The sequence below is a fragment of the Medicago truncatula genome, chromosome 8 (genome assembly GCF_003473485.1).
Source record: "Medicago truncatula cultivar Jemalong A17 chromosome 8, MtrunA17r5.0-ANR, whole genome shotgun sequence".
NCBI lineage: Eukaryota > Viridiplantae > Streptophyta > Magnoliopsida > Fabales > Fabaceae > Medicago > Medicago truncatula.
The window spans coordinates 39,539,595-39,679,079 of record NC_053049.1 but is presented as its reverse complement, the minus strand read 5'-3'; the positions used below and the strand labels follow the sequence as shown (position 1 = coordinate 39,679,079).

Here is a 139,485-nt window from a genome sequence, read left to right as displayed (position 1 = left end):
TTTTTTATAAATAAACCACAACTAAGTCGCGTAAACTGCAACATGAATCGAAGAACATGATTAAAGTTGATCGCGCAATCTCAAAGTATCTTACGCGAACTAAAGCTCTAGTTGACAAATACATGCTTAGTGATTCATGAAGAACCAATCTCATGGTGATCACTTAGGGGCCATATTAATGTTTGCATGCATATACTATATGATATACTCAACGGTTAGCTTTGCTACTACTACTATTGCTTAGTGATTCATGACCACTAATGCCGCAGCTACTATTATTAGTCACACATCACTATTCTTATGCCACATTCAATCAGCATACGGAAGAACCAATAATCAAGGATATTAATGTAGTGTATTTCATAGCCAATAATCGTGAATCACGGCATTAATATTGAAGAGAAAATATCCTGATATCCGATTTAAGAACTAAGGTTTAAGTAAGATGTATTTCAACAGCACAAGCAAAGAAGATTGGTCAGGCATCATATGGAGAAAATATATTCAGCAGCATTACACCATTCTGTTACTAAAAAAATTATAAAACAACTCATCTCTTATGCCTGAATTCATGGAAAAAGATTAGCCCCCAAGTTTGGTGAGTTGAGTCTCAACACCATTCTATTTCGAATATCACATTCAAGTTATGAACAATGAGAGGAAGAATAAAAAAACAGAATATACGTAGATAAACTCACAAAATAAGCTTGACGAGCTTCATCTTTACTTTTCATTAATTAGAATCAAGAAATTCTTGAAATAAAAAATACATAAAATGAATATATGTTAAAACAAAATAAACAAAGATGTCATCCTGCTTTTGATGTTCTTGTTATTTGTGGCAGAACAACTGACTTAAGATCCCCAGGATAAGGGGTAAACAAGCCTAATCCTCCCCTACTTTCTTTTAAATTACTATTCTTTTTAAGTTGATCCAACTGTTTAACCCATTCTATTGGAGAAGAGTGCTCTCTTGTGTGAGGGTGCAACACAAACAATGAATTGTATTCACAGTTTGGAAACATGAAAAACTCAAATGACTCCCCTAATCTGTACGCAACATAGCCAAAACTCAGTTGATCTCTCGGTGTGAAGAGGTGAACCTCATTAAACCACAAACAGCTAAACAAGTTATTCACCGCTGTATGTTCTCGAATGATAATCGCTCCCTCTGGGACATCTGAAACATCATAAACAACTTTTAACATTAGTATACCGCCTTACATTACTGTGTAATTTTGACAGATTTACCATGGTTCAAGTGAAACAATCCTAAGGATTTGACATCTTAGGAGTCAGACTTAGAATGAGATGACAAAATTGTTGAAATTGAAATCAAACAGTAGAAATAAATAAATAAAAAGTTCCATTGCCTGTCTTACCGCTATTAGTCTTTTTATTTGAACTCCATGGTTTCATCCCCTCGTAATAGTATATTTTCATGTGAAGATCAATAAGGGGTCGTGCATATCGCTTTCGCCTCTTGTTTGCATCAGCCTCCTCATATATACTACGGTGATGCTTATGTTGAGCAATGGCAAATGTATGCTTCCCTCGCCATAGGTATCTGCAAAGTAAAGATTGCCTACAAAGTGAGTCATCACGATATCTATCATCAGATCAGAAGGATCTCAGCAGAACATATAATTTGTAAACAAGTGATTGATTTCAAGCTTTAAAACCTATTATGCATTAATGCTACATCTGACTAGAATGCCATCCATTCCATCCCAACAAGTATGTTACTATTTACTCTCCATAAAGAATCTTAACATTCATAAAAATACACGAAAATATATAATTTGGTCCGCTCTGATTACAAAAGTGTCTTTTTTTTATTTGTTTAGATGTTGCCGAACCAAACCACAAGCGGCGACTTGGAAAGTAAATTATCAAGAGTCAAGCAATAGTTTTCCGCAAGGAAATCCACAAACACAAATCACCGGTAATTCAATATTTTCTTTTATAATGCATCAGCTTCATGATGGTAAATATCTAAGCCTATATACGAGAAAAATGAGAGCACAAAAGACATCCATAAAATTGAACCCTTCAAATTGCCATGCCTATGAATGTTTATTGTGTAATTAACTGATAAGGACATGAAAATATCAAATTCAAAATCAAATGACTTTTTCCCCCTTAACAAGCTATCTCAAGAAACAAAAGGACGGCAGTTTGAACACCTATTTAAATAAACAGATTTAAAATGTTCATATTATTCGTATTACCATAAAGATTGGGCATAAACTAAGATAAAGACATTAGTACCTCTCAAGGATAAGCAATGGATCAACTACCAGCTCCATTTTACCATCGATCCATATACTATATTGTGCTTGAGGAAACAACCTGTGTGTTATTATTTTAGGAACCTTCCCATTCCTTCTTGGTTCATCATAAGGTTGATTCTTAAGAAGAACAAGTCGCCAAATTCCCACCCATTTTCCACCAGCACTGTCTTCTTCCACAGTAGTATTTTCCCTCATGAATTTCAGAGATACCTCATCAACCACCATAAGAAAGCAAAAAAGTTTCTTTGACCGAAGGCTTATATTTGATGGTTGGTGAGGTATATCATAACCGTCAAAAATGCCAGATGCAACAACAAATTTGCATTTCTTAACATATTTAATGTCTATAGGATCCATTTCAGCACCGCCACCTTGGATAAATCCACAGTGTACCTAAGGGGTGAAGCAAGTGGGAAACATTTTGCATTAATGGAGGCAATCACAAGAAAATCTAAATAAATTGTGAAGCAGTTGCATTTAGAATAAACTTGATAAAAATTTAAAAGTCATGATAATTGATTTACCTTCATATTCGACTTCAGTTTGAAACTCTCCTCCCTCTGTTTCCAACTTAGATGGCCTCCAAAAAGAGGAGATGACTGGGAACTATCATTTGGAATCTCATCTTCGGTAAAATATGATAAATTTTTGACAATTTTGTCGGAAGTTCTTCGAGTAGGGATAACTATTTTATCAGGGTCATCGAAAAGAGGAATCGGGCATCCTAAAAGATACACGCAGCATCAACATCAAACATTAACTATGAAATAATGAAGTCCAAAAACAATGGATGGAGACAAAACAGCCAAAATCTTACTGTGAAGTTTTGGTACAAGTCCATAAGTGTCTAACATGGAGTAAACCTTGCTATCTTTGTTACACATGACTGCAAATCAAGCAGAAAATCGCTATGTTTTTAGAAATCATGATATAATAATGTAGTTTTAATGAAGAAAATAAAAGACAACGAATGTTTTTGTTGAACAGCCTTTCGAAAAAGCATGCCTTTTAATAATGTAACAGAACCTCCCACCAAGTGATTATATTCCTACGCATAGCAAGTTTGCATCTAAATCGACCAATCAGATTTTAGATATTTTTACGTCCAAATCCCACCATCAAAGAGTGAAAGGAAAAAAAACAATAACAAATTGAATTGAGTTCAATTTTTAGTACCAAGACATGGTCTGCTATTGTTTTCTCTAACTAGAAATTACAGGGTTCCTTAATCCTTACATTCCTATTCCAAAGTAACTAATAAGTACTACTAAAGAACAATGTTACTTTTGGAGCTTACAGATTACACAAAGAGAGGGACAGAAAAAGAAATGAATCTCCAACCCGTTCTTTTACAGCTTTAAATGCTGTTATAAAATAAGATAGCTTATCCCCTTCTACCCAACTCCCAAAATATCATATAAAACGAATAGCTATGTTCTTGAAAAATCACACAAGAAGTAAACAAAAAGTATAAATTTTTTTTTTTTTTTTGGCTAACCTGATAAAAAGGAGACAGAAGATTGACACGACCATATATGAAACAACAATGCAACAAGAATTAACAACATCCACAAGATGCCTCCTACAAGAACCAATCGAACAAATCCTTTCTTCCAAACAATCTTCATACTCATAGGGTAATCTTGGGGTACCCTCCCTGAAGAAAACAATCCTATGTCAAAATCTGCATCGCCAACAAACAAACTAGGAATTCACTTCACTGTCATGTCTTCTAGTAAACAAAAGAGTTGATACAAGTTGTTATTCACCTTTAGCTTGAGGATTTTGATTAGTTCGGTCTCCTCTACGATTTAGGCGCAAAGATAGTGACTTTTGAAGATCACCCTCCATATTTGATTCAAATTTTTCAAATTATCATCACTGCCATTGTATAACAAAAGGAAACAAATGTGATAAAAATGTAATATTTATTAACAGGTAACTGCTAATTTGAGAGAGAGAGAGAGAGAACAAGTACAAGAAACTGATTCAAAATACATAGTAACTAATTACCCCATTGATTCGTTGAATTTTAAAAATTAAAACTTTGAGTTAAAAAAGAGGGAAAGAATGGAAGAAAAACAAAAGGGTAAGAGGCAAATAGAGAATAAAGTTGCGTACCTTTTCTGGCTGATTATTTTATCGATCTGGTACGCGGCGGCGGTGAGTGGTGATAACGGTGGAACGTGACCCGGATCCGGTAAATATGGTGTTGGATTCGAACGAAAGAAGAGATGACGAAAAAAACTGAAATTGAATGTTGGAAGAAGTGAAAGTGAAGCTCCAAGAGTGATTGAAGTGAAAGAAACAGATCGCCTTGATGTTTTTTGACCTATAATTTGTGGTAAGTAGTGTTCTTTGTTTTTTTTACAGTAATGTTAATGTTGATAAAACTTAGAATAATTTTTTTTTCTTTTTTTTAGGAAAAACTTAGAACAATGTGTGTATATATATAGTTGAAATTAGAGGTGTCAAAAATGGGCCGGGCTCATGGGTTGGGCCTAAAAAACTAAACAAAAAATGTACTGGGACTTTTTCGGCCCAAGCCCAATTGGGCCATACAAAAGTTGGGCCGGGCTTTGGGCCGGCCCATATTTCATTTTATTTTTGTTAAAAAACAACATATTTTTTTAAAAAATTATCAACTAATTTAAAATCTATTAAAAAAAATATTTAAATAAATAAACTTAATAAATATGGATGAATTTAGCTTACAATTTTAAAATTTTAAAGTTTATAAATTATTAATTTGATTTAATTGAAAGAATAATCTAGAGTTTAATTATTATACAATGTTAATGTAAAAATTATTTATATTTTTATGTTCATCCAATCATATTTTAGCAAAAAAATAATTGTGAGTAACTAATACATAAGAAAATACATAAAAAAAGTGAATAAATTTTGAAAATAAAACATAAACGGGCCAGGCCAAGCAACCCATGGCCCACCCGGGCCGGACTCTATAATTCACGGCCCAATCATAAACGGATCGGGCTGACCCATTTCAATAGTCGGGCCTCTTGGGCCCGAGCCGGGCCGGCCCATTTGACACCTTTAGTTGAAATTGATTTAGATATAAATAAATTCACAATCACGATCAAATTTAGAAAATATATATAATAAATAAAACGATAATGAACGATCAAATTTAGAAAATATATATTTAAATGAAACAATATTGAATGCTGCAAGATTAATTGGACCTCTCCTTTAATGGATATTATTATTATCAGCAATTGTAAAAACTAATCTTTTAGGATGGATGAAGAAGATATCCTCAAAAGATTTAACAATGGTACATTCTCATTAAATAATTTGATCATGTAAACCATTCGCATACTATGATTTGATCATATTCTTTTTATTAATATATAAAGACAAGTGATAGTGTATAATATGTTTGATTTGTCTTGATAAATATTTTCAAAATCTAATAGATAATTAAAGATTAAAATTATGCATTGTCTTGGGTAACATTGCAGGTGTCTAAATATGGTCAAGGAGTCGTCGACCATTTGTTTAACTTCTTCTTAAAACCTACATTTACAAAAGACAAATTTTACGGTGAACAATGATATTTGTACATCTGTCTAATGATAAGTTTGGTGACAACCTTGCTTTTCTCTCTTCTTATTGGTAAAAAACAATGGAGAAAGAAAAATGAAGAGAAATAACAAGAACATCATGTGAGTATGAGAGAGAAAGTTGTCAAAAAATCATCACAAAATAGTTGTACATTATTTCTCTTTCACGGTACACTTCAAACTTCTAGTCTACTGTTACACTCAAATTTTAAATTTATAGTTAAATAATTTGTTGTTGTTTTCTGGAGAAAAAAATATTTTCTATCATTTACTATTATAATAATTAAATCTTCTCATTAAGAGCAGAATTTTTTAGTTAAATAGTTTAGTGACAAAAAATTCACCTTTTATGTGATTAAGTGAAGAGTCTCAGATTCAAATGTTGATATTTTAAATATAATGTAATATTTTTAACAACTAAAGTAAACTCTTTACATTTACTTTTACTTTTATTATTCATAATAGTGAATTTTTTTTAAGATGAGATAGAAAAAATAGTATAATTCTTATAAAACAATAAAATAATATTTTTTTTAAATGAGATGGTATTTTCAAAAATATAAAATTTAACAAATAATTTTTATTTCGTAAAACAAACGTGCCGATACACTTTAATTTAAGGATGAAGATAACTTAAAAGACTTCATTTATAAAAGAGTAGTGATATATGTACAACCACCAACTTTGATGACAACTTTCATTTTCTCTCTTTTTATTGGTCCATAAAAAAGAAGAGAGAATAATAATATAATGTAAGTATGAGAGAGAAAGTTGTCAATAACAAAATGGCCGTACAAATATCATCTGTCATTATAAAAAGTAAGCTTGAGCGATTTTATAAATGCAAGCCAAATCCCATGGTTGATGTGTACACAAAACTGACAACACGTGGACTTTTCGTTCGCACTGTAGTTGATAAAATTGAGCCTCATGTTTCATTTCATACCTTGCATAATAACAAAAAAACCTGAGCCTCTAGTTTCATTATCTCTAAGCTAAATCATCTAACATTGAAGTGTTTCCACTTTCTTCTCTTGTTCCATTACTCTGCAGAAAGGGAACAATGGAAGCTTTTTCTGTTAGTTCACTTCACATACCAATAGCACTTGAACCACAAATCCCATTAAAAAAATCTATGTTCTTCAACTCACAAGTGCATTCAACACTTCCATTAATTCGTGGGAACGCTTCAAAATTCAAGCTTTTCACTGCCTTATCACCTTCTCCATTAACAGAGTCTAGTAGTAGTAACCTTGAAGTGGATGATGAACCAGAAGTTGAAACAGGTTCAGAGAAATTTGACTGGTACTCACAGTGGTATCCTTTGATGCCAATATGTGATCTTGACAAAAGGGCACCTCATGCTAAGAAGGTGATGGGAATTGATGTTGTTATATGGTGGGATAGGAATGAGAGCGCATGGCAAGTTTTTGATGATGCTTGTCCTCATAGATTAGCACCTTTGTCTGAAGGAAGGATTGATCAATGGGGTAGGTTACAGTGTGTGTATCATGGTTGGTGTTTTAATGGATCAGGTGATTGCAAGTTCATTCCTCAGGCACCTCCTGAAGGACCTCCGGTAACTACTCCCTTCGATACATTTTTAACCGTCGCTTTTGAAGAAAAATTAACTCTTATTCCATTTGTAGTTTTCAAGTTCAATGCAACATTAACTATTGTTTTGTCAGTTACCAACTTAACAATTGACTGCAGGAATAGAATTAGATGGAATGAGATAACAAATAACTCATGGTATTGTAGGAAAAACAAACAATTCTATCAAAAGTAACAAAATTTATTAGATTTCTTGATACGAGTAAATAAGCGTAAAACAACAAATAAAAAGAAACAGAATAATAGATGTTTTATTGCTGTTATGTGGCTTAGAAATTGAGTACTTTTTGTGCTTCTTTCCTTGTGTAGCAAATGGCCAGAACCTATGAATCACCGACACAAACATCAAACTCAATACTGACATTTACATGTTGATACTGATAATAATTGAATATATGGAATGACTGAATGTAACTACATGTGTCGGAGTCGTGTCAGACACTGAATACGTCTTCCATATTTGAAGTGTCAGTGCAACATATCGGAGAACACATTTAGATGTGTAACTACTAAGGACTGCCAACTAAATTTCTTCTAGTTGAAGTAAATTGATTCTTCACATTGTTTGTTTTGTTATCTTGTAATATGCATTTACTTTTGCATAAAAATAATGTGCAGATTCATACGTCCAAAAAAGCATGCGTGGCTGCTTACCCAAGCACTGTGCAGAATGATATCTTGTGGTTTTGGCCAAACAGTGATCCTCAATACAAAGATATTATTACAAGGAAAACACCCCCATTCATACCAGAAATCGATGATCCATCCTTTACTAGCTTAATGGGAAACAGAGATATTGCTTATGGGTAAGACTTCAATTCTAATAAAATATTACATTTCTTTTGTAGAACTCTAATGGGATTCGGAATTAAACTTTTGCACTAGTTTAATTTTTTTTTTTGCCTAAAAAAACACATTTATATATGGCATAACTTAATGTGATGGTTTTTTGTGATTGGTAATGGTAATTGGTAAGTATAATTATTTGATCTGAATCTGGGAGATGAAAACACACAAACATTACATTATGCATAACTTGCATGCTAGGCCCTAAGAAAACGTGTGTTAATATGTTTTTAGTCTCTAAAATATCTATCTTCTGAGTTTTGTCGCTATGGAATTTTATTTGTTTTTAGACTCCATGTTTGACAAAAGGTGGAGACTAAATGAATAATTTATTTTGGGAAATGTTAACGAGTGCCCTCGAGACACTTTTAAAATTTTTAAATGGTAACTTTTTATGGAAATTTGTCTGATCATTGCCTTGGAAATTGAAATATTTGACTTTTTTACGAAATAATTTCTTATTTTTAAATCCTAAAGAGTGTCCCGGGTGCACTCGTTAACAGGACCCATTTTTTCTTACAGGAACTAATCTTAAAAATCTGTGATTTTTTGTGGACTGCAAACATATTTAAACCACAAAACCATATTATTTGCTTAGTATATTTTTCTAGTTAATTGAGTATGCAATTTCAGGTATGAGGTACTTATTGAAAACCTCATGGACCCTTCACATGTTCCATATGCACACTATGGATTAATGAAAACTCCACAACCAAAAGGTATGCATATATGATAAATCATTTAACTTCAGTAAATTCCTATTTGGTTTTATATATGACACTTACATAATTAACTTAACAGTGAAAGCTGATAGAGAAGGAGGAAGACCACTTGAATTGTCAATTGAAGAGTTAGATGTCAACGGTTTCACAGCAAATCAGGGTTGGAGCAAAAGCAAATTTATGCCACCAAGCATCTTTTATGCTTATACTGATCCAAATAAACCTGCATCTTCTGAAGAAACTAAGGTAACAAATTGAGTGGCTATGATCCTTACTTATATTACGAAAAATGTGCATCAAATTTTTTTGTGGGCGTTACAAAATATATTTTGATGCAGAAATCATCAGTTCAGAAGAAATTTGCTTTGATCTTTATTTGTATTCCTGTTAGTCCCGGTAATAGCAGACTGATTTGGTGCTTCCCAAGAAACTTTGGGTTGTGGATTGACAAAATTGTACCGCGATGGATTTTTCATGTTGGACAAAACTTGATTCTAGATTCAGATTTATATCTTCTCCATGTTGAGGTAATTTCTATTATAATATAGAATTCATTTGGCCTGTTGATTAGTTGTTTCAATCAGTTATGCTATCTTAAAGAGTGGTTGAAAAAATATACTATTACCTAGTTCTGTTAAATAACAATATCAAATTCAATCACTGACATTTTTCAATATATCACTTTTTTTTTTTTTTTTCTGATTACCTTATTAGGTAAATTGCAGTGAAATTTCTGATTAAAATATTAATTGATGATATATTTACTAAAATGCTTGGTATTTATATGCACAGTAGTTGCTAGGTTGGATTTATCATTGTATTTATGCTCAATTTATTCATCTATCTATACATTATAATTGATTCTTCATACCAACTTCTTGAATTATGACAGATCGGTTGCTTAAGTTTCCTTATCACAAAATAGGATTTACCAAAATAAAGATATCACAGAATAGGTTTGACAATTTAAAAAAAAAAAAAACTTTATTAGGCTCCATCCATTTTTCTTAGTCTGGGGTGAGCAATAGTACTTTTTCAAGTTAGATGCAAACTGAAAACTCATGTTTCCTACCTTTTCTTGGTTAATTGTTGATGAAGGTTTTATCTCAATTGTATCTAAAAAATAATTCATTAGTACTAAATGCTGATGAACAAATTCACACTTGTTTCAGCTTGTGTGATTGAAATGTTACTAAATTATTTTGATAGGAAAAAAAAATAATGGATGTTGGTCAAGCCAATTGGCATAAGGCATGTTTTGTTCCAACAAAGGCAGATGCTCTTGTGATTGGTTTTAGAAAGTGGTTGAAGAAGTATGCAGGTGGTGAAGTTGAATGGAGAGGAAAATATAATGGAGCCCTTCCTCCTACACCTCCCAGAGAACAACTTTTGGACAGGTAACTCACGTATGATTGCATTTAAACATGGTTATATCTCAAAAATGGTAACGATTTTCCTTTATTATGTGAAGTTTTGAGTATGGTTATGAGTATCCTACGATACATGTGAATCGTATCTCGATTCAGTACAGAATTGAACTCAATCATATGAACCTCTAGTGCATATCTATTTTTGACACGATTCTCATCTTGAATTCTGATTCATTATGATAAATCTCAATTTATTCTATTGAATCACTACCTAGTGTAGTCAGCTTCTTTTTATTGTCAACTTTGTATAGCTGGCCACTTTTCTTATGTGAATTGATTTATGACTTGAATCTTGAATTGCTTTGAGACTCATATGATATATCAACTTATAATTTTGATATATCACCTGTTTTTACTTTAAAATGTTTTCGTTTTGTTGGTAAACGTATCATACGATTCATAATAAGATTCGATTCACAATTTGAAAAACACGTTTTCTGATTTACTATTTGAATCTCAAATTGATAACTGTGATTTCAAGTGAAGAACTTTACTTAAGTCAAGCATAAACAAGAATTTTTCAAACATAAAATTCTAAATAGAACAATGTTAAAAAGTTATTAATTGCATTAGGTATTTGTACCATATTCTTCATTTCAAATTATTAAATTTGAACAGGTACTGGAGCCATACGGTGAATTGCAAGAGTTGCAATTTTGCCTATAAGAGCCTCAATGTGGTGGAAGTGATGCTGCAGATCATATCAGTTGCTTCAATCGGGATTGTTGCTACAATGAAGCAGGGTGTGGTTTCAGCTACAACAAGAAATTCAATGGTTCTGTTGGCAGTACTTTCATTCGCGTTGTCACGGTTGTTAGCTCACTTCATATACAAAAACTTCCGTTACCATGACTACAACCATGCCTTTCGCTGAAATGTGTTTCCTTAGTTGTTAATCTCCAACTTTGTTGTGTGTGTGTATATATATAGTGAAGTTATACAAAGACAAAGGCATTAATTATTGGTACTTAAGAGGAGCGTTGGAACATTTGTGTGGCTAAAATATGAACATAACAACAGCATGAAGAGATGAGTCCATTTAATTTGAATTCCTGAAGCTAACATCCTGCTCTAAAAAATTTCCCTTCTGTTGTGGAACATGTGATGGGATGTATGTTGCTTTGTTTGGAGAAATCATGCAGAAAAGGTGACACTTTCTTACAGTGACCCAAATTCTTATTTTCTTTGTTGGATGAATGAGGGCACTGTTAACTTTCTAGACATTTTTTTCCTATAAAAAAATAAATAAATAATTTCTAGAGATTTTGATATTTATTATGCTTTATTGCAATTTTGGTCTCCTTATTTTTACCTTTTTGCGGATTTGGTCTTCGATTTTAAAATATGGCAGTTTTGGACCCTTGATCAAATTTTTTAATTGATTTTTTTTTTTTTTTATAATTTGAGTTGTGTTGACCTATTTGTATGATTGATGAAAAAAAAAATTGTTTGTTGTAATTTTATATTATGTTTAGTGGGAAAAAAAATGTTTGTTGTAATTTTATATTATGTTTAGTGGGAAAAAATGTTTCGAATCTGATGTTAGTTTGCATCAAAACGTATCCCATGGCACCGAAAAAATAGCTTCCGATGGACTTAAAAAAGGAAAAAGAAAAAAAAAAAAAAAACTTGTGATTCATATGTAACCTAGGGAAGATTATAACTTCAAACGGAGAGCTCGCAAGAAGGAGGGAGGGTGGGAAAAGAATTTTTCAAGGAAAAAACAAAGAAAATTGCTCTTCTTCTATCGAAAATCTCTCACTCCTATACAAACTAACGAAAATACCTCCACATGACTTAAGTCGCGTAGGTGTTATACCCAGACTTAAGTCACGTTAGAATACAACTTACCTGACTTAAGTCACGTTCGGTCACTTTCCGAAAACCAACGTGAGTTAAACCAATGTGAGTTATAACTCACGGTGTCAAATGTCATTCCTCTTGGGTTAGCTCACGTTGGCTTGGGACCGTGCTCCTCTCAAGGTCTTAGGTTCGACTCTCTGTGGTGTCAATTTTGATGGACTAGTTTGACTTCTTCAAAATGAAAAATAAAAATATGTTATGTTTTTGTACGGCTCGGCTCCCACATTGTTGAACTTTCTCTGAAATAGAGAAAATTGTTTTTTTAACGCGCCTAAAACTCAAGACACCAAAACATCAACCTATAAATTGAATTTTGAGTTTTTTTTTTTGCAGACACCTCTATAAAAATACATTTAGATGATCTGCAAATTTACGTAGTATTTTGACTAATTCTCAATTTATTTTGAATATTTTACTTAAACGCGTAAAATCGTAATATTTTTCCAACTGTACGTCCGGAAAATTTATATAGAGGTTGAATTTTTTAATTATTTTTTTCACACATGTTAAGGACATAAAAAAAACATTTCCCACAAAAAATTAGAATTTTCCAACAACGGATGAATTAAATATTAATTTTTAATACGCCAATAACTCAAGAAACCAAAACATCATAACGTCGACCTAGAAACTGAATTTTGAGCTATTTTTGCAGACAACTCTATAAAAAATACATATGGATAAGAATCATAATAGTTTTTTTACAAACTTACATCAGATTCGTATAATTTTTTTTACATATTATCGTATAAAATAATCAAAATTCTCTATTATGAGCGATATAAATTAAAAAAAATTATTTTGTTTACACTTTTGATGAATAAGATTTAATTATTATAATTATAAATGATAAAAAATAATATTTTTCTTCAAAAAACGACTCATTTACCTATAAAATTAAAGGGTTAGTGTACCGGTACACTCAAATATGTTGTTGGGTGTACAGTAGAATTTGCCATTCATAATAACTTAGAATGCAAATATAAATTACTTCCCAGTATAACTTTGACCATGACATCCAAAATGGGTACCTTAATGAGCCATGGAACAAACATAAAGGAAAACAAAACAACCCAATATAGACCTATTCCTCCTTCATGCTTCACTTCTCATATTGTCTTGCCCTCAAAGTTCTAACACCTTTCTCTTCCTTAAGTTGTTTAATCTTCCATATTCAATATTCAGTTTATGAATGAACCCACATCTGTTACTTATTTTGGTTAATTTCCATGCAATTATTTTTCGGTCAATGCAGGAAAGAAAAGCAAAAGAAGCCCTTGCTGCAGAAGGAGGATGGACGGTGGTTCGGCACCACAAGGGGCTCGGTTGCTCAAGCTGCTGCAAAGAATAAATTGGCCAAAAAGAAACATACAGGAGTTCATCAAGATTTCTACCGCTTTCAAGAAAGAGAAGCTCAGAGAAATGGTATGACTTGTTTTGCTATAATTAGGTTGCATTAGCATGCAACATATCTTATAGTTGCATCAAAATTTGCATTACCCTATCTTCTGTTATGTTTCTCACTTCCCTAATATCTTGGTTTCTATGATTCAAAATCCTTCTGCCAGTAAATTAAGATTCTATGCACAAAAACACACTAGTAAATAATGTGTCTAGATTGTCACGAAATGATCGATATCTTGTTGATTGGAACACCTTAAAAATTATATGATTTTTTGTGAGGCTCATTCATGCTTTACGGCTTTACCCCATTTTTCCTCACCCCTAGACACTGTCTTAAATTAGCACGTAATTGTTCAAAATCGTTTTTACGATGATCAAACTGAGATAAACCATTCATGTTTTGCTTGCAGAGCTAATGGAATTGCAAAGCAAATTTGAAGAGGATAAAAAACGTCTGCGACAGTTGAGAGCTGCTAGGAAATTTAGACCTTATTAAATGATGTTTATTGCAGCAAAGGTCCCAGGTTCTTTTCTTGGGGGAGTGGATTTAATTCACGAAGTACTGAAGTTGAATTATCCTTTAGTCCTGACGAATTTTGTTCATTTACCATTCCAATTTTGTCAAAAATATTTGTTAATTTACGAAGTATTTATTTTAATTTGAGTTATATTATTTTGTTGGGCTAGCGTTCCTTCTGCCCATCATTGGATTGCGTTAACCTATGTTATCGTGGTTGTGTAATTATCATATCTTTTTCATCGGTTATCTGATTATGTCATGTATGACTTGTGATTTTTTCATTATATTCTCTGGCATTTGTTAGTGTCATATAATAGGACCTTCCTCCCTTCAATGACAAATTCCTGGTAGGGTTGTTGCCCGAAATGTATAATCTGGTACTCACTCTGTTCTCATATTAGCAACAGAGAGAAATGTTAACATCATACATTCTAACACACACTTTTCAACACATTCTCTTTAATTGATTAAAATTCACATAGGACCCACCAAATTTATATGAGACTCACATGATTTGGTGGGACCGTGTGAATTTTAACCAATCAAAGAGAGTGTGTGTTGCTGACATTCGTCTTAGCAACAACGGATAAAGTAGTTGAACTCGTTTGATAAATGATTGCATTTTCTAAATTGCACCTCATTCAAAATTATGATCTACATTATTTGAAGGGTAATTTAGGTGTATAGCATAAGTGGCCAACATTTGCTTATATTTTAGACCAACAAAAGTAATTTTTTTGTTGCTTAAAGTTTGCATTTTTCCACTGCCATCTAGAGAGGGGCCAAATTATGTTCATAGCCAAACGAACAATCTTTGAAAAACCACCCAGACACACAAAAAGTCTTTGATGATACCAAGCCATTCGGTGTTAACCATGAGAGGAACCACTTTTGAGTCCAAGATTGTAGTTACCGATAAGCACAATTTCTTTTTTAGGGAATAAGCACGACTTATAGAATAGCCTTTTGATGGATGTAACTGTCATACTCGTTTATCTGCCACTTAATCCTACAAAACAATAGAATTTAACAGTTCACAACACTCTAATCCTCCTCCCATACCAATAGATTAGTCTCCTTCTTCCAAGCCCACGTCTCTTTTACCTCTCCCCCATCTATAGTTTTCATCTCCCTAATCGTCGCCATTTGATTATCAGATAACTCATACAACCTTTTGAACCTCACACTTAACGTCTCTCTATCAATCTAAAGATCTATCCAAAAGAGCATAGAAGATTCATCACCCACAGTCCGTCAATATTATCACCAACCCAATTCCCCACACCCATACCAACACCCTCTCTATGTTTCCTATTTACCACAATAACAATGATAATAATTGATAACAATAATTAAATCGTTTTTTTTTGTCAAAAGAAAAAATAATTAAATCGGTTTTTTCTCTTGAATAGTGTGTAATTTATCAAAATCGAATTTTAGGATCAAAATAGATTTTTTTTATATATAATGATTTTTCTAAAAATCTTAAATAAACACCTCAAAATAAAAAAAAAAGTGATTTTTTTTTAAAGAAAAAATAGATCTTTTTTGAAAAAAAAAATCCAAAACAAACGACATGCTATAGGCTATGGTATAGCACATCATCGTCATCACATGATGAGTTGTAGAATACTGACAAAATATGGACGTACATTTCCCTGACAATGTGGTTGATAAATAAAAGTGAGCTTATTCATTGTCGTTACCCTTGGATAGGAAAAATTTCATGCTTTTCAACCGAGACAATGCTCTTCCTGAAAAAATGGTCGTTAAAATAGTATTAAGAGAGGCCTGACCGTTTTTGAGTTTATGGTGATCAAGAGACAAACCTATAATTTAGTCCCTAACTAATAAATATATATGAAAATAATAATTTGAATTCTAAAGTGTGAAAATAATTTTCTTTGAGATGATAGTTTTTATTACGTTGGGAAATGTGATATTCAATTTTTTAGTATGTCTTTTTTCAATTAAAATGTATGGTTTTAACATTCCCTAATATATTTTTTTACTTTTTTTTTTTACAAAATATTTTTTTACTTTGACCCCTTAATTTTATATTTTGGGTCCAAATTTTGAACTTTTTTTTAGTCTAGAACGATCGTCCTCGTCATCCTGCCTCATATACGACCCTGAATAAAGGGATATAATATATGTTATAAATTGATAATATGATAAAAAAATATTACAAAGAAAATAATATGTTAAATAAACGATGAAAAATTAAAAGTGATCAAATGCAAGAGCTCTACTTTTTTCATGCTAACAAATGTTAGTCACAGATATATTTTTTTGTGACAATATTTTTTAAAATGTTGAATACCTCATTTTTTCAACACATATTTTTTATACTTAGTTAAGACTCATTAACATTTTTACATATCGATTGTTTCAAAATGAATTTTGTTTAAATTTTTTATATGCGTATTAAATAATACAATAAGTACGGGTAGAAAAGTACAAGTAAGTAGAAGAAAACAATTATTTTACCAAATTAACATTATTAACTATCGATTTGTTTCTTTTTATCATAAATACAAAGTTAAATATAATATTTTAAAAGTGGTGTTTATAGTACTAATTAGATAATACATTTAATTAAATAATTGAACTGAAATAATTAAGAAACTTTATCAAAGAACGAATCGTTTGAAATAATCGGAAGAGCTCCATCAAACTTTATTTACCTCATTGAAAATAAATAGTTGATATCTTTGTTAAAATGACACTCCTTAGGATGTTACTCCCCCTCTCCCGCAATAGATACCAATTTGACAATGTGCATTATTGACCTAATATATTTTGATCATATTTTTCTATTAATATACAAAGATAAATAATATCATATAAGATATTGTTAGATTCGTCTCAATAAATATTTTTAAAATATTAAATTATCCTAATTTTTTCTAATAGAGAATTGAAGATATTAAAGATAAAATATACTCCCTCCGGTCCTTATTATAAGAAACAATTAACTTTTTTGGTTCATTGTATAAGTGATGTATCTAATCTATATTTACAATAAGATACATTAATTATTCTATGAACCTAAAAGGTCATATTTTTCTTATAATAAGGACTGGAGGGAGTATACATTTGTATGTGTGATAGAGTCAACTGTGTCACTTAATATAGGACAAAGTACTACAAATGAACGCAAAAAATGTGTTTCAACTTCTCTCTTTTATTTTTGGTGTTTAGCACTAAGGGGTGGAGCCACATTGATTCTTTTGGAGGCAAGTGCCCCCATTTTTTTTTGAAGAAGCTAAATTAATTCATCAAAATTGACACCAGAGAGTATCGATCCTGAGACCTCGAGGAGGAGCAAACTCCCAAGTCCCAAGTCAAGGCAAGTGCCCCCACTTATTTTCTTAGTTTTTCGATATCCACCCTATACAATCTAGGTAACTAAATTGAATATTATAAGGATTTTTTATTATGTGCAAAAATTTCACATGTGAAGAAGTTTAAAATATTAAGTTTACATTGAAACTTGTGTATTTTGTATTAAATATATAATTTTTAACAAATAATTGTTGTTTTCAATAAATAAAAGTTGTTATTTTAAATGTTTTAACATGTGCAATATTGTACATGTTAGACAATCATGTATTTATAAATAATACATGCATCTCTCCCCTGTGTTTTCCTACTCTATGTTTCTTTTATTTAACTTCATTTTTGGAAATCGGTACTTCTACTCTTTTGGTCATAATTATAAGAGATATTTTGGTTGACAAAAGTTGATATATTCGATCATATTTATATATAAGAGACATTCTGAGTAAAGTTTTAATGATCACTTTCTTCTTTTGGACAAGGGAACAGTGGAAGCTATGTTAGCTTTTTCTCTTCGTTCACTTCACATCCCAATAGCACATAAAACACAAACCCCATTAAAAAAATCCATGTTCTTGAAGTCACAAATCCATTCAACACTTCCATTAATTCGTGGGAACACTTCAAAATTCAAGCTTTTCACTGCCTTATCACCTTCTCCGTTAACAGAGTCTAGTAGTAGTAACCTTGAAGTGGATGATGAACCAGAAGTTGAAACAGGTTCAGAGAAATTTGACTGGTACTCACAGTGGTATCCTTTGATGCCAATATGTGATCTTGACAAAAGGGCACCTCATGCTAAGAAGGTGATGGGAATTGATGTTGTTATATGGTGGGATAGGAATGAGAGTGCATGGCAAGTTTTTGATGATGCTTGTCCTCATAGATTAGCACCTTTGTCTGAAGGAAGGATTGATCAATGGGGTAGGTTACAGTGTGTGTATCATGGTTGGTGTTTTAATGGATCAGGTGATTGCAAGTTCATTCCTCAGGCACCTCCTGAAGGACCTCCGGTAACTACTCCCTTCGATACATTTTTAACCGTCGCTTTTGAAGAAAAAATTGTTCTTATTCTTTTGTAGTTTGGAAAAAGTTCAATGCAACATTAACTGTATTTTGTCAGTAACAACTTAACTATTTATTGCATAAAGAGAATTAGATGAAATGAGATAAGAAATGGTTTAGGGTATTGTAGGAAAAAGACAAACAATTTCATTTTATTAGTTTTCTTGACACATGTAAATAAGAGTAAAACGACAAAAAAAAAAAAAACATAATAATATTGAAATAGTCCTTTTATTGCTATTATGTGTTTTAGAAATTGAATACTTGTGTAGCAATTGGCCAAAACCTACGAAATACCAACACAAACATCAAACCTAATACTAAAACTACATGTTGACACTGATAATAATTGAAAATAGAAAATGATTGAATGTAACTATATGTATCGATATCGTTCATACACTCAACACGTCTTCCATATCTGAAGTGTCGGTGTTACATATCCAAAACCACATTTAAAAGTGTAACTACTAGTACCAATTAAATTTCTTCTAGTTGCAATCCCTTTAACAAACAATCAGAACTATGGAATAAAGATGTGTTGCACTAATTAAATTGATTCTTCACAATGTTTGTTTTGTTATCTTGCTATCCTCATTTAGTTTTGCAAAAACTTTTTCTTTTCAGATTCATACGTCCAAAAAAGCATGTGTAGCTGCTTATCCAAGCACTGTGCAGAATGATATCTTGTGGTTTTGGCCAAATACTGATCCTCAATACAAAGATATTATTACAAGGAAAACACCCCCATTCATACCAGAAATTGATGATCCTTCTTTTACTAGCTTTATGGGAAACAGAGATATTCCTTATGGGTATGATTTTAATTTTGAAAACATTACATTATGCATACCCCTGACAGTAACTTACATGTTAGACCTAATTAAGAAAACATGAGTTAAATATGTTTAGTCTTTATAAAATATTGATTTTCTGAGTTTAGTCCCTATAAATTTTTATTTGTTTATAGTCTCCACATTTGATAAAAACATGGTGCTTTTAGTAAAAATACATTTATATGGTGGAGGCTAAATGAATATTCTTTTTAAAGAACTAAACTTAAAAGATCTGTGATTTTATAAGGACTGCAAACATGTTTAAACCAAAAAACCATATTATTTGCTTATTATATTTTTTTAGTTAATTGAATATGCAATTTCAGGTATGAGGTACTGGTTGAAAACCTCATGGACCCTTCACATGTTCCATATGCACACTATGGATTAATGAAAACTCCACAACCAAAAGGTATATGCATATATGATAAATCATTTAACTTCAGTAAATTCCTATTGTTTTATATATGACACTTACATAATTAACTTAACAGTGAAAGCTGATAGAGAAGGAGGAAGACCACTTGAATTGTCAATTGAAGAGTTAGATGTCAACGGCTTCACAGAAAATCAGGGTTGGAGCAAAAGCAAATTTATGCCACCAAGCATCTTTTATGCTTATACTGATCTAATTAAACCTGTATCTTCTGAAGAAACTAAGGTAATAAATTGAGTAGCTATGATCCTTACTTATATTACGAAAAATGTGCATCAAATTTTATATGGGCGTTACATAATATATTTTAATGCAGAAATCATCAGTTCAGAAGAAATTTGCTTTGATATTTTTTTGTATTCCTGTGAGTCCCGGTAACAGCAGACTGATTTGGTGCTTCCCAAGAAACTTTGGGCTATGGATTGACAAAATTGTACCGCGATGGATTTTTCATATTGGACAAAACTTGATTATAGATTCAGATTTATATCTTCTCCATGTTGAGGTAATTTCTTTTATAGTAGTATATACTAGCGCGCCGTGTTCGTCTTTTCGTTTTTTTAGTTGACAAAAACAAAATGATATTCATTCATTTAAGTTGAGAGATTACATCATTCAAACTCACTACATCTAAATTAATAGCGTATAATGGCATAATGCCTACAAAAATATATGATAAAACTAAAGTGACCGGAATATCCATGCATCCGGATCTGCAACGTTCATGCCTAAATCTTTGAGTGAATAATCGATCATTCAATATGAATCAAACGAACACCGCAAGAAGACGGAAAATCAAACAACGTCGCACAAGACGACGAACAACAAACCACCACACTTAGATGATGAAATCACGAAGAAAAAACCTAGATCTATGTGAAAATCACTTATTTAAATTGAAATAGAGAGAAAAAGATGAAGATGAGTGATTTTATGTCAAAAATTGACCCAAAACCACCCTCTCAATGAAGAAATTGGAAGAAAAAACCTAAAGAGAAAAAATTAGGGCCGACTTCTTAAAGAAGGAGAAAATAAGTGGGAGTTCTTCCATTACAATTCTTTTTTAGTTCTTTTTATTACGCTAACGTTTGAAAATTATGAATCATATATTTTATCAAATTTTGATTTTAATTGAAACTAAAAATATAATTGTTTATTGCATTGAAGTTGTAACAAACCAAACTAATCTTGTCAAAAAAAAAAAAAAATCAAACTAACTATGATTATCTATTTCAATGACACCAATAATCTCTTTCAGCTCTTTTGAGTTGGTTTTTTCTCTTTCCAAAAATGCTTTTAATATTCAATACAAATAACAATTGTAACAAATAGATAAGAATAAATTTAAAAATTAAAAAAATATAACAAACACGATATGATATATATTCTCAATTTTTATCCATTTATTCTTTAAAAAATGTAACAAATTAGATGAGTGTATTTATACTTATTTTTTTATTATCCAAATTATACCCGTAAACAACTTTTTTCTATAATTTGTTGTTGGTGTCCTTAAAAAAATAAGAATTTATATTATATTTTTTTGTTATATTGTTGGTGTCATCGAAATAGTTAATTATAGTTAGTTTATTTATTATAATTTGAAAGAAAAAATCATTTATATTTTTGACTTTTAATCAAATCCAAAATTTCATTTAAAAGAATATTGTTCATAAATTTTCAACGTTAGCACAATTAAAAAATAAATAAAAAATCATTTATATTTTTAGGTGTCCGTCTTTTTGCTAATATAGAATAGAATAGATAATTCATTTGCCCCGTTGATTAGTTGGTTTGGTTCGATCAGTTGGAAAAACATATTAGCTAGTACTATTACATAACAATATCAAATTCAATCACTGCCTTTTTTCAATATATCACTTTTTTTGTTTCTTCTGGTTACTTTATTAGTTGATATTTATATGCACAGTAGTTGCTAGGTTGGATTTATCATTGTATTTATGCACAAATTATTCATCTATCTGTACATCTGCGTAATTGATTCTTGATACGGACTTCTTGAATTATGAAAGATTGGTTACTTAAGTTTCCTTATCACAAAATAGGATTTACCAAAATAAAGATATAAAAAAGAAAATAGGCTCGACAATAATATACTTTTTTAAAAATAAAAAAAAAACTTTAATAGGCTCCATCCATTTTTCTTAGTATGGGGGTGAGCAACAGTACTTTTCAGGTTAGATGCAAACCGAAAACTCGTGTTTCCTACCTTATCCTGGTCAAATTGTTGATGAAGATTTTATCTCAATTGTATCTAAGAAATAAGTCATTAGTATTAGTACTATATGCTGATGAACGAATTACACATTTGTTTCAGCTTGTATGATTGAAATGTAATTACTTCTTTTGATAGGAAAAGAAAATATTGGATGTTGGTCAAGCCAATTGGCATAAGGCATGTTTTGTTCCAACAAAGGCAGATGCTCTTGTGATTGGTTTTAGAAAGTGGTTAAAGAAGTATGCAGGTGATCAAGTTGAATGGAGAGGAAAATATAATGGAGCCCTTCCTCCTACACCTTCCAGAGAACAGCTTATGGACAGGTAACTCACATGTGATTTGCAAGTAAACATGGTAGTTTTAATTTAGTTTTTTTGAGGGATAGTTTTAATTTAGTTATATGTCAAAAATAGTAACGATTTTCCTTTAATATGTAAAGTTTTAAGTATGGTTATGAGTATCGTACGATACATGTGAATTGTATCTCGATTCAACACAAATTGAACTCAATCGATATGAATCTCTAGTGTATATCTACTTTGGACGTGATTCTCATCTTGAATTCTAATTCATTACGATGAATCTTGATTTATTCTAGTGAATCACTACCTAGTGTAGTCAGCTTCTTTTTGTTGTCAACTTTGTATAGCTTGCCACTTTTCTTATGTGAATTGATTTATGACTTGAATGTTAAATTGTTTTGAGACTCATGTATGATATATCAACTTATAATTTTGTTATGTCACGTGTTTTTACTTTAAAATGTTTTAGTTTTCTTGGTAATGTATCTTACGATTTATAATAAGATTCGATTCACAATTCAAAAAATTCATCTTCTTGATTCACGATTTGAATCTCAATTTGATAATCGTGATTTCAAGTGAAGAACTTTACTTAAGTCAAGCATAAACCAATAATTTTTCAAATATAAAATTATAAATAGAGCAATATTAAAAAATTATTGATTGCATTAGGTATTTGTACCATGTTCTTCATTTCAAATTATTAAATTTGAACAGGTACTGGAGTCATGTGGTGAATTGCAAGAGTTGCAATCTTGCCTATAAGAGCCTCAGTGTGGTGGAAGTGATGCTGCAGATCATATCAGTTGCTTCAATTGGGATTGTTGCCACAATGAAGCAGGGTTTGGTTTCAACTACAACAAGAAATTCAATGGTTGTGTTGGCGGTACTTTCATTCGCGTTGTGGCGGTTGTTAGCGCACTTCATATACAAAAACTTCTGTTACCATGACTACAACCACGCCTCGTCAAATTGTTTCCCACCATATCCTATTCTAATTGTTGATGAAGATTTTAACTCATTTGTATCTAAGAAATAAGTCATTAGTACTATATGTTGATGAACAAATACACACTTGTTTAAGCTTTTATGATTGAAATGTAATTATTTCTTTTGAAAGGAAAAAAAATAATGGATGTTGGTCAAGCCAATTGGCATAAGGCATGTTTTTGCCAACAAAGACTTGTGATTGGTTTTAGAAAGTGCTTAAAGAAGTATGCAGGTGGTGAAGTTGAATGGAGAGGGAAATATGATGGAGCCCTTCCTCTTGCACCTCCCAGAGAACAACTTATGGACAGGTAACTCCATATGATTGCAGTTAAACATGGTAGTTTTAATTTAGTTATTGTATTTGCAGTGAGTACAATATCTAAATTAGGGTTTATAATTGTTTAGGTCGTGTCTTGAGAATGATTTTTAAGGTGAGTATTTATAGCTGTTCTTGGGCTTGTATTTATGTGACTTAGGCCCTAAGTAACTTATAGCCCAAGACACGCCTGCAACGTTCTAGATGCTTCTAGAAGCTCTTTTAAGGTGGCGCTCTAGAGGGGCTCGCCTAAGGCTATTTTGGCCCTTACGAAGGGTGTCGTGCCTATATCTAGATATTATCAGTCCACAAGCCCCCCAAGCACGAGTCTTGGGACAAGGCGAAGTGGTTTATAATGAGATTAACGGTCCACAAGCCCCCCCAAACATGAGTCTTGGAACAAGGCGAAGTGGTTTAAGTTAGATATCGTCTAAAAGAAGCCCAAAGGTATTTTTCAGGGGCGGTGTTTTTTAAGGTCAACGAGCCTTCTTTTATAAATATGGTGGTTCACAACCCCCTAGGCACGAGTCATGTAAGGGCGAAGTGATTTTAATTGTGGTGAGTTTCATATGGCTTTGTCGCCCCTTAGGGCTATACTTTCACGAAGTTTCAAAGCCCCCATGCATACGGCAAAGTGACGAGACTTTTAAAGGATTTTTTGGGGGCGTCTTATTAGCCCTTTTCTCATATGTTTTTTTTCCTATGAGTTGGCGTGGCCGTTCCTATTTGATAGATTGTGGCGAGTTGTTTTATTCATATCAAACAACTAGGGTGAGCTCACCGCCCTTTTATGGATATATTCATTTATGTAGGTCCACAACCCCCCAAGCACGAGGCTTGTAAGGGCAGTGTGGTTAAGTTTAACCCTGGTCATATTTAACCGGTAGATAGGCGAGCTCCTGTTTTTTATCGAATACATCGAGTTGTTTTCTCTTCTTTGGATGATGTCTATATATGGGCGAAGTCCCTTAGTACTTTAGCTCCTTGTTTATTTTTGTTTCAATGTTTTCTTATGTGCTTGTTCTTAAACTAGGTAGTCGTTTGCTTTGGGAAGTATTCATAACTTGTTTAATCGGGGTGCTCCCCTTTGGGGAATCTTCACATGTTTAGGAATTTCAACCTTGTCGATTCTTCCGTCGTGGGAAGTCTTGCATATTTAGGATTTTTCAACCTTGTTGATTCTTCCGTCGTAGGAAGTCGTACATTGTAGGAATTTCAACCTTATTGATTTTTCCGTCATGGGAAATCCTGCATATTTAGGAATTTCAACCGTAATATTTAGGAATTTCAACCGTTGATCGGCCTGTCTGAGGTCTTTACGAAGTCACCCTTTTTATTTGTTCTTTCATGCAAAATAAATCTCAAAAGCCAAAAAAAAAAAAGGTTAGGATAAAGCCGTGTTTTATCAGCATGTTGTTAACGCCGTGTTTTTATTTGTGACGCCTGAAACACATGGCTAGAGCATTTCCAATAAAATCTTTTTTTTTTGCCTAATAGCAAGTGATGCTAAAAAAAACATGCTTATTTGGAATGAAGTGTGAGCAAATGCTTATACAAGCTCTCCTTCTTATGAGTTGGTTCCATAAACGATTTTTTTTTTTGTTAAAACAAGATCTACGTATATGTTCATTCAAATTGATGTACAGTCCACGTTTTGGATCGATGAAGGTAAAAAGGGACCGATCTACATATATGTTCATTCAAATTGAGTTGTAATTTCATTTAATTCATTGTTTTTATATTTTATGTACTGTTTGTTTAACTTTTATAATTGAAGTTGCGTTTGACCTATTTGTACAATCGATGGAAAAAATGTTTATTGTAATTTTATATATATTAGGTTTGGTGAGAAAAAATGTATCAAAGATGATACAAGTTAATCAAAACATAGTTTTTGATGGCATCCGAAAATAGCTTCCGATGGACTTAAAAAAAAGGAAGAAAAAACTTCAAATATACATAAAACATGTTAAGATTTTTACTACATTACCCCTCGATGAGTTAGGGGTAATAATATAACCCTATCAAAGAAAAAGCTCTTTTTTTTTTTCATTTTATTATTAGGGTTAAATATGTTTTTGGTCCCTATAAATATGTCAACTTTTCGTTTTAGTCCCTCTAAAATTTTTCTTCAACTTTTAGTCCTTATAAAGTTTTCAATCTTCACTTTTGGTCCCTCTTTTAAAGTAAACTCATATGTAGAATTCATATTATTTAATAAAAAATTTCAGAAAAATTAAAAATATTATAAGAATCACTCCAAAAAAAATTTAGAATTTTTTAACAAAACATGAATTTAATATGAATTTTTATATTGTTTATGGTTAAAAATTCATATTTAATTTGTGTTTTGTTAAAAAAATCTAATTTGTTTTTAGGAATTGTTTTTAGAATATTTGACACATTTCTGCACAATTTCATTAAAAAATGCAAAAATTAAATTAAAAATAGGGACCAAAAGTAGTGATTGAAAATTTTATAGGGACTAAAAGTTGAAGGAAAATTTTAGAGGGACTAAAACGAAAATTTGACATATTTATAGGGACTAAAAACATATTTAACCCTTATTATTACAACGAGTTACTATTTTCATCTCAAGAACATTAATTTTTTTCATATCTTTCATTGAACATATGATTTTAATCTCTTTCGTTCCAAAATCGAATCATAGTTGTCATTAGCGGTAAATTACCCTCAATTCATCAATGAATAATGGAGACCTCATTGATAGGGTTTTTCTTACAATTAGTTACGATTTTCATCTTAAGAACATCAAATTTTTTCATCTCATTCATTCAACATGTCATCTCCATCTTTTTCGTTCCAAAATCGAATCATATCGTCATAAGGAGTAAATTACATATAATTCATCAAAGAGTAACTTAGGACTCACCGTTAAATATAAATTCGGAAGATACCTTCCAACACCATAGGATCGTAACCGATCTTTCAAGCTATAACAAACGGAGAGCTCGCAAGAGGAAGGAAGGGTGGGAAAAGAATTTCTCAAGGGAAAAACAAATACTCGAGATTCAGCTGCAAGCCCAATCCACATACAAAAAAAACTTTTTTTCGAAAAAACAAACTTAGCAAATTAAAAAAAAAAAAAAACGCTCAATTTGCCTCTCTCCCAGACACTCGTAAGAAGCAAAACCTGGCCGCTAAACGCAGGTGGAAACTCTACTAAGCACAATTCTTCAACATTCAATTTTCGCTCCCCCAATTTCTCAAGGTATCTGAGTGTGATAGCTTTGATCCATATCAAGTATATAACATGTATATTTGCTTAATTCATAGTTTTCCCTAAATTATAAGGTGTAGCTAGGGGTAGTTAAATTGGAATTTTTGAGGGACCAAATTTGGTCTGTGGATATGATATAAATAGTTAGGTATTCTATAAGAGCTTAATTAAACTGTTTATCCAAACAGGTCTTATGTGTATGTTTTGATTCACAGGTTGAATTTTTGCCATGATGAAAGTTAGTAAGGGAAAAAAAGGTGTACGGACTGGGGAAAAGAAGAAAAAAATTAACATTGAACAAAATGCTGATGATGTTGAGACACATGTCACCGTGAACAATGATGGTATGTAAATATGTTATGTTTTTGTACTGCTCGCACATTGTTGAACTTTCTCTGAAATAATATGTTATGCAGCTTATACTGTGAACAATATATTTTACTGTATATCAGTATATAAATGTGTTGTTTTTCTGTACTGCTTTACACTTTGTTGAATTTTTCCTGAAATAAATTGGTTGTTTCAGTTGATCATGGAGTGCCGGTTACAAAGGGAAAAAAGGTGAAAGTTTCCATCAACCGAAAAAGAAAGAACAAGGACAAAAATCTAGTTGAAAGACAAAGACCGGAAGATGGTGAAGTTGATTTAGAAGCGCAAAATGGTGAGTTGATGATAGTAGAGTGACTTCTATACCGTCTACAAGTATATAAATGTGTTATGTTTTTGTATGGGTCGCACTTTGTTGAACTTTCACTGAACTAAATTGGTTGTTTCAGCGGATCCTGAAATGGAGATTGTAAAGGGAAAAAAGGTGAAAGCTACTACTAGTCGAAAAAGGAAGAACAAGGACAAAAATCTTGTTAGAAGACAAACACCAGTAGACGGAGAAGTTGATTTAGAAGAGCAAAATGGTGAGTTGATGGTTACGGTGTGGATTCTGTGAACAAAATATTTTTAACTAATCATGTTCATGATTTTGGCTTGTTCAAAAAAAAAAAACTAATCATGTTCATCTTACCTTTTTTCCTCAATGATATCAGATGGAGTAGTGGAACATTGCGATTCTAAAGAAAAGGAGGTGAAAAACTCCAAGAAGCCTAGAGATTCTAATATTGAAGCAGCTATCAAACCTTGTAATAAAAAGCACTTTCTGGTTGATGCTATTGTTGTATTCTGAAATATCATGCCTGAAGTCATACATTCATTTTCCTCATAGAAGTTATATTTGTTTTGTAGGTACGTCAAAGCAAGCCAAGAAAAAAAGAAGAAAGGAGGTTCCAAAATCATCAGAAAAGAAAGAACAAAATCAGCAGGATGACATTCATATTATTTCCTCTGGAGATGATGACTGCTCAAATGGAATGAAAAGTATGAATTGCTTTTTTCTTCTGCGAATTATTTATATTTGCTTAAAAACTACAAATATCCTAAAGTAACTTATATTTGCTTAAAAACTACCAATATCGTGCACAGATTTAATGATATTTTTGTAATGTCAACATAGTTACATATTGTGAGTTTATTTTTTACATGCACATAGTTACATACACATACAGTAATTGATGCACATTTCAAGATTCTCTATGTAAACTTTCATATGCATATGTCTTTCATCCTTTGCCAACATCGAGCGACATTTATTCATTTTGTTTACCATTATTATTTCAACCTGTTGACTACTCGAATGTGGTGCATCCATATGCTATTGTATATTTAATATTTATTGTCATGCATGGTATAGTTTCTGCATATTTGTATGCTACTGTCATACATTATATAGTTTTTGACTCGGGAATACTCAAACCGCAGAGTGGATCATGGAATACCATCAAAGTAGACCAGGGTTGGAGGTTTTGCAACATCAAATTGAAGATTTTATATCTACTTACGAGGAAAAATTGGAAGAGGTAAATATTTTGAAAAACATCCTTAAAGCAAAAACGAGGTTGGATGTTCTTGTCAGATATTGGCTCGAAAATTTTCTACTTAAGCATATTTCTTCCTAATTATAGTCATATGAACCTTTTATCAGTGGGGATAATCATGCCAAGAATTTTATTATACATTGAAATTAAATTGACATTGGAAAATATTTATCTAGCATTTTCTTTTGTATACTTACTAGTTCTATGGCCTTGAAAATTAACATGTAAAAGTTATTTTCATTTATAAGGGAGGGCTTTAACGTATGAGTCCAAGTTATTATAGTTGTATTAAGGTTTAATGATGCTTTGCCTCCATGTGCTTAGCGCTTGATGCTGTCTGCTTTTGACAAAGCTTTTCTGTTTATGGGTATGGTAGTTGGTGCTAAATATAGTGTTAGGATGCGGAGGGTAATTCAGTTTGCATTTATAGGGTATCTAGACGAATTGATATATATCTCACAGCTGTAAAGCCGTATTAGAAGTTCATTTTTGTTTTGATGTTCCTGCATGCGGATAATTTGGATATTCTTTTTCCTCCATGCTTTTAGAGGTTGATGTTTTTTGGCTTAGGCAGCATAAAAAGTGAATTTCTCTAGTCATCATGTATACTTGTCATGACTAGAATACAACTCCTCAAGAAAGGGAGTAATTGATAGAAATATGGTATTTTATGAGTAAGAATAGGGAATTTCTCCTCTGATTACAGAACAATAATGCAAAATAATGAGGGTCTGCAACCTCCTTACCCAACATGCCATGTTTCTTCCAACTATCTCAGCTCAACTAACCTAACTAATTAAGAAAGCCTGACTAACAGTCCTGATGGACATCTAACAATAGTCAGTCCTGATGGACATCTAACAATAGTCCCCCAAAATGATTACCAAGATAGCTAGCTGAATAAACATTATTCCGCCAAGGTTCCAATCTTTGATACACGATTACCAAGATACAGATAAGAGCCAATAAACAGACCTTTAATGCTCACAACGATAGCTAGCTGAATAGTTTTAGAAGTGACATCTATTTTTCCGTGGATGTCTCTAAAGAAATCTATATATTTGTGTGTTTTTCTCTTTCGTCATTGCTGCAGCAATGTGGCACATGTTTCAGCAAGAGGAAGAGTGAATTCATAGATAAATTGACATGCAAATATAAATTACTTCCCACCAAAACCTTGACCATGACATCCAAAATGGGTAACTTAATGAGCCATGGAACAAACATAAAGGAAACAACCCAATATAGACCTATTCCTCCTTCAAGCTTCACCTTTCAAAATTAACTTCCTTAAGTATCCTAGCAAGACAAAAGGCCCAGTACTCTCCCACGACAATGCCCTTTATAATCTCTCATCTCAGACCCCAAACTAACTGACTTACTGACCCACTTTGCGGTACTCAAGTGTTTAATCTTCCATATGCAATATTCAGTATCCAAGCAGGACGAAGGCCTAGTACTCTCACACAACAATGCTCTTTATAATCTCTCATCTCACACCCCAAACTAAATGACTTATTAACCCACTTTGTGATACTCAAGTGTTTAATCTTCCATATTCAATATTCAGTTATGAATGAACCCACATCTGTTACTTGTTTTGGTTTCCATGCAATAATTTTTTTGTCAATGCAGGAAAGAAAAGCAAAAGAAGCCCTTGCTGCAGAAGGGGGATGGACGGTGGTTCAGCACCACAAGGGTAGAAAGAAAACTACTGACGCCGAAAGTGGGATTGCTGTGGGCTCGGTTGCTCAGGCTGCTGCAGAAAATAAGTTGGCCAAAAAGAAACATACAGGAGTTGGTCAAGATTTCTACCGCTTTCAAAAAAGAGAAGCTCAGAGAAATGGTATGACTTGTTTTTCATAATGTTTTGCAATATTTCATATCGTGTAGATAATTTTTAACTGTTTCTGTTACAAAATATGTTTACTTCTGTTAAAACAAATAGTCAATAATTAAATTTAAACGAACAATGTTGGTTTAAATAAAGGAAGATGTTAATAAGGGGGGTGGGGGTTCCATCAAAATTTGCATTAGCATGCAACAGATCTTATAGTTGATGTTATTTGTGTTTCTTTTAGTGTAAGAAATATTAGGGTTGTTAGTGTTGTGTTAGTCATATACAAGTTCTAGGCCTAATAGTATAAATAAGTTCATTTTCCCTGTCTGTGATATTTTTCGCTTCCCTAATATCTTGGTTTCTACGATTCAAAACCCTTCTGCCAGTAAATTAAGATTCTATACACGAAAATACTAGTAAGTTATGTGTCTAGATGGTCGTGAAATGATCGCTGTCATCTTGTTGATTGGAACACGTTAAAAATTATATGATTTTATGTGAGGCTCATTCATGCATTACGGCTTTACCCCATTTTCCCTCACCCTTAGACGCTGTCTTAAATTAGCACATGATCATTCAAAATCGTTTTTACCATGATCAAACTGAGATAAACAACTCATGTTTTGCTTGCAGAGCTAATGGAATTGCAGAGCAAATTTGAAGAGGATAAAAAACGTCTGCAACAGTTGAGAGCTGCTAGGAAATTTAGACCATATTAAATGATGTTGATTGGAGCCAATGTCCCAGGTTCTTTTCTTGGGGGAGTGGATTTAATTCATGAAGCACTGAAGTTGAATTATCCTTTAGTCCTGACAAATTTTGTTCATTTACCTTTCCAATCTTGTCAAAAATATTTGTTAATTTACGAAGTAGTTGTTTTAATTTTAGTTATATTTTGCTGGGTGGTGTTCCTTCTGCCCATCATTGGATTGCATTAACCTATGTTATTGTGGATGTATAATTATCATATCTTTTTCCTCGGTTATCTTTTTATGTCATGTATGACTTGCGATTTTTTCATTATATTCTCTGGTATTTGTTAGTGTCAAATAATAGTGACCTTCCTCTTACTCTCACAAATAATAGCAAAAAAACAACATAGCTGCGCTAATAATCACCAACCCAACTCTCCAGTCATACCAACACACCTTCTCTATGTTTCCTATTTACCAAAATAACAATGATAAAATTGATAACAATAATTAATTAAATAGGCGTTTCCTGTAGCACATGCACATCACATGCTGGGTTGTAGAATACGGACAAAACATGGACCTCCATTTCCCTGATACTTGTGGTTGATAAAAGTGAGCGTCATATCTTTCATTGTCGTCGGATAGAAAAAATTTCATGCTTTTCAACCAAGAAGACAATGCTCTTCTGAAAAATGGTCGTTAAAACATTAATGCATCATTTGCACAATAAGTGAAAGAAATAAAGAGAGTAATAATAGAGGATGTGATAAATTGATAATATGATAAAAAAATATATTAAAAAGAAAATTATATGTTGAATAAACGTTGAAAAATTAACTAAGAGTGATCAAATACAAGAGCTCTACCTTTTTTAGATGGAAAAAAGCTCTACTTTTTTCATGATAACAATGTTAGTCACGAATATATATATTTTGGTGACAAAAAATTTTAAAATGTTGAATACCTCATTTTTTTCAACACAAATTTTATATACATGGTTTTATAATACTGATTAACATTTTTACATTTCGATTGTTTCAAAATGAATTTGGTTTAATTTTTTTTTTATACACAAGTACAATAAGCTTTTTATACGCAAGTACAATAAGCAGAAGAAAACAATTATTTTACCAAATTAGGGTGTTACTAAAAATGAACACAAAAAATGTGCTTTTCAACTTCTCTCTTTTATTTTTGGTGTTTAGCGCACTCCAATTCCTAGGGAAACGTAGTTCGGTCAGGAGCTCGGCAATAATTGTCCCCTAGTTTCAACTTGTCTTAAATTGAAGCACATCATTGAAGTGATCACTTTCTTCTTTTGGACAAGGGAACAGTGGAAGCTATGTTAGCTTTTTCTCTTTGTTCACTTCACATCCCAATAGCACATAAAACACAAACCCCATTAAAAAAATCCATGTTCTTGAAGTCACAAATCCATTCAACACTTCCATTAATTCGTGGGAACACTTCAAAATTCAAGCTTTTCACTGCCTTATCACCTTCTCCGTTAACAGAGTCTAGTAGTAGTAACCTTGAAGTGGATGATGAACCAGAAGTTGAAACAGGTTCAGAGAAATTTGACTGGTACTCACAGTGGTATCCTTTGATGCCAATATGTGATCTTGACAAAAGGGCACCTCATGCTAAGAAGGTGATGGGAATTGATGTTGTTATATGGTGGGATAGGAATGAGAGTGCATGGCAAGTTTTTGATGATGCTTGTCCTCATAGATTAGCACCTTTGTCTGAAGGAAGGATTGATCAATGGGGTAGGTTACAGTGTGTGTATCATGGTTGGTGTTTTAATGGATCAGGTGATTGCAAGTTCATTCCTCAGGCACCTCCTGAAGGACCTCCGGTAACTACTCCCTTCGATACATTTTTAACCGTCGCTTTTGAAGAAAAAATTGTTCTTATTCTTTTGTAGTTTGGAAAAAGTTCAATGCAACATTAACTGTGTTTTGTCAGTAACAACTTAACTATTTATTGCATAAAGAGAATTAGATGAAATGAGATAAGAAATGGTTTAGGGTATTGTAGGAAAAAGACAAACAATTTCATTTTATTAGTTTTCTTGACACAATGTAAATAAGAGTAAAACGACAAAAAAAAACATAATAATATTGAAATAGTCCTTTTATTGCTATTATGTGTCTTAGAAATTGAATACTTGTGTAGCAGTTGGCCAAAACCTACGAAACACCAACACAAACATCAAACCTAATACTAAAACTACATGTTGATACTGATAATAATTGAAAATAGAAAATGATTAAATGTAACTATATGTATCGATATCGTTCATACACTCAACACGTCTTCCATATCTGAAGTGTCGGTGTTACATATCCAAAACCACATTTAAAAGTGTAACTACTAGTACCAATTAAATTTCTTCTAGTTGCAATCCCTTTAACAAACAATCAGAACTATGGAATAAAGATGTGTTGCACTAATTAAATTGATTCTTCACAATGTTTGCTTTGTTATCATGCTATCCTCATTTAGTTTTGCATAAACTTTTTCTTTTTCAGATTCATACGTCCAAAAAAGCATGTGTAGCTGCTTATCCAAGCACTGTGCAGAATGATATCTTGTGGTTTTGGCCAAATACTGATCCTCAATACAAAGATATTATTACAAGGAAAACACCCCCATTCATACCAGAAATTGATGATCCGTCTTTTACTAGCTTTATGGGAAACAGAGATATTCCTTATGGGTATGGTTTTAATTTTGAAGACTAAAAAATATGATATTTCTTTTGTAGGAATCTGATTGTTTTTAGTGGATGCCAATTGATATAATTATCTGATCTGATTTTGGAAGATGAAAAATCACATAAATTACATTACATATTTACATTATGCATTTCCCCATAGCATAATTTGCATGCTATGCTACTATGCTAAGCTTTAAAAAAACATATTCTTTATTTTATACGATATTTACTTCAAATTTGCATTTCAAAAAATAATATAAGTTCGTAAAAAATGCTATAAACTCATGAGGAATTGACGTTACCAAACAACTATATTTTAATTATACGGAGTCATATAAGCTTGCGTTTTGGTCTTGTCTAACATAATAGTATATCTTTCTAATTAATTGAACATGCAATTTCAGGTACGAGGTACTGGTTGAAAACCTCATGGACCCTTCACATGTTCCATATGCACACTATGGATTAACTCCAGACCCAAAAGGTAGACATATATACATATGATAAATAAATCTTCTAACTTCAATAAATTCGTATTTGTTTCATAAATGACACGTACATACTTATAACTTAATTAACTTTAACAGGGAATAATGCTGATAGAGAAGGAGGAACACCACTTGATTTCTCAGTTGAAGAGTTAGATATCAATGGTTTCACTGCAAATCAGGGTTGGAACAAAAGCAAATTTATGCCGCCAAGCATCTTTTATCTCTATAGTGAGCCAGATAAACTTGCATCTTCTGTTGAAACTAAGGTAATACATTGAGTAGCTACTAAACATCTGCACTCAGTTTCATATAGGTGTTATATAATACAATTTTAATGCAGAAATCATCAGTTCAGAAGAAATTTTCTATGATCTTTATTTGTATACCTGTGAGTCCTGGTAAAAGCAGACTGATTTGGTGCTTTCCAAGAAACTTTGGAGTGTGGGCCGACAAAATTGTACCACGATGGATTCTTCATATGGGACAAAACTTGATTCTAGATTCAGATTTATATCTTCTCCATGTTGAGGTAATTCTTTTTATAATTTACAGATCAGTTATCCCGTTGATCAAATAAAGTAAACCATCAGACGTACAGATTTGGGAGTTATTCCATCATAGATAACGGTGTAAGCAAAGTACTACAAAGTCGATACTATTGCACAATAACAATATCAAATTCAATCACTGGTATTTTTTTTCAATAGATTAGGTTTTTTCATTCCTCAAATAATGTTACTAGTTTTTTTTTTATAGGAACAAAAAATAATGGATGTTGGTCAAGGAAATTGGCATAAGGCCTGTTTTGTGCCAACAAAGGCAGATGCTCTTGTGATTGGTTTTAGAAAATGGTTAAAGAAGTATGCAGGTGATCAAGTTGATTGGAGAGGAAAATATAGTGGTGCTCTGCCTCCTACACCTCCTAGAGAACAGCTTATGGACAGGTAGGTAACTCACATAAGATTGAATTGGAACATGGAAGTTTCAATTTTGTTATATTTCTAAAATAGTGAGAAATTTCCTTTAATATATGTCAAGTTTTTATTGAAGAACTTTACTTAAAGTCAAGCATAAACCAATAGATTTTCAAGTATAAAATTCTTAAGTACAACAGTGCTAAAGATTGACTTATTTGAGTTTGTTTAGTGGCAAAAACACTTGTAAGTTGTGAGACTGTTTTGGAGTGCTTGTGAAAACTGCTTATGACACGTCCAATAGATGTTTTCAGCTTATTTCCCCACGTTCCGTGGTTAACTTATAGATTATATGAAACAATTTGATTTTATTTTATCATTTGTTATAAATTAGCTTAGACATAAGTACTTAATGAAGTTGTTTATCCAAACAGAGTCTAAATGCAATAGGTATTTGTACCATGTTCTTGATTAGAAATTATTAAATTTGAACAGGTACTGGAGCCATACGGTGAATTGCAAGAGTTGCAATTTTGCCTATAAGAGTCTTAATGTGGTGGAAGTGATGCTGCAGATTATATCTGTTGCTTCAATTGGGTTTGTTGCCACAATGAAGCAGGGAATAGTTTCAGCTGCAACAAGAAATTCAATAGTTGTGCTGGCTATACTTTCATTCGCATTGTCGCGGTTGTTAGCTCACTTTATTTACAAAAACTTTCGATATCATGACTACAACCACGTACGCTCTTCGATGAAATGTGTTTCCTTAATTATATTTCTCCAAGCTGGTTACGTATATACTCCCTCCGGTCCTAAATTTATAATAGACATTTGAGCCGGCATAAATTGATGTGTATGGTCTAAATTTTGAACTAGATACATCAAATTTTGTTGACTCAAAAATCTCTTATAAATGTAGTGAAGTTCTATAAAAACAAAGCTTTTAGTTATTGTTACTCAAGAAGTGCTTTGAAACATTTGTCTGTTGTTGGAACCTGTGAAGGTTCATAGTGACCCAAATTCTTATAATCTTTTTTGGATGAGTGAGAGCACTTTTAGTTGCCTTTCTAGAGATATTGATGTTGATATTTTAATTAAATTAGCATCTTTTAATGGATTATAAACGTCCACTATCAAATTTTAGCTAGGAGTAGTGTTATTTGAACAACTAATTTAGTGACAACTTATTTGACAACCATACTTTACAAAGAAAAAAGTGGTATTGGCACAGAAATTATAGCAATAGATAGATAAAGTAAAAAATAATGTGAGTATGAGATAGAAAGTTGTTGCAAAAATTATCACTAAATGGATGTTCAAATATCATTTCTCTTTAGCTAAAGAGTGTGTATGTCTATCAAATGAAAAAAGTGATATCCATACACTTAAAAATTAGACACCTCAAATACATGATAAATGACACCTAAAATTGTGATGTGTATTGTATTTTTTTTTCCTCCTATAGATACATCAAATTTGGATAACTCATTAATAGTATTAACTATTATGTCCACTAGGCTTCAATAATCACAAGTTTACATGATTAATGAGTAAAAAACATCACAAATTTGCTAATTGTGGAAAAACAAATCTTATAAAAAATAATACTTACATAAATAGTTGTTATTGATTTATATACAAAGTAAAAACTACGGAAGCAGTGTAACTGATATAAAATTAAGGGGGCGTTTGTTTTTGGGAAACACAAATTATTTCCGGGAATAACATATCCGGGAATGAAAATATGAAAATTTGATTCTTGGGTATTTGTTAAAAAAAGTGTTTGGCAAATAACTTGACATTCCTGGAAAAATTGGAAGTTACAATTTTTTTTTTAAATCTATGCATAATATCATGGGAATGCACATTCCCATCTCTTTACATGGGAATAATGGAAGTTATGGGAAATTACTCCATTCCCAGGAACCTTTATACCCATGAATTTTTTTTTCTCAAGCTCATAACAAACATGGGTATAATCATTCCCTAATCATGTATTCCCGGAAATATCATTCTTAACCTTGAAACAAACACCCCCTAATAAATAGGAAAATACTAGCTAATTTTTTTTTTTTTTTGGCTTAAACGCATTTTCTACTCCCTAAGTTTGCAAAAGTTGCAATTTTAGCTCCCTATTAAAAAAAATGGTAAAAGTGACCCCTATGTCTACCCCTTTTGTAAAACGTCAATTTTTACTTGGTCATGCCTACATAGCATGTCACAGGTGTAATTAATTATTTAAAGAAAAATAAAAATGTCATGCATGTATATATGAAATTAAAAATAAAAAAAAATAAAAAAAGGAAGAGGGAGAACCAAGCACGGCAATAGCAGCAACTACATTATCATTCATCTTCATTCAAAAATATGTTCATGGTATCATTCTCAAAATTTTCATAACATTTCTTTTTCAATAATTAGGAAATTCTATAACATTTGCCCTTTTTCCTTCTTCAACAGCGAGAAACCATAAACAACTTTTTCTTCTTTTTTTGTCATATATTTTCCTTCCCAATCTCATCTATTGCAACAATGAATTCAAGTTCCCAACAGCAAGATGAAAACCACCAACAACAACATCACGTTTTTTAAGAAACAATATTTGTATTCAATCCCTATCAAATACATCTCCCAAAGACTTAATCCATCTATCATTTTCCTCCTCTTACGCGGTTCAATTGTCCAACTAAACAACAACACTGCCATTCTCACTCTTCTCTCTTTCTCGTTCCTGACTTTTCTCTCTCTCCCTGAACTAGTTGTGGCAAAACATGGTGGAAATGATGGTTGTTGTAGGAGGTCGTCGGCGATGGTGGTTGTCAGATCTGAGAGTATCACAGGTGGTGGTGGTTGTGACCAATGGTTGTCAGAACTGAGACTCATCTCTCTCAAGCAGCAGTGGATGTAGAGAGATACGGTGGTGGAGAGGACGGTGATGAGAGTGGTCTTGGTGGGTGAGAGATGAATCTGAGAAGGTTGATATGGTGATGGTGGTGTTGTAAACATAGATTAGAGACGATCTTGTGGTGGTGATAGGAGAATAGCGGTGGTGGTGGTGGTGGTGGTGGTGGTGGTGATAGGAGAAATGGATGAAAAAGATGAAGAAGATGAATGTCGCATAATCTCTTCAATTAATCCTTTCATTTTTCATTTTTTTAATTCTGTAAATACACATGTGGCCTTTTCCATTTTTTTTAATTAAAAAAATACACAGTTGGCAATTTTTTAAGTTAAGTGGCATGACACATAGGTTTGACCAAGTCAAAATTGATGTTTTGTAAAAGGGTCTAAACATGAGGGAAACTTTTGCCATTTTTTTAATAGGGGTCAAAATTGCAACTTTTGCAAACTTAGAGGGTAAAAAGTGTGTTTAAGTTTTTTTTTTTTTTTTTACAAATAACTAATTGGTTTTGTGATGTGGATCATCAATGTTTTCTTCTCTATGCAATATAATTGTGTGACTATTGCATTATGCCTCAATGATGATTTTGCTTGTTTATGGTGGTTGATGGAATGATGTTTATAACTTTCGTGTGAAACTTTCTAAAGTACAAGTCAATATAATTGGTCTTGAGAAAACTCCCAACTAGGCTAAATTTGTTTAGAAGAAAAATAAATATCGATTCTAATTCTAATAGTTGTGTAACGTGGGAGTCAAGAATCGAGATTGCTATTGTTCTCAAGATGCGAATTCCTTTTTTTTCTTTCTTTCATAAGGAAATTCATTTCTTTTGAGGTGAGGAGGTAAAAGAAGGGAAATGACTAACCAACAGTCTGATATTTCAGCGATCTAGACATTAAAAAATTTAGTTGAGCTCATTAAAAACCACTCTTAATTGTTGAAATTTGGGGGTCTAACTCATCCTTACAAAACCGGCATGCAAGGTGAGGATTGCCTCCTCTTTATAAACTCTTCTCAAGAATCTTATCTATCCGATGTGGGACTTGGGTTTTTCCCAACACACCCCCCTCACGCCCAGCACTCTTTGGGCTTGGTGCGTGAATAGGTTTAGGCGGCCCTTGAATTCGACAAGCTCTGATACCATGTTGAAATTTGGGGGCCTAACTCATCCTTACAAAACCGGCTTACAAGGTGAGGATTACCTCCTCTTTATAAACTCTTCTCAAGAGTCTTATAATGATTTATGGCGACGATATAGAACGACCATTGTCTATTTTATAAATGGTGCGTTGAGGATATGAATTATCTCTTGAATGAATAATAATTTTTTATTTATTAGGGTTTTTCATTTGTAAATTGCTTTCTCTTAATATAATTTGTAATACTTACTTGCACACAAGTTTAAATAAAAATATTTAAGCACAAACATAATATTACACAAATTATAAGAGAATAACATTAAATGATGTCAATTGATGTAATTATATTATTTTTGTTTAATTTATGTCAGTGAGTCAAAAATAATATTGATTTAGGATTGTGCCAATAAAAGACTTTCATATTTATTAATTGAAATGTTGTTTTTTAATGAAACATGTCAATATAATTTCTCATAATTTACACTTTTATTATAATATTTGCATTTTTTATAAGGGATATAATATTTGTACTTTTTTTTTGTACTTATTATTTTAAAATTGAAAGTCTCATTTTACATTGATCTTTTGATTTTTATAAGTAGAAATTTTGCAAAATTACACTTTTAGTTCTTTAACTTAATTTTAGGTAACAGTTTAATCATTTATCTTTTTTTCATTTCAATTTTATCCTTTTGATCCAGTTACATATGGATTTTTAAGCTTCAAATCTAATATTAATATACAAACATAGATGAAAGACCATAAATTTAAGGCTTAAGTGCAGTTTTGCCCGCCGTATTTTGACAGAATCGGAATTTTACCCCCCCCCCCCCCCCCCCCAATTTAATGTTTTTCTGAATTTTGGCCCCCCTATTTTAAAAATCTGAATTTTACCCCTCCAATTTAATATTTTTCGGGAGTTGGCTGATGTGGCTTAAACAATATTAATGAATTTTTTTTCGTTTATTCCCTACATTTTATCTTTATTTTCTAGAATTTTTTCTGCATTTTAAGGTTTTTTTTTCGATTTTTTAAAAAGTTAATTATTTTTTGTAATTAAAAATTATTTAATTTAAATAATTAATTAGGTGGATAATAAGATAATATTTTAAAATCCAAATCACCACTGCCACATCAGCCAAAATGCACTCAAATGTGGTGGGGGTAAAATTCCGAAAAACATTATATTGGGGGGTAAAATTTCGAGTTTTAAAATAGGGGGTAAAATTCCAATTCTGTCAAAATAGGAGGGCAAAACTGCACTTAAGTCTAAATTTAAAAATTGAGAGGACATAAAAAACTAAAAACATGAATTTTAAGCTTGAAAATCTATATAAAAATGACACAAAATGATAAAATTGAAATGAAAAAAGATACTAAAATATTATTACCTGAAATTAAGTTAAAATATGTAAAAATAAAATAAATAAAATACTAGTGTGTTGAATGCTGATGGAGTAAAAGTAAAGGCTTCACTTCCTTTTGTACTTAGATAAGTGTGGGAAGTCGCAACAGTAAACAAAACCAAAGTAAGGCAATTGAGTTGGTAACTATGGCTTCCCACCAGATTTAGAATCAGATCCACCGTCACCATCACCATTAACCCCTTACCTTTAACAACACTTCACTCACTCTTTCTTAATTCACACACATTACCCTTATCTTTTTTTCAGATCTCAAAAACAACACAACACAAAAATGAAAGATTCAAACTCAAACTCAAACTCAAGCAGCACCAGTAGTAGAACTGAACCAATAGGCCAAAACCTAATCAAACTAATAAGCAACTTATGCTTCTCATTCTTCGTCTTCTCCGTTCTCATCTTCACCGTCATTGCCATCACTTACCAACCACCCGATCCATGGCTTCAATCTTCACCAGCTCTCACCAATCTCTTCACTCAACCCCAAAACGCCACCTTCCACATCGACACCTCCGTTATCAAAACCGGTGAAGACCTCACTCTTTCTCCACAACCTTCCCCCGCCGACTCCACCCCCGCTGTCACGGAGGCTGTAATCGAAAAATCCGAAGAGAATATCGCTAATTCCTCCGCCACCGCTCCTTCATCCTCCTCCTCCTCCTCCTGTGATGAGCTTCTCGGAACGCTAAATTGCTCTGATCCTCGTGTTCTTATTGCTATTCAGAGATTTAATCTACGTGCTTTTAAGTCGATTTCGTTTTTCGAGTATCAAACTCCGGTTAACGGTGCTGTTTCCGGTGATTGTGATGTTTCCTGGAGGTTTCGTAATAAGAGAGAGAAATCATGGCGGAAGTATCGTGATTTTCGCAGATTTAGGTTAACTGTAACGGATGATTGTCGCTATAAGGTTATTCATGCTGGTGGATTTCATTCTGGAGTAAATGCGAGGAGAAATCCGGTGCCACGGCCACGGACTGGTGGTAAGGGGAAAACCTTGCCTCGGGTAACGAATCGTGATGACGAGATTAATGACACGATACCGAGTTTGGGATCGGAGACTAATTTCAGGAATGGGAAGTATTTGTATTATTCGCGAGGTGGTGATTATTGTAAGGGTATGAATCATTTTATGTGGAGTTTTTTGTGTGGTTTAGGTGAAGCTATGTTTTTGAATAGAACTTTTGTTATGGATTTGAGTGTTTGTTTAGGTGCAATGTATAACCCTAGTAATAAAGATGAAGAAGGGAAGGATTTTAGGTATTACTTTGATTTTGAACATTTGAAGGAGGTAGCTTCTATTGTTGAAGAGGGTGAGTTTTTGAGGGATTGGAAGAGATGGGATAAGACTCATCTCAAGAAAAAGAAGGTTCCTGTTAGGAAAGTTGTTACTCATAAGGTAACTCCTATGCAACTTCAGAAAGATAAGAGCACTGTCATTTGGAGGCAATTTGATTCGCCTGAGCCGGAGAATTATTGGTATAGGGTTTGTGAAGGTCAAGCTGCTAAGTATATTCAGAGGCCTTGGCATGCATTGTGGAAATCGAAGAGGTTGATGAACATTGTTAGTGAGATTAGTGGAAGAATGGATTGGGATTTCGATGCAGTTCATGTGGTTCGGGGAGAGAAAGCTCAAAATAAGGAGTTATGGCCTAATTTGGATTCAGATACTTCGCCAGATGCTCTTCTTGACAAGCTTAAAGGGTTGGTTCAACCTTGGAGGAATTTGTATATTGCTACTAATGAGCCCTATTATAATTACTTTGATAAACTAAGAGCGAATTTCAAGGTTCATTTGCTTGATGATTATAAGGAACTGTGGGGGAATTCGAGTGAATGGTACAATGAAACTAGTCTTCTTAACAATGGAAAGCCTGTTGAGTTTGATGGATACATGAGGGTGGCGGTGGATACTGAGGTCTTTTACCGTGGAAAGACTCGTGTGGAAACATTTTATAATTTGACTAAAGATTGCAAAGATGGAATTAATACATGCTAATCCAGTTGGAACTGCTGATTTTGATGCTTATTCATTGTACAATCAAACCTCCCTTTTCGATTCAGTTTTAGATTCATATCACCCGGATAAATTTAAGCTCATTGTTATGCTTGCTTGTTCTTTTATTGTATTGATTGATGATTGATTGCCTCTGTTGATTATCATGATTTTGTATACAACATATCATAGAATGCTTTAATTTCCTCTTGTACTTAAATTGTGCACTTTCTCAGTAACTGCTTTTCCTATTCCTAATTGTCTTAGATCTATCAATGAAATTAACTTGTACAGAATGAATGCTTGCATTATTTCATCTTGAAACACATTTTGGCACCCTGATTAATCTTAGGACCAAACTTTTTGACCTCAATCCTACATGGCCGTAATCCACTAATCCCCCAGGCGCCCTCTCTCTCCCCAAAACAAGTCTAACACTATCTATATGTATTAAGTTTACTGTTTACGTCGTTTCTGTATTTTTGAATGACTGGTCTTATGATGCTACTTTGAATTAATTCCTATTCCTTAAGGATGTATGTGACTTTAGCACATTTTAGGTGAATGGTTTGTGATAATTTTCTTGTATTGCTCCCAGCTAATCGGTTATGGTAATTACGCAGCATCCCTAATTTGGTGCCTGTTATCAGCTTATGTTGTGCAGACACAGAAATTGTCCTAAGCATTAACTAAAGAGCTGTTATCAATTCTTATTGAGGTAAATTTACATTAGAGGCACATCAGTGCATTATTAGAAAATAAAATGGATCGGAATACCTTCTTATCAGTTGTTTGGGTTCTGCTCAATGCATAATTTTATACCGATAATTAATGTATCTTGAATTATATTGCAATTAGAAATTGTCTTTGGCATACAAAAAACATGTAAATTTGAACATCACAATTAGTTTGAACATTGAATGTTTGATAAAAAATACATGTACTGTAATTTGAACATCACAATTCAGTATTCACGCTCGCAGAGAGCCATCCGGAGACAAAAATAAGACATTTGTTTTCGATTAATCAGCAAAGGTTAGCAACCATTAGCTAACGTAATTTTTTCCTTTGTCTCTTGCAATGGGGTATTTTCTTTCTCGTTTCTTTCTTTCGCTAGAAGGAAAAACAGGTAAGACCAATTTTAGTGCTACTTCTCCCAAATTATGATAGCCCGAGAGACAAGAGAGAACGGATGACTTATCTGCGTGTGTTTTGCTATATTAGAAGTGGAAAACAAAGAGCTATATATCTATAAGACACCAATGGCAATAAGACAGTTTTTATTGACATAAGTTTAGCTAGGTTTAAAATGAGCCGATTACGGACTGAAACTATTAGCAACTGTGTTAAGGATAAGCACTATATAATGGGAGTTGCAAAATCTGAGTATATGACAATGAGAATTGTTCTTTCATGGAGAAGAAACTGCAAAACCAAACATACACCGGGTACGATAAAAATTGTAAACATCAAATAAAGAAAATCACAGTTTTTTTGGTAGGTTTTCTTAATATTAAAATAAGCCAACGATTAATTTCTTTTAGTCAAGTTGTTGGGTGGATAGAATTTCACTCGTGAATAAGTGGGGAGTTTGAGGTTCAAACTCTGGCATTTACATATAAAAAAATGTATCTTAAAAATATAAGTCAATCACATGTAAAAATAATAATTACACGTCCCGTGAGCATAGCTTAGTTGGTAGGACAATGCATTAGTATATGTAGGGGTTGGGGTTCGAACCCCGGACACCCGACTTAGCCACCTTATAATTCTAGCCGTTAGGCTACCTGAAGAAAAAAAAAAATTACACAATTTTCTATTTTTGATTGTTTAAACAATGTTAGCACTTTTCTTATCTAATTATATATTTGTTCTATAATATGTGTTTTATTTACACTTATTTGAATTAAAAAAATGTTTTTTTTTTCAAAAATATGTTAAACTAATAGATGGTGTTAGTTTTGAAATTGGTGTATATTTAAATTTCAATCTTGAGAAATTTTTTTTGTAGTTTTGAAAGGTAAATTCGTCCGAAAACATCTAACTGAAAGTAGTTTTTTTTAAGGAACTCGTCTAATTGAAAGTAGTTAGTTGATATTAATTTTGAAGTTGCATTTATTAATACTATAAACAAAGGTGAGGATGAATATGTGTATGCATTAGATAGTTTTGACTACCTAAAATATTTTTTTTATTTAAATAAGTTAGTATATTTTATAATTAACTATTCCAATAATCCTCTAAAAAAACAACTATCCCAATAATATATAAGTTAGTATATTGTGACACTTTTGATCTCTTACGTGTTAAGCAACTACATGAAGAGTTTTATTAACAATAAAAATAAAAACAACACTCAAAATGTGTTTTCCTTTAAAAAAAAAAGCACTCAAATATGTTTATTTTTATTTTTGTATATGTGTCCCCCTATAGTAAGAAAATGTCTTACTCCAACCTATGGTAGAAATAGAAAAATGATATTTCTACGATTAATTTATAACAATTTTTATGATAATAGTCTCCTTATATTTATATTATATATTTATTTTATTTTTCTATTATTTTGATTTATCGATATCAATATTTTTTTTTAGAATTGTTGTTAACACATCTTGTTAGACTGAGAAACACGAGTAAAATACCAAAATACCCCTCGGTAGTTAACTGCCGAGGAAACATGAAACCGGCTGCAGTTAACTACCGAAGTTTTTCTCGGCACTAAACTGTCGAGAAAATGATATTTCTACGATTAATTTACAACAATTTTTATGATAATAGTCTCCTTATATTTATATTATATTTTTACTTTATTTTCTATTATTTTGATTTATCGATATCAATTTTTTTTTTTGAGAATTGTTGTTGACACATCTTGTTAGGCTGAGAAACACAAGTAAAATACCAAAATACCCCTCGGTAGTTAACTGCCGAGGAAACACGAAACCGGTTGCAGTTAACTACCGAAGTTTTTCTCGGCACTAAATTGTCGAGGTTTTCCTCGGCAGTAAACTGTCGAAGCGTCCTGAAGCCAAAGCAGAGGTAGTAGCTTCATTTCCTAAACCTGTAATGTGTTTCAAACACAAAACACAACATATGTACCTGTTTTTTTTTTTTTTTATGCATAATGGTTCAAATCACAAAACAAATATTGGGGCAAATACACAACTTAATTAAACCAACATTTTTACCATTAAACAAAGTAAAATATCCCAATGAAATGAAAACTAATGTCATCAAAATACGAATATACAAACCAATGTCATCAAAATACCAAAATTAAAAAACAGGTCATAAAAAACGAACTACTGCTACTCCTGGTCCTGCTGATGGTGCTGGTGCCTCCTCCTCGGCCTCTGTCCTCGCCTCCTGGTCAAAATCGGCACGATCTGCTCCCTAACATGGGTCATGGCCTGAAACCATTGCTGAGGGCTCATGAACTCCTCCTGACCTATTTGCGCATCAGCGTAGGCAACAACGGCACTAACCATGTCATAGGTGTCAGGCGAGCTTCTTGCCTCGTACCGCTCTCACTGCTCTGCAATGATCTGCTCTTCATTTGCTGGCCTCGGAAGATCTCCTGGAAGAGGTGGCAAAATCTGAGGGTGAGACACCTTAGTGTACCATAACACATAGCCATCCGCCATGTCTGCTTTTGTGCCTGCTCACCCCAATCGGCCGCCTTAAGCGTGTGAGTGCGGAAGTCGACGAATTCCTGCACAATCTGAGGCGGTGTCAGCTCTACATTATCCGTCGGATGTCTAGGGACCCTCTGGACGTATCCGTACTGCCTCAAAACCCTCTCGGGCAAGTGACGGTACACCCTACGAACACCACAAATAATCCAGCCTGGATACCAGAATATCTCCTTAAAACCCTGGATCTCCATGTGCTCTTCGTACGGCCTCCAGCATACGTCATCAAACTGAATATGATCAAGCAATGAGCAATACGTCAACCCTTGTCCATGACCCTTCTGTAGCTTCCACCTCGCCGCAAACGGGTAGTTTTCAATATAGTCGGTGTTGGGATCAACACTGAAAAGGCCAGGAAAATACACCAAAAACCATGCCTGCACAAACAAAACAAATCACATTTATAAATTTTTACGCACGAAAAATATAACAAAAAATTAAAAGTTAAGGTTCACATTTATAAGTTTCTTACAATGAGCAGTGACACGCTTCCCCCAAGAGCTCTGTCTTCAGGCTTACAGGCCTCAGCTAACTCGTCGTATAGGTATGTCAGTGACATCCCTCCCCATGAATAATTACGCATCCCCGCGTAGTCGTCCTCCATGGTCGTCAGATAGACCAACTCGATGTGTTTGTTGCTTCTATCACCAAACAACAAGCATCCAACAAGATATAAGAGATAACACTTCACACAAAATGTCCTAACCCTCTGCAGCTCTTCCATCTCCTCTGGATCCTCTGTATCTGCCAATATGTTAGCTCTACCAAAGTACCTCATATATAATTCCCTCAACTTCGGATAACTAATGTACCCACCATACTCTGTACCGCAAATTTTCTCTGTCTCCTGCTGCGACACACCCAAGTGCCTCATCAGTAGTGCCGCTCCCTCATGTCTCAACATCTTCTTCCCATGGCTCAACATCCGCCCTTCAATTTGAAGAAGCATAAGAGATGCGACATCATCCAAAGTCACAGTCATCTCCCCCAAAGGCATGTGAAAAGTGCTGGTCTCGGGATGCCACCTTTCGCATAGAGTCATCAACAAAGCATGAGGCACAGTGGCGTAGTCTAGGTAAACCAAATCATGTAACCCGCTCTCCCTAAGCGGATCCCAAAACCAATCCTAATTCCCGTTTGGACGTCCGAGACTCAAAATCTTAGCCCATAATTAATCGGTTTTACAACACGCAACTTACGAACCTGAAATAGTAGAAAAATAAACATAGTTTAGACAATTTATACATTAAACAATGTAAACATTTAACTAAACAAAATAAAACTTAACAAATGCAAAAATAAAACATAACACATGTAAACCTTACAACTTAAATAAAACACATAACAAAAAAAAATTAAATCATAACTAAACATAAAGAAAACAATAAAATTTAAAATAAAGAAAATTTAAAGAAAATAACTAAACATAAAGAAAATAATTAAACAAACACACATATAGAAAAAATTATAACAAACACACATATAAAAAAAATTAAAAACATTAATTTGTGTTGCATATGATGATTTAAGATAATTAAAAATAACACTTACATTATATGAATTATATCAAAGCAGCAATGCCACATGCTTGGCATAAGAGTGCAGCAGAGATATATCTTCCGGTCCTCCAAGAAAGGGAGGCTCCAAAGGTAACACTGCTGGGGCAGCCACTGCTGCAATGTCATCATCATCTGCTATATGATGCTGCTCTGATATATGATCCTGGTCATACCCACCACCAGTCACATCGTGGTGTACCTGATCCTGATAATTCAGGTACTCCACCTCCTGGCTCGAATCAACCACATGCGACTCTTCAGGCTGTGTAGCCTGAGAAGCCTCGTGCGAAGTCCCTGAACCATCCCCCCTCCGACCTCTTCCCCTCTTTGGGATGTGCCCGCTTTGCCTCTTCTTCCGGTGGCTTTGAGTCATCGCACGTCTACCACCAATCATCTTAGATGGATCAACCAGGTTCTGATCAGACATATCTACACAAAAAATTTAAAAATTAACATCATTCAACTTATACATTCAACCACTTTATCAAACACACTAAACATAAACATAACTTAAACTTTCACATTCAACCACTTTATCATATAAACACATTGAACCTAAACATTATCATACACACTATCATTCACATTCAAACGTAAATAATCAAATGCATTATCATACACATTCAATCTAAACATAACCTAAACTAAACATAAACATTCATCTTCGGTGAAAAATCAAAATCACATTCAACCTAATTCAATATACACTTTTTCGAATTACAATTAACATCATATCCATAACCTAAACTAACTAAATAATCAATAAAATTGTCATTGAGGCATTTTATCAAACACTTTGTGTGCAAAGTATCAAACATACTCAAAATGTGTTCTTTTGCCACCATTCAAAACCACATTATACTCTAACATCATTCAAACATCAATTAAAACAACTACATTCAATTATAAACTACATGCAATAATAAAAAATTCAATTCCTACATCAACCCTAACCACATGAAAACTACTCAATTTTTTAAAAAAACTTAACCTAAACAAACTAACATTAACATTGCATTGATTAATGCTACTTACATGTGATAATGTGGAGATGATTGCTTGCAAATCTTGAAAATGGAAATTGGAGGAATTTGAGAAAAGTTTGGTAGTTTTTGAGCAATGAAGAAACTGAAAAATTGATGTTTATGTTTCTGCCTATGTTCAGCACGCATCAGCAGTTAATTGCCGAGGAAAATCTCAGTAGTTAACTACAGTCGGTTTCCACTAAATTCGACAGTTAAATGCTGAATGACATTTAGGTAAATTACTCGTGTGTCTCAGCCTAACCAAATGTGTGAACGGCAATTCTCTCTTTTTTTTTTTTTTTTTTTTTTAAATTTAGTAGTCTTGTAAGTTCTCGGACACCTCATATAAATAACTTTAGTTTAACCGTGTAGGATTTTAAAACGACAAATTCATTCCTAAAAAAAAAAAAAAATTGACAAATTGTCTTTAGCTCCGAGGTTGGAATCCTCTTGACAAGTGTAAATTCATAAAGTTGTTGCGATTGATTCTCTTTAGTTGTGTTGTGTCACCCTCCACTAGTGTAGGATTATTAATCGCTAAGTAAACAACTTTATAAACCCAAGCACGGAAACGACTTTCTTCTACGCCTTCTCCCCATTCCCTTCCCTGATATCACAGTGCAATCAAGACCAACGCTCCTTCTTCATAGCTCAAAGCCAAAATCAACGGCGGTGAACGACGTTCCTTCTTCATCTCTTTTTTTGAGGTACACGTTTGATTCATTTTTTATCCCATAACTTTTTTTTCAATCGTTTTCTGGTGCTCTATGTTGGTGTTTAATGAAATTTTAGTGACTCTGAATATACTGGAAGTCAAAATCACAGTTAATTTCTTGAGAAAAATGAATTATCAACCTTAATACATTATATTATAGGTGCCTAGTATTAGTGATTTAGTATATTTTTGTTTTATAATTAAGTTTGAATAAATTCTTTGAAGTGTGTTATTTCAACAATCATTTGTAATACAATTTATGAAACAACCATAAATCATAAAGAAAAGTCAGTGACGCGGGAGGAGAGAAGGTATATATATATATATATAAGGTTTGCTATGATACATCCATTAGTTTTTATTAAGGTGTCTTTTAACAAAGATATAAGTAAAAAGTTGTTAAATACACCTTAAAGTGAATGTTGCTAAAACACACTTTCTAAAATATAAGTGGGTGTATATTAGCAACTCCTATAGGCATTTGCTAGGATACACTCACTTATTTTTTAGAATGTGTGTTTTAGCAAGTTATAACTAAAAAGTAGTTAAATACACCTTAAGGTGTAGCTTGCTAAAACACTCCCACATAAAAACTAGTGGATGTGTTCTAGCAAATCCACACACACATATATATATATATATATATATATATATCAAGATTAAGTTTTGAATTATTGATCCGTTTATGATATTATATACGTATATTTATGTCTTGTATATTATATATATATTGTAATTTTAATGAGGTAAACTTGTATCAGTCGAGTTTACAACTAGATAAAATGAATTTACTTAGCGTGTGTGTTTGATTTTGCGGTGGCGAAAATTGATTTTGATTGAATTGATTTTGTAAAATTGATTTTTATCAAAAGTGAGTTTAGTGTAAAGTGATTTTTGTTTGGATGCTTCATAGTAGAAGTGATTGATACGAAAGATGTTGTTTGGATATTTTGTGTCAAAATTGCTTTTGGGGATATGTAAATTACCAAAATGGATTTTAACATGTTTTATATAGATTTTAAATTTCATTTTCTCCTTTATTTGTTTATTTTATCCTTTATTTATTTTTTATTAAATTGATGATAAAAATATTAAATTAGCAAACTAGCACAGACAAATTAATATTAAATTGATGATAAACATAAATATTAAAAGGTAATAACATAGTGTCAATTTAAAAAACAAAATATAGCATAACGTTTTTTTTTTAAATGGAGACGTTGGTACACCAGTTAAGCATATTTGCACACACACATTTGCTATTATTTTATTGCTTATAAAAAATAATCAGGTGGCATGCATTTAAAATCCCATTTCCAGTACAAATTACTAATAATATAAGGATATAATTAAAAAAAAAAAAAAAAAACACAGGGAAGGGCAGTTGGGGGAACTGGGCAACTTAAATTATCAAAATCAATTTACACTATCATAGAAGCTACTATTTGTAGCTTCAATTGGAATTGAGTTTGGATCCAAGAATTGATTTATCAAAAAAACATCCAAACACTTGTTTATCAATGTAAACTCACTTTTAGGCTTTGTAACGTACGTTTATTCAATTCCACCGTGCAACCAAACACCTACTTAAATTCTCTAGTTTGACAACCTTGACAGTGACGAATTGTGGAGCTGGAGACTTAACAAAAAGTATGGAATGTAGTGTGATGTATGATAACAAGATGGTGCAATGGATAAATCTTCCTAAAGAGTTATGGTTAGTTATAGCAAAAAATCTCAACACTACTCTTGATGTTGTTCGATTTCGTAGTATCTGTCGTTTATGTCGCTCTCTTGTCCCTTCTCCTTCCTCTCATACACCTCGCATTCCATATCTTAAATATTTTCTACACCAAACTAAAATATACCGCATTGAACCAGCATCACATCACCTCTTGTCAACTTCAACTTCTTCTAATAAAGGGTGGCTCATCAAACTTGTTCAGGATTATACTTCCTCCAAACTTTTTCTCTTTGATCTTTTCGATCCTAAGACATATCCATCCCAGGAGAAAACTAGCCAAAATGTATCATCCCAGGAGAAAACTACCCAAAAAGTATTGAATTTGATGAACTATCGATTTGTGGAGTTGTTTGAAGGATATACTCTCAGTCATGATTTCTTTAGATATCAAGGTGGTGATTTTCAGTATGCACCGGTTAGTGGTTGTAAAGCAATCTTGTTTCGTCATCACATTATTTTTGCACTGCATAGTGATAAAAAAGTGCATGTTTGCAATATTGGAGATATGAAAACGACCGTAATAATGGATGATGATGATGTATACATGGGTTATGATGATATAATTCTTCACAGGGAACAACTTTATGTTGTGGATGAAAACGGGACAATTTTCTGGATCAATCCTTTGACTTTGAAGTTGGTTCAGTTTTCACCAAAGTTGTACTGTTGTGATAGGAATAAGAAGCACATATGGGTGAAATCTGATAAAAAGAAGAAGCAGTTAGTAGAATATGATGGAAATCTCTATGTGGTTGATTTGTATATTAATGATAAAAGCTATCATAAGCAATATTTATACAAGGTTGTTTTTGTGAAAATTTATAAGCTTGATCAAGAATGGGGTAAATGGTTTGATGTGCCAGATCTGGGTGAAGCTTTGTTTGTTTTGGGTAGAGACTCAAACTTTTCATTGATAGCTCAAGACTATTATGGATGTCAAAGAAATTGCATTTACCTCTTTTCTAAAGGCAAGGCCTATTGTTTCAATTTGGAGAATTCAAGGTGTAAGCCTGCCAACAGCTTTTGGCCTTGCCCAACTTTGTTCAATCCTATGATCAAATAATTTGTAAGCATAAAGCTGATGACTTGTAATTGTGGTGACTTTTAAATGGAAGCCCACTTTTTAATGATCGGTATGATTTGCTGCTTTGGATAAAAAATTGTTTCAACATTAGGTGACATGACATATATTTATTCAGTTATTGATGAATAATAAATAATGCAGTTTGTCTTATATCTTGGTTGACATGCTTTCTATGGAAGAAAAAAAACTCTTATTTTACCACCTCACAAGTGAATCAACATTAATATTCAAATTGAGAAGGATTATAAGCCACGTTGTATGGAAAATGTTCATGTGGAAAAATTAGAATAGCTGAAGAACCTCTAATATCGAAAGCAGCACAGTCATAAGCTCTTGCAGCTTCATTGGCAGTAGCAACATGTTTAGCTGAATCTCGAATCTCTGCAACAAATTTTCCCTATACTTTGATTTTCTTTTGTAATTCCCCTTCCCTCACCTCTTCCATTGTGTTGTGTATGGTGAAAACATTAAACTTCAACGGCTTTATCATCAATGATCCATCTTGTCTTACGCCATATGGTTCTTAGATATCAAAACAGAACTTGGTGGCTTTTTTTCTTTGTTCTTTTGTGTTAAATACTTCTGTTCTATTTATGAATAATAATCATTGGAGTGTTTTTCCACAAATACGTGAAACCAATGGAAGTATCTTGTTGAGCTAATGATGTTAACATTGTGTCTATTGTTACTTACTTGCATCTTTTGGTAATTGTTGTAACTTGAGTATTACATGATTGTCCAACTGGATTTATGTCACGTATCTATATCTTATATTTGACCCTGATCAAATAATTTTTCCTCCTAAAACATTTGTTGTACGATAATTAATATCAAAGTGAGTGTTGAAAAGAATGTTCTAGGCGCTCCTCGTTTAACTATTCATCCCCATATTCTGTCATCATTCATAAGGAGGGGAGAACTAATCAATCTTGTTTCATCTTAAAAAATAAAAATAAAAATTCTTTCAAAATCCGTTTAAGTATTACTTCTTCTATAGAAATTGCTTTGCTTGCCTATATCCAAGGGAAACTCAAAGTCTTCCTCTCAATGTAGAGCCAAACCAAGACGAATCCATTATTCACACAACATTGTTTTTTGGTACCAGGGTCCTTTATCCTGCTTTTTGGTACCACTAATATTGTTTGGTCACCTTTTCAGACGTACAGGGTTATATTTTTATCCAATTTTAGTACTGCAAATGATTTCCTCAAATCTTACTCAAAAGCAAAGATGCAGGGTCGTATTATAAAATTCCCAAACTGGTTCAAAAACAAATGAAAATCACCGCTACTGATAGCAATTCAAAACCGTGCTAGTGTGATTTGAGTTGAACTTGTCACAACAAAACTTCGGTCTAGCTTAGCTTTCATTGCCTTGATTTTGAGCATTTGAAGGTGGTGGCTTCCGTTGTGGAGGAAGGTGGGTTTCTTCTGAGAGATTGGAAGAGATAGGATAAGGCTCATCTTAAGAAGAATAAGAAGGTTCCTCTTAGAATTCCTGTTAGAAAGGAATCTAAGAGTTTGTTGAACATTGTTATTGTGTTGTGATTAGTGAAAGAAAGGACTAGGATTTCGAAGCGGGTCATGGGGTTCAGGGAGAAAGCTCAAAGCTAATGCCTAATTTGGATTTGGATACTTCGCCGGATGTTCTTGAGAAGCTTAAATGGATGGTTCGGCATTGGAGAAATTGTATGAATTACTATTATACCTACATTAATGATCGAATTCAAGGACCGTTTGCTTGAAGATTATAAGGAACTGTGGGGGAATTCAAGTTAATGGTATAATGAAACCAATCTTCTCAAAAATGAGAAGTCTGTTGAGTTTGATGGATGCGCAATGATACATTAGGTCTTTTACCATAGGATACACTTTCGGATTTATGTGCTATTTTAGTGAGACTATCCTTTGTCATGTTTTGTTTTATATAAACAAAAAAACAGAATATTAAACGGCTTTAGCTCATTTCAATGTGCTACTTCTACCAATTACGTAATTGTAATTTTAAAGGCAATGTTCCTTGGAGATAATCTGCAAATAATTATGTTCGATAAAATCCTAATAAGAAAACAGAATTGCTTTGATTTTGAGCAATACATAAACTCAAAGCACCTTCAAACGCTCAATTCAAAGCCAGCACCTAGATCCTAAAAATCAAAGCTATCTTTTTTGGAAGAAAAATTAACATTTATAACTTCTGGATGTTGTGGCTTTGATTTCTTTAGAAGAAATAAGAAATTTGTTTATTCTTTAGAGAAAGGCCAAAAAATGGTCTGGAATTAATCCATGGATCAAAATAATTTATAAACTTCAATCACTAACAAGATGTACAATGTACAAGTGTAATTTGGTTAATGAGCGGCATATCTTGCAATACAAAAAAGTGTGTTTTGTAAGCCAAAATTTGAATCCTAATGAGTATAAGTCAATACAAAAAATATCCAAAGAGACTAGACTATTCATCCTCCTGGCTTCTTAACCTGGCTGTTTTATTTGTTAAGACGACATCGAGTTGTGCTGCTCTCTCAACTATGTCCTTTCTCTTACTAGTGGATACATTGTGTGCAATCTCAGCACAATAAGTCCTATTGTGCATCATTAAAAGCTCCAAATCATTAACATTGCAAACAACAAATTTCTTAAAACCATTTGGTAGATAATGCCTAGTCTTCTTATCTGATCCATACCCAATATTTGGCATCAAAGTACATCCCTTAAACTTTCTCCTCACACGTGAATCAATACCCTTTGGTCTGCGCCAGTTTTCCTATGGAACACAATCATATCATTTCTTTAAGATACTACAACATCTAACAATACATAAGTTTATGTTTTGCATTATACTATATAATATAAAACAAATAATTGAGCTGCAATCTCAGTCGAAAGATGGTGATATATTTTATTAATCACGGGGAAATCATAATAGTAAGGATATTAATTGCATCATAGATTGCAGAACAATAAATAAGAAATAACATGAAACATTTGAAAATATAAACAGGGAATTAGTAACAGTAGGTTTATAAATAAGAAAACCCCTGTGTCGCAAGACCTGTAAAAATTTATTCTATGCCCGTAAAAACGAAATGACCAGCTACTAGACATAAGTCTGAATTCTGGACATCAGATACCATAGGCAATATACACTATTTAAAACAACAAAAATTCAACAAAGTTTAAAACTAATTTGCAAGAGATCAGATGGTAGTGCATGTTTGTTTCATCATCTATAACAGAACCGTATGGATATATATCATCATTTCTCTTGCAAACTATACCATAATATTTCAAATCAAAACTTAATAATTATTATAATGACAAAAAAATTGATATTTGTATTAGGGATCAGATAGTCGATCAATCACCACGTATGTAGTAAGACTGGATGTCACATTTGAATTTTTTTATCCTCATATCCCATCAAGCATCAATATTGCAGTGAAAACAAAAACAAAACAAAAATTTAGGAGACATAGTAAATAAATCAGGATCAGATAAAGTGTCAGTCACCATATTACACCATTGGTGCAAATTAAGACTGGGGCGACAATTACTATCATCACATCCGAATTGATAAGCAGAATTGAAAAAGTTAAAAGCTATTATTATACCTTTACACAGATCTTGCGATCACTTTGGGGTCTCTTGAAATGTTTGACCCTCTTCTTCACGATCTTCTTGGTTAGAAGAGGCACAGCCATTGTTGCTGAGCTAGGTTGATGGCTGCTGTGAACTGTGATGATATATGACAGAATATATAAGCATTGTGTCTAGGGTTTGTACGCAATGCGGCTGTTCTAGGGTTTGTTGGGATGGTAATGGAGTCGGGTTGGGCCTAGAGATTGTTTCTATCATCACACAAAAATATAAGATATTATTATTTGCACCGCTAAATTTTTCTAATACATATTTCATCTTCTTCTTTTTTCTTTTTTTTTTTTCTCTATTAAAAATATGATTTTTGTTATCGACAATTCTCTAATACACCTTTAAAAAACCTTTGTGGTACATTTTTCTCAGCACACATTATTGATAAAGTTGTAAGTGCATTGTTTTATAAGGTAGTACTCCCTCCGTCCCAAATTGTATGTCACTTTAGAAAAAATATTTGTCCCAAATTGTATGTCGCTTTACAATACCAATGAAAAATTAATGTTACTTTTCCTATTATTTCCTTAACTATTTATTACTCTCTCTTCTTTCAATTCCTTCATTTATTTTTCTCATATCATTTATTGAGGACAATTTTGTAAAACAACTCATAATATCTCTTTCCCATACAATATTAATTATATTTCTTAATATGTGTGAAATGCCCAAAACATCGTACAATTTGGGACGAAGGGAGTAAAAAACTATTTTAGTAAGATCAAATAATGATTGTTCTATTGTTGGTTTATGTTTGAAAGTTGTAATATTATTATTAAAAATTCCTTAGGATTTTAGTTCATAGCAATGATAGGAACTAGAGCATCAATTATTCTTTCGAAGTACGAGGATGTGTTTAAGCTGATAATCTCATATTTCATGCTATAAATATTAGCTTAAACTTAAGGAAATCTTGATTATTTTCATGTTTTGACTCTTTTGTCAAATCATATGTGTCCGACATCAATCTTCACCTTTCAATCTATCAATTGTCGTCTAAGATCTTATAATTATAGTTATATAGTTAGACAAATTGAATTCAACTTTTTCATCTTCCAGTTGAGCCTTTGAGAGAAATTGAGAAGAGAGAAAGTAAAAAAAAATGGAACCCACAACTTTTTTCATTCTCCTTCTAACGAAAAGAGCATAAGGTCTTTTCTTTTATAATTAGGTAGAAAGTCCATGTATTGTACATGTTTAAATAAGTGTTAAGAATCTTTTAGTTAATGAATAATAATAATAATATATATATATATATGTGTGTGTGTGTGCGCGCGCGCGCGTAATATATTGACCGATAGATGTAATGGTAAAATTATGAAGATATAGGAACATGAAATGACAACAAAATATATGGTTAATGATATGTATATTTTGTACTCATCGTATGTATATTTTAACACTCGAAATAATTAGAAATGACAAAGAGATATTGTGTGTGTGTGATATATATATATATAGAGAGAGAGAGAGGTGTAACATTATGATTTGTAATTTAAGGGATTAAAGTTGTCAATCTTTTATAACTCAAGGAATGAAAATTAAATGATAAAAACAAAGTCAAGGCATAAACATTTATAAATTAAGAGATAAAAAAATGAAAAGAAAAACATTTAAGAGATTGTTGTGAGTTATTAGGAATAAAATAAAATATGTGTTTATGTAAGTTTAACTCAATTAATATGGATATTGTATATTAGTGGGGTTTGAACCCCATACACCACACTTTTGTATATTGAAAATATGTGAGCTTCGACCGTTAGGCTACTTAACAAAATTAAAATAGAATATTAGAGATTGTTGGTTCGAATATTAACTAAGGAAAAGAAAGTGAAAGAGTTGAATTTTCATATCCTTTATATTCTTATTATTGTGTGCATGATAAATTGCAATGTAATTAACAAAATAATTGATAAAAAATTGTAATGTATGAATTATGATTCATTTTAACAGTACAACAACCCAAGCTTATTTCAAAATTAAATAAATAATTAACTCTAGGTTTTGTATTTTTGGCAGAACAGTAACTCAAATGCATTGATACTAGTGTGACACTCGTGCGTACGCAAAGGTTAATGTATTTATTACCAAACAAAGTAATTTTATTCAGACAAACCAATTAACGACACCGAAATTTGAGATGATTTAACAATGAAAACAACATAGTTTGAAATAAAAGACACGACATACAACTTACAAAATACCATACAAATTATACTGCATAATAAATATGAAATAAAAACATTTAAAGTAATTTAACACGAAGTTTCAATAGTTGTTGATTAACAAACGAACAACACACGTAACCTGTAACACCCTAGTTGTTTAATTAATTATTTTAATTTATGTGGAGTATATATATGTTTATATATGATGTTGGTGATTTATGCGGAGTATATGCTTATATTAAATGTATATATGTGATTTTGGGTGATTTATGTGATGTATTATTTTATCATATGGTTTATTTAATAATAATTAAAATAAGTATGAAATAATAATTATTTTGGAGTTTGGGGAGTTATTTAATATTTATTAAAGTTAATGGGGAGTTAAGTGAAAATATAGGGAGTTAAGTAATGGGAAGTTAGGAAAAGAGAAGTTAGAAGCTTTGTACGTGAAAACTGTCAAGTTGGGAGAAAGGGAGAGAAGAGCAAGTAGAACCCAGAGAATTCAATTGTTGTGCATTTTTCATTCTGAATTAAGGTAAGGGTGAGGTTTACTTCAAGAATGTAGTTATTAAATCATGATTTTGTATTTAACAGGTTTTGGTGAGGAATTGGGAATTTGGGGTTTTATGATAGAATGAGGATTTTGAAGTTGTAAGCCTGTTTTTGATGTTAGAATTGGTTTCTGGTTGTATAGAACACTTAATTATGTATCTGTAAACTGATTTGGGGAGTGATTGGAAGGAAAATGAGATTTTTGGGAAAAACCAGTTTTCTGCTCGTACAGAAGTTCATCGCTCGCCTCGCGAGCAGTCCAACTTGCCATGGCGAGTAGCCCAGATTAAAACGTGATTTTTGAAAAATTGTTATAAGATGTTTTGGGGATGGTTTAAGGTACCTAGATGATATTAATGATGAATGGTGGAATTTTTAGGCTAAAAAGATGAATAGGGAACTTAGAATTTGGATTTGAGTGAGAAAATGACATTTTTCCCGAGAGCACCTGATTTCCACTCGCCTCGAGTTCGCCTTGAACTCGCCATGGCGAGCTAGTGGTTTGTGAACTCGCCATGGCGAGCAGATGTGCTCGCGAGGCGAGCTGCACAGTTCCTGAATGTTGTTTTGCTAGCTTGAATAGTAGTGGTTGATGTTGTTGTTTTTGAGCATGGTTATATATAATTATGCATTATTTTGGTTGATTGAACTACTGGATTAATGGTTACTGATGATGGTTGAAATGTATGCCAATTGTTGAATCATACATATTATTAAAGGGGAGTCATATTGAGTTGCATTGCATGGTCAGTTGTATGTAGATATACACAAGTAGGTCCATTGCATATGCATAAAACAGCGGTGAGGGCTTCGGTCCTGGAGTACGAGTTGCTCAACAGCGGTGAGGGCTTCGGTCCTGATGAATGCTTTAACCATTCAAAAGCGATGAGGGCTTTGGTCCTGTTTGGTACCACATGCATATTGCATTTCATTAAGAAGTCTAAGATGGTGTCTTAGCAGTGGTCATGTCGCTTGCATGAGTCTTGGTTGTTGATTTCAGTTATTATATGATGGATGATGTTGGTGTTGAATATGCATTTATATATATATTCATTGTGATCATGGTGTATTGTTGATGTTGTTGTTGCTTGTGACTTATACATATGTATGTTTACAAGATAAAGTATTGTTGATTAGGGTGTTAGATTCAATTGATGATTTTAATATCTATAATTATTGTTGTGAATCTCACCCCCTTCTGCTTGAAAATGTTGCCCTTCCTATGGGTAACTTGCAGGTGATCCTGAGTAGTAGGTGGTGGCTCAAAGTCGTGTCTAGGGCTCTGATACGTGGGATGGGATTTATCATTTTTATTATTGTTGCTTTCCTTTCCATGTATCAAATTTTGGAACTTGTGGTGTGGAGCCTTTTGTTGTCTTTGAACTATGATGTTGAATTATGTTAAGGCCTTTAATGCCATAAACTATTGTTGGATGTTCATGAGGTTATGGATTTTGAAAACTATTCCGTTGCTATGTTTTCATATATAATAAGTTGAATTGATTAAATAGTTTTATTTTCTATTTAAGAACTTTTGAAATGACATGTAGCATGTCCGTCGTGGAATTACTCTGATGTATATTGCTATTTAATTGCTTTTGGGTAACGGGGTGTTACATAACCACATCGATCCCCTTCAACGAGAACAACATCAATTCAATCCAAATGATCGATATAACCTGATAAACATGTTTCAATAGTTGTTGATTAACAAACGAACAACACACATAACCACGTTGATCCCTTCAACGAGAACAACACCAATTCAATCTAAATGATCAATGTAACCTGATAATCATAATTTATTAAGGAATCACATCATTCAACATGAGCAAACAATCCACGATCTAACTATCTTTCGATAACTTCATCTGCAAAATCCCACATGAAAATATGTTGTCGTGGAAAACAACTACAAAGCAAATATAAAAAATTATGGGGGTGAGAATCAAACCAGCTTTGAAATACCTTTTTAACCATACATTGGTCCCGCCAACATCATACAACTAAGTGTTTTGTTTGGTTGAAAGTATAGGAGCCAAGCGGTACTAGAAACCTGAAAGAATACGAGTTTCTGATAGATAATACTGCTAAAACAAGATGTCCAACATGCTCGCCACCCAATCAAATCTCCCAATGCTCGTATGTTCGAAACGCTCCACATGTGATAGGTGAAGATCAAGGGTATCGTCTTGCGTTTTTTAACCCTGTCACGTAAATGATTATTCAATTATTCAATTGTCGCAACTTTTGCAATGAAACAATGTCATAACATATTGATTGAGTTTGGCCACGATATTGTTAGGCACCACCGCAAAGTTGATATTATGTTTCTAACAAAAACGTCGCAGTGTATTCATATACCATCGAAACTAGGCAATGGATTAATATTGGAGTCTTACATGCACTTATAGTTCATTGCAATGACTCATCTGTGGAGTTTCTCAAGGATAATGTCTATCTAGACAGAGGTTCAACGAGATTGCAATTGGTTTCAACTGAACCCAAAATCCATAATGGGGTTCTGCCGAAAAAACTTTCATTTCTATATTACTCAAATACGAATCACTTTGAAATATGGAGATTAGAGGAATTTGAGATGGAAGAAAATTGAGCTTTGTTTGTTGAGTCATAGAAGTTTGAATTTGGTGAGGAAAATGCAGTATTGAGGTGGTTGGATGATGCCGACTACATGTAAATATTTGTTCGACCAATCTAATGGTATAATCACTTGGTAATAAGTTGTATATCTTTGCTTTGGATTTTTTTTCACTTTTAAACTAATAAATGAAGGAATTTAATTGTACTCTATTGATTTTGCAAAATGGGAGCTTGTTTGTTGCTATGGACAACCCTGTGTTTGGAATTCAAATTTACCACCTCTAGTTCAATATTGTTTTTAGTTTATCATATACTCTATTTTTCATGAAAATCTCATTCAATAAAGTAATAAAGAAAAATTATGATTTATAAATTATAATACTGACCTTCAGTTATTATAAAAATTATCAATACTCTTTTCATTTTTTCTCCCCCTTGCTTCCGTTGTCAATTTCAACTATTCTTGTTCATTACACATTGTTAAATTGAAATTAGTTGAAGCCGGAGCCAATTATTGACGATTTTACGTCAGTCGAAAAGCGTAAAGTGTCACTTTAAGTATTTAATGATCGACTTTATGTATTATGTAGTTTAAACTTTGCATATTCAATTTATGGTTTATTACAACTTAAATGAGTTGTATGCAGTATTATTTATATATTTTAATCTATTTTAGCGACGGTCATTTAAGTTGTATACAACATATTTAAGTTGTAATAAACCATAAATCGACTTGTACAGAAAAAAAAAACCATAAATCAACTTCAGATAAAGGTTGACAACATAACAAACAACATACTATAATATGGTTATGAAATCAAATGTGTTCATATCCTTTGTTACTAGACATTTAAATCATATGTAATTTATTGAGTTATTGAATTGAATTGGTCAATAAATTTAACTTGTCAAATACTTGAATTTGCAGAAAAACTTCACCTACTCAAACCTTGTCCATTTATTTAGTCTTAATCATATATATTATTCATAGGTACATGTATTACCTTCATATACAAAAATTGGTAACATAGAAAGTTTCAAGGCCATTGCAATATATTCAAAGCATATAAAAAGAAAAGAACAAATGCAACTATGTATAAGTCAACAATGCAACATACTCGCTATGATTAGTATTTGTTCAACTTATGAACTTGTAGAAAAAACAATTGATATTAACTTAATAGATGATAATATAGAAAAATAAACAATGAAATACATACATATGGTACATAATTGATACCTTAATAAGTTCACCTGTCATGTCAAGATCTTACTTAACTTTGCTTCCTTTATCGATTTTAATCATTCTTGTTTATTACATGTTGTTAAATTGAAATCGAAACTGGTTTAAATCGAGTCGATTATTGATGATTTCTAGTCACTCGAAAAAGTGTATAGTGTCACTTTAAGTGTTAAATTTAAAGAGAACATTTGCTTATCTCAAAAACGGTACAATGGTAGTACTTAAGTACATAATCATCGATACCAATTATGTGTCGGTATTGTGGGAAAAAACATTGTTTAATGAGTTGAAGGTCTCATACATACATTTTTTTACTAGTGGGTCCCACATATATTTAATATTGAAAAAATAAAATGTAACAATACAAAGTTATATATATATATATATATATAGAGAGAGACACGTACGTATTTATGTATGATCAATGAATTCCACTTAAAAAAATTGTATGAGGTGTTGAGTGAGAGGGATTAAATGCTTATTAAAATATTGTTATTAAAAAATTATAATTAAATGATGTACACACGTAAAATCCATTTTAATATAAAAAAAATAGTTTCTTAGTTGATTGTGTTTAGTGAGAGCAAGAAACGAGCTTGCAGCTTATAAGTTCATCCGACTAAAAAAGACCCATTTAGTAATTGTCTTATCGTTACAAGCTCATATCTTATTTCACGAGCTTATAATTTATTTCACGAGTTGATAAACTATCTTATAACTTATAGCAGATAGTTGATGACTGATAGCACGTGAAGCCCGCACATGTAGTATAAATGCGGATACGATACGATACGGGTACACAGATATATGAAAATTTAAAATTTAAGGTACAATACGACTAAGAATGTTGACAAAAAATTTATACTAAAATTTGCATGCATGTTAAATACTTGAAAAAAACATCGACCACTTTTCATTAATATACAATCATAAAAGTCACAATTTACAAAATAATAATGCACGTGATAAAATAAAAAAATGTGAATTTTTTGGATAAATCATATTGTCATTTATATATTAGGATATCAACAAATGTACTAATAAAAGAAAGTTTGTTTATTATCGATTGATTGAATCTCTTCTCTCTCGATACCTCCATCCACCAAATGACAATATCTCAAATTGAATCTTATACACCTCCATTGATTTTCATAATTGAGTCTCACTTTTTTACCATTCATTTTTTTCAAGGATGCGTATATGTGAAATATCTTAAAAGTATTTGTGTGTATTTGTTGAGTACCGTATAAGTATTCTATAAAATATATATTTTAAATTAAAATAATTAATTATGATACTCCGTGAGTACGTATCTACGAAGTATCGTTATCCGATAAGGATACGTCTTCATATCTGGAGTATCCAAATTTCATAGCTGATAGATATTGATGACTTATAGGTGATAATTAAACCAATTAAAGTGTTTGGTAAAATTAACGGTTCATCAAGTTTTTCTTTTTAAGAGAGGGAGTTGATAATGTAAAAAGACATTCTTATTCATAATGAATTGAAATAAATTTAAAATAAAATTTTACCAAACAATTAATTTAATAATATACAAAATATAAATGGAATTAAAAAACCTAAATTATCAAATATCATAAACATCCATTAAAAAAAGACAAATATTAATTGATATAAATTTTATTATGAATTAAAAATATTCTTTCCTCCTAATTTTTTTCTTAAAATTATCATTTCACGTTGATTTACATTTTTCGGCTAATTAAAATGTTAATTTTATCAAACATTTTAATCAGCTTACATGGATCTAGGTGGGTAGTTTGTCTTATAGTAATAAACTTTTTTTTGAACTAAAGTCTTAAGCTAAAACTAGTTAACAAATTTAAATGAATTTTTAGAGATAATTTTTTTTTTATCCAAATTAAAAATAGAGTCATGCTAACATGTTAGTTTCTAGTTTTCACAAAAAACAAATATTTATTTAAAAATTAAATTGATACAAATTTCAATATATAATTTTTATTTCTGTTACTTTAACATCTGTCATGAAGGGAACTGTATGCATTTTCCTTAAAAATCATAGAGTTTAGTTTAGTTAGATTCTTGGTAAATTAAATCTATAAGAAAAAACATATAAATATTGATTTATTTATTTTTATAAAAGGGAACAGGCTCAAAGAAGGGGCAAGGATCTAGGTGGGTTAGTTTGTCTTGTAGTAATAACTGGTGTCCACTGTCCAGTGACTCAGTAAAGTGAGAAACATTGTCTGCCTCTTCAATCTCTCTCACTGTAAAGTCTCTAACTTTCTTATTCATTTCTCCAAACCCTTTCACTCACATTGCTATCTAATCTAAATCTGTTAACTCAATACTTGCTGGGTTGTTTTGTGTTTCTTGAACCAACCCAGAACTGGAGCTGAAATAGCACCAACTCTTATAGGGTTTGCAGATCAGGTATTTCATATATCTCTTTTGTTTACCACCATTCAGTTTTTGCTTATTCATTCCTATTGTTTACGTTTCAGTCTGTTTTTTTCTTTTCCTGACATGACAAACAAAGCTGTTTCTGTTTCTGTTCTTAGATTTCTTTCTTCATTTGACTTGGTTCTTGTTCTTTTTTGTTAACCTTTTGCCCCAATTTTTTTTATTCACGTTTTTCTCTCTCTCTTTTATTTTAAGAAAGTATTTAAAAAAACAACTTTGTATAAAAAGAGGGTGGTATTTTTTTCATTAAGAAAAATTATGTACAATAATGTGCCAATCCTTTCTCATTGTTCTTGATTCCAGAATTATCTTTTCACCATGATAAACTAAATTTGATTTTGTATATGCATCAATTTTAGCTAAGAGCACATACATGCATTTGAACCTTGCTTCTTTTCTAGTTTTATTACTTGTTTTTTGATGTATAAATTTTGAGTAATCTTTTTTTATATGTTGATAATTTTAGCCGTTTTAATTGTGATTTCATTTTTATTGTTGAATTTTGACAGTTAGGGCTTTACCTTGCAGAAGTATTGGACTGAACTTGCTGGTTTAGGTGATTATTGGATGTGATGAAGCTTAAAAAATGGCTTGCAAGTGTTTTGTTGCTCACTGCTGCTATGCTAACCACTACATTGGGTAAAATACATATCCCTTTTAATCAAGCGGTTATCATATAAGTGCTTATATATAAGCTATTTCTATAATAAAAGTTAAAATAAAGTCAAACTGTTTTTGTATAAACTTTTCATTAGCTATCTTAGAGAGCTTATGGAAATAAACTAAAAACAACTTATAGCTATGGCATAAACCGTTTAGGTAAGTTCTCTCAAACAGTGTCACAAGTGCTTATGCTAATAGACGGGCCTGTTTGGAAAAACAGCTTATTTGCAGCTTATAGCACAGGCGTTTATCATTATAAGCGCTATGCATAAGCTTACATAAGATATTTTTATAGAAAAGATAAAATAAAGTTAAATTGTTTTTGTATGTTATATGTTGTTTTCATAAGTTATATTGGAGAACTTATGAAAGTAAGCCGAAAAAAGCTTGTTAAAATTGTCATAAGCTGTTTTCACAAGTTCTCTCAAACAGTCTCACAAAACTTATGTTAGTAGATAAGCTCAAATAAGTCATTCTAAACAGGCCCCAATTCATTTTGCAATGATTTCGTGAGAAATGATTTATTTTTTATGTTGCTAACTTCCGGTTAATATCACAAAATCTCGGATGCAAACCATTAGTCTCTTAAATTTGCATATGCGTTCATTTACCATTGTTCATATTTTGTTTTCCTTTATTATTTTACTTGGCTTTATAGTCACAAGCAAGGATTTTACTGTTAAAAGGACTGCTTGTCTTATTCAATGCAAATGCAAGCAATTTGGGGATGTAGATATATGATGGATAATTCATCGTCTATTACGTTAAATGAACTTGTTGAATTTGTAGGTGCTTTTGTGGGGGTAAACATTGGCACCGATGTCTCTGATATGCCATCTGCTTCAAACGTGGTTGCTATTCTAAAAGCCAATCAAATTACTCACGTGCGTCTTTATGACGCCAATGCTCACTTACTACAAGCCCTTTCGAAAACCAATATTGACGTAATGGTTGGTGTCACCAATGAGGAGGTATTGAGAATTGGAGAGTCTCCATCAGCAGCCGCAGCTTGGATCAATAAAAATGTAGTTGCCTATGTACCATCCACCAATATCACGGCAATAGCTGTTGGCAGTGAGGTTCTTTCCACAATCCCAAATGTTGCTCCCGTTCTCGTTCCTGCCATGAATTCTCTTCACAAAGCTCTGGTTGCTGCAAACCTTAACTTCCGTGTCAAGGTTTCAACTCCCCAATCTATGGATATTATCCCTAAGCCTTTTCCACCTTCTACTGCCACCTTTAACTCTTCGTGGAACTCTACAATCTACCAAGTCCTCCAGTTTTTGAGAAACACGAATTCCTCCTTCATGTTAAATGCCTATCCTTACTATGGATACACTAAAGGAGACGGCATTTTCCCTCTTGAATATGCTCTTTTCCGACCCCTTCCTTCAGTGAAACAAATTGTTGATCCGAACACACTATATCACTATAATAGTATGTTTGATGCAATGGTGGATGCTACCTATTACTCTATAGATGCCTTAAATTTCAAAGATATACCCGTTGTTGTCACAGAAACTGGCTGGCCATCTTTTGGTGGAGCAAATGAACCCGATGCTACTGCAGAAAATGCTGAGACCTACAATAATAATATGATTCAGCGGGTCCTGAATGATTCCGGTCCTCCTAGTCAGCCAAATATACCCATTAATACCTATATATATGAACTGTTTAATGAAGACAAGAGGAATGGGCCTGTATCGGAAAAAAACTGGGGCATCGTCTATACTAATGGAAGTGCCGTTTATCCTTTAAGTTATGGTGGTGCTTCTGGCCAGATCACCGGAAGTGGAAACTCTACGGGAATATTTTGTGTTGCTAAAGATGGAGCAGACACTGATAAGCTGCAAAATGGCCTGAGCTGGGCTTGTGGTCAAGGCGGAGCAAACTGTGCTCCTATTCAACAAGGACAGCGATGCTATCTCCCCAATAATGTGAAAAGCCATGCCTCATATGCTTATAATGATTATTATCAGAAAAATCAAGGTGTTGGTGGAACTTGCGACTTTGATGGTACTGCCGAAATCACTTCCAAGGATCCAAGTAAGTTGATACAAATTCTTACTTCTTTTTTATTACATTTGGATTTGATGTCACAATTTCAGTCATTTATGCAGTGAACACATCGGTGACCATTGGATTAAGATTGGACGCACTAAATTTTAAGCTTGGTATTTTAGGGGAGCCCCTAATATGGACCTCAATTTAAAGGGACCATTGGCGAACCTTTGTTACTTACTTACTATAGCCGGTCACTATCTTTTATGTTTTGTTTTGAGGCTTAATTACTGGATTTAATTTCATCTTCTCTCTTTACATCTCTTCTCTCTGGTTCATGTCAAAGTCTAGTCTATGCTGGTGAACAAACCTCAAACCTCAACTATCCACCTTCAATCTGTCCATTGTCGATTCGTTTCCTAATTACTCGGATTACCCTTTGTGATTATGAACACCGTCCTATTTTGCCCATTCCTTTATACACGTCACTCTTAGTGAATGGGTCAATCCTCTTCATTTGTGTGAGTGTTTCTAATTAGATTTGTCTCTAGGAGAGTACTAGTAATCTGTTGGGCTATTTTGTCATCAACAACAACAAACAACCACAATGTCACATTTGTCCCTTTAACTCCCTTCACCCAAAAGCTTCAAATTTCAACCACAACTACAAAAACTACAATCACCTCAGATATCCCCTCTGATTCAATTTTTGTTTGGAGGCTTTAAAAAGGCAAACAACATCAAATAATAATACTAAACTTTGTGGTTTGTAAAGATGAAAATGAAATATGAAAGAAGAGAGAGGATTGGGGGAAGGGAATGGAGTGGTGGAGCCAAAAATGACGTTGGTGAAGAAACAATTGAAGCATATAAGAGGGGATAGAGAAGAGTAAGAGAGTTAATTTGATTACAGTAAAAAAAAATGACCGGCTATAATAAGTCACTTTGTGAGGTTCACCAATGGTCCCTTTAAATTGAGGTCCATATTAGGGTCTCCCGTATTTTAGACTTTAAAAATTATCTACTTGCTGTCTGCACCATCCGATTTTGATCCAACAATCACTAATGTGCTGCCTATCTGAATGCGTGACCTCAACAAATCCAAATCCCGTGTTATTTCTTTAGATAGTCACATATATGTAACTGCGTCCGTTTTAGATTGAACATGCCATCGGCTAACTATCCAAAAAGCTTACGCTGTTGGGTGAAAACACTGCCTCATGGAGCACTGTTTGGGCTTGAAGTGTAGGCAATGCTCAAGCCCACCCAATCTTGTACTAAAATTTAACATTTTTACTGATAATGGGGGCAATGATAATTGAACTCTAGAATATATGATTATAGCGACACTGATGCCATCTCATGGACCACTTCGTTGAATTATAATGACCCTATTTCAAGTATAGGTGCTGTTTTGTTTACTAGTATTAGCTTTACTCGTTTAGGATATTCAAATACATGGAAGGTACTTCCCTCATTTTTCCATTCATTATATTATATAATAAACATTTATAGCTGAATCTAGTTTCATGGATTGATAATTTTGAACCGGAGTTATAATATCAGTGTGTCACTCTTCAATGATCTATTAACTTGTCTGGAAGAAATTGCCCAGATCCTAGCTGGTTGCGTCAGTATTAGTATTAATGTTGTTTGGATGCGTCTCATGCTTTCTTGCTGATTCTATAGGTCTATCTCCCCGTAAATCTGTATTAGAGTATGTTTGGATGGAGGATTTTGAAAGGAAGGGGACGGCAGGACTTATTTTCTTTTCTAAGTCAAGGAAGCTGTAAAATGCTTCTAAAAATAAATTAAGCTGTAAAATGCTTCTAAAATAAACGCTTCTTTTCTTTTCTCACTGTACGGCTCAGTATTCAGTCCAGTTTCACGAGGCATTTTTTTAGATTTGGGAATGTTGTAGTATTTTTGCGATCCTGATGCGCATGGCCTAGGCATGAAACTTATTGAAACTTCACATAACTATGCTATTAGAAATTTCTTCTTATGGCATCCTGGAACTGATTGCATTATTCTGAAACTATTGGTGGGGGGTGAATTCTGTCTTATTAAAATTTCATGACTTTATTAAGTTAAAACTGTGTCTATTTCTCTTTTCAAAGACATTGAATAATTTGCAAATATTTTTGAAGAGAGACATGAAATTTATCATGACAAGATAACTGGGTTCTACAGTTGACGACTTTGATAAATGGTCTATGGTGGATTAGCTCATAAAATACCATTGAAGGCTAATGTTTCCCTTTGTAAGTAGAAGCTCACGGTCATTCTTATTCTAATGACTAATGAGTGAGATTGTGACCTGATGAGTGCTGGTTCGACAAACACAAGGGTAAACAAATGAGTTGAATTTTGATACACTCACGTTTATTTTCCCTTATTTTTTTTCAAACTAGTACTTATCAGGTCACCATCTTACTCATTATGATGTGGAAGACCTTGTGCTTTTACATGAGTCGTCTTTGGAGTTTCAAGTGATTTTCAAGTATTTACCCACTGTGGACCACCTTTGTTGACATGACAAGATATACTCTAAAAATTTGTCATAAAAAGATTCACTCCAATGGTAGCCGACTTTTTCAACAATGTATCTTATAAATTTGTGCGAACAAGTAAATGATATTTTAAGTCTCTATGTTCCATTCAAAGTTTATAATCACTTTTTTTTTAGGACAAGTTTATAATTACTTAAATGTTTCCTTGCGAGCATTTAACCATTTAATACTGCGTAATTTGTTTCAGGTTATGGATCCTGTAGATTCCCGGGAAGGTATACATCTTATCTCAATCTATACACATCCATGATTAATTAAATTTAGAACTAATTGTTTCTCTTTAAAATTCTTATCTGATCATGGGTTATTTTGATATCAGCTCTGGCGCTGGAGGAGTGAGTTTACCTCCCACGGCACTTGGACCTTCTTCAAGTCCCTTTGGAGCAAGTATGAACCTGCAAGTGTCTACCCTTCAGTATATGATTTCTGCTATTGGTGTATTTTTTGCTCTGATGATTCTTTGACCAAAAGGTTTATGCACTTCAGATTGCAATTCAATTATAATGTAGTTTTCATCGATTTTGATTCTTACTTTCTTTTGTCCATTTTATTCTTCATAGCTATGTCACATCTTGTGCATTTGAGGTCTTGTAATTTATCTCTTTTATGATAGATAGTTGCTTAATTTAGTGGTTTAGCTCTAGGAGAAAAACTGAACTGAATCTAGAAGAAATTATTGCCACTGTTATCTCTTTTACTTCATTTTGAGTTGTCTGGGGAAAAAAATCTCTATCCATCGGGTTCTAAAGGCTATATGTGGATTGATTGAAAGATGAAATTGAACAGGTGAAACTATACCAACTTTTTCATTTATGTTGTTTAAAATAAAATAGAACAAAATGAATCATAAAAATGTATTTTCATCACCTTCCAATTAATATTTTTTTATTTCTCTCTTTGTACTATAAAAATATCTAAATTATAGAATGACAATTTTCATTTCATTTTACTTCATTGTGACGTTACATAAGGTTGGTTGATTTGATGTATATTAATTAAAGAAGAGTGCGCAAGACCAACCAACTTTTAATGGCTTACCATTAGAAAGTGCAGTGAATGGTTTGCAACTTGTGAAAGCGATGATGAACCAACATTTTTTTTAGAGTAGTTTCATTTTCTTGCCTGTTTTGGGTGAATGAATGGTTCGCCTCTTCTAAGATCTGTTTAATTTTTTTATTTATTTGAATAACTAGGGTTTGTTTAATTGTCAATTATAAATATCAACCACCATGATATATGATAAATAAGTTTAAATGAGTTAAGATGTTCAACTCTTTGGAAGAGTTTTCTAGGAAGGATGCCCATATAGCTGTTCATACTTTTATAGCAAGGGTTACTGCATTTTTTTTGCATGTTACTACTATAATGTGTGAATAAAAAGGATAGAACTTCTTGACCAAAAAAAAAAGAGGATAGAACTTTATCTAAAATAACGAACTTCAATTTAGAGGATAAAGTAAATATTATCAATTTTTCTAATAAAAAGAAAAGTCAAGAAACAATTTTTAACTTTTTAAGAAATGAAATGTACAATTTTCAATATAAAGTTAAAGTTTCTAGTTTCTACCTTTATTGTGCCTTAGAGGTGTTTGCGAGTGTTGAGTTTTATAAAAAAAGGGTAAGATTAAGTCTATACTTTGATATTTTAAAAAAATTAAAAGAACTACATAAATATGTATTTTTTGGTTAAAAGAACTACATAAATATATAATATCACCTTGTTTTGGTTGGATAGGTGGATGAGTGATGTCCCACTTTGTGAGACATTTCATAGCTTATACGATTTATCTGAAAATAAATTATCTACTGTGGCATAAATGTTTCATTGGGGGTGGGATGTGGGTGGGGGAAGCTTGGAAGTGGCGGAGGAAGTTTTGGGTGTAGGAGGAGGAGCTGTTAGAAGAGTGTAGACTTTTATTGTTAACAGCTATGCTGCAGGTTGATTCTGCTGATGCTTGGAGGTGGACCCCTGACATAGCCAATGGTTACACGGCTAGTGGTGCTTACCGCTTGCTCACAGATACGACGCATATCAATTACCAGATACTGCTGAGGCTTTTATGGAGGAAGGATGTGCCTTTGAAGGTTTCAGTGTTCACTTGGCGTTTGTTTCGCAATCGATTGCCTTCAAAATCGAATCTATTCCGTAGAGGCTCGATATTGTGTTAGTGGTTGCGGTCTTCATGAATTCGAATGCCATTTAATCGCATCTTGTGCTTTTTTCGGATATCTTTGGCAGCTTGTTAGGAACTGCTTTGTGTTCACTCAGCGGATCCATCCCATATTTTGGATCACTTCATTCTTCGACTTCTCTACAGGGTACGGTAAATCTAGACGCTCTTTCATGCATTTGATTTGGTTTGCTACAACTTGGGTAATTTGGAAGGAATGCTAGAATTTTCCGAGGCACTCAGGGTTCTCATATGCAACTTGTGGAGAGTGTCAAACAACTTTCCTTTATTTCATTGTTGTTGAAAGTTGGTTTGTATCTTGTGAGTGTCTTTTGTGATACACCTTGTGCTTGTACCTGAAAGATGACTCTCTGTTCAATATATCATTTTGATTTCTTTTGTTCATTTAATTTCTTTTTAAAATAATTTTAGATTGATATACAAGTTAATTATTTTATTACAAACCAAAAAAAAGTTAATTATTTTATTTAAAATAAAATTAAAGTAATCTTTGTACCAAAAAAAAACAATCTTGAAAGTTTTATAGTTGTTGACAACAGCTAAATAGGAAGGGTGAAATAGTTAGCGATTGTGATCAGGAAGATGGAGGGAGGAGGATCGTCAAATGGAAGGAAAGGGTATGCGTGGGCAGTATCTGCTGGATTGAACGCCGCTCTTGCAGCCATCTTCGCTAAGTTCACCTTTCACATCTTGATTAAGTACGGGTTCGTGGTATTCTTCAATGTAACCATGTGGTGTTGTTATGTCAACAGTCTCAAAGCTCTCTCTTCTCTTCAAGCTACTGTCACCAATTTCGCTACCAATTTTATCTCTTCTGGTTTAGCCGGTTTCTTCTTCTTTCATGAACATCTCTCTTTCCAGGTAGTTACTATTTTTTTTATTTTTTTTTTCCTTTCAATTTCAATCTTTACATATTAATTACCCTATTTGTAACTAAAAATTGAAATGGTACCAATTTCATGATTATGACCCTTAATTCTGTTTTTATATCACACTCAGTTTATTTATCCATTACGTTACATGTAACGTGTGTTCCAACTGCTTAATGTGGGATCGAGATAAACCAAGTATCATGATTTGCTATTACGGGTACATATGAGAGAGAGGATCCAATTTATAGTTTTGCTGTACTAAAAATCAGAAAAACTATTGGTTGGTTCTAAGGGAAAAATAAAATTAGGGCTCAAACAAAGTCTAAAGAATCTGTGGTTGGTTATTTGCCTTTTATGTTTTCAGTTTATTCATTCACACATTTTTTGATGCAAAAAAATGTTTCACAGTGGTTTGCAGGTGCCTCACTCATAATAGTTGGTGTAATAATACTTAGCAACTCAAGTATTGAGAAGAAGGTTAGCGCTGATTAGAAGTTGCACTTGAGTATGTTACCTTTCATGCTTGCTTGTTACCGGCCAAAGCTAGCATCCGCAACTGCGTGAACATGAACTTGTAACATCAGGAATGATATAGTTTGATCTTCTGCTGAGCAGTTCACCACTTCACCTCACATGAAACCTGCTGAACTAGTCGCTTCTTGCCTTTTGCCAAATTAACAACTCTCTTATTGTTTTATCCATTCATTTATGTGGTTCTGTGGTTTAATGTAGTTGGTTTGAGATGAATGCCAATATTTATTTACGTGGTTCTCTTATTTATTGTCTCTTTACTGTTATGATTTTATGACATTGGTCTGTTCATGTGTTCTCTTTGGTTATTTTCTCTGATTTGAATTGGACAGCTTTGGCGCATTTTTTTAGTACAACTACAAACAGCTTTGGTACATTTAGAGTAGCTTTGTTATGGGAAATTTTTCATCAAAAGTGTTTCTATTTGGCTGGAATTTGACTTATGGATTTGGAATGTAAAATACCAAGAATCAAAATGGATGCAGTAGATGTTAATCTGGTGGTTAAATCCGTTGTATTGCGGAGACTGCGTATGCCGGAGGAATTGGAGGATCCTGAAGGGGTTCTTCCCCTTGATCCTTTGTTATGGCAACAAGTTCCTTCAATCTTTGGCACTTAGTGCTGCGGAATTGGTTGTGACATAAAGGTGACGAGGTCATGGGATTTCCTTATTTCTTCTTCATTGTGGGAGCAAAGTACAAGAATGCAGAAGTAGTGGTGAGGGAACTGGGGAGGCCCATGTGGAGAGTTGAGTCTTGGTACTTATGGTTGCAACCCTGATGATCTAGGGAGGCAGAAGCGGAAAGACTTGAGTTTTATCAAAGGGTTTGTAAGATTTATTAGATAACCTTAGTTCCAAACTGTTTGATATGTAAGGAGGAAATTTCTATTGCAAAAATCTGAGATTATAAGTTGTCAAATCTGTTGGTTATATAAAATTTGGGGAGGTAAAGCCATCACAATGGAAACGCCAATATTCAAGGTCTTTTAACGAAAAAGTTCATGGGATTAATAATTTACACTGCTAGTGCATAAGTATGTGAGATTAATTTTTATGTACTAAAAGTGTGCTCCCTCCGTCCCAAATTATAAGAAAAAAAATCACAAAAAACTAAAACATAAGAATTTAGAGTATAGTTTTGTGTTTTCTTTGAAAAAAGTTTTACAGGAAGATGTAAAAACAATTTTCATTGACTATTGGTTATGGAAAAAATAAAAGAGAGAGAAAATTTAATGTAATTTTATGAGAATAAACAAAAGTTTTTCTTGGAAAAGAGATTTTTTAGAAAAACAAGATTAAATAGGATAAAAGTTTGTCTTTTTTACTTATATTTTGGGACAAAGAAAATGAGTTTTTTTTCCTTATATTTATAAATTAGTTTTTAAAGTATTCTAGAATAAAAACTACGAATTATAGCTTCAAGTACAATCAATTCTGGTGGTAGAATCAATTCTACTCGACAACAATCAAACATGTCAGAATTAAATCTACACATTCAGAATCAATTTTAATCCCTATGGAAGTAGAACAAAACATATTATTTTGAAATGTATTATTAACCTTATATCCTTCACCCTAAAACAATAAAAAAATTACGAGTCATTTAATAAAAAAACATGCCTCAAACTATAAGTTATTTTATAATATCAATAAAACATTAATGATTTTTTTTCTCTCTCTATAATACTTACTATTTACTATTGAAGACTCTGTCTTCTTTCAATTTTTAAATTTCTCTTTTAAATACTATTAATAAATAATAATTTTGTAATATTACTCGTAATTTCTCTTTCTTAAAAAAAATTAAATACATTTAAAATTGTCAAAACCGTTATGAATTTATCCCAAATATTACTACTTCCGGTGTATTCTTGTTGAAAGTGTTGATGGTGAAAAATGTCTTAGTAACAACAACTTGAATGAGTTTGATATTGATTCTTAATGAGAGAAAAACATTGATTACTGAAGAAGAATAGATGAGCTAAACGAAAATTGAATTGGGAAATAGGGTTTAGGAGGTGAAGTGATGATACCAGGTGGAGGAGGAAGAAGTTCAACATCATCATGGGCACCGACAACCTCAGTGTCTGCTTCTGGAAAGAGAATTCAAAGAGAAATGGTTGAACTCAACAACGACCCTCCTCCTCATTGTTCTGCTGGTCCCAAGGGTGATAATCTCTATCACTGGATCGCCACCATTATTGGCACCCCAGGTTCACCATCTTCACCATTCAGCTTAGGTTGTTTGGGTTCAGATTGAATTTATCATCAATTTGATTTTTTGTTTGTAGGAACACCTTACCAAGGTGGCATATTCTTCCTTGACATAATATTTCCTACTGACTATCCCTTCAAGCCTCCCCAGGTACTAATTGGTTCTTTTTCTAGAATTGCTGTTTGCTTTGGCATGTGGTGGAAGAATGTTAGCATGAAATGAAACTTTATTTTTATATAGATTTAATCTTTATACGTTGTCGGTATAAAATTATTTTACTTGTGCATCTAATAATGTGATTGAAAATATGAGTTGTCGTATTCATTAATTAACGCAACAACACATTATTGGATGCATGTGTAAAGTAACTTTACACTGTCAGTGTATAAAAATTAAAATCTTTTTATATAATGAATGCGTTAAGTTCCTTGAAGTTAATGCTTGTTACTGATTGACATAAAAGTTGTAATTCTATATACATTTAGTTTGGTAAGGCGATGGGCTTGTCTTAGGCTTATATTGTGCACCACATTGAGTAAAGCTAGAGAATGAATTGATACTTAAGCCATAGGATTCTCCCACCCAATAGGCTTGTCCTTTGGGATGGACTCTTCTCTAGAGCTCAAGTCATACAAACACTTGATAGTTTTATTGAGAGCTTGCCGTGTAGGATAGGTAAGCAAAATAGGAACTAACAGGAAAATGGCTACCTATACCAAAAGAGTCAAGAATGAATGTAATCATGGGTGGTTAGCCAGAATGCTCTCTCAACTCATGGTTAGTCTTTTGGGATGGTTTTACTCGTGGGCTCAAGTCATAATTCTTAAAGGCAAGACCAGAGTAACATCCTTCTCGGGGAAGCCAGATTAATGAAGTGAACTATTCTACAGGTATGTATCACCCCTTCTATGGATGGGGATACCAAGCATAATTCTTGGAAAATGCATAAAATTGTTTTTGTAATCCTTCTCTTTTTCATAAAGGGATCCGTGTTGTTAATCCTAGTGGTGGGGAGCAGTCGACCCCTAAACCGCTAAAGTGGGATAGTAGATAGAGGGAAAGCCTCTATTGTGAAGACTAGAAAGTAGTTTAGGAAGGCTTCACTTTGGGAAGTTTATGGTTGACATGATACCAGGGTTGAGTAGAAACACAGTAGAATTAAATGAGGAGCAGAGAACAGAGGAGAACACGGTAGTCGTCACCACTACCATAAAACCTAGTAGCCATTTCTGGAAGAAAACAAAGAAGGTAAGGGAGCAAGTGTGTCTTCGGATCTTCACAAAACGGAGGTAGGAGAAAGTGAGTTTCACTTTCGCATGGTGCAGAACGGCCGAAGCTGCTGACCAAGAATACTCAGGGAAAATGACCAAAAAGCCGAATAAATCTAGTGATCAGGGGGTGAAAGGGGCATTTAGCATCAAAGGTGGCTGTTGTGGCAGTCAAACACAATTTTCAGTCGAAATAGCTACCCTTGTATAATGCCAATGTGACATACCAGCTGTAAGTGTCGCAGCTGCGCTGCTACAATTCCATTATCACGTGTGATCACCTGCTATTGACAACATAGATAGGGATAGTGTCGTAGCTGATATTACAAGATATTTAGTCACTGGGTGGTCTGTTATTGTGTTTAACAAGTTTGAACTATTGAATCTTACATCCTCTTATTTGAGTCCATTCTCCCACTTTCGAAGCAATAAACAATATATCATTTTGTATGCATTTAACTAATATTGAGTGAAAAAAAAGGTTATTCACTGGCTTGAATGCACATATTTTTTTGCTTCTGATTTGATATAGGGAAAGTTCACTGGCTAACTGTTTTGTTCAAGTTCATGTCATTTGAAGGAGCTAACTGGGTCATTGGGAACTTTAAGTTGTATTTCAAGTAGAATTTAATAAATTGGTTACTTGTATTTGATAGAGCTGGAAATGAGAGTTTAGGTGTTGATGACGTGTCTAGTCATCCACACCGTGTACCCAAAATATGGAGAGTGTATGTTAGGAAAAATAGAAAGAAAGAAGAGAATGATGAGCTGGCAGAAAAGGGGTGTGATGCGTGACTCACTTCTGTTGTATTGGGATTGGGGTAGTGGAGGAAGGGGTCAGAAAAAGAATTCTGTTAGGAGCAGAGATTTGTGATATTCTCTGAGTCGGTGAGCATAGCTCTCAGTTGTATCAGGAAGTTTGCTTCCTTTGCTATTTTTCCTTTCTATGATTAATGAAACCCTCTCCATTTTATCTTTTCAATACTATTTGATGCTGTTACTGTGATTGATAGTGTTAGTACCTATCAGTATTTGTATAAAATGCTTGTTTTTTTTTTCCTTCTGAGAAAATTGCTGTTACCTTCCCATTATGTAAATGTTCAAGTACAGTCCCTTTATTTTCAAAGCCTATAAACTTCCTGTAACATGTCTTCTCTCAACTTTTCATAAACTTCTCTGTTCGAAGAGTTTGGTATAGGTTTAAAAAATAAAAAGGCAATATGCAGACAACAAATAATTTATGTGGAGGTAAAAGTAATTTAATTGTTGTGTATTGCCTTGTTAAATTGAACTAGCAGGTAGTCTTCAGAACTCGCATTTACCACTGCAATGTAGAACCTGATGGCCGTGTTAGTATGGGAATATTGAAGGATGGTTGGAGTCCGGCACTAACAATTACTAAGGTGCTACTTGCTGTTAGATCACTTTTGACAAATCCTGACCCTTGTAAGTTTGTCTATTCTCTTCTTGAATGCTACTACCTTTGTCCTTATATCTAATATCCTTTTAGTTAATGCATGAAAATTAAGAAAAATATTTCTATATTAAATTTGTCAACAATGTACAATCTCTTTTCCGAATTATCAATCAATATTAAGAGAGATAAATGATTAGTCTTTTAGTTTCCCCATTTAATTAAGGGTATGTATTTTTGTGAAAGATCACTAATGTATCTTGTAATTTGAAAATGATCCTATAAAAGGGAAAAGAAAAATTTACAAAGGAGTCTTACATATAGGGATGAAGGTTTACATGGTACTTGTATACTTAGAGCCTTTTGCTTCTGAATGCAAGAAAAGAGGAAACTATTGTATTATTACCTCCATGTCTTGAAAAAGCAGCATGATTTAATAGGACACTCCGCTAATGATTATGTCTTTTAACACCGGATTCAACTAATTTTCAGTATTAGTAATACCAATATTTACATTTTGTTTGTATAGAAAGTAATAACAACACTTAAAATCAGCCGATACTCCAAGTAGCTTCTTAAAAAAAATGATCTTAGAATGTAAAGTTGTTATTGTTGTTGCAGACAATGCTGTTGTTCCTGTCATTGCTCACTTATATTTGGGAGACAGAGCAAAACATGATGATATTGCTGCAGAATGGACTATCCGATTCGCCAAGTGAATAATATGATATAAGAGTCGTTTGTTTGCCTAGCAATTTCACATTCTTTCCAATATGTACTTTATTGTCAGATGAATTTCACTCTGTTGAAAAGGGTTTGTTGTATAGTTGGTCTTCTGCATCGTGTATATCATGTTCCAATATTTATGTGAATGAAAATGATGGTTCATGTTCATGCACTTGTAACAAGCTTATCTCCTGCCTACAAGCTGTGTTATAATTCAAAGGCTTAAGTGTACTTTTGACCCTTTAACTTTCTCAATGTTGCAATTTTGGCCCCCTAATAAAAAAAATGACAAATTTAGTGTCCTATGTTTTAGCCCTGGACCGTCAATATATTCCTAGGGGCTCGAATGCCCTCTAGAAAGGCTTTGGTACCCTACAATTGGCTCCTAGAAGCTAGTTGAGGCGGCGCCTCTGGGAGGGAATCGAATTCGTAATGATCCAAGGAAAGGAAATCGAAACCTGTTTCGGTAATCGATTTCCCTTCACCAATTCCAAAAAAGAAAAGTTCTCATATGAGTGCACCATTAAAATAAATTATGATATGTGTTTAAACTTATAAAATATTATTGGATCCACCATAAACTATATTATATGTCCTTAAGCTATTTACACAAAAATCTACCGTTTAAATTAATACAAATTTTCCTATTTTTGAACACAATTTTAATATAAAATAAAACTAAAATAATCATATCACTACATTTCAAAATATTAACAATCATTGAACTGAATATGATTATAATTATCACAATTTTGATTTTCACATTTGTAAAATTAAATTTTGAGTTGACCAACTTGAAGGACAGAGCAACCAACCACGTAGTAGCTAGCCACCATGCTTTGTTATCTATCACATCACCCATTCACCAACCACCTCATCATCTACACCTGCAACTACCACCGTATTCATGTTTGCTTAGAATTTTGAAGTTGAAAAAATTGAAAGAAAGAAATGGGAAAAAAGAGTGTAATGGAGTTGGGTATTGATGATTTTGTAAAGGTTGGTTTATCAGCTGCCGAAGCCAATGAATTGAAGGAAGTGTTGCTGTCACTGCCATTGTCCTCACTCTCCTCAGCTGACACATGGCGCCACCTCGTCAGCCGCAAAGTCCTCAAACCATCATACCCTCATCCCTTGCATCAGCTTCTCTACTATACCATCTATAATGATCATCATCACTCCTCTTCTTCTCCTCCTCTTTATTGGTTTCCTTCTCTGTAAGTCACTCTAATTGTTATTATTCATATGTGCTTTTTCCTTCTTCTAGTATTATGAAGTATTCATACTGATAATATTAGTCACACCCTATGAAGCACGGATACGGACATGGACATCAACACGACACAGATGCCCAACACAGCTAATAATTTGAAAAAATCACATAATTTTGTATAAATGTATGTGTCAGTGTCGTGTCGGTGTCCATGTCTAAAAGAGGGCTTAGACATGTCCGCATCAAAAGTTGTTGAGTCCGGTTGAGTTTCAGATGAAAGGGATGTTGACATAGGTGTTGAAACTGGCTTAGCATCTGCCATATTGGTACTTTTAAGTAAGAAGCAGCTGCCAAATAAAGTGACGTTGTGTTAGAAAAAGTCATTGGGATGTCGGCAAAACCTCTACTCCGATGAAGTGATTTGGAAAATTAAGGTCCTTGAGAGAAAAAGATTTAGCAAGAGAGGTCTTGAACTTGCTGAGAAATGTGGCACTATACCCTATTAGCAAAATATCATCAAGATAAACAAAAAAAATGAGCAACAGTGTTACAGTTCTTTTCGAGTAGAAATATGCTATCATTATTGTAAGTCAATAAGGAATTGTTCTCATCAAATTTATGAATCCAAATTGAAGAGGGAAATCTCTAAGAGCATGAAACTAGGCGCAAGGAGCTTGCTTGGGGCCATAAAGGGCCTTTTGTAGTTTGCAAACATAACGAGGTAAGGTTGCATGGATGAAGCCAGCTCAAGGATATACTCGATGTGAATGAGAATTTAAAATAGGTGGAATGAAACTCCTAAACCCCATGCCAGTGGGCACTTCCAGTTAGGCTATAGGAAATCTCCCCAAAAAGCTTTCCAACTCGCGCGCGATTTAACGAAGAAAAGGAGGCTTTCAAGCGGTTCGGCTGATTCAATCCTGTCGCAATGGAAGTGAAAGTCACTCAACCGATAGAGAGAGGAAGCGAAACGACCACGGTCATTCTCTAAAGAAAGAGGGACCTTCTCTGGTCACTGACACCATCTTTCTTCGATCGACCGAAGCAAGAGCACCAACCAAGTTTAGTCGCAGCAGCCACAAGAGCCTCAGGCGAAGCTAGCTCGTCAGGTGAGGCCTGTAAAGATTCTGATCTTCCTAGTGATATGCGGGACAAACTTCGTTATAAGTTGTCGAGATTGCCAAGAAATAGTTCCTTTGCACGAGTAAGAAACCGATGTATTTCCACACGCTCTCCATGAAACTCCCAAACAAACCCTAAGGATACACAAACAGACCCTAAATATGCCTAAAAGAGGGTTGTGAGTGTGACTACCAACTCAATTCTGAGTTTTTTAGCTAACATTTTTGCGTGCAGAATTTCTGTCCCAGAATGTTTGAGCGTAAAGTTTCAGGTTAAAGAGTATAATTTTAACTTTACTTAGATCCCCTAGTTGCCATCGAAGGCCTTAAGAAAACAATTTAGGGGATTTTGCCGAAATCATAGTTCAGGTAGGAGCTTGTACTTGGATTTTTGGACACGGTTTGCTTATACCAGAAGGGACCAAACTGCATAGTTTAAGAAATAAATTTAACTTCAGAGACATTGCGTCAGTTAGTCGAAATTAGAAGTTTAATGAAGGTAGGAGGGGCTGGTGGGTAGACACCATACATATGGAGAGAATATAGAACTGGGTTTTTACACCCACCCGGAGTATATGAAATTTAAGGCAAACTGCAAAAAATTTAGATCCGCCGGATGTAAGGGGGCCTAGTTTTTTCAGTAGTGTTGCAAATACTAATTCAATGAAAGTTAGAGGATCCTATTTAATGAAAGATAGATACATGTTTAGTATTTCATGATATCTTAAACATCAATTCTAGTTCCACTAAAGTTACAATAATATAAGTGATGGTTCCTCTTACTTAAGCTATGTATGTAAAAGAACTAAGACTATTGTTGTTATATGAGAGCAGCACATTATAAGACTTAACCACAGCCAAATATCTCAATTCTTTGGTAAAGGAAGATTGAGAGAGACACTCTTTGGTGAGGGAAGAGTGTAGTACGTGCCATACTTGAGGGATACCTATTGTTGAATTATAGAGCTCTAATCCGGCCATACTTAGATATACAAGACATAATTTAAAATTATGTAATTACATTTTCATGACTGTCTCTTTGGTGAGACAATCAAACATCTTTGATTTTGATGAACGGTGGCTGGGTTTTATGATTGATGCATCAAACAACGAGCTGTTTCCAATAAATGGCAGTATTTGCGTTAGGAAATATATATAAGATTACAAAGGCATTCATAGATACATGGGATGAGAGGAAAAATAGAAGTTGTTACAACGGTCATCATCTAAACTAAAGGAATACATATTTGAAATTCAAACTGAGATTACAACTAAGATGTTAGTTCAACACTTATTATGTGTAGTCATTGTTCTTGTATTTATTTATTGTTGGTTTCTACATTTAGAGAGCAGGCAATCCGCACCAACCTGGGTCGTCTCATGGAAACTCATGGTTCTCAGCTTTTAGGAGCATCCTCGTACAAGGATCCTATTACTAGTTTTCCTCTTTTTCATAAATTTTCTGTTCAACACCCTGAGGCAAGTGCAAGTTAGTTCCCTTCTATCTTTACATTTTCATTCTATTTCTGCAAGGAACTTTACAAGTGCAAGTTATTTACTGCAAGTTTGTATTGCACTGTAGGTGTACTGGTCTCTTGTTCTAAAGGAACTTTCTATTTCCTTTGTCGAACCTCCAAATTGCATTTTAGATACATCTTCTGACCAATCAAAACACGGAGGAACTTGGCTTCCTGGTTCTGTACTTAATATTGCTGATTGCTGTTTGCAACCTAGCTCCCACCCTAACAAACAAGATGACAGTATAGCTATCATCTGGAGGGATGAAGGTTTTGATGACTCCGAGGTTCATCGTATCACTCTCAAACAACTTCGAGAGCAAGTCATGTATGTCACCTCTCATGTCTCATGTCGCACCTCACCCTTTTGGTTTTCTTAATGTTTTTGCCATATTACTTCCAGGTTGGTGGCAAATGCAATAGATGCCAATTTCTCCAAGGGTGATGCAATTGCAATTGACATGCAAATGACCGTCAATTCTGTGATTATATATCTAGCTATTGTTTTAGCAGGATGTGTTGTGGTGTCAATAGCTGATAGCTTTGCACCAAAAGAAATTGCAACTCGCCTCCGTGTTTCCGATGCAAAGGGTATTTTCACGCAGGTGTTCTTATATTTAGTACTAAGTACAAACTTTACTAGTAAAGCTATTAACTATTTCCCAGTTACCAATTTCTCTTTACAATATAACTCATTCCGCTTGAATTTGTTTTCAGGACTTCATATTAAGAGGTGGCAAGAAATTCCCTTTGTACAGGTAAAAAATTGTTGGCATTATACTTATCACAGTCATTTTTTACCTCATCATCACTGCTATGGTGTCTGTGTCTATTTGTTCAGAAGATGATAATTGGCATGTTTAGTTTTACTAGCCTAATACACTTCTTATTTTTTTAACTTAATTACAGTATTGCCAATATCGTCGGATAAATAATCGTTTCAATAATTTGTACCTCTTATTGTTGTCTGTCTGTGTTCAAATTCACTGCCACAATCCACATACTGATGAAAAGTATGTGCGTTCGAGCATATGAATATACATGCTGGGCAATTTTGGACAAATGATAACCTATTATGGAATAGAAAAGTATGTGTTAGAATAAAGGATCCAAACTGAAGTATACAATCTTGAATCCTCAAACCCATGTTGCATTTTAAATTCATGTTTACCTTTTCTCATTTCTGCTTCGGTTTGTTTTATTGCATCTTTCATAGGATAGAATTAGTTATTTGGTAGGAACAAACAAGAATGAGTTCTGTAAGGAATATATATTTTTCACTTATAAAATAGAAATGAAATTTTATAATCCCGGTCACTTGAGGTCATTTTGTTTTACTTGTTCAGATTCCAAGTGAGAATTATTTAAAACAAAAACTTTATTCTTTTCCGTACTAGATGGATGTTTAGCGTTCATCAATCTCTTCCTATCACATCTTTCCTCACTGATTCGATCATATAACTTTGGGCCTTATCCTACTTGAATTGATTCTTCCACCAGAAATGTCTCATTTACTGTATGGTTTTCTTAGCATTTTGTTATGTACACACTTTTCTCAACAGATATATGTTACAAACAAATACACAACTGCATCTCATTAGCCAAAATTTCTAATTTGGATGCTTGAATGCCTCTGTAGGTCAATTTTATTGAATGCCACTCTCAAACTATTTTGCCATGCAAAACTTGAATAGATGAAAGATATTGGGTTTGCTTGAATTTAATGTTATTCTTTGTACAAGTAGACCACTGATCTAATTCTGCATATTTGTTCTTCCAGCCGGGTCGTTGAGGCAGCTGCATGTAAAGTTATTGTGCTTCCTGTGATAGGAAATGATATTGGAGTACAATTAAGAGAACAAGACTTATCATGGAATAGTTTTCTTTCTTCTGGAAAACAGAATCCAAGGTAATGTGCTTTACAATGTGTATACTATTAACTATTAAGCCATATTTTCATCTAGGCAAACGGTAATTTCTCCTTACTTAGTCGCTGCTGAAAATTCTCAAAACAGAAAAAGGATAGAAGGTGCACAGTTTCTCTTTTGTTTTGTCTCGCTTTAACATTTAAATCATGGCAGGTCTCATCATTACTCTCCAATCTATCAATCAATCGATTCTGTCACTAACATACTTTTCTCATCTGGAACCACAGGTAAAATTCTCCTTTAAAACATATCAATTATGGACTGCCAGTATAATGATTTCTGGTTCCATTTTTATGCTTCAGGGGATCCAAAAGCAATTCCTTGGACTCAACTTTCGCCCATACGAAGTGCTGCAGATGGATGGGCTTTAATTGATATTCAACCCGGAGACGTCTATTGCTGGCCTACAAATTTAGGTTGGGTGATGGGACCAACTCTTCTATATTCATGCTTCCTATCTGGAGCAACTCTTGCTCTGTACCATGGATCTCCACTAGGTCATGGTTTTGGAAAATTTGTTCAGGTGATTCTTCCAAATTTTATATGGACAGTGTTAATGAGTGTTCTGACTAAGGAAAGAAAATAGAAAATACTTGGTGAAAACTGAAAAGGAAAGTATTGTATTGAAAAAAAGAGTTTAAGGACTATGTACTATTGTGTAAAAATTTAGAAAGTAGTAATATAATAGAGTGACATAATGGTAATATCTAATTGGATAATTGTGTAAAAAAAGTATTACAGTTTCAGTACATAGTCCATAAACTCAATACAAAAATAATTTAATGGACCAGGGCCCGTTTACTTCCCATATTTTCTGTTTTTATTTCCACTTCAACTAATAAACATAAGAGAATATAGGTCCAACATTTTTCACACCATTTTCTTTTACAATTTCTTAATAGATCTAGCATTTTCAGAAACTTTGGAATTTCAAAACATTGTTTCCGAAAATTTATTCTTCCTAGCTGGCCTTCCATCTCTTCTCTCGATCAAAATTGTTTACTACCTAAGTCTTATGTCTCCTAGTTAGCAATTTAAAGTAAACATAAATTTTAGAGAATGAAAACAGAAAATGTTTTCCAAAAGTAAACGGGGTCTAAGTGTGCGTCATAATAATTACATTATTGGATGTTGTATGCTGCATCAACAGAAATCTTACATTGCACCAAAGTACACATTATTCATTTAACTACAATTGTTCAGGATGCAGGAGTTACCATTTTGGGAACAGTTCCAAGCTTAGTAAAAACTTGGAAGAGTACACAGTGTATGGAGGGCTTGGATTGGACAAAGATAAAGTAATGTCTCATAAATTTAAATAACCAATTAACTTATATGAACAATGAATTAATCTGTGGTTATATGCAGAAAATTTTGTTCAACTGGAGAAACTTCAAATGTTGATGATGACCTTTGGCTTTCTTCAAAATCTTATTACAAACCCATAATTGAATGTTGCGGAGGCACTGAGCTTGCATCTTGTTATATCATGGGGAGTCTACTACAGCCTCAAGCTTTTGGAGCATTTAGCACAGCGTCTTTGACAACTGGTTTAGTCATCCTTGATGAAAATGGAGTTCCTTATGTAAGATGTTTTTCAGGATAGTTTCTATGTTTTGATCATATTATTTTATTTACATATGCTACCACCTTCCTTATAAATGTTCCCTACCTTGTATAATAAGAATATTATCCTCTGTCACGGACAAATTTAGGTTTTCTAATTTAGGTTGATATCTTGGACCCATATGACAGCCAGATGATGTACCCTGCGTTGGTGAAGTGGGATTATTCCCTGTATCTATGGGAGCAACTGATAGATTGCTTAATGCTGACCATGAGAAGATTTACTTTGAGGGAATGCCGCTTTACAAAGGAAAGGTATACACTTCAATAAACATTCTTACTGCCAATGTGACCAATGACTTTCACATTTTGATGAAGCAATCTTGAAGCATTAGTTATATGAAAATATTGTGATTACCAACATACTTTAATAAGTTGGTTCATTACATCCTAAATTCTTTCTGAGGTCCCACTGCTAGTTTATGTGCACACCTGCCAAATTGCATATAGAAAATTCAGAAATTAGAGAAGACGGGTCCACTCTGTGAACTTTGAATGTGTTGGATAGTTGGATAAGAAATATAGTTAATACCTATGTAAGCTATAAATATTCTAATGTACTTTACGTTAGGCAAATCTATATCTAGGATTTTAATGTAATCCCTTTGCAGATTACTTCATTGTTGATTAGACTAACCGAAATTTAATTACTCTAATTCTATTATTCATCAACTTTTTCAGTCAGTTTCTTTATCTATATCTTCTGATGTCCAACATGGTATGCATTAGCAGGTTCTTCGAAGACATGGAGATATTATCAAAAGAACTGTAGGAGGCCATCTCGTTGTACAAGGAAGGGCTGATGACACCATGAATCTTGGTGGAATAAAGGTACCGCATGGCCCACGATATTTATGTTTATATTACCCTTCTTACAGATTGAGTGTATCTTTGTTTCGTGGATTTTTCTCCTCTAAAGTAGCAAACCCATTTTAGAGGGTAAAATAAATAATCTCAACTGGTAATGGATAAATTGATCGTTGATGCTTTGTAACTGGTCATGGATTTCTTAGAAGATCTTATTTTGGCTTTCTTAGATTGGCTATTATTCTTATGTGGAATTTTCTGTTCTAATATTGCAGACAAGTTCTGTAGAAATTGAGCGCGTCTGTGATAGAGCCGATGAATGCATTTTGGAAACAGCAGCAGTCAGTGTTTCTCCTGCAAATGGAGGTCCAGAACAACTGGTTATATTTGTAGTTTTAAAGAAAGGATACGATTCCGATGCGGAAACTCTGAAGAAGAAATTCTCTAAGGCCATTCAAACCAACCTTAATCCTTTATTTAAGGTCAAACTCTCAATGTCATTTATTACTTTATGGAAAGCATTATTAAAGCAGTAACTTAAATGACTCAGGTTCATAAAATTTTGAGTACTGAATTGAAATTGAAAATTTTAATCTGACTTGTGATGATTTATATATTTGATGCTCACAACTCTTTTTGTTACTATACAGATAAGTCTTGTTAAAATTGTGCCTATGTTTCCTAGAACAGCTTCCAACAAAATACTAAGGAGAGTCTTGAGAGATCAAATGAAACATGAGCTATCAGTTCATAGCAGACTTTAGTGATATCGTTAATTCGCAACCGACCAGGGCATGCAGTCAGTTCATTTCATGTGCAAATATTATGATCATGATGATGACGACGACGATATTCGTTACAGGAAGTTTTGCAATGTCAGTCTCTACCAGCAAGACATTGAAAAATAATGAAATTGATTCATTGAATGATCTGATACCTGATTGCATGTGGTTTTATTTTTTTTATTTTTTATTTTTATATAAGCATATATATGGCAAGAGATAATGTGAGTATCTTTTACTAATATATTTATAGTTTTTTTTTTGACAAAATTTATACTTTTATAGTTTTTTTAGTGATTAAGAAATATGTGAATTAATGATTTAGAAAAACATTCAAAATTAATTTACATTTTTACAGAATACATAGAAATAATCAAATGTAGTTATATTAAGAAACTTGACAATGACTTAAACAAAATTGATAAAACAATATTTAAACAACACTTTTGGAGACAAAATCAGCAAGAGAATTTCCTGCAAAATTTTAGTAAAAGTCTACAGGAAATCATGAAAATAATAATCAATAATGAGCCTCAAGATTTTAGTTCCACTTATGCTAAAGACTTTTTACATGTTTCCTCAAAATCCATCTCAAGATATATATTTTTTTTTTAATCAATCTCAAGTCATCTTAATATGCAAGATATTGTGATTATTTAATACTAACGTTAAGATGGCACGTCTTTCCGTTTTTACTGACAAAAATAACCGAGGTTGTAAAAATAAGTCATGCTAAAAAGTGTTTAAAAGACGGTGTTAAACTTTAATAAAAAAATATTTATTGAGAAAAATTAATGTTCTTGATAAAATAAATTGCCATAATATCCAATATATAATTTCTATTAATAAAATCATTAACATGTATTTGCCTTTAGGATGCATATTATTATGTCAATCATTAATAAAATCATTAACATGTGTTTGCCTCCAGGACGTATGTTGTTATGTCAGCATTTCCCTTAAAATATTTATTAAGAGTAAAATTTTAAAGTATACTATAAAGTATAGACTATAAATGATGGAGTGGATCCAGTCAAAAAAATTATAATGGAATGCTATACTTATTAGTTGGAATTTAAAAAATATTTTTCCAGCAAATGATTGCTTTTAATTATTTTTTAAAATCTAATGTCCCTAAAATATTTAATAACATACAATGTCAGTTAATTGATGTGCCTTTATTGCATTTTTTTGGTTGTCAATAGTCAATACTTTTTTTTGAAGGAATAGTCAATACTATATGTAGAAAAATAAAATAATAAAAATGATTCCTTCATAAAGTTGGAAATCGATCACATTTGTTTTTTAGTATTTTCCGACTAATACCTCAAATTCGTCCTTGAATTTTGAAAAATCGGTCAATTTCGTCCTTGAATTTTGTGAAATATCAAATTAGTCCCTGAATTTACAAAATGTCAATCAAATCAGTCCCTCCGTTAAGTTGGTCTGTTAACGGAGGTGACGTATCACGTTAACCTCTGACAAAGCTTAACACGTCAGATGTCACGCAAGCAGGGACCAAACTGATTGATTTACACAAAATTTCGAAGGACGAAATTGATGGATTTACACAAAATTTCCAAGGACCAAATTGATGGATTTTCAGAAAATTGGCAACGGCTCTTTCCCTTCTTTGTGAGTAACGACTCTTTCTCCACTTCCTCATTAAAGGCTATTTCTTCCCCAAATATATAAATTTGGAACCCTAATGTTATAATTCTTTAGATAGAGTTCAAAATTCCCAAAATTTCTTCCATGAATTGATGTAAAATTTCTTCCCTAATTTTTTTGATTAAATTTGAAATTCATAAATCAAGTGGTCTGCCTTGTAGATTCAGTGTTTAGAATTGATGGGTGGTGCGCGAATGGGTCCTTAAATTATATTCATATCCATCATTTCGATCCTCAAATTAGTGAAAATACCATCAAATTGGTCCTTGAATTATCATAACAGATATCAATGTGGTCCTTTGTGCATACATTTGCTGAACAAAGTAAAATGTAAAAGACAAACACTTTGATTATAAAAAGACAAACATTTGCATTATATCATAAGTCAATATTCGATGTTAATAAGTCATTACATAGCCAAAAAAACAACAGTACATAGCCAAAAAAGCATTAATTAAACTAGTTCAAAAACATAATTAAAACATGCATCACTGTTTTGGAAATCCTGGAGTTGGGATAAAATCCATGTATTGGGGTTGAGTAGAAGCGGATGGCCCGTAATTTGAATTTGGAACTCTAACAACATCCTCTTGTTGCACCTCAGTAGCAACATTCTCAACAACAGTTTCCACACTTGCCACATTACTTTGTACTTGTTCTTCAGACTCAGTGTCAATCCAATTCTTTGGCCTCCTAGTCACACCTTGCTTTGCACAACTTCTTGATTATATGTCCCATCCAATTCTCAATGTGGAAGATGTGGATTGACATTCGCGCACCACCCATCAATTCTAAACACTGATTCTACAAGGCAGACCACTTGATTTATGAATTTCGAATTTAATCAAAAAAATTAGGGTTCTAAGTTTTTTGAATTGGGGAAGAAATTTTACATCAATTCATGGAAGAAATTTTGGGGATTTTGAACTCTATGTAAGGAATTATAACATTAGGGTTCCAAATTTATATATTTGGGGAAGAAATAGCCCTTAATGAGGAAGTGGAGAAAGAGCCGTTACTCACAAAGAAGGGAAAGAGCCGTTGCCAATTTTCTGAAAATCCATCAATTTGGTCCTTGGAAATTTTGTGTAAATCCATCAATTTCGTCCTTCGAAATTTTTTGTAAATCAATCAGTTTGGTCCCTGCTTGCGTGGCATCTGACGTGGTAAGCTTTGTCAGAGGTTAACGTGACACGTCACCTTCGTTAACAGGTCAACTTAACGGATGGACTGATTTGATTGACATTTTGTAAATTCAGGGACTAATTTGATATTTCGCAAAATTCAGGGACGAAATTGACCGATTTTTCAAAATTCAAGGACTAATTTGAGGTATTAGTCAATATTTTTCATTTGATTCTATTTTTGGGAAGTCATTATCGAGTACTAGTGATAAACTCTAAGGACCCATTGCGCCAAATCCAGTAAGTTAATGATTATTGTGAATTTTCGTTAACTTGCAAGTTGCCACTAATGAAGCGTCAAGTGTGATGGATTATTTTCTTAAAATATTCCAATTCACTATGATCCTTGTCATGATATTGCGAGTTTGAGACTTGTTAGTAGGTTTAGAGAAAGAGAGAACTGTAAATCGGACTTGGATTGGGCATGGACCATGCTATCCTTCGGTTTAGTCAAAGGAATCATGTAGCAACCAACTTGCAAAATGAAAAAACTTCAAACTCAAACCTTCAAATGATGTGCCATATTTGGGATTTTTAACCACCCCAATACATTGATCTTAAGAAGAACAATCTATGCAAGAAAATTAACTGCTGATTTGATGGAAAGAAAGAAAGAGCTCTTCCTTTAATTTATCGGATAGGATAAGGATTCACGAGGATGGATGTCTATATCATCTTTAATTTGATTGATATTGATAATTCAAACTGAAAGCGATACGTGTGCTTCTAGAATTTTAGGTGATAAATATTCGTTTGTTGCTATTACATGTGACTGCAAGTATTCAAATGCATGTTGGCCTCTAAATATATTTTTATCTACTAGTAGTCTTTTATTTTTGTTGACATATCAGATTATAGATGTCACGATAAACGATTAATAATATATAGTTGGGAAGATTAGAGGAGTGTCAATAGCAAAACCAAGTTAAATGATCTATGACTAAAGGTAAGACACCATTATTGAAGTTATATCCAAGTTTTATATTATTCAGATTCTCAAGTTGTTGAATGTATACTTGATTGAACATCCTTATCATTTGAGTTAATTTTCAATTGAGATTTGAGATATATCTAAATTCATCAAAAATCATACCTCCACTCAAAATCTTACATATTCAATGGATATAGTTGTGGCAAAGCTTGTAGCAAATGGAGGTAACCTAAATGAATAGTGATGAATGCAAGATGAACTTCACACTTCACAGTCTTGTGGTCGTTTTCTTGAAACAAACAAAGGTTCAAATCAATAAATAGGAGTAGAAGAAAATTGTAATCCGGTGTCCTACCCACCACTAATCAGCATGACTCACTCTACTCCAATCACACTCACAATCCCACATTTTTCTCTCTCGATATTTGAATTTCAAGTATCCAATCCAAATCACACAAAAACACTCTCTTCCTCATACTTCTCCCCTCCTTCTTTATGTTCCTATTACTTTGTTTGAGTCAATCTTCCATTTCTTTTTGGTGTGTTTTGACTATGTTATTTAAATCGAATAAAAAGTTATCACATTTACACTTTTTCACAATTAAAAACTTGGTTGAGTTGAGTTTACAAGCTTAACAAACGAGGCTTACATCGCTTATTAAAAAACTCTATGTTCTTCTTTGGTTGGTTTCTTTTTCCCACACTTTGAAGGAAGACAATGAATGTGCCGATTGGCTGGCTAAATATGAGGCTGACAACATTGACACTTTGAATCTCTCCTCTTCCGCAACTAGATTCTATCTTATTCGCCGACTCCTCTGAAATTTTTAGACAACAAGTTGCTTAGTTTTTTTTTTATATTGTTTTCCTCCTTATAAAAAAAAACGATTTTTAAAGCTTTCGAACCCACGTTTAGAAGATGTATCTCTCTTTTTTTTTGGTAAAAAAGATATCTCTATTAATTAAATTAACAATAGTTGTAGCCTTATAGATGTTATAATTCAACTTTCATTTATAAGACGATATAATAACATTAAATAAGACGAAAGTAGTTAAGTTTTATTTATATTTTAGACCTTCAAATTAACGAAGTCTTATTTGACATAAGATAAGTGTGATTTAGTAAAAATATTATTTTATCTATTTCATTTATATAGTTTTTTTTCATGTGTTTGAAATGATCGCTAATTATATAAGCCATCCTAGTAATAATAATTTTGCTTGCTTTTGATTATTATTATGAAGGTCATGTTAATTTGTGTCTTTATAGTACATGTTAAGCATTAATTTCATTCCATTTAATAGTAAGAATTTAATGAAAAAAAATTAATATTAAACAACTTGAGTAATAAATTAACACAATTTTCAATATATTACTATTGGTAGAATTCTTAACATGTGTCCTAAGAAGTGTTCTAAGAACACAAGTTAACATTTCTCTTATTATTATTAGGCTTAAATATGTAAAACGTCTTTGTAATTTTGCGTGTTTTTGCAAATCGTCCCTATATCTTTTTTTATTTCAAAATCATCCTTGTAAGTTACTAGCCGTTTGCAATTCGTCCCTCCCGTTAACTCCCGTTACAAAAACGTTGTGGTGGCAGACGGAGACACACACGGCGAAGTGTGAGTTGGCAAAAGCTTGCTTATGTGTCAAGAGAGATGATGAGTGGTTAGAAAGGAGGGACCAAACCAAAACGCAAAATTGCAGAGGGATGAAATTAAAAAAACGTACATTTTGTTCATTCCTCTCCCTCTATTTTTCCTTCTTCATCTCCAACCCCAATTAAAACTCTACCATCTTAAGCATTAACATATTTTAGTCTGCAAGTACCAAGCATCACTCACATGTTAAACCACAACAGGAACAAAAATAAACCCATTTTTCCCATTTAGTGTTAAACCCAAACCCAAAAATTCATAAATCCTCAAACAAGACAGATCCAAAAGCACCCTTTTGTTCATGCAACAACTCAAAAATCCAACACATACACGTTTTAATTCATCCAAAAGGGTACTCGATTCAACAAGAAAAAGCAAATTTTGGAGGAGAAATTGTGAGTAAGTGAGTTAACTAGAGATGGGTGAAAAGGAACCGTTTACTAGCAAGATTCGAGAATGTCCCACAAATTATTGACCCCCATTGTTGTAATGGAGAATGAGTGATTGTTCTACAGGTTTGAGAGGGATAATTTCAGAGTATCAAATCTCAAACGCTTGATCCAAAAATACACCTAGATGTGCAATGTTTCTTCTTCTCCTTTCCTTTCATGATTCTTTTTCTTGTTTCAATAGAAAAGAAAGAAAAAGAAGTAGATATTTGCAATTCGTTCAGCCATGTTTCTGTTGGTGATTCCCCATGTTACTTCTCTTTTTGAACCCATCAACAACACACTCAGCTCACCCTTCTTTTCTATTCTTCATATGAAATCAATGAATTCAAGTGGTATCATGAGCCTTTACCTAGTGTGAAGTGTTCTTGATTTTGAGGAGAAAAACTAAGAATATGTTGATGCACTCTTATCATAAAAAATCCAACACATACACATTTTTAACTGGGTTGGAGATGAAGAAATTGGGGTTGGAGATGAAGAAGAAAAAATAGAGGGAGAGGAATGAACTAAATTTACTCTTTTTTTTTTTTTAATTTCATCCCTTTGCAATTTTGCGCTTTTGGTTTTTGTCTCTCCTTTCTAGCCACTCATCATCTCTTTTGAAACATAAGAAAGCTTTTGCCAACTCACACTTCACCACGTCTGTCTCCGTCTGCCACCACAACATTTTTGTAGCGGGAGTTAACGGGAGGGACGAATTGCAAACGATTGGCAACTTACAAGGATGATTTTGAAACAAAAAAAGATACATGGACGATTTACAAAAACACGCGAAATTACAGGGACGTTTTGCATATTAAAACCTTATTATTATTAGACTCTAGTATTTGAACACCATTTATTTTGATGCGTCGTTTATAAACTCATTTTCTCTCTGTATCTTTCATCTCATTGTATCATTTACATACAATATCTATCAATTTTTTTTTGTTTCTACCTCTGTGACGGTGTTGAATGAGTTTTGGGAATTTATTTCTTGTCGACCCTAGTTATGGAAAAAAAAAAAAAAAAAAACTCCAATATATCCTACATCTAAAGTAAATATAAAAAATGTCCTAGCTTCATCATATGGTGTCATCTTGAAGGACAGGGGCTGGCCCTATATAAGGGAAAAATATCATAGTAGGGTAAATTGGATATTTATTTTGCATGTAGAGAATTGAAGTTTTTTTTTCATAGGTAGGTAGTTTGAATTTTGTTTTTCTTTTTAAGTCTTGGGGTACAATTTCTATTACTCCCTCCATCTAAAAAAATCATCTCCTTAATATTTTTTCGCAAAATAATTAACACTTTTGAATACTGATGTAATATTTATTATTTTTTTCACTATTATACTCTTATTTATTGAATTTTATCGAATTTAACTATTCTATTAACTACAATTAATAAAAATATTTTAATAATGAAATAAATTTTAACATTAAAATTAATACAATTAATCATTTCTTTAAAAGTCGTCCATACATTTTAAACGACTATTATTATAAGAAATCGAAGTATTTTATAAATGCTTGCTTTTGATTATTATTGGCCCTCTCCCTTTCATTTACTACGCCTGAGATAAGAAGAAAAAAAGCAATCATGGTATGACTGGATCGTACAAATTTCCAACAGCACAATTTAATACAGCAGCTATTCCGTGTCTGAGTGAGTGAGGGAATGCCGAACGGATAAGAAGATTTATTATAAGGAGAAATTTTAATATCAAATACTTTCTCCGTCTCTAATTATAAGACCTTTTGAGAATTTTTTTTGTCGTTTTTTATAAGACCCTTTTGTTATTTCCAACTACATTAATTATTTCTTTACATACATGCCCCTATTTATTATACATCTTTTTCTTCAATCAACAATAAATAACATGTTGAAAACATAAACTAACCTTCTTTCTTAAAGGATAAAATTGTAAAAACAATAGTGATTACAAACAACTTTAATACAAATATCCACTATCTTAATTCCCGTGATTTTGGCAAAAGAGTCTTATATATAGGGACGGAGGGAGTAAATAGTTAGTATTTGATCACACATACATAAATAAATATTTTTTTAATGATGAAAAGAAAGTTGATTAAAAATAATTAAATATTTTGATGATAATATCTTCATGTGAGTGTGTCCAAAGACTATTTATTTAGTTTTATGATCATAGAAGAATAACTCATTTATAACTTTGACAAGTCACATCTTCCCACGCTAGATTTACATGCACAAAGCCATTTAAATTACGAACTCTTTTCTTAATCTTTCTTTTTTGTTAATAGTTTCAAATCTTTCTTTAATTCTTTTAATATGAATTAATCCAAATTAAGTAAACGAATCTTGTTTCTGTGAGAGGATAGGATTAAATGAATCTTCCTCATCTTACAAATATGAATAATTCATGGTAATTGGTATGGACGAAGAACGAATTTATTGGTTTATCTAGAAGGAAAATAAAAAAAAATATAGGATGGGCATTTTTTGGGTGTTCTGGACCTAGTAAGACTACTCACTGGTAAGACAACGACCAATCGTCAAAATTTACGGTGACTCGGATAATTACGTACGTTTCCCGTTAGTATGTGCTAAGTGCTGCTATGCTATGAATGAGTCCAGTCATCATCTCAATCAATATGGGTCTTTCTCTTCACCCACACAAGTTTTCAACCTTATCCACTTATTATACCCACCTGGCACTCACGGGTAACTCCTTATAACGCTATATATCCATTTTGTTTGTTATTTTTCTCTATTTTTACTAAAAAGTATAAAGGTTTTGCATTACACATATTGAAATGAGAACTCTATCGATTATCACAAAATCCGCTAATGTCCTCTATTTCTAACATCACCGTCTACAATCAAACGTGCAAACATTATTTGCACAAGCCACTTGTAGCTCATAATTACATTTACGATATATAAGAACATACAACAATGATGACAATAATATTCAAATTTCAGAGGGGGCATGAGCACTGAAACAACAACATGGGCAAGTTGTAATTGATGAGTTTAAAATACATAATATAATATGTATAAGGTGGATTATTAAAAATCAATGTTTGTAAGCAATAAATTGAAAATGAGTTCCATCAAAGAATAAATTGTTTTTTTTTTATTTTAATGATGGTATCACTTCATATAAACTTCTTTATAATGATTTTGATTTAGGATAACCTAAAATTGAATATTGTATGCAATATTAATTATTAGACAAATATTATTTATCTTTCAAAGCTGAACTCTAAAGAATCAAGTCTTTTTCTCCTATAAATCAAAAGTTTAACAAATAAACAACTTTGGTTTGAACTTTTGCTCTCTTTGGTTAAACTTTTGCTATAATTCAGACTTCGACTGTCTACCGGTACGTCTTGTGTTGAAAAGAACGTACAATTTTTACCTCTAAAAAACAAAACCACAACTTCATGTCCGTGCATATTATTAGCTCTGTTAAATTTTGATCCCCATTATATTTTGAATGGCGGAAATACAATGAGACGATATTATCCTTTAAAAAATAGAGAGAGACGATATTAAACAAATACCTTACTTACAAGTGGATGATTCTTTCCTTAAAATAAAAGTGGATGATTTTTGTTTTTTTAAGGAACAAGTGGACGATTATTGACATTCAATCGGATATTTTTTTAAAGAATTCGATCGAATTTTCACAACATTGCAATCCATCATTTTACATGGATATTAAATCATATTTTACTCCATTGGTACAATGTAAATTTACTTTGATAAATAATATCATGCTTAATGGTAATCTTTGATAAATAAATATTTATCCATCGTGACAACCTGTTTTGACTATTTTCAATATTAATAAAATAAAATTATTTTATTTTTATGCTCAAATTCATCCATCGATTAACCTATAAGCGTTGGCTAAAGATTAAAAAATATTGTCTTAGACCTTTGTTAATGTAAGGATTAGGACACCTTTTGTGTCTATATGAGTTTATATCCTATGTAACATTGTTCTCTCAAAAAAAAAAAAATCCTATGTAACATTGTATAAGTTAAGACAATTAAAAACGACAGTTTCTTTTATTGAAAAATGAAGATTATTTATATATTATTAAAATTATGTATGTAATATAAGGGTCACGTTGACATGTCTTTAAGGTACCTGTAAAATATTCTACAAATAAAAATAATATATTGTTTTTTTTAACAAACTAAAATGATATATACTAATCAACAATGAAATACTCCACATAAGGTGTGCAAAAAGTGAATCAGCCAAAAATATTTACAAGTTATGGTACCAAAACAACGGAAGCACCAACAAAAACAAGAAACTAGTAAGCACCCATGCACAACAAAGGATGTTTTCACCAGTCATGATAATTGTAACTAAAAACTGCATGATTTGCCTTTAGCCATAAAAATGAATTTAGTTTAACTCTTTCTAGGAGAGCAGAAAGAGTAGAGACCACATTGTTGAATACACGGTTGTTTCGATCCTTCCACATCACCCAAACAAAAGAAAACCAAATTACCCATAGATAAAGGTGGGTAAATCTAGGCAAACCAGACATATGAATGAACTGCAAAAAATGATGTCTAATGTCACCAGGCATAATCGCTAAAATACCTAACCATTGTAACACAAGTGACCAAATAGAACTAAGAATATCACAACTAAAAAACATATGTTTTGCTGTTTCAAAATTACCACATGCTGTCGAACATGTCGTATCAGTTGCTTGAATGACCCGCCGCCTTGCCAAATTGTCTTTAGTTAGCAATCTGTCGCGAAGAAGACGTCACACAAACAAGGACACTTTTGAAGGAATAATCTTTATGCCAAACGTCATTAACCAAATGTCTGTCAATAGTCGCCCCTGTGGTAGTAATTTATTGTTAAAAAATAATTTTAAATTTTTTGAAAAATAAATTGACAAAAGTTCTAAGTCATAATTTATTGAGTTCTTTAGCATACATATGCCCCCTGCAGCACATATTAGCATTTCTTTTATTACAGAGTATGTAAGTTTCAAAATACACATAATATTTTTTACTTCTTATATCGATTAGTTTAGGCATTATAGAAAAACTCAATACAAAATTACTTATTTTAGTTTCTTACACAAAAACTCAATACAAAATTACTATTTTCTCAAAATCTTGTTAACGAGTGCTCCGTGACACTCTTTAAACATTCTACATTTAGTAATTAATCTTTGAAAATATTAAAGTTTTTAATTTCCAATGCACTTTATTACACAAACTTTTATAAAAATTTAATATTTAAAGTCCTTAACGAGTACCCAGAACACTAATTAACATTTCTCTTTTCCTAAGAGAAATGATATTTATACAACCACTTTTTGACAACTTTATAACAACTTTATCTCTCATACTCACATCATGCCCTTATTTTCTCTCTCTCTCTCTATATATTGTTTTTGACCAATAAAAAGAGAAAAAAAAATATTAAAAAAATTATCTCAAATGGATGTTCAAATATCAGAACTCTTTTCTTAATTATGCCACTTTGAAGTCTTGAAGTGTTTAATCGGTGGACAACAAATATATCATAAAAATATCTAAATCTACATGATTCAGTACAACCAAGTAGCAACATTTAACCAATTGGACTTGGACGCGATTAATTGGTTACGTTATCAAATCTTAATTTTTAACGGTTCGTATCGTTATAAATGCTCCAAAAGCCACTCAATAACTTCACACTCTTCTTTCTTCTTCATCACACTCACTTGTAATCTCACAAAACCAATTTCAATTTTCAAAACACACACAAAAATAAAACAATGGACGAGTTCATCGAGTTAATACCCGGTTTACCGAGCGAACTAGGACTCGAGTGTCTTACTCGTTTATCTAATTCATCTCACAGAGTTGCACTCCGAGTCTGTAACCAGTGGCGACGCTTATTCCTAAGCGACGAGTTTTACTCTCACAGAAAAAATACCGGTCACACCAGAAAAGTTGCTTGTTTGGTTCAAGCCCATGAACAACAACCCCACTCTGAATTCGATAAACAAACCGGTTCAACTCCACCGAGTTACGATATCACTGTGTTTGACCCGGAGAGTATGTCATGGGACCGGGTTGATCCGGTTCCTGAGTATCCATCCGGGTTACCGTTGTTCTGTCAATTAACCAGCTGCGAAGGAAAGCTCGTGGTAATGGGTGGGTGGGACCCGGCGAGTTACGAACCACTTACGGCGGTGTTCGTTTACGATTTCCGAATGAATATATGGTGGAGAGGGAAGGATATGCCGGAGAAACGTTCGTTCTTTGCTACCGGGTCGGGTTACGATCGTGTTTTTGTTGCTGGTGGACATGATGAGAATAAGAACGCGTTGAAGACTGCTTGGGCTTATGACCCGAAAATTGATGAATGGACGATGCTGGCTCCGATGAGTCAAGACCGAGACGAGTGTGAAGGAACGGTTGTCGGCGGCGAGTTTTGGGTGGTTAGCGGTTATGCGACGGAGAGTCAAGGGATGTTTGATGATTCTGCGGAGGTGCTGGATATTGGGTCGGGCCAGTGGAGGAGAGTTGAAGGAGTTTGGGAAGCGGGTCGGTGTCCCAGATCATGTGTTGATATTAGGGAGAATGGGAAAGTGGTGGATCCGGGGCTCCGAATCGGGGTTTGCAGTGTTAGGGTCGGGTCGAGGAAATGGGTTACTGGATCTGAATATGAAGGAGCACCGTATGGGTTCTATTTGGTGGAGAATGATGAAGGACAAAACCGTAAATTGAATAAGATAAGTAGTGTTCCTGATGGGTTTGCTGGGTTTGTTCAATCAGGGTGCTGTGTTGAAATCTAGTGAGTGTACACAGATAGATATATGCAGCCAATTTTATTGTAGATATTATATTGTATATAGTTTGATTAAGGAAGAAAAAATTAACTTCACTTAATCTAACAGCTAAGTGATGCGTAAGTAAATAATTTTTGCTACTCACACCTTCTGTATCATACTTCCTATATTTAAGGTGCAACAATTAGCACAAATATTCTGCTTTGGGAAAAAAAAATACAAAAGTCACGATCTGTGAGTGAAATATGTGTTACTATACATAAATTTGTTTTCATCTTTATTAGTTCTAGACAGTAAAATATGGTAAGACTTGTTGATTTAATTTAATAGTAGAAAAAAAAATGTGCGTAGTTTACTTGTTGACCATATAACTAGCATGCAATTTGTAGTTTTGAGTTGAAGATTGGTATTGTAATTTGAGCTTTCGAAGCTTCGATCCATCATTCACTTGCAATGTTGCAATGTAGTATGCCGCCCTATCTCTGAATTATTACATGATGAGTTTTTATTTATTTTTTATTATATGATGATATTATGATAATGATAGCATCTTTTACCTTAATAATGATAGTCATAGTAGCATATTTGGTAGTAATATTTTGTTTGTTATCCATAAAAACAAAAAATATAAATAGTAAATGTTTTGATTGTTGCACATATTTCCTTAGAAAACACCAAAACGAATAACTTGAATCCATAATTAGGTACATTGGTGATGCCATGGTATGCTGATTGATCCTTCTTTCTCTTCTTACTGAATTAATTAAGGATAAGCAAACATGCAATCTTACCTGTTTTGCAAAAGTTTATATATATGCATATCTTTTTCATTAGGAGAAGACGTGTTGTAAAAGAAATGACAATTAATGTCACCATCGGTGGCGACAAATGTTTATTGCTAAGGGGGTCAATAACCAATGACTCATTGGCACGATAGATAGTCAAAAACATCAGGTCAAGTACTCAGCTCTTAGCTCCACTTTTTCCATGTTTTTTATTTGGGATGGGTTTGCCTAAATACACAGTTCCACACTATAAACAATTTCAGCCACACATTTGCAATCAGACGGTTCAGCTTAACGCAGTTATAAAATTACTGTAAACCATCTCAGCCACACATTGCAATCTGATGGTCCTAATTCGTTACGGCGTGAAACAACGTGTTTTTTCTACAGCACCAAATCCAAACCCTTTTTATTCTGTGTTACCTTTATATTAGTTCATTTTTAAGTGTCGGAGAAATTTTTTTGTTTCTATTTAACTGTCACTTTTAAAGTTTAATGCAACATTAGATGTAGTTTTATCAATATTGTCCTTAGTTATTTATTACAGAGATAGAAATATATGATATGTGATATTGAATAAATAAGACTATTATAGTAAAAGTATAAATTATTATATCAAAAGTAGTAACATTTATGAATTGTCTTGGTTTGTGTAAAATTTCAGAAATTAAACTTAAAAAGGAACGGAGGTAGTAAAATAGTAAGAAGATAACATAGATCTCCATTTAAGAAAAAAAGTAGACAATATAGATATAATATTTCTCCTACTATTTTGTCTTACAATTATTTAAATAAAGATAACATTTCCATAAATTTTGAAGAAAATATCTATTTACATTGTTTCTTTTTTTGGAGAGGGTGTTATATAAATCTCATCTTATCTCATCTATCTTATACTTTCTCTTTTATCCATCTCTACCTCTACATATTATATATTATATGATCTTTCATCTCTATATTAACGATTAAAATCAAAACAATTTATCTATAAGCCCCAGCTCAACTGGTAAAATGCCAAAATTGTTAGGCCGGATGTTATGATCGGGGTTCAAACTCCGGTACCTCCACTTGTGTGTGTGAGTTTATAATGGCTTTGCCATTTTGTCTATCTACCAAAAAAAATGAAAACAAGTTTTAGAAATTAAAAATGTTTGACAAAGTAAGTCAACCCTTGTATGTCACACAAATAATTAAAAGAGATGATATTTATGCTCTAAGGAACAAATGTTAAAAGAATAAAAAAATATATCTTAAAAGCATTGCGATTGCATATTAGTCTCTTTACAATAGAAAAATTATCTCAAAATTCTTATAAATTTCAAAAATTATAAATTGGCCCTTCGAAAATTTTAAAATTTGCAAATTGGTCCCTATTTTCAAATTCCAAATTTAACCCATTAAATTTAAAATTTATAAAATGTAAAAACAATTAAAAATTTTAAAAGTCAAAACAATTCAAGTGAATCATTTAAGTTGTCTAAAATTCAAAATTCTTTCAGATTGCTTTAACATGAGTGAGGACAATCACCTAGACATTTTACAGTCTATCTTTAACAATCAAATTTATCTTATCGGTGGTTGAATTTTGCAACGTCATGAGTAAATTTCCGTATTTGTTTGAAAATACTTATTTGTGACAACGATAATCACATTTACATTTTGGGAAAACAACTACCGTAGAAATTTGAAAATATTATTTATTTGTGACAAATAGGAGTGAAAATATGTTAGACTAACCTACAAAAGCCTACAGTCTAACATACGTTGCAGGTCAAGTCATACCAAACTTTTTTAAAATAGATGAGACTTATGCTTTTTAAGAAATCTATTTAGCTAAAATATTCATGATGCATTCCATAAAAAAAGGTCTTTTAAGACTAACTCGACCTAACATATTCTTATTCCAGTGATAATATTATATTGCGAATGTGAAATTCTAACCACTTATTTTTTTTTTCATATAATTATATCGACGCAAACTTAGCTAACAAAATCATGTGAAATTTAGTTTTGACATAAGAGATGTTTTGATTATAAAATTCAAAGTACTTATTATAATTTGAATTGGCGAAAAAAACATTGCGGCTAAAACAACTATGATTTCTTTTTTTTTTTTTTGCATTTTAAAAATAGGAAAAATCTCATTTCAAATTATAAAATCTGAAAATCAATAGCATTTTTTAAATTATGGAAGGCACGTGTAAAAAGAGTGAATAAAAAAATTATCCTAGCTAATTTGAGCTAAGGGAATAAATGAGGTGAAAAATTAAACACCTAGGGATCAAGTTTTGACAAAACAAAAACTTTATAACATAAACTAACAAGATGAAAATTAAGTTGCTTGGGCTCCGGTGGCAAGGAGCTCATTTCAAGGACGTATCGAGGAATATCAGGTTCAATTTTCAGAGGAAACAACACTTGGTCAGTGCGCATGCCTCTACGTACGAGCTGGATTAATCGCCCACCTTTGATGGATCGAAAATTGGTCCAAAAAAATAAATAAACTAACAAGAGTGTTATTGAGTAGAATTTATATGGACACCACAACTTAAAAATAAATCCTACGTAAAATTGTATCCACATGAATGTCACTCTCTTTTTTATTGGTACAAAATTTCACTCTACATGAATGTTAAAAGAGCACTAAATAAAGTAGTGTTTATAGCATTTCTTTACTAATTCAAACAAAAATTCTTAAACAATGGGATACCTTGGCCCTTAATCGGGGCGGGTTAAGGATAAAAAAGGTGTGATAACTACCAAATACGTTTTCCCTAAAATAAATAAATAAATAAAATAAAATAAAAAAGTAAATTTGGCTGCAGGTGCAGGAAGCAAAATTGTGAACTGTGTGTAGTGTTTAGTATCAATTTTGTGTTGAATCCGAGATTTTGATTTGTGAGTAAGAAAACTCTCTTCCTCAAACCCAAAACCCTTTCCGTTTGGATGGATTTCCAAGTAGTGGTTCTCGCCGGTGGCGTTTCCAAAAAACTCCTCCCCCTCGTTTCGCATGAGCTTCCCAACGCTTTACTTCCGGTCGCTAACCGTCCCGTTCTCTCTTACGTTGTGGAGCTTTTGGAGCTTAGCAATCTTAAAGATCTTATCGTCGTATGCTACCATTCTCATCAATTTCACTGTTTTTTCAATGAATTAGTTCTGAAATTTGTGTGATGATCGTGTTGTGTTTTTCTGTAGGTTGTTGAAGGTAAAGATACTGCTCTTAACGTTGGTGCTTGGATTTCTGGAGCTTATGCTGATCGCCTCCATGTCGAGGTTTTCACTTTTTTCCCATTCTCACTATATGCATTGTATAAATTATTGGATTGGATTTCTCTATGCCGAGTATTTAGTGTATGTTTGGTTCTGCTGTGACGAAAATTGATTTATGTTTGGATACATTCAAATAAAAGTGATTTGAACAATAAATTTGAGTATAAAAATCAATTATAGAATCAGAATCTAGATAGTGTAGCTTCAAGTAGAATCAATTCTAGAGGCAAAATTAATTCTAATTTAGAGAAACAAAACATGTCAAAATCAATTCTACACTTGTAGAATCAATTTTGGGTGCTCCAAAAGTGGAACCAAACATACACTTAGAATTGATTATGTAAAATTGCTTCTGATTAAAAGTGGGTTGAATATAAAGTGATTTGTGTTTGGATATATTCATGTAAAAGTAAGTTGAACTATAGATTTGTGTGTAAAAAACAATTCTAGAATCAAAAGCTACAAATCCTAGCTTCATGTAGAATCAAACATGTTAGAACTAAGAATCAATTGTGCACCTCCAGAATCAATCATGGCCCCTTTAGAAGTGGACCCAAACATACAAGTAAAATTAGAAATTCACGGGTTCATATTTCAATCATGAGTGATTCGTTATGCATATGATTGTAATCATGAGTGATTCGTTATGCATATGATTGTAATGTCAATTATTGATCTGTTCCTTAACAACTGATATTGCTCACTTAACTCACTTTACTTATCTAAAGTGAGCAACACACTTAGATGACCCGTGTTAGAAATAGATGCATATGATTGAAATATCAATTATTGATTTGTTCCTTAACAACTGATATTGCTCACTTTACTTATCTAAAGTGAGCAACACACTTTAGATGACCCGTGTTAGGAATAGAGCAACGTTTCATCAGAGTAGTCAAGAGTTGTTATAGAAGTTAGTTAGTTGTTTTATATATATATATATATATATATATACACACACACACACACACATACATACATATATAGGAGACTACAGATGTAGAGTGGATCATTATTGAATATCGTAAACATTTGTGAATAGAGTCGTGACTAGTGAGAAGGGTAAACCCTTAGAGGAGAGATTTTTCTCCTATTCTCTCCTTAATAAAAAGGTTCTTTCTTTGGAACCTGGACACAGATTCTTAATGATCTTATTTAATTATAGAGGAGTGCTAGGAAGACTCTTTTTTCAACACTCACTCTAACAATCATTCTCTTATTTGGCGAAATCCATGTGTGTCCCACCATTTTATGTGGGACCCATTTCAAAGTGTGAGACTCACATCGATTTTATCCAATAGGAGAGTGAGTGTTGGAAAGAGAGTGTTGATAGCTCTCCTCAACCTTGAACCTTAAAGTATTACTGATTCTCTAGTCTAGTACTAATCTATCCAAATGTGTGACGCTTTTGCATTTATAAATGTCCTAGGTTGCTGCCGTTCCTGAGGATGTGGGAACAGCTGGTGCAATTCGAGCAATTGCACGCCACCTATACGCAAAAGATATTCTGGTGGGTATCTTTTTAGTCCTTTACGTACTTTGTTGGTTAAGCATGAGATCTAGGTGATACTGATCTTTATGGTTGTTTTAATTTTCTGAAGATTGTTAGCGGTGATCTTGTTTCTGATGTGCCGATTGGCGCTGTTGCTGCTACTCATCGACGACACGATGCAGTTGTCACTGCTTTGCTTTGTAATACTCCTGTAAGTGGACCTTTGGAGTCAGTGTCCTCTGGTGGGAAAGACAAAGCCAAGAAACCTGGCCGCTATGATTTGATAGGGCTGGACCCCACAAAACAGTTTTTACTTCACATTGCAACTGGTTAGATCTCGATAGCTTACCCTTATTATATGTAATATTTATTACTATATGCGTTCTCAACTAAGTCGAATATTGCTACCCTTTTCAGGAGCTGAAGTTGAAAAAGATCTTCGGATTCAGAAGAGCATACTTCGTTCTGTTGGCCAGGTTTTTATTTTTTTTTCCTAGTTTCACCTTCCTTGGATTTCTCCTATTATAAAAAGCTAAAGCTGTTCGGGTATGCATGCAAATAAAATGTTAGTTCTAAAACTGTAAAACATGTCTTTCAGGCACATTTTTGTGTTATTTACAGTTCCTACATGTCTTGTTCAGCACATAGGCCAATGTTTAACGTTATTAATGAAGCTCTTGTTCTGTCTGTCGAGAGATGAAAAGTTGTTGCTATGCGTATGTTGGAGTGAGAAAATTGTACTGTCCTATAAAAAAAAATACATTTCTCTTCGAAAGAAATGAATTTGTCATACCATTTGTATAAAAAATAAAATGAAATACTTTTGCATGTTCCCAATAAGATTTTATTCATTTTCTGCTATTATTTTTTGTAATTTGTTCTTCATGTAGGTAGAAATAAGAGCTGATCTAATGGATGCCCACTTGTATGCGTTCAAAAGGTATATTCATCTACTCTTTGACCGCCTTTATCAATCTTAATTTAGTCTTGATTGTATCCTGAAACATAATTTTCTTGCAGATCAGTTCTACTAGAAGTTCTAGATCAGAATGGTGAATTTCATAGCTTAAAGCATGATGTATTGCCATATCTTGTCCGCAGTCAACTGGTTAGTTGTTTAAGGCTTTTGCAGAGAGATAGTTTAAGGGATGCTAAACTTGTTAGGATTCTAATCTGGTTATATTTTTCTAAATGAGAGCTAGAAATCGGAAGTATTATTAAATGGTACGCCACAAGCAGAAGAAAATGGAACTGAGAAGGTTATTTCTCAAAGCAATCAACAAATGCTATCTCAAATACTTGCTAATGCATCTGAGCCCACCTTTCATTTACGACATGAACTTAGTACTAATGGTTCTGATTCTGTTCGAAGAACCCATAAATGTTGTGTCTATATTGCTGGAAGCAACAAATATTGTGCTCGCCTGAATTCTTTACAAGCATACAATGATATAAACCGGGATGTAAGTTTTTATTTGGTCATGACTTTTTTGCCAAGTAACTGATATTGCTTTACATTTTTCTCAAGCAACAGATCTGTTTACTTGGGATTTATTCATTTTTTAATGTGACAGGTGATAGGCGAAGCTAGTCATTTGTCAGGGTATTCATTCTCTTCTCATAACAACATCATCGATCCTACCGCAGAGCTTGGAGCAAAAACAACAGTGAGTTAGTTAAACACGCTGCGGAGCAAAGAGAATTGTGTTTTTTGGAATTCAGTTTCCGAAGCATTGATTTGCCTTTTCCCATTTTGAAGTTCATAATTTGATGATCTATTTTAGGTAGGGCCGCATTGTATGCTGGGGGAAGGTTCACAGATGGGTGACAAATGCAGTGTCAAACGGTCTGTCATTGGCCGCCACTGTAGGATAGGTGCCAATGTTAAGGTGGGATATATTATTCTTGCTATTTAACAGGAAGTTAGTTTTTGGTCCTTTGATTTATTTTTAATACACTGATTACTTTACTAATCTGTTGTCTTCAATAATTTTGTTGAGCTTTCTTTCATTTGCTTCTTTGTTATATATATACGTAGGTTGTTAATTCCGTAGTTATGAATCATGTTACTATTGGTGACGGCTGTTCAATACAAGGTTCTGTCATCTGCAGCAACGTACAGCTCCAAGAACGTGCCACACTAAAAGACTGCCAAGTAATTCATTTCTCCTTTTCTTAGTTTGCTAGATTTTTTCATGATTGCAATTTGTTTGGAATGTTGTGACATTTTCGATAATGGCATTTTTCATGATTACTATTTAGATTGGAGTGTTGTGACATTGCTTGTATTGATAGGTCGGAGCAGGTTACATGGTCACTGCCGGTAGTGACTGCAAAGGGGAGGTATTGACTAAGAAATGATACTGAGATGTGATAATCCAAGAGAGCGGAAGGCATAGCTGCAATTTGAGTTTTAGAGTAAATTTTGTGTTTTTTGCTGTCCATAGTTACGATTTGGAGATCATGGCAGGAGGAGCAAAGAAATTTGAATGTTTTCAATCAATAGTTTGACTTCTGTATTTCTGTCATTTGCATTTTTAATCTCTTATAACTACAGTTTGAAAATGGCTTCCATTGGTGTTGAGTTTTTTGCCTCTGTATAAATGACTACCCATAGTTTCCTCATATTTCTGCCATTGAAATGTATGTTGCAAGGGACTAGGCTGTTGGTATCATATTGCTACACTAAAGTGGTATGATCCTGCGCAATCAGTTTTGTTATTGATCAAAGGAGTATCATATTGACAATTTTTACTCTGTTTTGTTTTTTGTTTTATTTATTTGTTTGCAGTTTTTTCTTCAAATCTAGCCATGATAATATTCATAATGAATTTCTATTTGCTTTGGATGCTTGCTTTAATGTAATTCATTTAAGCTCTTTTTTTTTTTCCTCAATAAAAATCGATGTTGGTTATTGATCTATTAACCATCTTAGTTTGTGGCACTAGACTTGAGATGCAAAGCTGGATCATAAATGTTTAGGCACTAAGTTATGTCACTGCTGTATTAGTTGGGTTGTTGTCACTCGTCAGCCAGTAAGGTGGTATGCAACGTAGGAGGAACTCTAACTCTATTTAACATTGTAGTTACCGGAAGAAAAAAATATATAGCTGGTCCTCCAACGCCGGGACTCGAAACGCCGTCACTGATATTGGGGCTTACACACCAATCACTTGTGTTACATTTGGTGGTAGACATGGTTGTGCTTGAGCATATGTTTACATTCACTTGGTATTAATGTTTGTGTTATCATGCCATCCTCCTCTATTACTGAAGGCCACCTTCATCGACCTCTATCGAATTGTTATTTGGATCAAATTTGCTAGCATAGCTTTCAAGGAGAATGAATCTACTCGATATTTAATGTAGTATATATCAGTCACATTGTTTTACTTGTGATTTTAAAAATAGTTATGATGAAAGGGAAAGATAAACTATTTGATGGCCAAACGTCTCATGGCCCTCATTTTAGATATTTGATTATCTAACCGACAAAGAAATCCTGATTTTTTTTTTAATAAAGAATTGAAGTATTGAAAGAATTTAATCCCTACGGGTGAATCTGTGGTTGGAATCCAACTTGTCTCTCGATACACTTTTTTATTTATTTAATAAATAAATAATAACCCAAAGTTGGGATCTTGATTCTTGAAGTCCCCATTAATAATAAAATAATATTTCAAGGAATCTATAGACGATTGAACGACAAATCACTAGTGATTAAGAGGAGATTCCAATTTCTCCTACAGAAAAATATACATATATTATTTATTATTTACAAAGATTGATTCAACCCCAAATAAGTATGTTACATAGTTTGCTTCGCTCAGCAATTGCAGCAAGCAAACATACCTAACTTCTTCTATATAATAATATCTTCATCTTCATCTTCATCCAATTTATCTCCTACTCCACTGAATTCAATCCACCTCTTAGACTTACAAAGATTCATGAAATAATACAACACTATCCCTAAGAATGTTAAGAAAGTACTAGCCACAAATACAATTTTGGTAGCAACAGTCATCACATAAACCAACAGCGCAGATGGAACAAAACACATTACAATCAAACCAAAGAATCCAAGTGGAACCTTATAAGGTCTTTTCATTGTAGGGAATTTTTTCCTCAACTTAAGGAAAGAAGCAAACTCCAAAAGCATCCCTAAACTATACAAAAAATTAACAGTGGATATAATCTCTGTAAAACTAAAAAAAGACATACCAAGTGATATTATTGTTGAAATCAAAATTGCCATCCAAGGTGTGTTAAACAACTTTGACCTTTCACCAAATATTTTTGGTATGAATCCCAAGTCAGACATACCTAAAAGTTGATATGCAGCACTACTTAATTGAGCTTCAAATAATCCAATAATTGACAACACAGCACCAATTTCCATCCAATATTTCAACCAATTCCCAGCAATCAAACCAGCCACATGTGCAAAATACCCACCAACCCAAACTTCTTGATCAAGTGGCATAGCACCAGTAGTAGCCAACAAAGGAATTATATAACCCAAACAAGTTAACAATCCAGCAAATAACAAAGCTTTTGGAAAAGTCTTATGTGGCTCTTCAACTTCACCAGCTAAAGTACTAGCACTATCCCAAAAATTCAAGTTCCAAAAAATAGTATTGAAAAAAAGCGTCCAATCTTTTTCCACACCCTCTTGTCCTAAACTTAACCATCTACTAGGATCAATTTTAGGCACTGAAATCAAAGACATTAACACAAAGGGTAAAAGGGAAATAACACCTAAACCAACTGCAGTATAACCAACTATAGCTAAACCGGAATAATTCAAAAAAGACAACAAAGAAGTTGAGACAAAAACTGACACAATACGAGGTAAACCTGAAGACAAAACAGGAATCACAACTTTGAGATAATCTATACATAGAATTGGGTAAGATGCTAAATTTATGACACCACAAAAAAATTTCCAATATCCCATAAGAGAACCCCAAAATGGACCAAAAGCTTCATTAGCCCAAATAACAAATCCACCATTTCCTGGGAAAGTTGTAGCTAATTCTGCAGTTAAAAGAGCTTCTGGGATACTCCAAATAAATGGGAAAATTATAAATCCAAGAATTGCAAAAAGTGGACCTGCAGCACTTACTGTTGCTTCTTCACCATAAGGTCCACCAGATACCTCAAAGTAGATGAGAAAGATTAGAGGGAGAAGTGCTAGTTTTTTTTGTGATTTGGTTTTGGGGTTTGGATCTTCTTCTTCTCTTTGGTTTAGAAGATGTTGATGATAAGAGTTTTGTGTTGAAGAGTGAAGGGAATCAGAATCATAAGCACCCATGTTGGATTTTTGTGAATTTGGCCTTAGAAGTTGGAAATTTAAAGCATTATTTTGATGATATATATTCCATTCCAATTCCAATGTCTAAGGTGAATAGAATAGAATAGAATAAGATTATAGTAAGATATTTGCAATTATTGGTGTCTATCTGACTCACACGTTTATATGATGCTTGTACACATCTCATACCCAACACAGCAAGGCAAAGGCATGTATAATTTTTTTTAAAACTTTAACGTATAAATGTAAGGTGATTATTGAAAAACTGTAATTTAATTTAATAGTAAATATATAACGTGCACTACATACATGTGATGCTCTAGGAATAGTAGGGAAAGTCATTCAATTTAGGCTTTAATTTCGTCAAACCTTATAATAATTTTTCAACTTTTTCGTCAAACTTGCTCCCTGATATGGGGCAGAATTATGTTGATTTTCATGTAAAAAAAAAAGTCATCCAATATTTTTTTTTTTACCATATTATTGGTGTAAAGTATCCAATATCTATGAGAGGTCTTTGTCTTAAACTTAAAAATCTAGAAGCAACAATGAGAATGAGAATAGTCATCCTCTCATATTTACTCTTAAGATCTTATTGACTATCTTCATAATAATTTTAGAGTACGTTGTTCTTTTCTATATTTCAATACATTGATATTCATTTTTTTGTTGGTAGATAAACGATATGATAAATAATCATTGAAACTCGCACATACAAATGGAAGGATTGAAGTTTAAACCTTGATTACAACATCCGACCTAACAATATGTTGATATTATATAATTTGTATTTATGATTTTTGTTACACAATTAAATTCCAACATTTTGTCAAAAAATTGCTTTTGATCGTACAAAAAAGGCTTATGCTAGTTCTTGTATTTTGTTATTTTAGTCTGATTTATATTAAGAACATTATCTTGAGAATGAAATGAAATAAATTTAAAGACTAAATTTAGGTTATGCCATGGGTTAGTGTTGAAGTGTCGGTTGTTGATTGGTGAAGAAGAAGATAGTCAGAAGTACGGTGCAAGCAAGCTAATAGTGGAAGCTTCTCAAGTTGAGTGAGTCAATGAATGATATATATATATATATATATATGTTGTTTGTTCTCCACATGTTCTTTGCGTTCACGTCTTATCACCATAACCATAACCATAATTGTCCTTAATGTTTGGGGACAATGGTTGTTCCAAACATCAAACTCTCAAGTTCAACCATTTCATATCATAATAAAGCAAGGGCAAAACTGCATGTGTTTTCTGATCTTATGTCATCAAGATTGATAGGCCAAACTTGTGAGCATGTTATTGAGATGTTCCACCATAGAAATTAGTTTCAAATAATAAGAAAAAACATCAGTAGATAAATCATATATGTGTGTGCCTGTTAGATGGAGTCATTTTGAATAAATTTTCAACAAGCATTTATGAAAATGAATTTAAAAAATATGATAACTATAGATAAAATGGTTTCTTATTAGAAGGGTTAAATATGCTTTTGTTTTCTATAAATATTCATAATTAAAATAACACTTTTTAGTCCATACCATGTAACATTTTCTTTTAACACCTCGGAATTAAAAATATCAACGGAAAATTTTCCAACAGCTAAAAAAGTTGATGAAAAATTTATAAAGATTAAAAATGCTGACGAAAAATTTTACAGAACAAAAAAATTGTAATTTTATTTTATACAGACTAAAAATAAAATTTTAAATATATATAAAAAAAACATATTTAACTCTAAAAAAATGAACAATACATTTTGCTATAGTCAGGCATGGATCTAAGGCCAAGCTGATTGGACTCCACATTTAAAAATGTTTTGACCCCACTTAGATAAATGCATTGCTTCCACCACGTGAAAATTAGACCATTAAAGTTAATCTTTTATCAACTCTCTGAATAATCATATACTTAAACACATGGGGATGATGTTTTTAATAATTGTCTGATGATCAACATAGAGATATATTTTTACTTCAAAAAAAAAACATAGAGATATATTTTATATGGTGTTATAAATGTAAAAAATATTCCTGACCAAAAAAAAAAATGTAAAAAATATTACTTCACCTTTTTTTTATATCAGAAAACTAAATGGAAACATTCACGTAAGTGTCGAGTAGATAAATTTTACAGGTTTGAACCACACACTAATGCAACAAATAATTTTACTGTAACTTCATATCATATGAATGCACTTATGAAACAATACTACAAAACATTTAAAACATGAAGATACATAGAGAACGATTATAATCTATATATATTAATATGACTTCCATTTTCGGATACACAATGGTAAAAAATTGTAATCTCCAATATTGATTGAATGATAAAAATGTCATTGTTTTATCACTTATATACTATTGTATTTTTTATATAAATATTAATACATACTATTTAATAAATATTTGGTTAGATTGCATTTTTGGTCCCCTAACTATTTAATTAGTATCGCTTTGGTCCCTTAATTAAAATTTAATTTATTTTAGTATCTTAACTTTCTCTCCTTACACCTTGTGCTCCTTTCTGTTAGTTTTAATTCAAAAACGTTAGATTTTTTTTCTTCTTCTTCTCCTATTCTTCATCTTCATATCATCTCCATCAACCTTGAACAACAAAAATCCGAGAAAAATTCTTGAAGAAAACCTAACGTTTTTGAATTAAAACTAATGAAAATGACCAAAATGTTTGACAAAGAGAAGTTAATATACCAAAATAAAACAAATTTTAATTAAGGGACTAAAGCGATATTAATTGAATAGTTAAGGGATCAAAAACATAATTTAGCCTAAATATTTATAGTATATGTCTCTGTGAGTTAAACTCAGTTGGTAGAGACATTGCTTAATATATGCATGGTTGGAGTTCGAATCCCAGACACTTCACTTCTATACGTTTAAAATGTGTGAGCTCACTTAACCAAAAAATATATATTTATAGTATATAATTTTAACCCCACTTTAAAAAATTTATGGATCCGTATCCCATTATAGTTTAAACATATCATTGTGTCTCAAATTTGTTATAAACTCTTTTATATATATTTTTCCAAAAAACTTGATCAACAAATGAATCATCCAACTGAACACAAATGATTGATAAGCTCCATAAAAAACGAATTATTCAAAAGAATATGAATTCGATAAATATAACAACCAACGAAAAAAATATAACCATATATGCAAAAATGAAATATGCGTTTGCCGGGAGTCGAACCCGGGTCTATTGCTTGGAAGGCAATTATCCTAACCGTTGGACTACAAACGCTTGTTGTTCGAGTTTCGAAACAGAACGTATATATTACAAGTATTTACTATTCTGTAGAAGGTTCCAAATTCTGAATTTTGTTCCTTTTCTTCAATTCAATTCGTACGTTTGGGGAAGAAGGTTCAGAGCAATAGCTATGGAGACAATTCCTGTCAAGACTATGATTCCTTCAACTTCACTCATTCACAATCGTGCTTTCAAAAGGAATACAACAACAACACACATAACCTCTTCTAGAAGAATTTCAAGTTCAAGACATTTTCGCTTTTCTATTCATTCCAAATTCTCTGATACTAATTTTCAAGGTAACCCCACTTCTCAATTTCTTCATTAATCTATTAAAAATCTTAACTTTTAATTTTTGGCTTCACTTAGATGGATTTTAACTGTTCTCTTTATTTTGGGATTGATTGATTTTAATATATGAATTTTTTGTGGTATTATGCTATGAATTGGAGAGAAAAAAATATATATATAATTAAATTTTTTGAAGGTTTTTTATTGGAAGGAAGCTTTTTAAGCAATTTGGGAGTAATTTACAAGCTGGTTGTAAAATCATGGTCATGGCTGATTTGGTTTAACACTTTATCCTGATTTTCTGTTTGCATATATATGGCATATATGATGATTATGAAACTTCAATTACCATAACTATATGAATTATGTCATTTGTTTTTGTTAAAAGTATTGGTCACCCTCACATATTTTATTTTTGAAAGAAACCTACTCTTTTTAAAGTTGTTTGTAGTTATTATTGGCAGGCCTAGCAAGTGGTATGTTAAATATTTCAGAGTGGTGAGTATTTAATGATTATAGTTGGTTAGTTTTGGGTGTCAAAGTTGTTGTTTGTGTCATCTGATTTGTGTATCTACAACTTAGTTTATGTAAAAGTACAAAATTTATACTTGCTTATCTTAGTGACTTTGACAGAATCACAGTAGACTACCGTATTACAAAAGTTACAATTTAGAGTTTGAAAAGATAACCGTGCCACCGTGGTTTCGCCGAACACATTGTCAATCCAAACATGTGCTCAATACTTTGGAAGAATACTTTTTTTTGTTTGCTTTAAAATTATGCACTCAAAAGCTTGAACCTAGCCGGTTTATATTAGCATGGTCTTGGTAGATGGCAGAATTGATCAGTTCCATGCTTCTTGGAGTAAATATTTTGGACCAAATAAAGTACTTTTTTTTGTTCATTAATTTCACCAAAAGTCATTTGTTATATGTAATCAGTCTCATGTCTGGTGTCCGTGCTTGTGTCGATAATTCATAGCTAACTAGTTTGTACAGATTTTCAGAGTTATACCAGACCATCAGTTGTTTTGCCAGCCTCTGACGTGAAAGTATTCACAGATACATCATTAGAAAATACTTTATCTTCCCTCAAGGAGGATAAAACCAAATCTTTATTCAGGGTCAAGTTGGTTACCAGCAACTTATATGGCTCAAATATAAGTGACTTCAATGCTGGAATTCTCCTATGCTTGATAGACGAAGATGGAAATTCCATATTGAAAAGAATACCAGTGAGTTTGATGACCAATCATTCTACAGAATCAGGGGATATACTTCATTTCCAAAGAGGTTCCATTGATGAATTCATTTTTGAGGGTCCAAAAATTGCAAGAATTGAGGCTATTTGGGTCGGTGTTGATTCGGGTAAGTTATTCTGGTTTATATTTTTTTTGGAGTAATTAAGATTCAGTAGACATCATCCTTGACCTTCAATTTTGAAGTCCCTTCATTTTACATCTGTCTTCCCTCAAAAAATTTCAAGTACTGTGTGAAATTATATTCCCGTAGTTTGGATCACATTCTAGTTTTTAAACAGAAATGTTGCACGAGCATCAACTTGAGGCAACTAAATTCGACAACTTTCTAAACTGTTAACAGAGTTTGCACAAATGGTAAAAGAAGTGTTACATTTGGTCAATAGATATATTGGGTGTTGCAACTAAAAACTTATCTACTAAACTTAACTAACCACAAATTTAAACGTGATTAACCTTGATCTTCCAGTGTTCAAATCTACATATAGTTGGAACACCTGAAATCATGGTTAATAATATTCGAATTCATGGTTAGTTAAGATCATTTGATGGTTAATAAGTTTTCCAATCTTGTTATCACCACTAACTACTCATTGAACTACAATAAGCATGTATGTGAATTGCGTTAATAATTTAAATAGTTGTTGAATTTTGTTGTCCCAAATAGATGTTCAAATAACATTTTTGGTTTTAAAAGCATTGTATAATTCCACCAGAGGCATATCAATGTCATTACCCCCACTAGGATTCCATCATATATTAGCTGTCCCAACTTATATTATATATTTTAGGCAAAATTACACAATTAGTCCCTTAACTTTATTTTAGGTAACACTTTCGTCCTTTATCTTTTTTTTGTCACAATTTAGTCCTTTATGTTATAAAATAACAACATAGTTATCCTTTTTTATGAAAAAAATAATCAAAAACTCCAAAAAAAAATCATCAAACTCATAGGCAAACGTAAATCTTCATCATACACGCATATAAAATCAAATTTCTTTGAAAAACATCTCATAAAAAATGATAAGATATTGTCATTTTATAACATAAAGGACTAAATCGTGACAAAAAAAAGATAAAGGACGAAAGTGTTACCTAAAATAAAGTTAAGGGACTAATTGTGTAATTTTGCCTATATTTTAAGAGTATTACCTCCAAAACTTTAAATTTCTATATCTGACACTCCATCAAACATAAGGCCTTGATGAAGCTTGAAAAATTAATGTTGGTTTCATCAATTGAGTTTATCTATTTAACAATACTCTTCTTCTTCCTCTAAGGTCAGGTCAATGGCGACTAGGAAATATCTCCTTAATAGTCATTAATTCTGAATGGCAACCATCATTGCCAGAAAAAGAGGTAGCGCCGTACACCGGATTCCAATACGAATTTCGAATTGAGGATGCATTGCTTGGTGAAGGAACTGATCTATCCATGTTGGAATTAAGACCTAACCTTGTGACTCAGCTTGAAGGGACGGATCCTATAAGTTTGTTCAAAAAAGAACTTTATGACAGTACATTGCTCCCAACTCCTGTGATCTCAAAGGAAGAAAGCATGGAGGAATACACAAATTTGAAATTCTCATTGCTATTTTATGATGCTGTGCTGATATTTTTCGGCACATCAATTGCTTCCCTCTCAGCTGGTGAAAATACCGGGTTCGCTTTCTTTGTTGGTGGGATTGGAGGCTTCTTGTATCTGCTATTGTTGCAGAGGTATGTGGACGGATTGCCAGGTTCAAAATTAATCACAAGCAACAAAGGAGGAACCGATGCATTGTTTAAAGGATTGAAGGGTCCTATAGTAAGTGTGGCATTGGCTTTAGGGTTTGCTGTATTTCTAGTGAAGTATAGCTCAGGAGATGATGTTGAAGTGTTCTTAACACCAAAAGATATCATAGTTGGAATGATGGGATTTCTTGCATGTAAAGTTTCTGTGGTGTTGGCTGCATTTAAGCCTATAACACTTGGACAGAAGTTACCTGGTGACATGTAATTATACACTTTTATACAAGAAACAACATTACACACAACTCTAGTGATACACTATGTTAGGCATAATAACTCAACACAAATGTTATACTTTTATTAGTCATTTCATGCATATATGAATGGAATTTATGTATTTCGACAGTGTAAATACTTTTATATTGTCAATCAATTATAATCGTTAGATCATTGAATATGTTTTGACTTTAATCATATCGACCTTAAAAGTCTAATAAAAAAACTGCCTAAATACTCCTTACTTGACATCTCAATGGCACTTCGGTTAGATTATTATGCTCGAAAAGCTCAATAATGTCATCTCCTGTTGCAAGTTCTCCATAGCTGCAAGGTATCATATATTCATATCGATCATGTAAATAATTCATTATACCACGACCACAGGTAAAAAAGACGCACATAATAAAACCGAAAAACAAGTCCCTACAGTTTTTTTTGGATCAAAATTATCATCTTTTGAATTTCATTGTTTCATCCTATCTATTTGATCTAATGTTAGTTTCTAAATTCTATTTTTACAGTTTCATATATGCCAAAACAACCTCTCCAAAAAAAAAAAAAAACAAGTCACCAAGAGCCTGCAACTGAATGACCTTACCACTTTCAAATACAGAAACTGAATGACCTTATCAAAGGCAAGGATGGCCCTGAGGATTGGCAGGAGGGGTGACAACCCAGGACACCATTTTTTAGGGGTACTAATTATTTTTAGTGGTAGTTAGTACTATATAGATAAATTTCTTATTAACCCGCTTTCAATAATTCTATTGAAAATGATATTTTTAGAGAACATTGATTATAAAAAAATCTTTTGCAACAAAAAATACAAGAAGAAAAATATTCGAATAACAGGGTCAAACTTTATAGATTCGGTCAAGGCATCAAATATCTTAGACCCACCAACAATTTTTCAATTGCCAAAACCTATCAGTGAATTTCTTCTACATGTTTCTTTTTCTGTTTTTGAAAATTAGAATTCGGGTGGTTATTATGAGAAGGCACAAAAAACATTAGAACGGTTAACTTAGCCATGCTTGAACCTGGTTAAACGCGTTTAGAGGATTCAACACATGTGGAATTTTGAATTCCAGGTATGTAAAATGCACATACATCTCATGGAAACACTGTCTAATAGAAAAATATACCTGAACATCTGTCTTGCATATGCATTGTGTTGGATATGATAATATGAATACTAGAAAATTCGTATACCTCTGTTTCTGTTTTATAGGGGAGTTCCCCTTTTCAAATATGATAATATGGATACTAGAAAATTCTTTCAAATTTGTAATGATAATGAGTCACGTACGTACTTACGTTGTTTGCTAAAGATATGGGAAGAAACGTGAAACCACTGCACAGAATTCACGTGCTCGTATCAAGATTGAATGCAGGCTAGCTCAGCTTACATATCAAGAGAAGATTGATTGTTCACAACTTTGTCAAAAAGATAAGTATACTCCATGTCTTCTAATAAGGAATTTGATTTTTGAGTATGATGATTAGGTTTTAATTATACAAATTGTTCTCAAAAATAAAAATACTAGTTTTGCTATTTTATTTGAATTAACATTATAATGCATTTGGATGATACTGCCTATAATTAGCTTTGCTATGCATAACCGGTCCCGATCCCTAGATAAAAGGAGAGGGTTGTGTTAAGTTCAGACAGCAGATATAAAACTTAATCCGATCTATATGATTACAACGCAATCGGATATCAATCTGAGACAACACTGATCAATTTAGTATTGCAAATTAATCTGATTTTGGTATATACACCTGGTTTTGGTAATCGATAGTAACTTCTAAGGAATGACTTTTAAGAATTTAAGCATGACTGTTACAAATTATGCTCCACTAGTTTTAGTTTAACTCCGGCTACAACTATCCAAATCAGTCGTGTAAATTTTGTCTAACTTTGTGGAATGACATACATGTCTATAAATAACCAAAATGTTGCACTAAATAAGTTTTGAAAAAATAAAATTCATTTCAAGCAAAACAAAGAAAACAAGACTACACAAGACTGGTTAAAAAAAAAATCATAAAACACCCATTAAAAGATATGTCAAAGCATTGTCCATCTACATAAACCCATCCCCATTAACGATAATCCTAAAATGAAAAAAGAAAGTCAACAGAGTTATAAAGGAAAATTTGGAGAAACATTCAAATTGATACATTGCATGCTGGAATGGTATACATGCCCACAAAAGCATCACCTGCTCCTCAGCTTCTCCCTTGCAAAGATTCAATTATAATTCAGGTAAATAACACATCCAGTGAAGCCTAACTTAGAAAATAAGGATCAATCTGATTCACAGCTCTGGTTTCAACTGGTATATGAGCTTGTACATTACTGCACAAGTTGTTGGCAAAAGCAACTCAACCAAAATCGTATCATAGGAAGTAGTCAGGGGTTCTTCTGGTTACATCTGGCTCTCCCCTCCTTGGTGCTGGCTCAAACTGGGATTAAAAATTAAGACAAATAATTTCATCTAACAAACATTAATGACAAGCTTAAAATACCAAGTGACAAGTAGTTTGAGTAAGAATTAAAAGAATATAAGCTCAACCTGAATGAATGTGTGTCCTTTGCAGTCATCAACTTCAAGGATGGATGCCATGTTCCCACAGCGATAACAGTAATTAGGAGCACTGAATATGGTAACCACCTTTTGCTCCTGCAATGAAGCACTATGAATCAGCCATCTATCACCACAGACGAAAACAATAACAAACCAAGTGGGAATCAAGTATTTACATGACCCCAGTTATATCCTTCCATAACCAGCTGGTGAGCTCTGGCAATCAGCTTCAAATTATTGGTATGGTTAAACTGCTCTGATATATCCTATGAAAGCAATACACACACAATCAACAAAAACTAATGATAACATGCAAGATCAATACAAGGTTTATACACGGTGAACTAATTACCTGGCCGAAGGTATATCCAGCACCTCTAGGAGAGATACCCCAACCACAGCGATCATCCGGATCAGACCATAGAAGATCACACATGGGTCCCTCATGAGGAACTTCTTGCACACGATCAAAATTACGGATGTTGTCAAGGGTTTCAATGGATGGGGACAACCCACCATGAAGACAGAATATTTCAGATTCAACCTGCAAAAGTGAAGAATATGTCACTTCAGAAACATTATTTATTGAAAACCCAGGAAACTCTGTATTATACGAACTGCATCGTGATGTTTAAAGAGCAATATAAGAAGTATCAAGAAAGTACATTTTCAGGAAGAAACAAGAAACACAGGTAACTAGAAACAACTAAAAAGAAGATTGCAGAATGATCACAATCTAACCAACATGCTAAAAACTCCAATAAGAAGCAAACAAAATATCATATAGTTCTTTCTAAAATTTAGTAAAAGCATACTGACCAATGCTGTCAATGGGAAGTAGTCAAACAAATCAGTAAACATCTTCCAAACATTGGCACTGCCATACCTGCAAACCAAATACGAAGAATATTCATTGACAAAGGATTGCACAACTTCAAATATGAAAGTTCTAAAATGAAATATATATATATATATATATATATATATATATATATATATATATATGAATAAAACTAATATCAAACAGAAGAAAATGAACGATACCATAGTAAACAAGTTAAAATGAAGTAAACAGCCCAATTAGCGATATAATAAAAAAATTAAATCAGTAATAAAAAAAATTCTAAATCAAAGATCATTAAAGAAAAAAATCAATATATTTTATAACTATATACTACAACTTGAAACTTGACATTGATGTAACAACGTGATTAAAAGCAACCATAGTAAAAGATAAAACCCAGCACTATTTTTGTATGGTCCACTGAATTTGCTTATATTTCTTCTTCTTTTTAACATGACATATAAGTAAAACGAGAGGATGCAAATTCCTTTAACGAAGTATATGTTTGCTCATTGTAAATAACATTAACACTGAACGTGCAAATTTGACATGGTCAGTCATGAAAGCAAGTAATATGTCTTAGTTACTTATACTAATTGTTAGTTACTACTTAAGAGATAAATGGTCTACTTTTGAACTTAACACATAACAGAAAATTACAACGTATGTACTGTTGACCCTATCTAGCAGGAAAAGGCTTAGCTAACAGCTACTGTTGTTGTTGTTGTACTACTTAAGTCAGTAATGTCGTCATTTCCTGTTGATCCATGAATCAAATCTCAGCTTTTCAATCTTGATAGTAAAACCAAACTGCAATAAAAACCTATGCAGCATTTTCTTTTTTATTATTAGTACAAAAAGTGAGCCAAATTAAAAATCTTTAAAAAAAAGGGAAAACAAAAGGATCTTCAACTACAAAACAATAGATAACGCATCAACACACATACAGAAACACGACCTATCATGAACATAAATTTGATGATATACCATTTAAATCCAAATCTCTGTTAATGATTTAACCTATAGTTTTCATTGGTTTCCATCTATCTCTAACTATTGGACTATCCCCCCATCTAGTACGTCCTCCTCATTGGTGCTATTACAAGTCTTCTCCATACATCGTTAACAAAAAATTTAAGTAACTCTGAAACATATAACAATAGGAAAAGAATGCACATTAATGATAGTGCTTAAATGCTGATAAGGAATAAAGGACTCGCATTCACGAAATTATTCGAATATAAGCATTCAAATAGAAGAAGACAGTGTCTTTCAAAAAAAAAAAAAAATAGAAGACAGTGATAATTAATATCAAAGTTATCTGAAACAAAGGCATCCTGAAAAGGTGAATTTAGCAGGTACTTACTTCCGTAGGCACTCGTCATAGAATCCATAAACTTGGGTAATCTGCAGCACAAAGTCAATATCATTCATTACTGTTCAAAGCTAAAACATATAAAATAACTTAACAAACTACTGAAGTAGGAAGTCAAGTTTTACTCTGTATTATAACTAATTTCAGCCATTTAAAGTAATAAGTCTGAAATCTGAATCTATAATTATTTTATCAAATTCAGTGGTACAATGCTTCGGGACAAACATAATTTGGTCCTCGGAAAAAGTTCGTCTGAAATGAGGGAAGGCGTTCATTTGCGGGCAATAGTAACTTTCCGGTAGTGATGATAGAAATTGTGTTTGCCAAGAACTCAACCAATGCTTACATTGTCTCTGAGGACATAATTAGGATTTTAATCTCATCTTTTAATTCACTATAGTCAGAAAGTTTGCATGATAAAAACAAGAACAGACCTGGCGACTTTCATGATTTCCCCTCAAAATAGTGATACGCTGACGATAACGCACTTTAAGGGAGACCAAAAGCTGCATGATGAAGTAATTAGTGCCAAAAAAATTACTTGCAAAAGAAGCATCATTTGGAAGCAAAATAAACACCATCAAAAATATGCAATTCGAAAAATAAAAGCTATCAAGTTGTACCACACATCATATTGAATGTCATAAATGACATTTCTGACACTAGGAAATAAATACTACAGTATCCCATGAGATCTGAGGACATGATAGCATCCACAAACACAACAAAATCATTTGCTCTCTTCATTTTGGATCGCATGGTGCATAAACACAACTGCTTCAATTATGTAGTGACATATAAAAAAAAAAATACTGCAATAATTCCCACCAGCATGGTGAATTGAATAAACAAATGGTAATCCACCATCTTTAATGCACGAATATATCACAAGGAAACAAATAGTAGTGCTGAAGGACCAGAAAACATAAATTTTCGCAACAGCAAGCAACTACAGAAGACCAAGTAGTTTATTATCTCTGCTGAACAGATATCAAACTACTGGCTTGAGATACAAATCCTTAAGAGATTTCGCTAGAACACCCTAGTTAAAACTCCCACAAAGACGTGTGAAAATATACTGACAAACAAACAAAAGTAAAGCATAATACTTCATACTCACCGTTACAGTTTCGACAGAATAATAGCCACGATCGACGTAATCTCCCATAAACAAGTAATTAGTATCTGGACACTGCCAACAAAAAGGTTTACCAGAAATTAGTATTTGATCACTAGATGTCATATTTCAAGTTGAAGCAAGAAAACATGTATAAATATTAAATACAAGTAATGCCATATGCTAAAAACAGTGGGCCAAAAAATACCAGTTCCAAAATAAATACATAGGACATAAGTTCTAAAATTTATAATAAAACAAGACAAATGGACAGTATGAAAGGCTTCTGATAACACTGGAGGAGGTCTCAGGTTCGATTATCCCCGGTGCCAATTTCGGTGGGCTAGTTTGGCTGTTTCAACAAAAAAAAAAAAAACAATGGAGGAAGTTTCTAAACTAAAAACAAGACTTTGTGAGGAGCTGCTGCATCAAAAAGTTGAATCAGATCTGATCGCAGTGAGCGGGACCTAAAATATCTAATGGACATCTATTATGATACAAAAACACAAGGAAAAGAAAACTCCACTGAACAAATAATTTTGAACATTGGTGTCACATGATTGCAGGACATTAGTATCAATTAAATGAATGTTTTACACTAGAAGGGCAATTTGGGGGAAATTATATTTAATGCTGCTATTAAATTTCCAAACTTGAACATCATCTAGCTAGTGGAGCTTGAAATGACTAAACTGTAGTGAAACTTTGAAAAACTGAAGGCCTTTCTACAACAATTATGCATGGCATTTACTGATTTTTCCAAGTATTTTTCATTTTCTACTTTATACATCTAACAAGTTTTTCATCAATTTAGCAAATAAATGTTAAATATAAAGCTAACTGTGAGGAAAAATACCTTCCCTCCGATGCGGAAAAGCTCTGCCAGATCGTGGAATTGCCCGTGAATATCACCGCATATTGTAACAGGACTTTTTACAGGCTGCAATTTTTGTCAAATGAAATAATATTTAGTTTTTTCAGTCTTACGAAAGAAAATCAAAATCATATATGGACGGTACCGTGCAGACCAAACAAATATTGAACCGACAATAGTGATGTACACAATTTGAGTAGGGCGGGGGCGGGGGCGGGGGAAAGATAAGAAACCAAGGCACAAAACTACCCATACTGATGAACACTAATATATAGAACATGCTAACATAAAAAATAGACTAACATACCTGAACATTGCTTTCTTCCATCAAAATCTCTTTTGCCTTATCACACAAGACCCTAACCTGCATATATGAGTGAAGCCAGAGTTGGATAACGAAATGTAAAAGAACCGCATTGTCTCGATGGCGAAAGCCTTTTTCAGAGGAGAGGGGTAGAAGAGAATCAATCAAATACAAGACAACAAATATCCTAGACTATGAAACTGCTTTTTGGGGAAATAGAATACAGTCTCAAATAAAGTAAAAAGGTAGAGTAAAATTGAAAACTTTTATAATTTCTACGGATTTTAACCATCTCAAGGTAGCATAATAGCCGATTATCCATAATCAAAAGAAATCAGTCTAGAACCCAAACCATGAAAACTAAACAAAACAGTGTTTAGTTATGCTTGTATTTATTCTTTGATATCAGAGTATCATAGTTGGTTTATAGTGTTCATTTATGAAACCGAGCCAAACTCGTCGTATTCTAGTTCAATGAGTCAAAGTGCACTTCCGTTGATTGAGAGCATGGTCATAAGCATATATGTAGACTTTTAGTGGTGCAGCGACACTTCTTCACTTGGTGTTTGTACCTGGCTGGAGAGGGAGTGAATATCCACGCCACTTAATAAATTTTCAACTTTTTGTAAATGAGTCTAGAAAACTCCATATGTATAATCACCAAAAAAATATTTCAGCTTCAACAATTATATTATTGAATTTAGTATTTTAACGATGTAAATGCACAAGTCTCACACTAGTGTCAATTAATCCTAACTCTCTTAAAAACATATACGCATACACATAATGTTCCTATTTAAAAAAATTGGTATAGCCAATTTGCTGCTTTTTAACTTTAAAAAAAGGTGGTTTGCCTAAAAATCAATTGAATCAACCAGAACAGAACAGATTTAGACCAATTAATTGGTTTAGTTTCAATTTATACCCAAAAAGCATTGTTGCCAATCCTACATAGAGGCGCAAAGCAGCCATCCTAATAATACTGTTGCGGGATAGTGGGATAAGAGATTAAAAAGTTATACTACAAAGGTATAAATGCTTAAAAATTTATAAATAAATAAAAAGAAGACAAACTCGTCATCAATAATCAAAAGTCACGGTCTAGACTCAAAATTACAGACAAGGAGTACCAAGGCTAAAAAGGATGGTGCACGCTATCGCTTGTCGAAAAGTACAGAACTATGTGAAAGAGAAAGTTGCAAACAACCAAGTTGTGCATACAGAGACGGAAAAGCAAAGACCTGGAAACAGAGATTGGGGCTTCCATTAAAAGGGGGTTTCGCAATAGTCTGTTAACACAAAAATCCTCCTGTTAAAAATTATAGACAATTCTAAAAGGGGTGGAAAAAACAAGGACTGCCCCTGTTCAGAACTGCTGCTGCAATATAGGTGTGATTTTTTGTGTCTCGATCTCTATTGTGAACTATGCAGTGCAAAAATGCGATGCAGACAGGGATTTCAAAGTGGGAAGAAGCATCTCAGCCCCACATTGGCAACATAACAATGCGGTCCGACGCTATTAACTACTCTACAAAAAGAAATCAATCCAAACCCACAACACCTAAGCAGTGAACCCACCCCAATAATACAATGCACAAAAATAAAATAACCAAAAGCGAAATATTTAGCTTAACTACTGCAGATGTTTTAAGGGGTGCATGACTATAGTAGAGATTTTTCAGTTATTAAAAATATACCCGAGCCCAAGGAACCAGCTTTTTTTGGCATTTCTCCTTGCGGAAAGCTTCCACTACTAAACGGGACAAAATAATTTTGCCACTAACCGCCCACTATTTTGAAATATTCACAGATTGTCCATGCAGCAAAACAATAGCAATAGAACTTTTTTTTTGGTTGTAACCTTAACTCAGGGATTACAGTTTCATAAAACACTAAACTTCTTCGAGAAACTCGATGCCAACGCGTATCTAACTCTCTTAACGGCAGTCATGTGTTTCATCGAACAAGGTTAACATGAAGGGTTCATTCCATGGCACTTAGTAGTTAGTACCCTCCCAAATAAAGCTGGCGAAAAACTCAAGTAACAACCCAATCACCCTGCTTCTACGAAGTCATACAAGCTCAATCTGAAGAAGGAAAAAAAAAAATCCTTTGCAATGCATAACACCCAAATATAAAGAAGGATTCCTTTTCTCCTTTTCAAGTAACTCTCGGAAATCACATATCCACTCCTTAAATACAGAAATCACAACATCAATCATAAAAAAATCTCTTAGATCAGAAAGTAACAAACTTTCACCAAAAAATGAATTCAAAACCTAGAATCACTGAAAAAAAATTCCCCAAATCTGATAGAATATGCAACAAAATGCGCCATTCAATTTCGAAAAAAACAATCCAGATTTTCACGAAACAAGAATATAAAATCAATTTTCGGTACAAAATGCAACAGATCAATTCACAAATCGAGCTAAACTCTAGAAGAATCAATGTAAAACAGATCCGCGAGTGAAAAATGTGGATAAAAATGAAAGGATTAAGGAAATTAGATTCACCTCTTGCTCGGACAAGGGTTTGCACTGCATGAGCTGAGAAATCTGCTCGTCGAGATTACCATGGGAATTTGAATCCATGTTCGACTTCTCCAATCAATAATCCAGTTTTTGAATCGATTGGAACCCTAGATCTAACTCTGAAAAGCCCTCTTTGTTTTTCGATTATTGTTGTTATTTGTGTTTGTTGAAGAAACCAAAATGGGTTAGAGAGAGAGAGAGAGAGAGAGGTGATGAAGAAACCAAAGCTTTGGAGGGTTCGATGGGCTCTTTTGTTCGATAACCACTCCTTTTTTGGGGACAAAATGGTATTATTGATAATTATTGCAATGCTAGCTTGATAAAATCTCAATTCTTATGCTTTAGATTTGGATATTCAAAGGGATGAAAGATATGAGATTAACTTTGAAAATCTCCGTGATAATTATTTTTACATGCCAAAAATTTAATGATGTTTAGTTAAAAAGATATGTTAAGTAAATGAAATTCAAAAGATATGTTTTCATGATCTCTAATCGTAAGACGCGTTCCTATATTTTTTTAGGTCTTACTAACCAATGTTTTAAGAGACATGTTAAGTATTTTAAAATAAAAACAATTAATAATTTTTATGTAGAAAAAATTGTATTTTAATATTTCAAATTTTAATGTATTGAATACACAAATTTTAAAAGATATTTATATTTTAAATTTTTTATCAAACACTATAAGAACATTTGTTAGCATTTCTTTAATTTTTATCCTTGATATGAGACAATCTTCAAAGTTTTCACAGTCTTTAATGTTGTGTTCAAAATTCTTTTTGCGTGATAATGGAATGACCGAGTTGTCTCATGACTGTGTTCTTTGTCCCCAACTTCGATAGTTGAGTCGTCACACACCAACACTCAATAAATAGATCTCAATTTAAACAAACAATCACGTTTCATTGATGCTGAAATTTTACGCTTCAATAACTTATATTATTCGATATACGGACCTTCTCCTTCACATCTATGCATATCAAAGTGTTAAATGTCATTCACTCCATTATCTAACTTTGAAATGATAATAATAAATCCTAACTTATTTGCCTAATCCTTAACATACGCCGTTGTCTCTTGAAGTAAACATTTTTTAATCACATACAACATGTGGTAATCAATACAAGATGTGACTGGAGGTGAAACCTTGACTTTAGCATTGCTGAAAAGGATTCTCGGTCGGAGGAAGAACCTCGACTTTGGCATTTCCAGAATGATTTGCAGCCAGAGTTGCAACGTCTGCCTTCACATTTACAAGAGGATCCACAATTGGAGGTGTAATTATAAATGTCAAATCAACGAGGGGATATACAGTAGCATCAATATACTAAAAAGTGCAAATATTTTTTTTTTAAAAAAAAAGTGGTATATTAATGTAAATATTGTATTATATATTGTGAATTGAGTTTTTCAAATTTTTGGATTATACATTCAAACAACGCAAATACAACCATGCTGATGTGCTTGAATCGAAAATGCGTAGAAATCGAATGAGGAAGGTTTTAGAGTCACACTTGCATTCAAACTAAAATAATATGTATAGAGTCCATTAATGACAAATAACATGTATGGAGTCCATTGATGACTAACTTACACCCGGAAATCGTGTTTTCGTGTAAAACGAGGTGTTTTTGGATCACCGGCGGATCTTGAGTAAATTTATTGGGGGTGTCAAACCACCATAAAATATATATGTAAATCAGTTTCAAGATGGCGTGAGTGTCGAACTCGCGACCGCTGGGGGACTAGCTTACCGTTGTGACAACTGAAAACTTACTAAAATAATATGCTTAATATGGTATATATTGAAAACTCAAGGGATGCCATGGCACCCATGGGTCTCTACTAAGATCCGTCACTGTTTTGGAGGAGTGTGGAGAGAAAGAAGATAAAGTCGGTGAGGGAGTGTTCGTTTATTGGGAACATGTTCATGTATATATAAGAATATTTAAGATTCTATTATGTTAAACGAGAAAATAGTTTATGGACTATAAATTTGAAGAGTTTTTTTTTTCTTCCTATCTATGAAACGGAGAATTAATACAGGAGGGGGTCGAAAGGGAAACGATATGATTCAAATTATATAATTTGAAAATTGCAAACTTCGCTTCAAAATATAAATTAGTGTTTGTTTCGGATTTAAAAAAAATTAATTTTGTTAAAAAAAAACATTTTTATCCTCAAAACGAAAAGCTATTTCTAGTAGCTTTCTCGAAATCTTTTTTTTTTTTCTTCTAAAAACAAGAATTTAAAATCTTAAAAAATGATTTATGATAGTAAACAAACAAAGAGAGCATGTTTGTTTTGGGTTAGAAAAATCAAGAGATTTAAAAACAAACGCTCCATTAGCATTTAAAAAAAAATAGATTTAGTCTATTTTGTTTTCTTTTAAAAACAAGAAACTCAAGTGTAAGAACTTAAAATCTTAAAAAATGATTTATGATAGTAAACAAACAAAGAGAGCCTGTTGGTTTTGGGTTAGAAAAATCAAGAGATTTAAAAAAAAAACGCTCCATTAGCATTTAAAAAAAATAGATTTAGTGTTAGAAAAATTTAGAGATTCTTTTAGATATTAAAAAAAAAATCTAAAGTTATTTCTGTTTGTTTTAATATCTTTTTAACTATTTTACGTGTTACATCCATATTTTTTGAAAAAGATAGATTTTGGGAAAAAATTATCCTAATAGGTTTACATTTTAGAAAATTTCTATGTAAAATGTTGTTTATAAAAATCCTAAACAAACACTCAAAAAGACAAAAGTGTGTGTGTGTGTTTTTTTATAAAAATATTTTTTTTTTGAAAAAAATCCAAAACAAACGCACCCTTATTGATACGATACAATCAAATGCATTAATTATTTAGAATTCCACATGAATTATAAAGTAAACAATTGGTACGAACAAAATCAAATTAGCAAATGATAAACTAAGCGGATGTAAAAACCAAGATGAAGAAAAAGATAAAAATTATATTACAAATGTTTTGGGGGAGTTTCATAGAGTTTACCCAAATTTCATAAGTTCTCTACGAGTCTAGCCGAGTAAATTTATTAAAATACGAGTTAACAATTAAGTCAACTAAACCATTATACCAAACTTATTCGATCATACAATCATATGTTTTCAAAAATTAACTCACAATATTAAAGCATCGAGTGTCAAATACATCTATATTTTCTATTTCTCTTATCTTTGTTTTACATCAAACGATGTTTTAATTTTCTATATTTTTCGTCACTTAGTCTAAAATAATTTGGTTGAAAATTTGCTCTTTTAACTTGAGTGACCTTTATTGAATACTATGACACACTGATTTTTCTTTTAATCCAACTCTTTTTTTTTTTCATTTTTTCTTCACAATCAATTTAATTTTTTTTTCATTCTTATGTAGCGCTGAAAGCAAATCGCTTCAATTTTGCTTTAAGCTATCATTCGTGGTGGCTTAAACTCCTCTTGTTTGTTTGGTGATCATGGTGTAATTTCATTGTGTTGTTCCTCTTTTGTTTTGTTTTGACAATTTTAATTGTAATTTGATACTCCTTGTCCGAGTTTCTTCTAAGCACTCCTTGTGCCAGAAATATCACGTATTTGGAGTTCAATATATTATATTTTAACTTCTAAAAAAAAAAGATCACAATAAGTGTATAAGAGTATCCACAATGGAGACACTCGTTTTGAGTTCTTAAATGGGTCTCACGCGTACACATCACTCATTTATAATTTTTAATAGCAGTACTTAATAAGTACTCAATCCCTCCAACACTGATCTCACTCAAAGTTCTTAAATGAGACTCACTAATTAACTATCAATAACTTTATGCCACTACATTTGAATTTTTTAATATTAAAAGCGTGCGAGCCCCGCTTAAAGTTGGTGGTCTTAAATAAGACCCCGGGTCTTATAAGACCTTGAAAAAAATTCACCTCAACAGGGGTACCTAATAGGTACCGGGTCTTAAATGTTTAAGACCCTCCCATTGGAGATGGTCTAAGTACTCATTATGTTTTAAAATGAGTACTGGTTTAGGAAAAATAATGTTTTAAAAGGAATGTCACTTTTGATTTTCAATGAAATATTAATTACATCTTTCCAATTGTACCCTTATATACACTAAATATTAATCACATCTTTCCAAATGTATCCTTATATGCACTACTTTCAAAACATACGGAACTTACGCATTTTAAATGCGGAGAAGTTGGGTGTCGAGGTACCCACATCTTTGTATATATTATGCAATATTTTTATCAACTGAACTAGACTTATATCAAAATTATTCTCTTTATTCTCCAATCACTATATTTTTTAACACGTGTGTAAAAACTTTAAACGATACTATTTATTTTAAGGGTAATGTTAACCAGTGCCCCGGGCACTGGTTAAGGAGTCAAAAATAATAAGGTTAATAGTGTTTTTCACAACTGTAATATAGGCTATTTTCGGTTTTCGCCCCTGTAAAAATTTCGGTTTGATTTGCATCCTTGTAAAACATTTTTTTTCTCTCCAGAAAACACCATTTCCTCATCCAACCCAGCAAATTCGCTTACGTGGCGCTGATTTGGCATTTTAATTTCATTTTTTATTATTTTTAATTGGCAACGTGTAAATAAATATTTCCACATCAGATTTTATTTTTAAAATATTTAAAAATAAATTTTAAAAAATAAAAAATCATAAAAATATTCAAAAAATTTAAAAAATCGAAAAATAATTTTTAAAAAATTCAGAAAAAATATTAAGATTTTTTATGAAATATAAAAAATAGAAAAATTGAAATTTTAAAAATTAGAAAAAAAACTATTAAGATTTTTTTCGATTAAAAAGATTTTAAAAAAGGAAAAAACTTACGTACAATTCCTTATGTGCTTTTCGTATGGTTCTTAACTAAATTCATCATGATTTCTTTAAATCCATAATTTTCTTAAAGTTTGTTACTCCAAAAAAGATGTATTTTTAGTTAAGAACCACACAAAAAGTATCTAAAGAATTGTACCTAAGTTTTGTCCTTTAAAAAATTATGGAATTTAATTTTCAAAATTAAAAAAAAGTTCAGATATTTTAAAAAAATTCTGGAAAAAAATTTAATTTTAAAAAATCTGGATACAAATATAGAGGGTTTTAAAAAAGTCGTGGAAATTCCATTTTTCCTAGAATTAAGCTTTTCCTCAAAGGAGGTAGAATTCATAAATCTTATATTTGTGGAATGAAATGATTTTTTCCCAATATTTTATTAAAATTGTGGAATAAAATTTTCGAATAAAAAATCTGAATTTTTTCTATATTTGTATACAAGTTTTTAAAAAAATTTCAGATTTTATTTTTTTTAAAAAAATCTGACCTGTTTTGTAATTTTGAAAATTAAATTCCAGAATTTTTTAAAATATTTTTAATTTAAAAAAAAAACTGATTATATTTTCTAATTTTTTAAATTTTTGAAAAAAAAATCTAATTTTCTTTTCGATTTTTAAATTTTTTGGAAACAAATATGACTATTTTTCTGTTTTTTATATTTCGTAAAAAATCTTAATATTTTTTTTGAATTTTTTAAAAATTATTTTTCAATTTTTGGAAAAAAGAACTGAATGTTTTTATTTTTTAAAATTTATTTTCAAATATTTTAAAAATAAAATCTGATGTGGATATAATTTTTACACGTGGCCAATTAAAAAAATAAAAAATGAAAAAAAATGTCAAACAAACACCACGTAAGCGAATTTGCTGAGTTGGAAGGGGGAGGAGTGTTTTCTGGAAAAAAAAGTTTTACAAGGATGCAAATCTAATCTAAAATTTTATAAGGGCGAAAATAAAAAATGATCTATATTATAGAGATGAAAAACACTATTAACCTAAAATAATAAGTATTAGATTGAAACTTGTGGTGTGTTACTTTCATTTGAAAACTTCTGTTAACACCTATTTTAAAAGAAAATACTAAAATCTTGAAAGCCAAAACGAGTTAAAGGAAAAAACAAAAACCAAAAAAGGTGTTTGAAACCATGTGATAACCATTAACCAAAGCAGTCCAATCTCTAAAATTCCACAAAAGGAAGATATTTCTGAGATCAATGCCCTTAGTATTCTCAAAGACTCAAACAAAGAAAAAAATTTCCTTTATTTCTCTCTCTTCTTTTGCCTTCTAAGTTGGGTTGGTTGACTCAAGAACTGCAACACATTTATTAAAAGAGGACCATTGTCACAAGCTATGTGTCCTTTTAAAACGACACTTATTCAATTTATTTATTAATTTCACAAATTCATTTAAACATATGATAAAAAAGACATTAATTTTCTCAAATCCCCAAGAAAGAGAATCACACAATTTTTGTGAAAGGTAGCAAGTGGAGGGTAAGAGAGGCTACTCTTAGCAACCTCATAGTTTTAGTTCTTTGAAATAACTAGTCATTTTCCAATGACCCATTTCTTTCTTTGCTTTTCTTTTGCAGTTTCAAAGGTAAAAATAAAAGCTTTTCTTTTCTATACTTAATAGATCGGGTTTCAAGTTTCAAAGGCTAGATTCAAAAGGGGTTGCGTTGATCTACACCAAGATGCTTCATTTGCTTTGAAAAATCCATTTTTTCTACGAGATTCAGCTTTTGAGATGAATCAGTTAGTTGAAAGTTCTGCTAATTCTCAAAGGGTCTCTAGAATTCAAGCTCCACTGGTAATTTCAGTTGATTCTAATCTCATTTGTTTTGGTTTTGATTCTCATGTTCATGACATTTGAGACATATCCATTTGATTTGATGTTCCATTTTTTTGTAGTTTCATGTTTGTGTATTTGTGTGTTTATTAAGGTTCCATTTGTCACAAGCAAAGACCTAAGTTGAATATAAGTTTTGATTTCAGTTAAATGGGCAAAACCACTCTATAAATTTTTAGGGTTCTTTGTTTGGGCAAAATAAAAATTTGATCTTAGCTTACATTTTACGTTGGGTTCTTAAATTTTACTATTTAATACTAAAATTATCAAATAGCCCTACTATTATATAGTAATAATACTAAATAATCAAGTCCTTATGAATCAAATATGCATTATCTCTGTTTGATGGATAATAATACTGATAAGCAAACCACTATGTCATTTCTGAATTTTGGTTTTACCCGGTGATGTATTGCTCAATATGTTAAGAAGTAAACGTGCAAACTCTATTCAAGTCCAGCTGCTCTACCTTCTAGGCTTTTGACATTGCATATGAATCAATCATTCACCACTTGTTTTAAGCTTTGGAGAATGATAATGACTGAATGCATAAGTTTTTACTTTGAATAAACCATCAATTTAGTCTCTAAAATATCACTCTTTCTTCAAGTCCCTAAATTATATAGAAATAATAGTAATCATTAAGTATATGAAATTCATCAATTTAGTCTTTATCATAATAGCAAGGACTAAAATAACAGGTTTTATATACTTTAAGGACTACTTATTATATTTATATGTACTTTAAGGACTAAATTGGAGACAGTGATATTTTAGGGACTAAATTGATGGTTTATTCTTTCATACCTTTTGTCATTGATTCACCTGTGCTAGGTTTGGGTGTTTTATATAATGTTTCTATCTAGTCAAATTAGATTGTTTGTATTGAAACAATCTTGTCTTGCATAGATTGTTCATCATTAGCATGAATACCTGCCCGTGTCTTCATTTACAATGCGAATGACAGGAATTGTCGAAGGCTGACATTGTTTGACGAGAGAGTGATACTTTACGAAGTAAATTGATGCTTTATTCTTTTATACTTTTTGTCCTTATTGATTCACTTATGCTTGGTTTGAGTGTTTTAGACCATGTTTATATCTAGTTAAATTAAATTGTTTGTAATGAAACGATCTCGTCTTGCATATATTGTTTGTCATTAGCATTAAGAACTGCCCGTGTCTTCATTTACAATGTGAAGAATGTCAGGAATTGTCGAAGGCTCACATTGTTTGAATTTTTATACCAATGGGAGGTCCCTCAAGGCTGGAATGTCAATATGCCAAAAAGGAAACATTGCAGAACATGTAGCTTGGGCTGAATGTAATATACAGAGAACTGCCCGTGTCGTCATTTACTTTGTTATGTCTCAATACTTCATTAGGATTTAGGAAGACCCAGTAGTATGACTTTTTGACCTAAGTTCATGAAAACACCAGTGAGGCAGAAGAACATGGAAGCTGGATCCTCTACTTCTAGCTTTACGACACAGCCGCCTGTAGACCATTGTAGATTAAGAGAGACTCTCTTAAATCTAACGATCTACAGTGGGCTGCACGATAAAGCCGGTTTTAGAGGATCCAAGTAGGATGGAATCATCCACCTTACACATTGTATGCTGTCTTGCCTTCACCAAAGCGATATCCTCCAAACTCTATTCTAAAGGTGTGGAACTGGGTATTGTGGTTCTAGCATTTTAGGAAACATCATCACGACACTGATCTTTATGAATCTCATCGCTCGTCTTATTTAGAGTTCTTATTGATGCGTAGTATGTGTTGGTAAGCTGTGTCATTTTCTTACCTACTTGCCTTTTTTTCTGATATCCTCCAGAATTTTTGAATTGACTACATACCCCTCAGCCTAAACATCCATTACAGCATTCTATGGGATACTTATTATTTTTCACTCTGAAATGTCAAATCACGTTGATGGTGATTGGGTTCTCTCTGCTCGTATGCAATTATCAGTTTGTATCTCTTAAGCATTGTCCTACATTTTATCACCTACTTTGAACGTAATAATTTTAACTTTGTCTCCCTCTTTCTGTTAAAACGCGTCTCAAACCTTCATATTAGCTCAAGCTGTTGTGCTTCTTCACAAATCCGAGTTTGTGAAGGAAAATTCCGGTGCATGTGTGTATCAGCAGCTCCTGTTGTTTTATTAATTAAATTTCAGCGCATAATGAAGCATGAAAGTAATATTGCCTTGTTGGCCTATTGATCTCATGATGTTTGTGATGGGAATAACTTGGTGGTTTTGTTATTGCTGCCGTTCCCCACTTGCAGCAATTAAAGTAAAATGGTTTTGTTCATATATAATGATGTTAACACTAAATATGAACTGTCTAATTATAATAAAAATTTGGCTTAATACATCCGTTGGTCCTTTAACTTATTTTATTTTCTCAGTTTGATCCCTTAACTATAAAATGTCTCAAATTGGTCCTTTATCTGTGTTTTGTTAGTAAATTTGGTCCTATTTTGTTAATTTTAACTCATTTAAAAAGGAGATCGTTGGATAAATGAGGTCTATCTGATCTAACAGTGTATCACCAACACCTAATTTATTTTACTTTTATTCATCTTCATCGTCATACACCTAATTTATTTTACTTTTATACATGTTGATACACGGTTAGATCTGATAGACCTCGTTTATCCAACGGTCTCCTTTTTAAATGAGTTAAAATTAACAAAATAGGACCAAATTTACTAACAAAACACAGATAAAGGACCAATTTGAGACATTTTACAGTTAAGGGATCAAACTGAGAAAATAAAATAAGTTAAAGGACCAACAGATGTATTAAGCCTAAAAATTTCAACTTGATAAAATAATTTATTTTGGTGCATATTATTAGTGATGCCTTTCTGGTACTTTGATTCTTTCAACATGTATATACTAACAGGTAAAGTTTCACAGGTAGATTCTGTTTCATGTTATTGTAAAGTAGATTCAGGCCTGAAAACAGTAGCTGGGGCGAGGAAGTTTGTTCCAGGATCAAAGATATGCATCCAACCTGACATAAACCCGAATGCACACCGGAACAAAAACTCGCGTAAAGAGAAGACAAGAGTTCAGCCTCCTTTGCTACCTGGTCTTCCTGATGATCTTGCTATTGCTTGTCTAATTCGTGTACCCCGAGTTGAACATAGGAAACTGCGTTTGGTTTGCAAGAGATGGTATCGCCTTCTGTCTGGAAATTTCTTTTATTCGCTCCGGAAAAGTCTTGGAATGGCAGAAGAATGGGTTTATGTCATCAAAAGAGACCGTGAGGGAAAAATTTCATTGCACGCTTTTGACCCCATCTACCAAATATGGCAATCCCTCCCGCCTGTTCCTGGGGAATATTCTGAAGCATTGGGATTTGGCTGTGCCGTTCTTAGTGGTTGCCACTTGTACTTGTTTGGTGGAAGAGATCCGTTGAAGGGATCTATGAGGCGTGTCATTTTCTACAACGCCCGTACAAATAAATGGCACAGAGCACCCGATATGCTGCGGAAACGTCATCTTTTTGGTTCTTGCGTAATGAATAACTGCCTCTATGTTGCAGGTGGGGAATGTAAAGGAATTCAAAGAACTCTTCGATCTGCTGAGGTTTACGACCCTAATCGGAACAGGTGGAGCTTTATCTCGGAGATGACCACAGCTATGGTTCCTTTTATTGGTGTTATTCATAATGGGACATGGTTTTTGAAGGGGCTCGGGTCAAATCG

At 32.7% G+C, this 139,485-nt stretch overlaps 20 protein-coding genes and 5 non-coding genes across 33 annotated transcripts in view; 15 read left to right on the top strand and 10 right to left on the bottom strand.

Annotated features, from left to right (window-relative positions):
* Positions 1-689: 689 nt before the first annotated feature.
* Positions 690-4,651, bottom strand: LOC11413795 (probable hexosyltransferase MUCI70). 2 transcript variants are annotated; one of them, XM_013591180.3, is made up of 8 exons: positions 4,416-4,651; positions 4,064-4,175; positions 3,793-3,978; positions 3,112-3,180; positions 2,819-3,018; positions 2,272-2,687; positions 1,383-1,567; positions 690-1,180 (listed from the first exon to the last, which is right to left on the bottom strand). In XM_013591180.3, exons 2-8 carry the CDS (start codon positions 4,143-4,145, stop codon positions 810-812), a joined length of 1,509 nt encoding a protein of 502 aa, XP_013446634.1. In that variant the 5' UTR covers positions 4,146-4,175; positions 4,416-4,651; the 3' UTR covers positions 690-809. The 2 variants fall into 2 exon arrangements, with proteins under 2 accessions (XP_013446634.1, XP_003629727.1); XM_003629679.4 differs by having other exon boundaries at positions 3,793-3,951.
* A 2,111-nt stretch (positions 4,652-6,762) lies between these two features.
* Positions 6,763-11,627, top strand: LOC11409748 (protochlorophyllide-dependent translocon component 52, chloroplastic). Its single transcript, XM_003629678.3, has 7 exons — positions 6,763-7,460; positions 8,114-8,301; positions 8,975-9,060; positions 9,143-9,309; positions 9,402-9,590; positions 10,273-10,460; positions 11,112-11,627. Exons 1-7 carry the CDS (start codon positions 6,945-6,947, stop codon positions 11,365-11,367), a joined length of 1,590 nt encoding a protein of 529 aa, XP_003629726.1. The 5' UTR covers positions 6,763-6,944; the 3' UTR covers positions 11,368-11,627.
* A 1,753-nt stretch (positions 11,628-13,380) lies between these two features.
* On the top strand, positions 13,381-14,428 carry LOC11411264 (ribosomal RNA-processing protein 7). Of its 2 annotated transcripts, none has more exons than XM_039828377.1 (3): positions 13,381-13,486; positions 13,612-13,781; positions 14,171-14,428. In XM_039828377.1, exons 1-3 carry the CDS (start codon positions 13,392-13,394, stop codon positions 14,254-14,256), a joined length of 351 nt encoding a protein of 116 aa, XP_039684311.1. In that variant the 5' UTR covers positions 13,381-13,391; the 3' UTR covers positions 14,257-14,428. The 2 variants fall into 2 exon arrangements, 1 of the variants encoding a protein (XP_039684311.1); XR_005643345.1 differs by having other exon boundaries at positions 13,402-13,511.
* A 3,657-nt stretch (positions 14,429-18,085) lies between these two features.
* LOC11419030 (protochlorophyllide-dependent translocon component 52, chloroplastic) lies at positions 18,086-23,578 on the top strand. Its single transcript, XM_003629676.4, has 7 exons — positions 18,086-18,635; positions 19,315-19,502; positions 19,850-19,935; positions 20,018-20,184; positions 20,276-20,464; positions 22,334-22,521; positions 23,218-23,578. Exons 1-7 carry the CDS (start codon positions 18,120-18,122, stop codon positions 23,537-23,539), a joined length of 1,656 nt encoding a protein of 551 aa, XP_003629724.3. The 5' UTR covers positions 18,086-18,119; the 3' UTR covers positions 23,540-23,578.
* Positions 23,579-26,884: 3,306 nt separating this feature from the next.
* On the top strand, positions 26,885-31,810 carry LOC11426579 (DNA ligase 1). The gene is made up of 9 exons (XM_003629674.4): positions 26,885-27,038; positions 27,263-27,391; positions 27,574-27,708; positions 27,824-27,958; positions 28,088-28,180; positions 28,284-28,415; positions 28,857-28,954; positions 30,608-30,818; positions 31,446-31,810. Exons 2-9 carry the CDS (start codon positions 27,277-27,279, stop codon positions 31,529-31,531), a joined length of 1,005 nt encoding a protein of 334 aa, XP_003629722.2. The 5' UTR covers positions 26,885-27,038; positions 27,263-27,276; the 3' UTR covers positions 31,532-31,810.
* Positions 31,811-32,737: 927 nt separating this feature from the next.
* LOC11426578 (protochlorophyllide-dependent translocon component 52, chloroplastic) lies at positions 32,738-36,706 on the top strand. The gene is made up of 7 exons (XM_003629673.3): positions 32,738-33,365; positions 34,042-34,229; positions 34,634-34,713; positions 34,817-34,986; positions 35,061-35,249; positions 35,477-35,664; positions 36,130-36,706. Exons 1-7 carry the CDS (start codon positions 32,850-32,852, stop codon positions 36,467-36,469), a joined length of 1,671 nt encoding a protein of 556 aa, XP_003629721.2. The 5' UTR covers positions 32,738-32,849; the 3' UTR covers positions 36,470-36,706.
* Positions 36,707-41,152: 4,446 nt separating this feature from the next.
* LOC11426577 (uncharacterized) lies at positions 41,153-43,350 on the top strand. The gene has a single exon (XM_003629672.4). The coding sequence runs from the start codon at positions 41,374-41,376 to the stop codon at positions 43,093-43,095; it is 1,722 nt and encodes a 573-aa protein (XP_003629720.1). The 5' UTR covers positions 41,153-41,373; the 3' UTR covers positions 43,096-43,350.
* Positions 43,351-46,070: 2,720 nt separating this feature from the next.
* LOC112417431 (protein MAINTENANCE OF MERISTEMS-like) lies at positions 46,071-47,826 on the bottom strand. Its single transcript, XM_024773108.1, has 4 exons — positions 47,257-47,826; positions 46,922-47,161; positions 46,714-46,804; positions 46,071-46,153 (listed from the first exon to the last, which is right to left on the bottom strand). Exons 1-4 carry the CDS (start codon positions 47,824-47,826, stop codon positions 46,071-46,073), a joined length of 984 nt encoding a protein of 327 aa, XP_024628876.1.
* Positions 47,827-49,778: 1,952 nt separating this feature from the next.
* LOC11419029 (F-box protein At2g26160) lies at positions 49,779-53,465 on the top strand. Of its 2 annotated transcripts, XR_005643512.1 has the most exons (3): positions 49,779-50,075; positions 51,701-52,965; positions 52,998-53,465. XR_005643512.1 is itself a non-coding variant. In XM_003629671.4 (2 exons), exon 2 carries the CDS (start codon positions 51,736-51,738, stop codon positions 52,888-52,890), a length of 1,155 nt encoding a protein of 384 aa, XP_003629719.2. In that variant the 5' UTR covers positions 49,780-50,075; positions 51,701-51,735; the 3' UTR covers positions 52,891-53,465. The 2 variants fall into 2 exon arrangements, 1 of the variants encoding a protein (XP_003629719.2); XM_003629671.4 differs by having other exon boundaries at positions 49,780-50,075; positions 51,701-53,465.
* A 1,714-nt stretch (positions 53,466-55,179) lies between these two features.
* LOC11419028 (60S ribosomal protein L32-1) lies at positions 55,180-56,688 on the bottom strand. The gene is made up of 2 exons (XM_003629669.4): positions 56,525-56,688; positions 55,180-55,677 (listed from the first exon to the last, which is right to left on the bottom strand). Exons 1-2 carry the CDS (start codon positions 56,612-56,614, stop codon positions 55,366-55,368), a joined length of 402 nt encoding a protein of 133 aa, XP_003629717.1. The 5' UTR covers positions 56,615-56,688; the 3' UTR covers positions 55,180-55,365.
* LOC112417595 (small nucleolar RNA Z196/R39/R59 family) lies at positions 55,782-55,868 on the bottom strand. The gene has a single exon (XR_003008196.1). It is a non-coding gene; the product is annotated as a small nucleolar RNA Z196/R39/R59 family (small nucleolar RNA).
* On the bottom strand, positions 56,105-56,180 carry LOC112417594 (small nucleolar RNA Z195/SNORD33/SNORD32 family). The gene has a single exon (XR_003008195.1). It is a non-coding gene; the product is annotated as a small nucleolar RNA Z195/SNORD33/SNORD32 family (small nucleolar RNA).
* Positions 56,255-56,332, bottom strand: LOC112417612 (small nucleolar RNA snoR4). Its single transcript, XR_003008213.1, has one exon. It is a non-coding gene; the product is annotated as a small nucleolar RNA snoR4 (small nucleolar RNA).
* Positions 56,401-56,480, bottom strand: LOC112417620 (small nucleolar RNA U31b). The gene has a single exon (XR_003008221.1). It is a non-coding gene; the product is annotated as a small nucleolar RNA U31b (small nucleolar RNA).
* Positions 56,689-65,275: 8,587 nt separating the features above from the next.
* On the top strand, positions 65,276-71,516 carry LOC11405207 (glucan endo-1,3-beta-glucosidase 4). Of its 4 annotated transcripts, none has more exons than XM_024773313.2 (6): positions 65,276-65,382; positions 65,501-65,546; positions 66,105-66,215; positions 67,029-68,285; positions 71,001-71,028; positions 71,133-71,516. In XM_024773313.2, the coding sequence occupies exons 3-6, from the start codon at positions 66,149-66,151 to the stop codon at positions 71,275-71,277; spliced, it is 1,497 nt and encodes a 498-aa protein (XP_024629081.1). In that variant the 5' UTR covers positions 65,276-65,382; positions 65,501-65,546; positions 66,105-66,148; the 3' UTR covers positions 71,278-71,516. The 4 variants fall into 4 exon arrangements, with proteins under 4 accessions (XP_024629081.1, XP_024629080.1, XP_024629079.1 ...); XM_024773312.2 differs by having other exon boundaries at positions 65,277-65,382; positions 66,086-66,215; XM_024773311.2 differs by having other exon boundaries at positions 65,290-65,546.
* A 2,001-nt stretch (positions 71,517-73,517) lies between these two features.
* On the top strand, positions 73,518-74,764 carry LOC11405205 (uncharacterized). Its single transcript, XM_003629665.4, has 2 exons — positions 73,518-73,866; positions 74,286-74,764. Exons 1-2 carry the CDS (start codon positions 73,588-73,590, stop codon positions 74,367-74,369), a joined length of 363 nt encoding a protein of 120 aa, XP_003629713.1. The 5' UTR covers positions 73,518-73,587; the 3' UTR covers positions 74,370-74,764.
* A 1,481-nt stretch (positions 74,765-76,245) lies between these two features.
* On the top strand, positions 76,246-80,278 carry LOC11405204 (constitutive photomorphogenesis protein 10). Its single transcript, XM_003629664.4, has 4 exons — positions 76,246-76,622; positions 76,701-76,774; positions 79,191-79,338; positions 79,928-80,278. Exons 1-4 carry the CDS (start codon positions 76,436-76,438, stop codon positions 80,023-80,025), a joined length of 507 nt encoding a protein of 168 aa, XP_003629712.1. The 5' UTR covers positions 76,246-76,435; the 3' UTR covers positions 80,026-80,278.
* A 527-nt stretch (positions 80,279-80,805) lies between these two features.
* Positions 80,806-89,270, top strand: LOC11411261 (probable acyl-activating enzyme 18, peroxisomal). 3 transcript variants are annotated; one of them, XM_003629663.4, is made up of 14 exons: positions 80,809-81,249; positions 83,713-83,845; positions 83,949-84,211; positions 84,287-84,488; positions 84,601-84,641; positions 85,664-85,792; positions 85,965-86,038; positions 86,114-86,334; positions 87,015-87,109; positions 87,180-87,396; positions 87,567-87,692; positions 88,170-88,268; positions 88,520-88,726; positions 88,895-89,270. In XM_003629663.4, the coding sequence occupies exons 1-14, from the start codon at positions 80,984-80,986 to the stop codon at positions 89,006-89,008; spliced, it is 2,187 nt and encodes a 728-aa protein (XP_003629711.2). In that variant the 5' UTR covers positions 80,809-80,983; the 3' UTR covers positions 89,009-89,270. The 3 variants fall into 3 exon arrangements, 2 of the variants coding, with proteins under 2 accessions (XP_003629711.2, XP_039684695.1); XR_003008056.2 differs by lacking the exon at positions 88,895-89,270 and having other exon boundaries at positions 80,806-81,249; positions 87,541-87,692; positions 88,520-88,663; XM_039828761.1 differs by lacking the exon at positions 80,809-81,249 and having other exon boundaries at positions 83,713-83,855.
* Positions 89,271-100,601: 11,331 nt separating this feature from the next.
* LOC11419026 (F-box/kelch-repeat protein At2g44130) lies at positions 100,602-101,997 on the top strand. Its single transcript, XM_003629660.4, has one exon. It carries the CDS (start codon positions 100,698-100,700, stop codon positions 101,721-101,723), a length of 1,026 nt encoding a protein of 341 aa, XP_003629708.1. The 5' UTR covers positions 100,602-100,697; the 3' UTR covers positions 101,724-101,997.
* A 3,301-nt stretch (positions 101,998-105,298) lies between these two features.
* Positions 105,299-110,026, top strand: LOC11426576 (translation initiation factor eIF-2B subunit gamma). The gene is made up of 12 exons (XM_024773706.2): positions 105,299-105,610; positions 105,698-105,775; positions 107,202-107,282; positions 107,374-107,593; positions 107,682-107,740; positions 108,155-108,204; positions 108,285-108,372; positions 108,467-108,727; positions 108,839-108,931; positions 109,049-109,153; positions 109,303-109,419; positions 109,560-110,026. Exons 1-12 carry the CDS (start codon positions 105,449-105,451, stop codon positions 109,623-109,625), a joined length of 1,380 nt encoding a protein of 459 aa, XP_024629474.1. The 5' UTR covers positions 105,299-105,448; the 3' UTR covers positions 109,626-110,026.
* A 936-nt stretch (positions 110,027-110,962) lies between these two features.
* Positions 110,963-112,743, bottom strand: LOC11412906 (probable polyamine transporter At3g13620). Its single transcript, XM_003629658.4, has one exon. It carries the CDS (start codon positions 112,579-112,581, stop codon positions 111,127-111,129), a length of 1,455 nt encoding a protein of 484 aa, XP_003629706.1. The 5' UTR covers positions 112,582-112,743; the 3' UTR covers positions 110,963-111,126.
* Positions 112,744-115,785: 3,042 nt separating this feature from the next.
* Positions 115,786-115,857, bottom strand: TRNAG-UCC (transfer RNA glycine (anticodon UCC)). The gene has a single exon. It is a non-coding gene; the product is annotated as a tRNA-Gly (tRNA).
* A 74-nt stretch (positions 115,858-115,931) lies between these two features.
* Positions 115,932-119,578, top strand: LOC11426574 (uncharacterized). The gene is made up of 3 exons (XM_003629657.4): positions 115,932-116,162; positions 117,153-117,521; positions 118,701-119,578. Exons 1-3 carry the CDS (start codon positions 115,994-115,996, stop codon positions 119,411-119,413), a joined length of 1,251 nt encoding a protein of 416 aa, XP_003629705.2. The 5' UTR covers positions 115,932-115,993; the 3' UTR covers positions 119,414-119,578.
* Positions 119,579-121,454: 1,876 nt separating this feature from the next.
* Positions 121,455-129,364, bottom strand: LOC11426573 (serine/threonine-protein phosphatase PP2A-4 catalytic subunit). The gene is made up of 11 exons (XM_003629655.4): positions 129,046-129,364; positions 126,533-126,589; positions 126,208-126,291; positions 125,355-125,426; positions 124,669-124,740; positions 124,226-124,266; positions 122,835-122,901; positions 122,368-122,559; positions 122,192-122,281; positions 122,004-122,111; positions 121,455-121,893 (listed from the first exon to the last, which is right to left on the bottom strand). Exons 1-11 carry the CDS (start codon positions 129,121-129,123, stop codon positions 121,828-121,830), a joined length of 927 nt encoding a protein of 308 aa, XP_003629703.1. The 5' UTR covers positions 129,124-129,364; the 3' UTR covers positions 121,455-121,827.
* Positions 129,365-135,203: 5,839 nt separating this feature from the next.
* Positions 135,204-139,485, top strand: part of LOC11417985 (F-box/kelch-repeat protein At1g55270) — a 5,208-nt gene continuing 926 nt past the window's right edge. The window contains exons 1-3 of the mRNA XM_024772721.2: positions 135,204-135,411; positions 135,510-135,727; positions 138,692-139,485. The exon at positions 138,692-139,485 is cut by the window's right edge and continues 926 nt beyond it. Coding sequence (XP_024628489.1) covers positions 135,665-135,727; positions 138,692-139,485 — 857 coding nt within the window. The 5' untranslated portion in view covers positions 135,204-135,411; positions 135,510-135,664. The remainder of the gene's footprint in view (positions 135,412-135,509; positions 135,728-138,691) is intronic.

Bases quoted from the DNA above. Each gene is read 5' to 3' on its own strand.
- LOC11413795 (XM_013591180.3), bottom strand. From the start codon at position 4,145: ATGGAGGGTGATCTTCAAAAGTCACTATCTTTGCGCCTAAATCGTAGA. The intron at 1,568-2,271 runs GTACTAATGTCT...TTTACTTTGCAG, and splicing joins CCATTGCTTATCCTTGAGAG to ATACCTATGGCGAGGGAAGC. The intron at 1,181-1,382 runs GTAAGACAGGCA...ATGATGTTTCAG, and splicing joins AAATAAAAAGACTAATAGCG to ATGTCCCAGAGGGAGCGATT.
- LOC11409748 (XM_003629678.3), top strand. From the start codon at position 6,945: ATGGAAGCTTTTTCTGTTAGTTCACTTCACATACCAATAGCACTTGAA. The intron at 7,461-8,113 runs GTAACTACTCCC...AATAATGTGCAG, and splicing joins CACCTCCTGAAGGACCTCCG to ATTCATACGTCCAAAAAAGC. The intron at 9,310-9,401 runs GTAACAAATTGA...ATTTTGATGCAG, and splicing joins CATCTTCTGAAGAAACTAAG to AAATCATCAGTTCAGAAGAA.
- LOC11411264 (XM_039828377.1), top strand. From the start codon at position 13,392: ATGAGCCATGGAACAAACATAAAGGAAAACAAAACAACCCAATATAGA. The intron at 13,487-13,611 runs GTTCTAACACCT...CGGTCAATGCAG, and splicing joins CATATTGTCTTGCCCTCAAA to GAAAGAAAAGCAAAAGAAGC. The intron at 13,782-14,170 runs GTATGACTTGTT...TTTTGCTTGCAG, and splicing joins AAGAGAAGCTCAGAGAAATG to AGCTAATGGAATTGCAAAGC.
- LOC11419030 (XM_003629676.4), top strand. From the start codon at position 18,120: ATGTTAGCTTTTTCTCTTCGTTCACTTCACATCCCAATAGCACATAAA. The intron at 19,936-20,017 runs GTATATGCATAT...TTAACTTAACAG, and splicing joins GAAAACTCCACAACCAAAAG to TGAAAGCTGATAGAGAAGGA. The intron at 20,185-20,275 runs GTAATAAATTGA...ATTTTAATGCAG, and splicing joins TATCTTCTGAAGAAACTAAG to AAATCATCAGTTCAGAAGAA.
- LOC11426579 (XM_003629674.4), top strand. From the start codon at position 27,277: ATGATGAAAGTTAGTAAGGGAAAAAAAGGTGTACGGACTGGGGAAAAG. The intron at 28,416-28,856 runs GTATGAATTGCT...CTCAAACCGCAG, and splicing joins CTGCTCAAATGGAATGAAAA to AGTGGATCATGGAATACCAT. The intron at 28,955-30,607 runs GTAAATATTTTG...TTGTCAATGCAG, and splicing joins ACGAGGAAAAATTGGAAGAG to GAAAGAAAAGCAAAAGAAGC.
- LOC11426578 (XM_003629673.3), top strand. From the start codon at position 32,850: ATGTTAGCTTTTTCTCTTTGTTCACTTCACATCCCAATAGCACATAAA. The intron at 34,714-34,816 runs GTAGACATATAT...TAACTTTAACAG, and splicing joins ATTAACTCCAGACCCAAAAG to GGAATAATGCTGATAGAGAA. The intron at 35,250-35,476 runs GTAATTCTTTTT...TTTTTTTTATAG, and splicing joins TATATCTTCTCCATGTTGAG to GAACAAAAAATAATGGATGT.
- LOC11426577 (XM_003629672.4), top strand. From the start codon at position 41,374: ATGAAAGATTCAAACTCAAACTCAAACTCAAGCAGCACCAGTAGTAGA.
- LOC112417431 (XM_024773108.1), bottom strand. From the start codon at position 47,826: ATGACTCTATGCGAAAGGTGGCATCCCGAGACCAGCACTTTTCACATG. The intron at 47,162-47,256 runs GTAAGAAACTTA...TTGTTTGTGCAG, and splicing joins GAAGCGTGTCACTGCTCATT to GCATGGTTTTTGGTGTATTT. The intron at 46,154-46,713 runs GTACACTAAGGT...AACACATTACAG, and splicing joins GCGGATGGCTATGTGTTATG to GTTTAGGAAATGAAGCTACT.
- LOC11419029 (XM_003629671.4), top strand. From the start codon at position 51,736: ATGGAATGTAGTGTGATGTATGATAACAAGATGGTGCAATGGATAAAT.
- LOC11419028 (XM_003629669.4), bottom strand. From the start codon at position 56,614: ATGGCTGTGCCTCTTCTAACCAAGAAGATCGTGAAGAAGAGGGTCAAA. The intron at 55,678-56,524 runs GTATAATAATAG...TGTGTTCCATAG, and splicing joins ATCGCAAGATCTGTGTAAAG to GAAAACTGGCGCAGACCAAA.
- LOC11405207 (XM_024773313.2), top strand. From the start codon at position 66,149: ATGAAGCTTAAAAAATGGCTTGCAAGTGTTTTGTTGCTCACTGCTGCT. The intron at 66,216-67,028 runs GTAAAATACATA...TTGAATTTGTAG, and splicing joins TATGCTAACCACTACATTGG to GTGCTTTTGTGGGGGTAAAC. The intron at 68,286-71,000 runs GTAAGTTGATAC...AATTTGTTTCAG, and splicing joins AATCACTTCCAAGGATCCAA to GTTATGGATCCTGTAGATTC.
- LOC11405205 (XM_003629665.4), top strand. From the start codon at position 73,588: ATGGAGGGAGGAGGATCGTCAAATGGAAGGAAAGGGTATGCGTGGGCA. The intron at 73,867-74,285 runs GTAGTTACTATT...AATGTTTCACAG, and splicing joins ATGAACATCTCTCTTTCCAG to TGGTTTGCAGGTGCCTCACT.
- LOC11405204 (XM_003629664.4), top strand. From the start codon at position 76,436: ATGATACCAGGTGGAGGAGGAAGAAGTTCAACATCATCATGGGCACCG. The intron at 76,623-76,700 runs GTTCACCATCTT...TTTTGTTTGTAG, and splicing joins CACCATTATTGGCACCCCAG to GAACACCTTACCAAGGTGGC. The intron at 76,775-79,190 runs GTACTAATTGGT...TTGAACTAGCAG, and splicing joins ATCCCTTCAAGCCTCCCCAG to GTAGTCTTCAGAACTCGCAT.
- LOC11411261 (XM_003629663.4), top strand. From the start codon at position 80,984: ATGGGAAAAAAGAGTGTAATGGAGTTGGGTATTGATGATTTTGTAAAG. The intron at 84,489-84,600 runs GTGTTCTTATAT...ATTTGTTTTCAG, and splicing joins CAAAGGGTATTTTCACGCAG to GACTTCATATTAAGAGGTGG. The intron at 84,642-85,663 runs GTAAAAAATTGT...TTGTTCTTCCAG, and splicing joins AAGAAATTCCCTTTGTACAG to CCGGGTCGTTGAGGCAGCTG.
- LOC11419026 (XM_003629660.4), top strand. From the start codon at position 100,698: ATGGACGAGTTCATCGAGTTAATACCCGGTTTACCGAGCGAACTAGGA.
- LOC11426576 (XM_024773706.2), top strand. From the start codon at position 105,449: ATGGATTTCCAAGTAGTGGTTCTCGCCGGTGGCGTTTCCAAAAAACTC. The intron at 108,728-108,838 runs GTAAGTTTTTAT...TTAATGTGACAG, and splicing joins ACAATGATATAAACCGGGAT to GTGATAGGCGAAGCTAGTCA. The intron at 109,420-109,559 runs GTAATTCATTTC...TTGTATTGATAG, and splicing joins CCACACTAAAAGACTGCCAA to GTCGGAGCAGGTTACATGGT.
- LOC11412906 (XM_003629658.4), bottom strand. From the start codon at position 112,581: ATGGGTGCTTATGATTCTGATTCCCTTCACTCTTCAACACAAAACTCT.
- LOC11426574 (XM_003629657.4), top strand. From the start codon at position 115,994: ATGGAGACAATTCCTGTCAAGACTATGATTCCTTCAACTTCACTCATT. The intron at 116,163-117,152 runs GTAACCCCACTT...TAGTTTGTACAG, and splicing joins CTCTGATACTAATTTTCAAG to ATTTTCAGAGTTATACCAGA. The intron at 117,522-118,700 runs GTAAGTTATTCT...CTCTAAGGTCAG, and splicing joins TTGGGTCGGTGTTGATTCGG to GTCAATGGCGACTAGGAAAT.
- LOC11426573 (XM_003629655.4), bottom strand. From the start codon at position 129,123: ATGGATTCAAATTCCCATGGTAATCTCGACGAGCAGATTTCTCAGCTC. The intron at 126,292-126,532 runs GTATGTTAGTCT...CAAAAATTGCAG, and splicing joins TGGAAGAAAGCAATGTTCAG to CCTGTAAAAAGTCCTGTTAC. The intron at 122,560-122,834 runs GTCAGTATGCTT...TCACTTTTGCAG, and splicing joins ACTTCCCATTGACAGCATTG to GTTGAATCTGAAATATTCTG.